This window comes from Nicotiana tabacum, chromosome 18, assembly GCF_000715075.1.
Source record: "Nicotiana tabacum cultivar K326 chromosome 18, ASM71507v2, whole genome shotgun sequence".
In the NCBI taxonomy this organism is placed as follows: Eukaryota; Viridiplantae; Streptophyta; class Magnoliopsida; order Solanales; family Solanaceae; genus Nicotiana; species Nicotiana tabacum.
Genome location: NC_134097.1, coordinates 147,470,683 through 147,614,078, shown reverse-complemented (window position 1 = coordinate 147,614,078; position 143,396 = coordinate 147,470,683). Strand labels below are relative to the sequence as shown.

Genomic DNA, 143,396 nt, shown 5'->3' with positions numbered 1-143,396 from the left:
CCCCCCCCTAGCAGGCCTCTTTTTTTAAGTGAAAATTTGATTTAATCTGAAAGGGGAATCTCTGTAGCTAATCATATGTTCGTTTTCCGTCTTTTTGCAACTTCTTTCCATAGCTTCATCGTTAAAAATGCCTGCTTAACCACCAACTTATATAAATTTAGAGTATTATGTATTTTTTATCTTAACATGGTGGTGGAATGTGTACCTGCAGGAAAAGATCATGAGAGTTCCTTACGGGCCGCAAAAAGAATATTTTACATTCTCATTATTTCTGGTTTTTTGCAATCGGATTACCACGTCTGCAGTCTCTGCCGGAGTTTTACTGGTACTAGAATCATTGCTAGCTTAGTTCATCTGTTTCTATTGTGTATTAAGAGCATAAGGCTTATATAATACTGCAAATATTCTTTGCGCATTCTCTAATCTGCTTGTTATTCCTGGGAATCTTGAAAGAACAGATAACATTTTACTCCTTTCTTTGTTTCTTATTTTAATTTTCAGGCAAGTAAGAAGGCCTTGGACCCAGTAGCTCCACTCTATAAATATTGTGTTGTATCTGTCTCTAACATCCTTACAACTACTTGTCAGTATGAGGTAAGTAGTAGCATATAAGACATAAACCAAGAACATCTAGAGACGAAACTGAAAAATGACTTACATCATTTAAAAGATTTCTCACGATGTATTATAACTAAGCATTGGTTATTTTGATGAATTCTTGCTTCAGGCTCTCAAATACGTCAGTTTTCCTGTTCAAACCTTGGCAAAATGTGCCAAGATGATACCTGTAATGGTAAGTTAACTTGATGAATAGATTGTTGTAATTGCTTAATAACTACTGCATGCAATTTTTCTTGGTCTGGACTTCTCTAGTATATGCATGATTAAAGCTCTATCGCAATGTGTTTGAGTCGTGGCATTGCTATTTCTAGGCTTAGCTTTGGCATTTTGTTTGTGTGAAGATATGACCCTGAGGCCTAACTTAACCCCGAAAGCTAGCTCATAAGGGGAGAATTGTTAAATACTTCCCTCAACCAATTTGGGACTTGACACTCTCCCACACGCCCAGGAATGGAACTGGAGCATGGATAACATAACACGGGGGCTCATGTTAGTTGGTGCTTCATGTGCAAAAGCTCGGGCAAAGATGTAGATCATCTGCTATTGCATTGTAAAGTGGCTAATCGGTTGTGGAGAGTGATCCTTAATTTGTTTGGGGTGCAATGGGCGATGCCGGGTATAGTGAAGGAGTCGTTGCATAGTTGGGTTCACATGAGTGGAAAGAGAAGTCCAAGGGCATGGAGCGTCGCTCCCTTAGCAATCATGTGGGTGATATGGAAAGAGAGAATACGAGGGCTTTTGAAGGGGTGGAACAAGATTTTGTGAAATTGCAAAGTAGTTTCTTGTTCTTAGTTTCTTTTTGGTGTACTGATGAGGTCCCTATATGTATAGAGGATTGGATCTCTTTTGTTGAGAACTATATTTTGGTGTAGGTTCTCTTTTTTGATATACGGCTTGTATACGGGTTAGTCCCCAGTTGTTAATAAAATTATTTATCTTATAAAAAAAAACGGGGGCTAACATTGAGAAACACCATAACAGGGATCTGGCTCTGATACCATGTGAAGATATAGCCTTTGGGCAATTTTCCCCTTATTAGATAGCTTTTGTGATTGAGTTAGGCCTAGCTACTCATCACACCCATGATATCATATTAGTCTACTTTGAAAATCCGTCGCATTTATTATTTCTAGAATTTCTCATTCTTATGGAAATCCAATTGTCTGGTTAAAAATTTATTGGAACACAAAAAGTATTGGTATTTGCTTAGTTGTATGTCACATTAGACATATACACCTAACCAAGAACCATCTCTTTTGCCCAGATACTGAAAAGGCCTGTTGGTATAATTTTACATTAGACATCTTAGAATGGGATGTTATTTTTCTTACAATGTTCTTGTGTAGACATATCGTTAACTATTTAATCGTGCTTTCTACTTGATATCCTTTTCTCTTTTTCTTTTGTGTTGATGCAGATCTGGGGTACTATCATTATGCAAAAGAAGTACAAAGGACAGGACTATCTTGTGGCATTCCTAGTAACCCTGGGTTGTTCCTTATTTATTCTGTATCAGGTAAGTATCTTGTTTGAATTGCTTGTAGGGTATTAGATGAATTGCTGCTTTCTCAAATTATGTCAAGAATCATTTTCAGAATATTGTGTTCATGTCAAACTTTTATAAATGATGTTTACCGGCCAGAAAAATCTTGTATAATTGATGCATATTTGATGTCATAGACATGGTGTGATTTTCATCAATTACTGAAACTTTCTTCTATTATCTTTGAGAATTCTGATTCAAAGCATCATCTGTTAAATCAGTCAGTCGTCCACATAAGATCATGTTATATTTTTTTGTTCAGTTAAACCTCTCACCTTTGATATATCTACCTGCTACTTACTCTTCATACAGTTTTCTCTCTCTTTTTTGGTGTGTGTGTGTTGTTGGGGTTTGGGGGGGGGGGGGCACGTAAAAAAATGTCGTTGATAATTCATCAAGATGGTGCCACTTGCAAATTATGGATATACTTAAAAGCTCTGCAAGATCCAATTATCTATACAGTGTGATATACTTGTTATGCCAAAAGCATAAACGAAATAAAAGGGAGCTCTTAACTCTCCACAAAGGGTTTTCGCACCCTGAGCTTATACTATTTTTTTGAGATGGAGAAAATACTATGAAGGTTTCTACGGTTCAAGTTGACAGAGTTGTTGGCAAATAGAATGTATCGAAGTTTTCATTTAGCCAAACTATCGTTGCACTACTCAACTAGTCTCTGAAGCAGTTGAAAAGTCCAATGATTCGATATGTACAATATGGATAAATTCAAGTTTCAGAGCATAGAATCTCTTTTTCCTATTTATCATGAAATTACCTAGAAGGCCCCAACCCTAAGTGAAGCTTTCCTGAAGCTAAACTTATTGTTCCTACTGTTGATAATATCAGCATGGTGCCCCAATCTTCCGCTTTTGATTGAGCCTAAGGGTCGTCGAAATTGAAAGTCTCAAGAGCTTTGTTTTGTGGCTTCCCAAATGAGACTGAAGGAAACATGCTAATGGTTGAGTCTTGCATAAGTGACTGAGTTTTCACCACCAAAGAGTTTGCCCAAGAATCCTATCAAAACTTCTTAGCCTCTTTGATATTACAGGTTTCCATAGTTTTTACTGATTCTCCGAAATGAATAGATGCTCACTAAAGAGATTCATGTTTTTGTATATTTTTGGAGCGCTATACGCCAACTTGTAGAGATGACTGGATGAATTTTGTTAAAAGACACTCTAGCTTGTAGAATTCTTAAATGGTGTACTCGTGAACTGGTTAATCCATCTTCCCGGTAAAAGTATACTTAAAACCTTTTTGTTTCTGATAGCCATGCTTGTGTTGGTCTGCTAAGTTCTGAACTTGCATTAGCTTCTGAGATTACCTCCACTGGTTAATGCTTTTGCTATTTTGTGTTTGGTTTTAGGCAGCAGGTGACATCAGTCCCTTCAATAGAGGAAGAGAAAGCACAGTCTGGGGAGTTTCTCTGATGATAGGCTATCTTGGGTATGCATTATAACTCACATCATCTTCCAGCATTCTAAACCATCAGTCATTGGATTAATGAAATGCTAAGTTAAGAAACTGGATTTGCTAAAAGTCAAGACTTGCTTCTTGAGAAAATTGAGTATCTGAGCTTCTAGACAATTGGCATTCAATCTCATAGCGTGCAATTGATTGATATTTGAGCATTGAAGTGTTACATACTGTAGCTTCTCTTTTCCTTGACTCGCTGTATATCTCACTTGTCCTGTAAGATCGCCAGAAAAGATTGTCCTTTTCGAAGACATACCACTTCATGATCTTAACTGCCAAGTTGATCCCCAATCCAGCAATATAACTCAGTTCAACGTGCATTGACAAAATTACTGAACTATTAAATACCTATGTCACGGTGTTTGCATCAGCATTTGTTAGCTTTGGTGGTTTACAAAGTGCATTTGGTATCATATTCGCCTATTGCGAATTCTCAAACTCATTGCATCCCCCCTGCTGTGCGCCCAGTAGGATAACATTCTTCTCTTCTGATGCTGTGGCCCAACCTCACAGCCTAATTAATTGGTCAACTGAAGAATTGTGAAAAGACTTGAGTGAAATGGAAAGTTCATATCATGGTTCTCCACCTCTTGCCCACCCAAGTGCAGAACCAAGAAGGATTATTTGGTCAACTGAAGAACTGTGATGAACTTGAGTGAAATGGAAAGGTTCATATGGTGGTTCTCCACCTCTTGCTCCACCCAGTGCAAAACCAAGAAGGATTACCTGGTGCTGGTATGAAAGATTTTGATGTTAAGTGGAAAATAAAATAAAGATTCATATATCATAGTTTCTGCATGTCAGGTATATTAAATACTCGCCAATACACACATGTACAAACTTTTAACATTAGATACCAAATATACTTCTTGCCACTTTCTCATTCTTCAGTTTTGTTTCTATAACCTCTTTTGGGGACATCTAATATTTGAATGGAAGACAATTTCTTGAAAGAGCATCGCTGCCAATTTGCTCCTGATGTTTGCACGGGACATATTGTTGTTACCTTTTTTATTTTGTTTTTTTAATTATTTTCTTTTTGGATTGTCGTTGAGAGCAACACCACGTTGTTATTCCCCTGGGAAATCGAATGTTTGTTTGTTAGTATCTGGATATTTTTTTCTAGGATGTTCACAAGCTTTATCAGTCATCTGATCTTACAGGTTTGATGGCTTTACGAGTACTTTCCAGGATAAACTTTTTAAAGGCTATGATATGGAAATACACAATCAAATATTCTATACAACGGTCTGTTCTTGTCTTCTTAGTTTCATCGGTAAGATCCCGTTTATTGGAATTCAGTGACATACCTTTGCAACTATTAAGTTTGTATTTGGTGGACATTTGAGAAATTCACTTTACATTTCCAGAAGATAATATGCTGGACCATTCAGTTGTTTCCAATGTCTTCTTGCTGAGCATGATAATATCCAGTTCTTCAGTCTATACCTGCCTGTATGTTTTTCATGTGCACCATGGAGGGAAGGGTGTGACTATTATTTTTAGGTGCCTCATTGTGGTTGTGTTTTACATAAGACTGTCACAGAATAATAATTCTTTAAGTTGTCATCAAAAATTTCTCAAACACGCTGATAGATTCCAAGATTCAGTTTACTTTTGACTTTGAAATAGTTAACTTATTATAAGATTTTGAGTACTGATACCATTTGCACCCAATTAAGTTTCCACGATAATTTCAAAACATATTTGATGTAGAGGAAATATTATGCACTTTTGTTTACATGATTGAGGATTAAACTCTAGCAGAGACATCTGCAGACAGTTGAGGCTACTGATTATATCAAATTACGTCCCTGCTTGTGGTATTTTGCTATAATTAGTTTGTACTGCAGGTACTACTGGTCGAAATACATATTGTTATTTGTTAATGAAGTTCTCTTGATGCACGCTTGATACTACTACTGATGTTTATCTAGGTTATGTTCATCATGACTAATATTAACTGGATTCTGCTCTCTGTCTCCATGTAGGTCTAATTTTACAAGGCAATCTTCTAATGGCAATAGATTTTGTATCCCGCCATCATGACTGTTTCTTCGATATTGCTCTGCTTTCAACTGTAAGTTGTCCAAGTAGAAGTTGATTTATTTAAACAACTATCCTGGTTTCACAAGTATTTGTGCTGCCAACTCTTACTGTCACTAAAAGATGCATAATATCATGAAGCCAATTATCTTTACTTTCGGAGTGGAAAAATGGGAGGACTAAACTGATTGTTGTTTTGGTTGCAGGTAGCAACTGCAAGTCAATTTTTTATTTCTTATACGATCCGCACATTTGGTGCTCTAACATTTGCAACCATAATGACCACAAGACAGGTATTAAGAAATACTATAAGAGTTTGAAAATTTGATCTTCTTCCTTCTAAACTGGCCATGTGCACAAAACTAAAATGTGATGTCTTATTAAATTTGTGTAGTTGGTGAGCATTTTGCTGTCATGCTTGTGGTTTGGCCATCCTTTGAGCTGGGAGCAATGCATTGGAGCTGTAAGCATCAACTTCACTCTATTGGTTTTGTAAGCTGAAACTTCTTTACTTAAAAAAGAAAAAAATATGTTAGTTTGATTTCTTTTTATCAGGTTATCGTCTTTGGATCCCTTTATGCAAGAACCTTCTTGAAGACTAAACAGAAGCCGCCATCGTTGGAGATGACTGAAACTAGAGCTTCAGGTCCTTCATAAGGAAATCTATCACGAAGTAACTTGTGACCATCGGAATAAGTGAAGTGAAATAGCTCTCTGCAACTTCGATGCTGCTCGGAGAAAGATGTAATTAAACTGAGGCATGAATGGGATTTCTTTTTTCGGAATTCCAGATGGAAGGCAACCTTGCTGTTATTGCATTACAACCTTGCATATGAAAATGGCATATGCAATGGAGCAAGATTTTGACAAGCCTTCCTCAAATCTTTGCATGTTAAATTGCCACCTCACTAAGCAACAGAAGTTCTATGATCTTTCGTTCAATTAACTGTGGACTTCTTTTCCCATTTTTGGTACTTCAAAAAAGATGTAATACACAGTATGCATGCATACTTGTTTTCTCTTAAGGAATTTGGAACTGTACTAGTAGACATCAGAAATGTATGAGGTATGTGTTGTGGCTCTAACCTTTTTTCAGCTTTAACTCATTATCAGCTGGTGGCTTTCACAAGGATCATTCATATGAGTAATCAACGTGTAAATTTGATGCAGTGGAACATGACATTATTTGAGTATCAAATCTAAAAATTGTACGTTTGGAACTGTCATACTATGGGGGAACTGACGAGGAGTACTCCAAACTTTAGCTGAAAAACACGAGTTGCACTATGGGTCTCAAAGAGGCGGGTCAGGCCGGATATTGGATGAGTCGAAAACGGGTAATGCAAAAACAAATAAGGGGATCCGACCCGATTCATATTTAATACAGATAAAAAAAGGCTTATCCGGCGGATAATATGGTTATCCATATTATCTATGGCTTCTTGAATATGATTACTTTTGGGAGAAATTCTAGTTTCCCAAGACATAAGAAAACTCCCAATTTGAGACTTTACAAATGTAAAAGTTAAACTCATTGGTTATCCATTTTCTAAGTGGATAATATGATTCCTATCCATATTTGACTATTTTTAAAAAGTTCATTATTCAACCCATTTTTAATGGATGATCGGGTGATAACTGTTTTTTTTTCATCTATTTTGCCACCACTAAGTTACACCATGTTTGTTTGACGCTTTAATAGTAATGTGGTTGATCACATGAAAAATGAGACATTACGCTTGATGTAATCTTGTAATTCATGGTAAAAGATGAGTATCAACAGCAAAAAGATTTCTTTTGTTTACGCAGTTTTACAGTTAGTAATTTAATAGTACATGTTACCGTGCGCGAGTAAGTGGAAAAGAGATAAGCGAGGCACGTGCAATTGGTCTGCGATTGGAGAAAGTAAACCAAAAAGAAGTAATACCTCTATTCACTTTTACTTGTCAAGTATTTTAAAAATAAATTTTTATTTTTACTTATCATTTTTCGTATTTCAAGAGAAAAATAATTTATTTATTTTTTTTGCCCTTGGCAATTAATTACTCGTTCTAAATCATCTTCCAAATTCATTAAGATTATACATTAATTAATATGCGTATCATGAAAAATTATACACTTTATTTATTATTTATTAAGGAATATGCAAAGTCAATAGTGGGCAAATAAAAGTGAACGGGATGAAGTAACAACAAAGTATAAAAGGGGGAAAATAATTGACAATTTGTCTTGGAAATGAAACATCTTAATTTTAGATTACAGCAATCGGTATTGGTAACTACACGAGGGCAGTTTTTTCAGGATTTAACAACCAATTCCAATTTTAGTTTGAATAAGCATTATAGGAGAGGAACTGATGATAAATTTTTTTGTTTTTTTCCTAATCAATGCACTCTCGTAGATATTTATATTACGAATAAGTTAGACAACAAAGTGGCTGTAGTTTAGTGGTGAGAATTCCACGTTGTGGCCGTGGAGACCTGGGCTCGAATCCCAGCAGCCACACTACTTTTTACTTCTTTAATCAGGGTAAAATTTTCTTTTTCCCTTAAATGCGTGTTTTACCGGATTCAAGAGTGGAATTTCGTATTTATTGAGTCTTAGGGTGTGTGTTTGGACTGAGGTGCTATGCGAGTCATGTGATGCACCTCGATTTAATATCCAAGATGTCATTTACTACAGAATTGAAAAATAGTCTGACACCTGATTTTACTTAAATATTTTATTAACTAATTGATCATTTTACCTTTTTATTTTGATTCAAAATAAGTAATTATTTACATAATTAAAAAGGAATTAATTTTATTTTTTTCAAAATTTGCCCTTATTTACATACTTCAATGTGTCAAGGTAACATCTAATTAAGGATAATTTAGATAATACATTTTATTTTCTAGGAGTTCGTATTTTCTTAATGGGTATGTCAGAAGTAAAATGGTCACTTATTATGGACCGATGGAAGTAATAGCGAACTGTTAAAGTTTATTTAGTCATTTTAAGGAGAAGTTATATAATTTAATATATTTAAAAAAACAAACTTGAGATTTTTCTTCTCAGCAAATCGAGAAATTAATCAAAGAAGTTTCATCCCTGTCAATTCAGTATTGCTCTGCACGCCTCTATTGCAACGATAAAAAAAAAAGAATATACAAATAATAAAAAGAAAGGAAAACGTGGTTTGATATACGTATAAAAGATCGAGAGTACAATATATTACAGTAACAAATCCTTCTGTTCTAGGTAATCTTCTATCTATATAGAACAGGATAAGCAAATTAACGTGATGATGTCAAGTTTCACAATCAATATTTCACAATCAATATGTTAAATGCCAAGTGCCAACAAGTGTCAAATTTTAAGATAAAATTAGTTAGGCTAGTTAATAATTATTTATTCTTTTTACTTTGAATTAAAAAAATTAAATATATAAAAAATATATAAATAAATCACTGTACAGGATAAAATATGTTCATATTAAATGATCATGCGAGAAAGCAACACGTGGAGCTGAAGATAGAAGGCAGTAAGGATTGAAGGCAACAATCTCGTTTGTTATCGGAAAAAATGATATTCATAAAGGCGAAATAAATGATCGTTGTCCGGTAGCATTCAATGAAGAATATTCTATAGTATTAAGTGCACGATCCGTTATAGAGAATATGACATTTACTGACTATCGTTACATATTCTTCAATGGCCCTCATAATGGTCATTTAAGAGGGGCTTGACCTTAGGACCTTGTTCCCTAGGTACAACTATAAATAGAGAGTTTTACCATCATTGTAACAGACACGAATTTTTTGACAAGCATACAATATACTCGGTTTAAAACTCAATAACAATTTACTTTCTTACTTATTTGCATTGCTCTTATTGCCTTCGGAAGCTTTGTTCCCGGGCTCAAGATCTCTATTGTCTTATCTCGATTTTAACGCCAAGTCTTATATTTTTGTCTAATTTATTTATTATTTTAGGATCAAATCGATTCAATTGTATATAAACCACGTATAAATTCAACTGTACCATTTTACGGGTAAACAGTTTGGTGCCCACCGTGGGGCTTTGTCACGACCCAAAATCCCAATCCGGTCGTGATGACGCCTCTCGTGAGGACAAGGCCAGCTAATCAACAAAACAGTACATCTCTTTATAATTACTTAGCAGGAATAAGTCTAAATCATGGGCAATATAATCTTAAATGCGAAATAAATGTGATAGAACAAGGAAAACCCTCCCAACTCAGCCCGAAATCGGGGTGTCACAAGTCATGAGCTAATACAGAGTTTACTAATATTTTACAAAGTTTGGAATTATCATAAATAACAAAGATAAGGGAGAAAACGGGGTTGCGGACATCAACCGCTACCTCGTTACTCCTAGTCACCGCCTGGTCTGGAAAGAATCAACGCTTAGGAGCGAACTCAGCTCTGCTTGTATCTCAAGACATGGTGCAGGGAGTAATGTGAGTACTCCGACCCAGTGAGTAATAGAAAACATGAAATCTCATAACGGCACAATATAGCGCTATCCCAAGCAGTAAAATCAGTTATACAGTAAAATAGTGAGTATCAGATAATTCTTCTTTTAAAACAGTAAAGACAAATAATTTCCACAGTAAGGATAAATCAAAAGCTTGCCCCTCGGGCTCAATATGTAAATCTCAGTATAGTATCAGCCCCTCGGGCTCACTCCCAACTCACCAGCACACAACATCAGCCCCTCGGGCTCACTCCCAACTCACCACACACAAGCAACGGCCTCTCGGGCCCACTCCCAACTCACCTGGGTACCCTGCGCTCACTGGGGGTGTGTACAGACTCCGGAGGGGCTCCTACAGCCCAAGCGCAATATCAATAGGCCTGAAAGCCTTCACACATCACACACGAGGCCTGAAAGCCTCCTCATATAACACTCGAGGCCTGAAAGCCTCCTCACATCACTCAACATATCCTCACGTATGGCCCTCGGCCTCAATCAGTCCAGAAAATAATCATAAGCCTCTTGGGCATCAGTAAAACAATAGTGCTCAGCTCAACAGCATTATAAATATCATTAAATCTCGAGTTGAGTATAAATGTAGCTGAGTTCACAAAATAATATAATTCAATTGGACTGAGTTCAAATAATATTTCAATTCGTGAGGAAAATAGTGATGTAAATTCACAAAAGATTTCAGATAATTGGCACGAAGCCCAAATATGGCAATAAGCCCAATCATAGTGAAAAACATAAATCTTTATCAATTACGCGGTAAAAATATCAACTGGGATGGACCAAGTCACAATCCCCAATAGTAAATGACCCCGCGCTCGTCATACAACGCGTGTCTCATCTCAACATAGCAGTATGTTGTGCAATCCGGGGTTTCAAACCCTCAGTGCATCATTTAAAATCATTACTCACCTCAAACCGGCTACTTCTTTAGCTCGCGACGCCTTTGCCCCTCGAATTAGCCTCCACGTGCGTCAAATCTATCCAAAATTAGAACGAATATGTCATAATATGATAAGGGAACAAAGGCCAATCAAAACAATCAAAAAATACCAAAATTCTCGAAATTAGCAAAAACCCGAGCCCCGGGCTCACGTCTCGAAATTCAAATTTTTTTACATCAAGGGGTTCCTTATCTCTCCACGAGTCTAACCATACCAAAATTATCAAATTCCCATAACATTTCGACCCTCAAATTCTCAATTCTATCCGAGAGGGTTTCTAACTTTTCCCGCTAAATTCACGGATTAAATGCCAAAATTTGTAATACATTCGAGTAATCTAACCAAAATTGAGTTAAGAATACTTACCCCGTTGTTCTCTCTGAAAATCTCCCGAAAAATCGCCTTATCCGAGCTCCAAATCGTTAAAAATGGAAAATCTCCCGAACTTAACATTCTGCCCGGTACTGTTCACGGGGTTATTGTACACAACATTGTTCACGGATCACTGTTCACTGTTCATCCGCGCGGTTACTGTTCACTGCTGCAGAAAATACAGCAGCTTTTAAGAAATTTGCAGCACAACCATTTTTCACTAAAATGGTTCTAACTCCATCATACGAACTCGGAATTAGACGATTCTTGTTCCTATGAGTCAAAAATAATAATACGAACACAACTCTTCAATCGAAACTCAATTCGGAGCTCGTTTACCCAGTTCAATACCCATTTCGCTCGTTAACCAATTAACTTACATTTCACGTCAAAAACCCAATCGCGACTTGATGAAATTAAACCAAAATTTTCAGATCAGTCCTATAATTCATGATTTAAATTCTGGAAGTCTCGAAATCAAATTTGGATCTCTAGAACTAAAAATGAACCTTTAGATCATGACATTTATACTCAAAACGGCAAAAATCTTTCAAAAATGACCCGTTGGGCATCCAAAACACACCCGAGGCCTCTGGGACCCCTACCAATAATACCAACCAGTCCCAAAATACATTACGGACTTGCTCGAGGCCTCAAATCACATCAAACAACGCTAAAATCATGAATCAGCCTCCAATCCAAGTTTTATGAACTTTAGAATTTCCAACTTCTATTTTCGATGCTGAAACCTATCAAATCACGTCCGGTTGACTTCAAATTTTGCACACAAGTCCAAAATGACATAACGAAGCTACAGAAATTCTCGAATTCCATTCCGACCGTCGGATCAAAATTTCACCTATCAACCGGAAATCGCCAAAATACTAACTTCGCCAAAATGAGCTAATTTCTTCACCGGACCTCCAAAATTAATTCCGATTGCGCTCCTAGGCCTTAAATCATCCCCCAAAACTAACCGAATCATCGGAATTCAATTCCGAGCCCTCTAACTCACAAGTCAACGTCCGGTTGACTTTTCCAAACTAATTCTTCCTTAAAGAGATTAATTGTCCCATTTCATACCAAACTCGATCCGAATTGACTCAAATTCACCAAGTACACATATTGAAACATGAATAAGCATTTAACAGGGAATACGGGACGAAAATACAGGAAACAACGGTTCGGGTCGTTACAGGCTTAGACAATTGTGAAATTGAATTGATCCGTGCATCTATTACTAACTTGTTTGATTCTTGTTCTTAGCAAAAAATTATTAAAAATGGTAGATAACAATGTCAACATTGGACAAAACGTTGAGGCCCAAGAAAATCAGCCTCAGCACGAAAATTCCATCAGTGATACCCTCAACGAGGGGATGAGGCCACGCCGGTTCATGACGGGCAGTATCCACGACATGTTCGAGAGGCAACTCCTGATGATGCTGAGGACGGGCACGTCGTTGAAATAAAGATCCTGAGGGAACAACAAAAGGCCATTAAGGGCCATCTCTCGCGGCAGGATCAGGTTATGATGGACTTAATGCAGGCGTTGTTGGATGCTTCCAATAATGCGAATGGACGGGATCTAGTTCCTCTCGGTGCTCCGAAAAATCAAACAACGCAGAGGGTTGATATCAACACCCCAAGGCACAAAGTCAATTTTGACAAAGTTAGGGGGAAACCGTAGCATCATTTAAAATCATTACTCACCTCAAACCGGCTACTTCTTTAGCTCGCGACGCCTTTGCCCCTCGAATTAGCCTCCACGTGCGTCGAATCTATCCAAAATCAGAACGAATATGTCATAATATGATAAGGGAACAAAGCCCAATCAAAACTATCGAAAAATACCAAAATTCTCGAAATTAGCAAAAACCCGAGCCCCGGGCCCACGTCTCAAAATTCAATTTTTTTACATAAACGGGTTCCTTATCTCTCCACGAGTCTAACCATACCAAAATTACCAAATTCCCATAACATTTCGACCCTCAAATTCTCAATTCTATCCGAGAGGGTTTCTAACTTTTTCCACTAAATTCACGGATTAAATGCCAAAACTTGTAATACATTCGATTAATCTAACCAAAATTGAGTTAAGAATACTTATCCCATTGCTCTCTTCGAAAATCTCCCGAAAAATTGCCTTATCCGAGCTCCAAATCGTTAAAAATGGAAAGTCTCCCGAACTTAACATTCTGCCCGGTACTGTTCACGGGGTTACTGTACACGGCACTGTTCACGGATCACTGTTCATTGTTCATCCGCGCGGGTACTGTTCACTGTTGCAGAAAATACAGCAGCTTTTATGAAATTTGTAGCATAGCCATTTTTCACTAAAATGGCTCTAACTCCATCATACGAACTCGGAATTAGACGATTCTTATTCCTATGAGTCAAAAATAATAATACCAACACAACCCTTTAATCAAAACTCAATTCGGAGCTCGTTTACCCAGTTCAATACCCATTTCGCTCGTTAACCAATTAACTCACATTTCACGTCAAAAACCCAATCGCGACTTGATGAAATTAAACCAATATTTTCATATCAGTCCTATAATTCATGATTTAAATTCTGGAAGTCTCGAAATCAAATTTGGATCTCTAGAACTAAAAATGAACCTTTAGATCATTACATTTATACTCAAAACGGCAAAAATCTTCCAAAAATGACCCGTTGGGCATCTGAAACACATCCGAGGCCCCCGGGACCCCTACCAATAACACCAACCAGTCCCAAAATACATTACGGACTTGCTCGAGGCCTCAAATCACATCAAACAACGCTAAAATCGTGAATCAGCCTCCAATCCAAGTTTTATGAACTTTAGAATTTCCAACTTCTATTTCCGATGCCGAAACCTATCAAATCACGTCCGATTGACTTCAAATTTTGTACACATGTCCAAAATGACATAACAAAGCTACAGAAATTCTCGGAATTCCATTCCGACCGTCGGATCAAAATTTCACCTATCAACCGGAAATCGCCAAAATACTAACTTCGCCAAAATGAGCAATTTCTTCACCGGACCTCCAAAATTAATTCCGATTGCGCTCCTAGGCCTTAAATAATCCCCCAAAACTAATTGAATCATCGGAATTCAATTCCAAGCCCTCTAACTCACAAGTCAACGTCCGGTTGACTTTTCCAAACTAATTCTTCCTTAAAGAGACTAATTGTCTCATTTCATACCAAACTCGATCCGAGTTGACTCAAAAATTCACCAAGTACACATATTAAAACATGAATAAGCATTTAACGGGGAATACAGGACGAAAATACCGGAAACAACGGTTCGGGTCGTTACATTCTCCCCAACTAAAACAAACGCTCGTCCTCGAGCGAGTTAAGAAACATACCTGGAGTTTCACATAGGTGCGGGTACTTGCTCCGCATCTCCTGCTCGGTCTCCCAAGTAGCCTCCTCCACAGGCCGACCTCTCCACTGTACTTTCACTGATGGTATATCTTTTGATCTCAATTTTTGAACCTGTCGACTCAAAATAGCCACTAGCTCCACATTATAAGTCAAATTTTCATCTAACTGTACTGTACTGAAATCTAAAATATGAGACGGGTCCCCAATGTACTTCCAGAGCATGGACACATGGAGTACCGGATGAACACCCGACAATCTAGGCGGCAAAGCAAGCTCGTAAGCCACCTCTCCAATCCTCCTAAGTACCTCAAATGGTCCAATAAACCGCGGACTCAACTCCCCTTTCTTTCCGAACCTCATAACACCCTTCATCAGCGAAACCTTCAGCAAAACCTTCTCGTCCTCCATAATGACACATCTCGGACCTTCCGGTCCGCATAACTCTTCTGACGCGACTGAGCTGTGCGAAGTCTTTCCTGAATCACCTTCACCTTTTCTAAGGCATCCTGGACCAAATCTATCCCCAACAACCTAGCCTCACCGGGCTCAAACCAACCCACTGGAGTTCTACACCGCCTCCCATATAAGGCCTCATACGGTGCCATCTGAATACTGGACTGATAGCTGTTGTTGTAGGCAAACTCTGCAAGTGGTAAAAATTCAACCCAAGAACCTCCAAAATCAATCACGCAGGCACGCAACATATCCTCCAATATCTAAATAGTACGCTCGGACTGTCCGTCCGTCTGAGGATGAAATGCTGAACTCAACTCCACCTGAGTGCCCAACTCGCGCTGAAAAGTCCTCCAAAACTGAGAAGTGAACTGAGTACCTCTATCCGAAATAATAGTAACCGGAACACCATGCAACCGCACAATCTCCTGAATAAAGATCTTAGCCAGCCGCTCCGCAGAATATGTGGTACACACCGGAATGAAATGTGCTGACTTGGTCAGCCTATCCACAACGACCCAAATCGAATCAAAATTCTTCAAAGTCCGAGGAAGGCCACTCACGAAATTCATAGTAACTCTCTCCCATTTCCACTCAGGAATAATCATCTGCTGAAGCAAACCGCCCGGTCTCTGATGCTCGTATTTCACCTGTTGACAGTTGAGACACCGAGCCACATATCCCACAATGTCTTTCCTCATTCTCCTCCACCAGTAATGCTGTCTCAAGTCCCGATACATCTTCGCAGCACCCAGATGGATGGAATACTGCGAACTGTGGGCCTCCTCAAGAATCAAATCTCTAAGCCCATCAACATCGGGCACACAAATACGACCATGCATCCTCAATACGCCATCATCACCTATAGTCACATCTTTGGCATTATCATGCTGAACTCTGTCCTTAAGGACAAGCAAATGCAGATCATCATATTGGTCCTCTCTGATGCGATCATATAAGGAAGATCGAGAAACCACACTAGCCAATACTCGGCTAGGCTCAGAAATATATAACCGCACCAACTCATTGGCCAAGGTCTGAACATCAATTGCAAGAGGCCTCTCCCCAACTGGGATGTAAGCCAAACTCCCTATACTGACTATCTTTTGGCTTAACGCATAGGCCACTACATTGGCCTTTCCCGGATGATATAGAATGGTAATATCATAGTCTTTAAGTAACTCAAGCCATCTCCGCTGCCTCAAATTAAGATCTTTTTGTTTAAATAAATGCTGAAGACTGCGATGATCAGTGAATACCTCACAAGATACGCCATATAAATAGTGCCTCCAAATTTTTAAGGCATGAACTATAGCAGCCAACTCCAAATCATGAACAGGGTAGTTCTTCTCATGGGGCTTCAACTGACGAGAAGCATAAGCAATAACTCTACCCTCCTGCATTAGCACACAACCAATCCCAACTCTGGAAGCATCACAATATACCGTGTATGAACCTGTAGCTGATGGTAACACCAACACTGGAGTTGTGGTCAGAAGTGCTTTGAGCTTCTGAAAGCTCTCCTCACACTCGCCGGACCATACAAATGGGGCACCTTTCTGAGTCAACTTGGTCAAAGGCGATGCAATAGAAGAAAACCCCTGAACAAATCAGCGATAATAGCCTGCTAGCCCAAGAAACTCCCGAATCTCTATGACTGAGGACGGTCTAGACCAACTCTGCACTGCTTCTATCTTCCTTGGATCAACCTGTATACCTTCGCTGGACACTATGTGTCCCAAAAATGCCACAGAACTTAGCCAAAATTCACATTTGGAGAATTTTGCATAAAGCTTCTCCTCTCTCAATCTCTGCAACACTACACGCAAATGCTGGGCATGCTCCTCCTGGCTACGCGAGTACACCAGGATATCATCAATGAATACAATAACAAATGCATCCAGATAAGGCTGAAATACACTATTCATCAAATGCATGAACGCTGCTGGGGCATTGGTCAGCCCGAAAGACATAACCAAAAATTCATAGTGACCATATCTAGTCCTGAAGGCAGTCTTGGGAATATCCGACTCCCTGATTTTCAACTGGTGATAGCCCGAACGGAGATCAATCTTAGAAAATACCCTCGCTCCCTGAAGCTGATCAAATAAGTCATCAATGCGAGGCAAATGATACTTGTTCTTCACTGTTACCTTATTCAACTGCCTATAATCAATGCACATTCTCATTGTGCCATCTTTCTTCTTCACAAATAAAACAGGTGCACCCCACGGGGACACGCTAGGCCGAATGAACCCCTTATCTAGGAGTTCCTGAAGCTGCTCCTTCAATTCTTTCAGCTCTGCTGGTGCCATATGATATGGCGGAATAGAAATGGGTTGAGTGCCCGGCACTAAGTCAATGCCAAAATCAATATCCCTGTCCGGTGGCATGCCCGACAGGTCTGCAGGAAAAACATCGGGAAAATCCCTCACAACTGGGACAGAATCAATACTAGGAGTCTCAGCTCCAACATCCCTCACAAATGCTAGATATGAAAGGCAACCCTTCTCAACTATACGCTGGGCCTTCAAGAATGAGATCACTCTACTAGGGATATAATCAGTCACACCACGCCACTCGATCCGCGGTACCCCCGGCATAGCCAAAGTGACTGTCTTAGCATGACAATCTAGAATAGCACGACACGGAGATAGCCAATCCATGCCCAAAATGACATCAAAATCTACCATGCTCAATAGCAATAGATCCACTCGGGTCTCGAGACCCCTAATAGTTACCACACATGACCGGTACATACGGTCTACCACAATAGTATCGCCCACTGGGGTAGATACATGAACAGGTAGAGCAAGAAACTCATAGGGCGTACCCAAATAACGAGCAAAGTGTGATGACACATAAGAAAAGGTGGAACCGGGATCGAATAATACCGAGGCATCTATGTGGCAGACTGGAACAATATAGCTCTTAACCGTGTAATCAACTAAATTAATAGCAAGCTCCCCAACTTGGATCAAATCCATATAACAAAACGCACTCAATAAATCATAAGGCACATACTCTATTGTTGCTGTAATACCATAGTGAGATTGAACTCACTCCTTCATAAGTTTATGGAAACACAAATCATTTGGAATTTTTAACTCTTCTGCAATTCTTGTATTCACTCACACAACAGTTAAGCCCACTCTCTAGGCAGCACAATTTAGATTTCAACGCATATTCTTCACTTGTAAATGAGATCTTTTAATAGACAACATAAGGATCACACCACCTTAGAACACTCCGTAGGAGATAACCCACTTGTTTTGCCTCCAATTAACATTTTGTATACCTTCCACTGTCATACACATTACGCAGTCACTTAATCTTCTTGAGTCTAAACTCATACTGTAACATGAAATTTACTTCACTCCAGATAGGAGACATGAAAATATTATTCACGCGCCCATAACTCGGGGATACACATCCAATTACAATGGAAATCAAACACTTAATGGTTCATCTATCATCCAACTGACCTTCCTCGCCACTTCTGAGTCATATAGATACATCTCGCAGTACTGACATACTCATCACGTAGCTATCCAGCCGTCATTCAAACCAATAGGGGCAATACCGAACATATAAGTTCAAAACACTTGCTCACACAATCAACACCTCGGTGCTCAAGCCATAGGCAAAGATCCGACCTCAAGTCCTCCAGACTGGCCCAACATCAACTCATAGAGATCACATCTCACCCCTCGATCGGGGAATCACAAGTTGTTGATGCACTTCTGATACTGAGCGCTCATACGCGCATACGAACACGTGGAAGGAATTTCAAGAGTTACTTTTCAAGCTGAATCAAGGACGCACGATAAGAGTTTCAAGAATATGAAATTTTTCCTAAAGGTTCTGTAGCCTCTCGAGGATAAATACAGACGTCTCCGTACCGATCCGCGAGACTCTACTAAACTTGTTCATGACTCGTGAGACCTAAGTAACCTAGGCTCTGATACCAACTTGTCACGACCCAAAATCCCAACCCGGTCGTGATGGCGCCTCTCGTGAGGACAAGGCCAGCCAATCAACAAAACAGTACATCTCTTTATAATTACTTAGCAGGAATAAGTCTAAATCATGGGCAATATAATTTTAAATGCAAAATAAATGTGATAGAACAAGGAAAACCCTCCCAACTCAGCCCGAAATCGGGGTGTCACAAGTTATGAGCTAATACAGAGTTTACTAATATTTTACAAAGTTTGGAATTATCATAAATAACAAAGATAAGGGAGAAAACGGGGCTGCGGATGTCAACGGCTACCTCGTTACTCCTAGTCACCGCCTGGTCTGGAAAGAATCAGCGCTTAGGAGCGAACTCAGCTCTGCCTGTATCTGCACACATGGTGCAGGGAGTAATGTGAGTACTCCGACCCAGTGAGTAATAAAAATAAATAACGACTGAAAACATGAAATCTCATAACGGCACAATATAGCGCTATCCCAAGCAGTAAAATTAGTTATACAGTAAAATAATGAGTATCAGATAATTCTTCTTTTAAAACAGTAAAGACAAATAATTTCCAAAGTAGGGATAAATCAAAAGCTTGCCCCTCGGGCTCAATATGTAAATCTCAGTATAGTATCAGCCCCTCGGGCTCACTTCCAACTCACCAGCACACAAAATTAGCCCCTCGGGCTCACTCCCAACTCACCACACACAAGCAACGGCCTCTCGGGCCCACTCCCAACTCACCTGGGTACCCTGCGCTTACTGGGGGTGTGTACAGCCTCCGGAGGGGTTCCTACAGCCCAAGCGCAATATCAATAGGCCTGAAAGCCTTCACACATCACACACGAGGCCTGAAAGCCTCCTCATATAACACTCGAGGCCTGAAAGCCTCCTCACATCACTAAACATATCCTCACGTATAGCCCTCGGCCTCAATCAGTCCAGAAAATAATCATAAGCCTCTTGGGCATCAGTAAAACAATAGTGCTCAGGTCAACAGCATTATAAATATCATTAAATCTCGAGTTGAGTATAAATGTAGCTGAGTTCACAAAATAATATAATTCAATTGGACTGAGTTCAAATAATATTTCAATTCGTGAGGAAAATAGTGATGTAAATTCACAAAAGATTTCAGATAATTGGCACGAAGCCCAAATATGGCAATAAGCCCAATCATAGTGAAAAACATAAATCTTTATCAATTACGCGGTAAAAATATCAACTGGGATGGACCAAGTCACAATCCCCAATAGTAAATGACCCCGCGCTCGTCATACAACGCGTGTCTCATCTCAACATAGCAGTATGTTGTGCAATCCGGGGTTTCAAACCCTCAGTGCATCATTTAAAATCATTACTCGCCTCAAACCGGCTACTTCTTTAGCTCGCGACACCTTTGCCCCTCGAATTAGCCTCCACGTGCGTCAAATCTATCCAAAATTAGAACGAATATGTCATAATATGATAAGGGAACAAAGGCCAATCAAAACAATCGAAAAATACCAAAATTCTCGAAATTAGCAAAAACCCGAGCCCCGGGCCCACATCTCGAAATTCAAAATTTTTTACATCAACGGGTTCCTTATCTCTCCACGAGTCTAACCATACCAAAATTATCAAATTCCCATAACATTTCGACCCTCAAATTCTCAATTCTATCCGAGAGGGTTTCTAACTTTTCCCGCTAAATTCACGGATTAAATGCCAAAACTTGTAATACATTCGAGTAATCTAACCAAAATTGAGTTAAGAATACTTACCCCGTTGTTCTCTCTGAAAATCTCCCGAAAAATCGCCTTATCCGAGCTCCAAATCGTTAAAAATGGAAAATCTCCCGAACTTAACATTCTGCCCGGTACTGTTCACGGGGTTACTGTACACAACATTGTTCACGGTTCACTGTTCACTGTTCATCCACGCGGTTACTGTTCACTGCTGCAGAAAATACAACAGCTTTTAAGAAATTTGCAGCACAACCATTTTTCACTAAAATGGCTCTAACTCCATCATACGAACTCGGAATTAGACGATTCTTGTTCCTATGAGTCAAAAATAATAATACGAACACAACCCTTTAATCGAAACTCAATTCGGAGCTCGTTTACGCAGTTCAATACCCATTTCGCTCGTTAACCAATTAACTCAAATTTCATGTCAAAAACCCAATCGCGACTTGATGAAATTAAACCAAAATTTTCAGATCAGTCCTATAATTCATGATTTAAATTTTGGAAGTCTCGAAATCAAATTTGGATCTCTAGAACTAAAAGTTAACCTTTAGATCATTACATTTATACTCAAAACGGCAAAAATCTTTCAAAAATGACCCGTTGGGCATCCGAAAAACACCCGAGGCCTCCGGGACCCCTACCAATAATACCAACCAGTCCCAAAATACATTACGGACTTGCTCGAGGCCTCAAATCATATCAAACAACGCTAAAATCATGAATCAGCCTCCAATCCAAGTTTTATGAACTTTAGAATTTCCAACTTCTATTTCCGATGCCGAAACCTATCAAATCACGTCCGATTGACTTCAAATTTTGCACACAAGTCCAAAATGACATAACGAAGCTACAGAAATTCTCGGAATTCCATTCCGACCGTCAGATCAAAAATTCACCTATCAACCGGAAATCGCCAAAATACTAACTTCGCCAAAATGAGCTAATTTCTTCACCGGACCTCTAACATTAATTCCGATTGCGCTCCTAGGCCTTAAATCATCCCCCAAAACTAACCGAATCATCGGAATTCAATTCCGAGCCCTCTAACTCACAAGTCAACGTCTGGTTGACTTTTCCAAACTAATTCTTCCTTAAAGAGACTAATTGTCCCATTTCATACCAAACTCGATCCGAATTGAGTCAAATTCACCAAGTACCCATATTGAAACATGAATAAGCATTTGACGGGGAATACGGGACGAAAATACAGGAAACAACGGTTCGGGTCGTTACAGGCTTAGACAATTATGAAATTGAATTGATCCGTGCATCTATTACTAACTTGTTTGATTCTTGTTCTTAGCAAAAAAATATTAAAAATGGTAGATAACAATGTCAACATTGGACAAAACGTTGAGGCCCAAGGAAATCAGCCTCAGCACGAAAATTCCATCAGCGATACCCTCAACGAGGGGATGAGGCCACGCCGGTTCATGACGGGCAGTATCCACGACATGTTCGAGAGGCAACTCCTGATGATGCTGAGGACGGGCACGTCGTTGAAATAAAGATCCTGAGGGAACAACAAAAGGCCATTAAGGGCCATCTCACGCGGCAGGATCAGGTTATGATGGACTTAATGCAGGCGTTGTTGGGTGCTTCCAATAATGCGAATGTACAGGATCTAGTTCCTCTCGGTGCTCTGAAAAATCAAACAACGCAGAGGGTTGATATCAACACCCCAAGGCACAAAGTCAATTTTGACAAAGTTAGGGGGAAACCGTAGCGGTTCTGACAAAAACAATGAAAATGATCACTCATGCAGTTTATGAGAGAAATAAATGCCTGAATGGATCAAATTCGGGTGCACCACGAGTATTGAAAGGACCGGACTCAAAAAAGTACACCCAACTGCCGTTCAAACCTAACGCGACACCAGAGTTGATCCAGAAGCGGTTCAAAATGCCAGTCATGCCGAAGTATGATGGGACTTCACACCTTTAGGAGCATATCACCATTTACACAACAACGGTGAAGGGAAAAGATTTGGCTCCATACCAGTTTGAGTCACTCTTGTTGAAGAAATTTGTAGAGACCCTCACGAAGGGGGCCCTAATATGGTATTCGCTCTTGCCCGAGCTTTTCATAGATTCCTTCGAGATGCTTACGGATTCTTTCATTAAGGCCCATGAGCCAGAAAAGTACAAGCTCGAAAGGCCGAAATATTCATAATTACACAAGGAGAGTCCGAATTGTTGCGGGAGTTCGTGACTCGATTCCAAAAAGAAAGGATGATGCTCTCGGCCATACCGGACGAATGGGAAGCAGGAGCATTTACTAAAGGGTTGAATCCGAGAAGTTCTGATGCTTCCCGAAAATTGAAAGAAAGTCTGCTCGAGTTCCAAGCAACAACATGGGCAGATGTTCACAACCGGTACGGGTCAAAGATAAGAATTGAAGATGATCAACTCGGCTCTCCAGCGTCAATTAAAGGCCAGGACCGGGAAAAGAATAAAGAGAAATTGAAAGATGATTTCGATATAGATCAACGATCTTCAAGAGGTCGGTCTTTGCCCTATGATCGAGCCGAAGGACGCGATAGAGGTTTTCGATCGGCGAATGGATTCGCTATAAATAGGAGAACTGATCGCGGCCAGAATAATAGGTCATTACAGGATAAGGAGACATTAGGGTCTCGATATTCCTCCTATCCCAGGCTTTTTGAGTACAACTTTAATGTCAGCATTGTGGAGCTGGTGTCGGCTATGAGGAACATTAAAGAAACACGCTTCCCGAAGCTATTGAGATCCAATCCCAGCTAAAGGATCCTAATTTATGGTGCGGATATCATGGGACCAAACAAAGGACGGTTAGCATCTGCGCGAGGAGGTGGTGACATTATTGAAAAATGGTCATCTTAGAGAATTTTTAAGCGATCGGGCTAAAAATAACTACGGCTGCAATCGTGATAATGTAGAACCTTCAAAAACAGGAGAAGATCCTCATCGCTTGACAATCAACATGATTTTTTTTTGGGGGGCGGGCGGAACGAGATTAATAGTGTGACATTTTTGGCGGCAAAAAAGACAAAGGTGCTAGTGACCCGCAACAAGAGACTCTGGGAAGTCGCTGAAGATGACATCACTTTTACGGAGGAAGATGTAGATGGATTGCTACTGCCGCACAACGACGCGTTGGTAATCTCTTTAAATGTCTTAGATTTTAAAATTAAACGTGCTTTGGTGGACCTAGGAAGTTCGGCAAACATCATCCAATGGAGAGTGTTGGAGCAATCCAAGCTCACCGGAAGTATCATTTCGGCCACAAACTCCTCTCCCGGGCTCAACCTAGCAAGCGTGACAACTCGATGAGAGATCTTGCTGCCCATGAGTGCCGAATGAGTGATAAAAATGGCCCTTTTCGAGGTGGTGGATGGCGATATGGGCTATAATATTATCCTGGGGAGACTGTGGTTGCACAAGATGAAGGTTGTGCTATCAACATATCATCAGCTGCTGAAATTCCCAATTCCTGAAGGAATTAAACAAATAAAAGGCGATCAACCGATAGCAAGGGAGATGAATGCAATCTCAGTTTTCAGTAGCAAAGGGAAGGAGCATGCGACATAGCAATTACAGGAACCGGCGCCTGCTCCCGAGTCGAGCAAAGTCAACCAGGGGAGGAGTTGTCAGAATCCTATTATGTACCAAGATATTTTCAGGTACCAAAAGAAACAGACGCAACAAAATCCACAGCGGAAGAACTTTAACAAGTCGCATTGTTCGAAAAATTCTTTAGAGAGGAAGTTCCACTTAGGGACAGTACTACACCCCAAGCTCAGGTATGGATTTATTAAATTTCTTAAACTTTATGTCGATTGTTTTGCGTGGTTGCAAACGGATATGACAGGTATCCCGCCAGAAGTGGACGCACACAAACTAGGCATGGATCCCAACATCTCTCCGGTAAGACAAAAAAATGTTCTTTTGTCGATGTCAGGAATAAATTTATCAAAGAAGAGGTAACTCACTTGCTTGATATCGGTTCAATCCGAGAGGTAAAGTGTGTTGACTGGCTAGCTAACATAGTAGTAGTTTCAAAGAAAAATAATTAGTTTTGCATGTGCATAGACTATAAGGATTTAAATAAGGCATGCCTAAAAGACTCATTCTCATTGCCAAATACTGATCAAATTATTGATGCGAGGGTCGGGCACGAGTTAATGAGTTTCATTGATGCTTATTTCAGGTACAACTAAATTAAGATGAACCCGGGGATCGGGAAAAAACTATGTTCATCATGAACTTCGGCATATATTGTTACAATGTGATGCCTTTCGGGCTAAAAATGCCGGAGCCACTTACCAGCGGCTTGTAAACAAAATGTTTGAGAAACATATAGGGAAACTATGGAAGTTTACATTGATGATATGCTGGTTAAGTCTTTGAACGTAGGTGATCATCTTAAACACATGCAAGAGACTTTTGACATCTTAAGGAAGCACAACATGAAGCTTAACCCCGAGAAGTGTGCGTTCGGGGTCATCTTCGGTAAGTTACTGGGATTCCTGGTGTCACAAAGGGGAATTGAGGTTAATCCCGATAAAATTAAAGCCATCAAAGACATCCGGATCAACTGACGAGCATGAAAGAGGTTCAAAGGTTGATAAGGAGACTGACGGCTTTGTGCAGGTTCATTTCCCGGTCTTTAGAGAAATGCCATCATTTCTTTTCATTACTCAAAAAGAAGAATAGATTCGAATGGACTCCAGAATGCCAAAAGGCTTTGAGGGATTGGAAAAGGTGTTTGTCAAGTCCTCTATTACTGTAAAAATCCGAGGAAGTTGAACAACTGTTGATCTACTTAACGGTCTTGGAGGTAGCAGTAAGTGTTGTTTTAGTCCTCGAGGACGAAGGTATTACATAAAATTTTGATGGGACTCGCTACCCACATCTGGAAAAATTGGCCTTAGCCCTCGTAGTCGCTGATCGAAAGCTAAAGCCTTATTTTCAATGTCACCCGATAGCTATGGTGACCACTTTTCCCCTTCGGAATATTTTTCATAAACCTGAAATCTCAGGTAGGCTGGCCAAATAGGTCGCTGAAATGAATGAATTTGACATAGAATATAAACCCAAGACTGCGATTAAGTCGCAAATTTTAGCCGACTTTGTGGCCTATTTCAGTCTGGGACTTTGATTTGACCTTTGGCTACCAAAGAAGTTGTAATGGTGTAAAAATCGACATCAGGCATTTGGACATTGTTCATGGACGGAGCTTCCAAAGTGAAGGGGCTCGGTCTCGGCATAGTGTTAACCACGCCCTCGGGAGAAACCCTAAGGCAGGCCATAAGAACTGTTCCTCTGACTAACAATAAAGCAGAGTATGAATATTTGATTGCTGGGCTCAAATTAGCCCATGGACTGGACTTCGAGGTCATAGAAATCAAATGCGACTCCCAACTGGTAGTAAATCAGGTCTAAAGGATCTTCGAAGCCAACAAGGAACGCATGCAACATTACGTAATAAAAGTCTAGGCTCTGCTTGCTCAGTTCAGGGAATTGTCAATTACGTACATCCCAAGGGAAGAGAATGCGAAAGCAGATGCGCTAGCCACAAAAATGAAGGGAACGGACTCCGGCACGGTCGTACAACTTATATATTCGGTTTCGAAAGCGGAAGCTATTACGAGGTGAACATAACCAACTTGGTATGGGACTGGATAAATGAGATCATTGACTACCTCGAGCACAAAAAATTGCCTGAAGATCCTAAGGCATCTCGGGCGCTGCGCACTAAAGCAGCTTGATACAACTTTAAGGTAGGTAAATTGTACAGAAGATCTTTCCAAGGCCCATTGGCCCAATGTTTGGGAGCCTCTGAATCTAACTATGTTATGCGAGAAGTCCACGAAGAGATCTATGGAAATCACTCAGGCGCGGATTCCTTAGTGTTAAAATTAATTAGGACAGGATACTACTGGACTCAGATGGAACAAGAGATTATCTTCAAAAATATGATAAATGTCAACGCTACGCACCATTGGTACATCCACCGGCAAAGCCATTGCACTCAGTTTTGTCACTATGGTTGTTCATGAAGCGGGGGATCGATATTGTCGGACCACTGCCACTGACCCCCGGTAAGATAAGATTTCTTTTGATTTTAGATGACTACTTTTCTAAGTGGGTTGAAGCAGGTTCTTACTAGAAGATAGGCAAACGTGAAGTGGTAGATTTCTTATGGGAGAATATAATTTGCATATTTGGGATAGAAAAAGAGATAAACTGCGACAACGGGCCGCAATTTATAGCACAAATTTCTTTGAAGACTTGAAAATCAAAAGGATCACATCATCTTCCTATCATCTGAGCGCAAACGGTTAAGCAGAATCAATAAACAAGGTGATATACAAAATATCAAAAAGAGATTGGAAGCATCTAAAGTTAAATGGCCTGAAGAGTTTCTAGGAGTACTATGGGTGTACCTAACAATAGCCAAATCAAGCACGAGGGAGAATCCTTTATCTCTTGTGTATGGAGTAGAAGTCTTAATCCCGGTGGAAACAGGAGAGCCTACACTGAGATATTTCTTGGCGAACTAAGAAACAAACAATGAAGTAATGCCGGTCAATTTGGAGTTGCTCGATGAACGCAAGGACTTGGCACATATAAGGATGGTAGCCCAAAAGCAGAGAAAGAAAGATATTACTATCGAAGAGTCAACCTCGGTTATTTTAAGGTAGGAGACTTGGTTTTAAGAAAATTAACTCAGAACACCGGGGAGCTCAATGTGGGGAAGCTGGATCTAACATGGGAAGGCCCCTACTGGGTTTTAGATGTCACTGGGAAAGGTTCATACGAGTTAGAAATCAAGATGGGGAAAAGTTGTCGAGCAACTGGAATGTGGCATACCTCAAGAGATACTATTGTTGATAAGCCTCACCTATACTAAAAGAATGTGTTGCACTATTTTTCCTTTCATCCAATTTTTGTCCCAATTGGGTTTTCTTGGAAAGGTTTTTAATGAGGCAGCAACGGAAAGCATACTACGAAGGAATCATCAGCAACATAAATTAGACCTTTAAATTACAAGGCACACAAGCAAAGAACCACTACAGAGCGATTAGATATTCTTTTGCTCGGCAGCATAGCTTCTACAGGGAAGTAAAGCTTGTTGTCGAGCAAAGATTATCCGACTGTTCACAACTACAAGACACTGGGAGATTGTTTGATAACCTTTGGCTCGATAGCATAAATTCCTAAGGGGAAGTGAAATTTGCTATCGAACTGAAGATTATCTTGCAATTCACTAGTGGAAACCTCAAAGGTGCAAAACTTCCAGTGTTCAAATTCGCATTCGAGAAATAGGGGATGATATGAGGATACGACAACAATGACTGCCACATCGATCGGAGTACGAAACCCGAAAACAAAGTTATATCATCGGGATCGGGGGACTGCATGACCAGCCTCGTAGAAACAAGTTGTACAATTTAGCCACAAGAAATGGCAATTTATTTTTAGCACAATGAATGCTAATGTAATTTTAAAAATAGAAGGAATAAAACAAAGTACTTTTATTTCTATCTTGTTTCTTATCTGAATGATGAATTAATTTTATCATTTGAAAGTTAAACAAGTACTTCAAATGCTAGTGTCGTAATGAACAGGCGACGTCCTCTTCAAGATCACCATAAATATAAGCGGTCCTTTTCTTGTGAAACCCTCACGTTAAAGGGTTGATTTCGGAAGAACTTATACTCGAAATGCAAATACTACAAGGGAAAAATACACCCGAAGCCTCGCATGTCTCGGCGCGAAAAACTTACAAGAATACTTAAACGAAAAGGACGCAAAGAGTAAAACTTGTGCAAATACTTAAAAGAAAAAGTACTTCTACTCACAGCAAACGTACCAAGTAGCACAAATACAAAAGTACGGAAAAGAAAAGAAAGTGAAAACTAAGCTACTACATCTCCGGAACCCGGAGGAAGAGAAGCATATACACCCCTAGGAGAAGTGGGCGGATCCGCCGCCGGCTCAATATCTTGATCTTCACCATTTTTGCCTTTAGCATCATCACCTTCCGCTTCTTCTTCAGTTCCCGAGAACTCAGAACTGGAACTTGAAGAGTCGGTATCATCAGGCTAGTCTGGAAGACCCCTTTTGGCAGTTGACTCCAGCTCACGGGCCTTAGCAATTTTGGCATCAAAGTAAATGATACCCGCTTTGGCCTCTTCCAAGGGTTTTCTCCTCATGTTATACCTAAATAATGTTTTTTCTACAATGAGAGAAGTCGCCCAGCGCTTAAGTTCTTCTTTAAGCTAGCCAACCTCGGCAGAAAGGTTATCCCGTGCAAATCTAATGGACTAGAGGCTGACATCAAGGTCACGGACAGTGGAGCTCAAAATTCTATTGTGCTCTATGGTCCTCTTATGCTTCTTCTCCAATCGGGCATACTTTTAATCGGTAACAGTAACTTCTTCAGCTTTGGAGTTCAAGACTGGCTCTAAATTTTTCAACCTTTTAGTGGAGGTAGCCTCACGATCGGATGCAACAAGAACGACATCATTGACTTCAACCCATTTGGCTCTAGTTTCTTCACAATTCTTCCCTTAATGGGATAACCTCCTGGTTAAGGGTCACTACTTCTTGCTCGCTTTGCTGCAACCGAGCCTCCAACTCAACAGCTTCAGTAGCTCGTGCTTCCAGTTCTGAGAGGCGAGTAGCAGTCTGATCTCGATCAGCCAAAAGTTGATCCTTCTCGGAGGTAAGTTCCTCCTTATCAAGAACCAGCTTTTAAAGGCCCTCATAAGTAAGGAAGTTTGCCTGCAAAAAAAAATACAAACTCAAAACCATGGCATAAAAAAGATAGAAGAAACAATAGAGTAAGCAAATGCTATCCTATACTGTCGATGTGTTGTGCATGGCATTGTTCAACAAACATTCTCCCAAGAGAGTTTTTATCTTATCCCTATCTTTTTCTAAAGCCAAATGCTTCAGATAGTTAGCAAGTTCCACCAGCCGAGATAATAGATGGCATCTGGTAGAGACCGAGAGGGCGACATTCCTCCTCCTTTTGGGATATTCGAAAGGGGCAGCATAATTTTGCCCCAAACTCTCATGAATAAGGGACTGTGGAAGAAGGACACCTTCCTCTCGGGCAACTATGTCCGGTGGAGATGAGGTAGCAGTTGCTGGTGGCGAAGGCAGAGTGGGCGAAGAAGGAGAAGAAGTTGATGGTGTTGTAATTTGAGAAGCGACTGCGGCGAATTGAGTGCTGGTTGTTGGTTACTCATCAACCGAAGACAGAAGGGACTTGGTACTCAGCCTCACGGTATCGGGCATGGAGACTGGGACTCAGAAGCGGGAGTTAGCATCTTCCTCTACATTATATTTCGCCCAGAGTGTCGAGGTGTCATCCTCGTTTGGCGTAGCTAGCTCAACAGATTGAGCATCCTATTGAGCTGATGAAGGTTATCATCATTTATGTAGAGAAGCCCCCTCATCACTGGCTCATCCATCATCTTCAATCACCATGGTGTCTATGGCCAGCTCGAGCGTTGCACTCATCACTACAATATCCAAAGATGGCTGGGGTGCGACACTCTTTGCCTTTTTATTTTTTCCCCCAACCGCGGAGGAACATCTCTTTTTTTGTTTCTTGTTCTCCGTATGAGGACTCCAAAAAGAAGCCCTTGCATCAGAAGCAATCCTGGAGACACATGTTCGGGTAAAAACCTCATACAATAGCCTCGTCGCGTTAGCAATGTTAACCAAGACGTCCTCCTCGGGGATGAGAACTGAGCCCTAGGATAAACCTGAATTCAATAAGAGAAAAAGGGTTAATTGACTTTCTTATATGAAAGGAAAAATTAAGATGAGTTCAACCTACCATGATTTTTGGCCTTCCGCCCATATTTAGAGGTTAGTTCTTTCCACGTGTAGGTTTCGGACGTAGTGACGTCCAAAAGTATTTTGGACCCATTGGTCTAAGCCTTCAACCGTTAGTAGAGTCCACTAAGTTGCTGAAATAAGTGAAAGAATGGGAATCAGTAACAACATAGGGTGATATTTAACTAGAAAAAGAGACAAACGATGAACTTACGATTACGATTCCACAATTCCGGAAAGATGTCCTTGGTGGCAACTGCAACGAACCGTTCTATCCACCCACAATCGTTGTCATCATCCATGCTGGTTAACAGAGCATGGTGGCCACATCTGCTGAAATTTATCATTCCCCCGCAGAAAATCTAGGGGGAATAAAGGTTCATTACTCGATCCAGGGTTAGCTCCTCTCCCGTCTCTTGGTATAGACACCAAAGACAAGCAACAGTCCTCCACACAAAAGGATTTACTTGTGTTAGAAATACCTGGTAACGAATGCATAACTCCACGATAACGAAGTCAAGCTCCCCGCTAAAAGAAAATGGTCCCAAAGTGAATGAATACGTATAAAAATACGTGAAACCTTTCTTTGCTAAGGTTATCCGCTCCTCTAGGTCAGGAGCGATGATGTCTAAGTCATGGAAATAACAGTATTTTTTCACGGCGGGAATCCTGGAAGGACGGATAGAGGAAGGATACACACCAACAACCCACGTGTGAGGATTAGCGGAAAAGTACTTCTCTTCGAAGTCCTTAGTTGTAACAAGGCTCATTGGGATAATAATGCTCACCGTAGGAGGAGGAGCATCCTCAACTTTATCTTTGTTCTTTGAGAAACTAGGGTTTTTGGAAGATGGAGTCATTTTTATCAGAAGGGAGGAAGAGGTTTTCTCTGAAGAAGAAGAAGGGTAGAGAAAGTTGAAGGCAAATACGAGTTGAGTAAAGAGAGTTTGAGAATGTTTGGGAAATTATGAAGTGTAAATAAAGAAGTTTGATGCGTATAAGTAAAATAATAGGCGGCTAAAATCGTGGCCATAATTACCTCGATAACCGGCAAAAGTGGTGATGAATCGTGGGATGACGCGTGTTCGGGGCATTAAATGCGGATAGACTCTTACTACCTCCGGAAGCTTTGTTCTTGGGCTCAATATCTCTACTGTCTTATCTCGATTTTAACGATAAGTCCTATATTTTTGTCTAATTTATTTATTATTTTAGAATCAAATCGATTCACTTGTCTAAAAATCACGTATAAATTCAAATGTACCATTTTACGGGTAAACAATCACTTCAATGTATAAAATGATAAGACTAATTTGTTTTTGAGATGAGAATTTTTTTGAATAATAATTCATATGATAAGGCTATATGGATAAATTCGCGTAACTAATAGTATTATAACAGATAAAACTAAAGACAAAAACATAAATAATAATTTCAAGAAATAAATAAAATATATAAAGATATAATTTAACTTATTATGTTATGTAGTAGTTTTAATAAAAAATGTAAACTTTCATATTAAATACGAACGGGAAGAAGAAGTCAATTTGACTTCTTATTGAAAATAATCAAGAGTAATAATTACTACAATTATTAGTAGATTTATGACATGTAATAAAAGAACTTCAACGTTTAACCTTTGAAATAATTCCATACCATCCATTTAGAAAAATAATACAATAATATTCGTATTATAGATAAACATTAAATAAAAAAATTAAAATATTATAGAACAAAAATTAATGTATAATCTATCTATATAGAATAGGAGAACCAAATCAATATGATATCGATGGATTTAAATCTTGACATTATTTGATAAAATTAAGTAAATAATAATACTTCATTGTATTATATTAAATTGGTAATTTATTAAATATTCATATGTACAACAATAACAACAAACCTATTTTTTCCTCACAAGTGGGGTCTGGTAAATATTCATATGTCAATTTAATAATATTAAATAGTGAATAATACAATTAAATAAGCAAGAAATAAAAAAATATAAATTTATGAAAAATATAAAAATATAAGACTTATAATTAGAATTATAATGAGAAAATCCGTACATATACACATAACTGAAATTATAATAAACAAATAGTCACAAAGGAAGAATACTAAAAAAAAAAATTCAAGCGATAGTATAAAAATATACATACTAATTAAATTTCTCAGGTACAAAATTCTAATAAATAAATAGAACTCATAATTTTTTTCTATTATATAGAAAAGGAAAGATGGTCAAACAAGGGTATATATGCCATTTCAAAAAAATTCCTGCATTGTTTGCATTTCTAAAATACAAATTATCATTAATATACGTGGACCCCACCTTTCCCTAAACACAATACTCCTTTAAATGTACTATAGATTAGACTACTTTTGCAGAGAGTATTGCAAGCAAATACTCCTTTTCTCATTTGGTTAGATTATTAAATTTGGTTTAGTCAACTGGAAGTTTCCACAGAGAAACTAAAATTATATTTTAAATAATAGAGAAACAAAAAGAAATATTGATAAATATTTACAAGATTTTTATATTTACCCATACAATTTTGAAGCAATTTAAAAATTAAAATTAAAAGATTTTCATCTATCCACGCTATTTGAAAGCGGTTTCAAACTAAAAAAAATCATATTCAATAGTTTGTTAAACCTCAAAAGTTAATTTAAGTGATGAGATTTGTCCATACTGTACTAGCAGACTATCTCTTATATGCTTAATTGATGTGAAAATTTAATCTATATGGTTTGAACTCCATTCTTCCATGATAAGTTTTCAACTGTGAATAAATTGTCTTAAAACATTATTTGCTACTATAATTTTATATTGTTTCATTATGAAAATTAACATATGATAAATCTATAGAAAAATAAAAACATTTCTCTTATCTCCTCAATTAAGAAAAAAATTAAAATCCCTATAATTTATATTGATTTCTATCAAATGTTGATTATTTTATTACCAGTTAACGAGTTATAATAAAATATAATTTAAACTACTATATTGAATTACTACAATTTATATCATGTTAATATTTGTTCAGTGCTTTTGGTTCTCTTTGTTTGAAATAGTAAATTGTCTCTTTAGGGATGCAAGTCCCATTGGAAGTTCTCTTTGTTTATTGTACTAAAACTTTCTCTTGATTTTGTTGTATACATGACATGTAAAACCATAAGTTTTTTGTTCTATCTTTTATCGTATTGCAAAGAATGATGTTGTTCGTTTTAACTTTCATCAAGTAGCCGATTGTTCCTACTGTTAAAATACTTGCGAAACTAATTTGGATATGCAATTTTAAGACTACAATGTTGGGCCCGTATACGGGCCTTTCCTCATCTAGTTTTATAATATAAAAAAAATATAAAGATATATATATATATATATATATATATATAATTATTAAAAATGCTGTTAGATTTTGTATAAAAATAATGAAAGGCTTTTGATAAATTCAAAATTATAATTTTGTAAAAAAATATTACATTATTTAATTTTTCAGTAAAATACAAAATGAGAAAATTAATCAAATATTACAATAGAAAAGAATGTACGAAAAGAGGGGGATAAAGATAATTTTATTAAATCATAATTTTATAAGATTAATATTCTGTCAAATTATTCACGTATCGCGCAAGATCTAATATTAGAATAACTAATTAGTAGAAGAGTGTAGTTTTAAGAGGTTTAAATTTAGATATTATGGAAGTATGAAGAAGAAAAAAGTGTGTGCTTTGTATATTTCCTAATTTAGGTGTAACGAGCCTTTAAATATTACTGAATGTACAGATAGTATGAGCATAAAAATTGCTTAATTTTTTATCAGCTCATAATTAGTAAACTAATATTTCTCAATAATATTCTTCTAGTGTGCTCTATTTCTTATTCTGTTAACGCCCCCACTAGCAGACAAATAAAAGGTCGAAAAGCAATCAATAACATTTTCTATGTTGTTAGTTTGGGCGACTTCTTCCACTAAGATATTCGGTTATTAAACTACCACACATGAGCAAATTAAATATTAGCATGCTATTATAAATTATTGCCAGTTGATTTATTTTATTTTTATGTCAACATAACATTTTAATATTTAAGTTTCTTATTATTGTTATTGTCTTTGTTGAATTTTGTGATCATTCCATTTAAAATGTTATAAGTGATATACTTTTATACATTCAATTGTGTTTTAAAATGCTATGTGGATCTAATTTTTCTTGTCATTATTTGAATTCATGATAAATTTTTCATCATATATCATATTGATTTTATGATCATTTCATAAAACGGTTAAAGTTATTAAGATTGAGACTTTTCATCTATTTACTTATGCGTTAACAATTTTGATCAATATCTTAATCAGTTACTTTTTTGTGCATGGAATTAATTCTAATAATAGAAAACTAGAATATTAGGACCATAACACTTACTAATGATATATTCACACAATATAATCGGCAGATATAAACCACCTAACGATGAAGCTATCATACAAGGAAAATTAAAGATTAAATTTGCTTCACCAAAAGTTACAAGGATCAATATCGAATATATTAATAATTGAGTGATAAAAATGCAATTATTCTTTTAATAAGTTTACAAACAGTTATTGTGAAACAACAAGTAAAAAGAAAATGGAAGAAGTTATTTGGGACTAATCTTTAAAAACTAGCCCACGTGGGAATTTGTTTATTCCCACCAACAGGTCATGTCTCTCCTAATCCCAATTCTTTATGGTCAACACATCTTCTTTTTCTTTTTTCTTTCCATTATTAAAGACAAAGTCATTATCTTCTAATACTAATAGAATCATGTAATCAGATTTCTATTACAATAGAAACATTAATTAAGTAAAGCAGTTCATAATTTCTTTCGAATTCGAAATCTAATTACCAGTCGGCTAGTTAATATCTTATCCTTTTGTCCTGAAACTCTATAATTAAGTTATTACCTATTTATAGTAATAGGTAACTGTTTAGAGTAAATATGATCTAAATAACAGAGTAAATAAATTTTTACTCTTTTAACAGTTATTGAAAATAGTAAAAAGACTATTAGGACCATAAAATCCACAAAGGAAATATCACATACTCCAATAATAATTAGCAGATAAAAAGCACCAAATAATTAGCATTGAATATTTCGTACTTAAACAAAATAGTTACCACTTTTATCTAAAACTCAAAATCCGCAAACCCCCTAAACCAACTATAATTCTGTTCTATCACAATCTTCTTCTCTTAGTAAAAATCCTTATCCTACGGAATTATGGTGAAATTCCCCTCTATAAATACCAAACTCTCGTTCACTTTACAAAGCACTCAGCTTTTACACAGCTTTCTTGTTTTTTTCTTCAGTGAGAGATTCTTTTATAATACAAAAAGAAAGAAAGAAAGAGAGATGGATCTTGATCTTACACCAAAGTTGGCAAAGCAAGTGTACGGAGGAGATGGTGGTTCTTATCATGCATGGTGTCCTAATGATCTGCCGATGTTGAAAGAAGGCAATATTGGTGGTGCTAAACTTGCTCTTTCCAAAAATGGTTTTGCTTTGCCTCGTTACTCCGATTCTGCTAAAGTTGCCTATGTTCTTCAAGGTAAAATTTGGGTCTCTTTTTTTTCTGGGTTATGATCATAATTTGGGGTTTTTGTGTTTACTGTTTTAGAATTCTATGTCTACTACTTGGGTTTTATAATTGGTGTTTTTTGACTTTTTTTATTTATGAGTCGTAATGGGTTTGTTGTTTTGATTTATGGGATTTGTTTCAATTTTGTTCTTTAGAGTAAATATTTACTACTCCATTGTTCCAGAATTCTATAATCCTACTTGCGTTTTGTTGGTTTTTTTTATGAATCGTGTTTTTTTGTTTTGTTTTGATTGGTGGGGTTTTATTTATTTATTTATTAGTTAGTTAGTTAGTTATTTTTAATGGAGTTTACTTTTTTGGATTTGGGGGTTTGGTGATTAGTCTTGGTTTTGATGGTTTGGTTTAGGATCTAGGTCTTGTGTGATCTATTTTTAACTATTTATTATGATGTTAAGGTCTAAGAATTTGATCCCTCTTTTGCTGTAAATCTGTTTTTTTTTTTGATTGTGACATGGTTTGTGAGTAATTATGAACATCTTGCTAAGTTATTGGATTGGAAGTTTGTTTTCATCTATATTACTTGGTTATTTGAACATCTTTCTCTTTTGGTATATGCTTCATGTTAAATACTGTGATTTGTGTGGTTGAATTAAAGATTTAATCCTTAAGTTTCTTGATGCCTAATGATTTTGTGATGGTGTATGGTATATGTAACTTTCAACTTTTAAATACATTGTATACAGATCTGCTTATTGGGTTCTTTTCTGAGCATTTATCTGAATTCTATCAGGTTCTGGAGCTGCTGGAATTGTTCTTCCAGAGAAAGAAGAGAAGGTGCTAGCGATCAAGACGGGCGATGCTATAGCCCTCCCTTTTGGTGTTGTAACATGGTGGTACAACAAAGAGGACACAGAACTTGTGATTCTCTTCCTTGGCGATACCAAAACTGCACACAAAGCTGGTTCATTCACAGACATGTACTTGACCGGCTCGAATGGCATTTTCACTGGTTTTTCAACCGAGTTTGTTAGCAGGGCATGGAATGTAGAAGAGAGTGTTGCCAAAACTCTTGTTAGCTCCCAAACTGCTCAGGGTATCGTGAAGCTTGACTCGGGCTTCCAAATGCCCGAGCCTAAGCAAGGCCACAGGGACGGCATGGTTCTCAACTGTTTGGAAGCCCCATTGGATGTTGACATTAAGGGTGGTGGAAAGGTTGTTGTTTTGAACACCAAGAACTTGCCTTTGGTCGGGGAAGTTGGACTTGGTGCTGATCTTGTGAGGTTGAATGGAAGTGCTATGTGCTCTCCCGGTTTTTCATGTGACTCGGCTCTTCAGGTCACTTACATTGTTAGAGGCAGTGGCCGTGTTCAGGTTGTTGGCCCTGATGGTAAGCGCGTTCTTGAAACACACATCAAGGCGGGCAATCTCTTCATCGTTCCAAGGTTCTTTGTTGTCTCCAAAATTGGTGATCCTGATGGCATGGACTGGTTCTCTATCATCACTACCCCTAAGTATGTGCCTTTTTTTGTTGTTTTTGTTTTGTTTATGTCAATATACTGATTTGCTTAACCGATTTCTAACCTTAAACAAACTTTTATGTGGCAGTCCAATTTTCACTCACTTGGCGGGAAGGACTTCAGTGTGGAAGGCATTATCGCCACAAGTGCTGCAGGCTGCATTCAAGGTTTCACCAGATGTAGAGAAGCAATTCAGCTCAAAGAGGACTGCAGAAGAGATTTTCTTCCCACCACCAAACTGATTTGATTGATCAAAGTTTCAATCCTTTAATAAACTTAGTAATAACAGTAATAGTATTAGTAGTATAGAGGTTTTGGAATTAATGGTATACTGTTTTTGATTCGGATATTTCTGTTGGTGTTGAGGTATCTTTGCTCTTCAGTTTTAATAATAATATCCTAGTTTAGTATACTATCTTTTGTTGGTTGCCTTTTTGTTTCTGATTTTGATGGTACTGGTTTCTCTTTATCCACAAGTATTAGAACATATATGCATTGCCTCATTTACCTTAGTTAAAAACTTAAAATTTACAAACCTAAGAGAAATATATATCATCTACTCTGATACTCTGACTAAGATATCTTGATCATATATGAGCTTCTTTATATAATCAACAAATAATTTCCACTTGCAGCTTCAAACCAAATAAAATTAATTACCACATTGCTCTTTAATTCAAGGTCTTAGACTTCAGGAGTTATATCTTCAAAACCAAACAAAAAAGTTGCCAATTATTTAAAATCAGTTTACAAATAACATTCTACAACAAGTGCTAACCAAAAAAAAAAAAAAAAAAAAAAAACAAAGGGTTAAGTTGCCAAAAGAGAATACAGGGGCCAGTCGACAAAAGTTAAAAAGTTAAAGGGCTCCACTGCATTTTCCTCCTTTTTTAAGTACTATATTATTCATTTCATTTCATGGCGTTCCCTCCATCTTCAGAATAATAACCCGCCAAAGATTGAAATTGCGTATCACTATTGTTAGTTTGGGGAATTGGAATTGGAATTGGGAAGAGAAAAATTCAAAACAGATGCCATTATTGAGCTCAATGGAGTGCGATTACCCATTAATCGACTCCAATTTCCGCGACTTCTGTGCTTCTCACGTCATTTATTCAGGTTCCCTTTTCTATACTCTCATTTTTACCCAACTTGTTCTTATCAGTTTGAAGAGCCGATTTATTCTATGATATTATCTTCCTCATCTAGCTCTGATTAACTCAATCTCTTGGGTTTGCTTTTATAGTTGTGTTAATCTTGCAATGTCCTCTTTACCCCCCTTTCATTTTATGGGGATTCCATATATAAATATGTGCGCGCGCGTGTGTGCAAGGGCTAAGACTTGAGCGTCAGGTTGTTATTTATTTTGTAAGAGGACCAACGGTGTTCTATATTTTCATGATGATATGATTCTGCGCAGAAAACCCTGCTACGCTACAACTTTGTATGCAACTTAGCCTTATATTGTAGACCAGCAGCGGAGCAAGGAATTTCACTAAGGGGTGTCAAAATACAAAGAAGTAAATACATGAATAAGTAAAGGGGATTCAATATATAGTATATACAGCTACACAATGTAATTTTATGACGAAGGGAGGTGGCTACTCTACTGCTATAAACAACTGATTTTGTAAACTTATGTGGCTAGAGCAGTTTCATCCTACCTCAGAAATAGTAAATTAGTAATACAGAATAGGAATGGCAAAGGGGCGGGGGGGGGGGGGAGGGGGAATGGGTTGGTGCTTAACCCACAAAATTTTAACCCGTCCCGCCCTGCCCTGCCCCACAACTTCTTCTTCTTTTTTTCCATTTTGTTATTTTTGCTAAAAAATACAAGTTTAATATTTCATTTTTTTCAGCCTCTTAAATCCCTCATATGGATCCAAATATTATATTTTTAATTTCAGAGATTATAATAGAAAATAAATAAACTGAAATGCATAAGAACTAAATAACTGAAAAGCATAAAAACTGGAAAATAAATGATTTGAAAAGCATAATGTCAGCATATCGTATACCTAAATTTACGTATTAAGTTATACTTGATAAATTTCCGTATAACAAATATGCATCATAACTTTTTTTTATAACTAGTTTATAAATATAATATGTAAACTCAACGTTTGCTGATATTTTAAGTGAAATATGATATAACAGTAGTGGACAATGTCCTTGGCACGTATAGATAAATATCTTGTATATTTAACAGTAATAATTGCATAGTCAAATTCTCCGGTCACTCTATATTTATTGCTTGCCTTATTTTATATGGTCTATAGTGATTTAGTACTAACACTCTATTCTTCATTCTGCCCGTTAAATGTTAGTACTAAACCTGCAAACCCACAACGCAACCGCTCCGCATTAGATTTTGAAACAATCAGTTTCAACCTGCCCCGCCCCGCACCCGCACCGCCCTATTGCCATCCCTAGTAACACTTTCATATAGAGGGAAGCTCATTTTAGATCAAAATGATACTTCTGATATGGATAATGGGAGGAGCATATGTTACAAATATGTCAGGAATTCTTCCTTTTTCTCTTTCAGAGATTGCTGGATTTGCTCATGTTTAGGCAGTTTGTTGGATAGTGTGAGGAGAGATGACCTAGAGTAATAGTACTACCTTTAAAATGACAAAAACGGTGCATGTCACGAGTTTGAACCCTGCCGCAGGTAAAAGCATAGTATTTGTATGGAGAAGGGTAGTTTCTCACTTATGAAAAAAATAACAAAACACTGGTTGGGTTGGGGGGGGGGGGGATTCCCATCCATATATGATTGTTAAGGTTGGATCTCATATTTGACACCACCCCGCATTTCCATTTTACCTGTATAAATTTTATTAAAGAATTCGGAGAGATGATTGAAAGAATTTGATGCCCAGAATGGACAGTTTACTAATCTTTTGGATCCTTGTGAAATAATTATAGTGTTAACAATTGAATTGTACGCCATCCTTTCCATTTTTGGTGTCCCATTTGGTTTGCATACGACTATTAAGCTAAAAGTTGAAGTTTTATCATGGATCCAGAAGTGGAGATAAAAGTTGACCTTTTGAAGACTTTGAAGAATAAAGTGGGTTCCAAATCACCCTATATATATTTTAACAATGAAGAAGTATTGAGAAGTGTAGAGAAAAAGTACTCCTGAAAGTGTGGACACAATTCTGGGACGCTTTAAAATAGAAAGTAGGATAATGGATAAATATGAAGTTTATGTCTTTCAGTCATATTATTTTTCTTCTTCTATTTTTGCAGTTGAAGATTTTCTTCTACGTGATCTTTACGTATTAGTGATTTCAACCGAACAGCATCATAATTCGGAGAGATTGAAGGAGGTCTGATCTGCCACATATGTAGTTTTCATTTCATATCTCTGTCTTTTGGTATTCCTATAATGATCTGTATGTCCGTTTTACGTGTAAAGTAGGGCATCACTCAAGTTCTGACTATCATTAATGGTCAGCATCAACCATGGGTAAATGGTCAGGAGTTGTTGGATGATGCTTTACAAAATAAAAGCTCCTTACCTACTGGATGTAGAAGGTAATAATGCTTGAACGCCGATACTTTTATAGCTTCTTTGGCAGTAGATAACTGATGAATAGGACTACTCTTGGCCAGAATAGATGTGTTTCTTCATGGTGGATTAAAGAAGGGACATCTGAGTGAGCTAGTTGGCCCGTCATCCTCTGGTAAAACACAAGTAAGAGTGTATTGATAATGCAAATTCTATTTGACATATCTGTGGAGATTGTGCTGATTTCTGATTTTTGTTTCTTTGAAGTTAGATAAATTTCTGAGTATTGAATTATTGAAGCTTGTTTCATCTTTGAAGCCTCTTTGGGCTTTCAGTGCTGTTACTGATTCAAGATTATATTTGGGTCCAGATTTGCTTACGAGCTGCTTCAAGAGTTGCAAAAGGCTGGGGCAAAATCATTTTCTTGGACTCTGGAAATTCTTTCTCTTCAAAACGTGTTGCTCAATTTGTCACTCAGACATCAGATTCTTCTGCTTATGAGGTCAAACATGTTTCTAGCCTTTTGGATTAACCTTATTTCTTCGTATTATGTTCTCATTGTCTAAACTTACCAAAGAAACAATGAATAGATTTTTTCATCTGTGATTTCCCTCCTTGCCAAATTTTATTATTTGTTGCAACCTAGGTAGGATACAACTTGGTTGTAGTTTCAGAAATCTGTGTTGATTGGCACACCAAAGTATCCAGTAAAAGTTAGGGGTAGTCCTGAAACTTCTGATTAGATTACTAGATGTTTTTGTGTATGACTCCACATTCTCTATCTTACATTTGTGGTGGTGAACAGAAAAAGGGTACTTGCAGAATTGTTGGAAAGTCAATTCCTTCTTTGTCACGACCCTAAATCCGTACCCGGTCTTGATGGCGTCTATCGTGAAACAAGGCCAGCCGACACAACACCCAATTCATTTAAACAATTATAATAACACAATTTAAGTCTTTATCATGCTAAAAATCCCAAAATAAAAGTGAACTAGTACAATTTGCGGAAACCAACACAGCCCGACATCGGGTGTCACCAGTCATGAGCATCTAACATAAGTCTAACAGTATGAAAGGGTTTATACAGTCTATTACAGAACTGGAACAAGGGAAGTAAAATAGGAGGGAGAAACAGTGGGCAGCGAACGCCGAGCAGCTACCTAGTGGACTCCGAATAGCCTGTTGGGAGCAATCAACCCTCACTGGCGGGACCCAAAGCTCCTGAATCTGAACACAGGGTGCAGGGAGTAAAGTGAGTTCTCCAACTCCGTGAGTAATAAAAGTAAAAGCAGCCGAGAGATAAGAAATCACGTAAAGCACAACAACATGCTATAAAGAGACAGTATAAAATTAATACAATGCAACAAAACAGTGAAAACTTGTAAAAACACCTCAGTTCAGTAAATACCTCTTTAAAACATCTTTTAACAGTTAAACAGGTGAATGAAAAGCAGCGAGAAAAGATAAACACATAAAATCAGCCCCTTGGGCACAATACCAATAGAAATTAGCCCCTCGGGCAATAACATAGAACAACCTCAGCCCCTCGGGCTATATCACATATCTCACTGGGTACCCGCGTTCATTGGGGGTGTACAGACTCCGGAAAGGGCCCCTTACGGCCCAAGCGCAATATCAAGTCATCTCGTGGCATAATCAATAGGCTCTCGGCCTCATATCAAGCCACCACGTGGCATAACAACTCAGGCCCTCGGCCTTATAATCATAAATCAGTACAACACTGTTGCGGTGTGCAACCCGATCCCATAATAACCTCACAACACAGGCTCTCGGCCCTTTTTAGTCAGAAATCTCTAAAAGCCACTCGGGCACAGTAAAAATATGATGTTCAGCTCAAAATATCATTTAAGATGTCAAAACAGTATAAACATGGTTGAGTTATAAAAACAGTAGAATATAGCATGACTGAGTACAAGTATAAGGTCAAAACAGTGAGGAATAGTAGTAAAAATTCCCTAAGGGTCCAAAACAGTTGGCATTCAGCCCAAATATGGCATTCAGCCCAAAACATGATGATAGCAAACAGTTTTCAGTCAAATACGCAGTAAAACAGTCATTCGGGATGGACTAAGTCACAATCCCCAACGGTGCACGACCTCACGCTCGTCATCTAGCGTGTGCGTCACCTCAAAATAGCACAACGATGTGAAATCCGGGGTTTCATACCCTCAGGACAACATCTACAATCATTACTCACCTCAATCTGGTCCAAACTCTAGCCCGAGATGCCTTTGCCCCTCGAATCGGCCTCAACTCGCGTCGAATCTATCCAAAATCAGAATCATGACGTAAAAATATGCTAAGGGAACGAAGCCCATGTGAAAATAATCAAATTACAACATAAATCCCGAAATTAACCAAAACTTGACCCCTGGGCCCACGCCTCGAAATTCGATAAAATTTACATCAATAGACTCCTTATCTCCCCCCACGAGTTCATACATATCAAAAGTACTAAAATCCGACTACAAATGACCCTCAAACCCTTGCTCAAAGGTCTCCAATCTCAAGCCCTACTTTTCCCAATTTCTAACCCTTAATTTCCATTAATTTCCAAGCCAAATCAGTGAAATAATGCCATAGGATCAATTATTAGGTTCAAAAATCTAACTCCAAGTGTTATCCCTCAAAATAGCTCCCTCAAGCTCAAACCCGAATGAAAATGGTAAAGAATAACTCAAAAATCGCGAAGGAATCCTTTTATACTTTCTGACCCAGGCTTTTCGCACCTACGGTCTAAATACCGCATATGCGGTTTTCACTTAAACTCCAAGTCCGCATCTGCGATCAAATAACCGCACTTACGCCATCGCATGTGCGCTGAGCACTCCGCATCTGCGGCTCCTGCCCTTCGCGTCCTTGACCGCATTTGCGGTCCCCAATCTGCAGTTGCGGAAACAATAGGAGCAGAAAACTTCTGCAATTTCTCCAAAACTCCAAACTCTCTGTCAACCATCCGAAATCACCCCGAGGCCCCCGGGATCTCAACCAAAAGCACAAACAAGTCATATACCACACTATTCACACTTATACCAATCTTCAAAACTCCTCAAACAACATCGAATCAACCAAATCACATCGAATTCAAGCCTAAGGTTCCAAAATCTTCCTAATTCCGCTTTTGATCAAAAAGTCTATCAAACCACGTCCGAATGACCTGAAATTTTGCACACACATCCCAAATGACATGACGGACCTATTGCAACTCCCGGAATTCCATTCCGACCCTTATATCAAAATCTCACATATCAACCGGAAAACGCCAAAATTCCAACTTCGCCAATTCAAGCCTAAATCTGCCCCGTACCGCCAAAACACATTCCGATCACGCTCCTAAGTCCCAAATCACCTCCCGAAGCTATCTGAACAATCGGAACTCACATCCGAGCCCTTTATCACATAAGTCAACATCCGGTTGACTTTTCCAACTTAAGCTTACTCAAAAGAGACTAAGTGTCTCAAACCTCACCCAAAACCTTTCCGAACCCGAGCCAATCAACCCGATAACACATAATACCGCTGAGCAAGGCAATAAGAAGCAAAAATGGGGGAAATGGAGCGGTAACTCGTGAAACGACCGGCCGGGTCGTTACATTCTTCTCTCTTTTGTAATTCTTTCTAGTTGATTTCCTTCATCATTATAATAACTCTAGCTCTGTCATCAAATCATGGTATCACGTAGTTGATACATTATAAGCTGCACAGAACCATCTGATTATAGTTTATGACAGTTCCATAATTCGTGCTGAATGAATTTAAATAGGAGAACTATGCTGTAAGAAGTTTCTTTGCACTGCTGATTTACAAAAGAAGTTGAAGTTAGAAGTTGATTATTTTACTTTTTCCTTTCTATTACTGACATGTGAACCAACAAGGACTGATTTTTACAGATTCATACTCCAATAGGACTTTCAATTCTCTTATTAGGTCGCATAGATTAGGCTTCCTCTTGTCCCAAATTCAGTTACATATGCAACTGAATATCTACTAACTGGAGATGTACTGTACACATTAACGTTTGTCCAGCACGAATAATACGGCTCTGGAGATTTATTGTGCAAGTTGCTGTAACCAACTTTTCAATACCATCTTCCCTCTCTGACATTTAACTCTTTCTGTAGGTGGACAAGGCCCTTCAACAAGTAATGAACAACATAGTATGCTTGTCAGTGTTTGACATTTTTACACTGTTTGAAGTGCTTCATCAGCTAAAGAACAATCTCATATCTCAGGTTTTTGGAAATACACTGCTAAAATTTCTCTACTCTCATCTCATCTCCTTTTCCCTATTACCATGGATTGGGTACGAGTCCTCAGGGCACTCACTTCCGAGGGTATGAAATGCAGGTAGATCAGCATATACGGATGATTATCATTGACTCAATATCAACACTCATTACACCAATTCTTGGAGGAGGTGGTGCACAAGGTAATTTTTCACTAAAAGATGAAATGATAACTTTATGGTAGTAATTTTTAGTTATCCTTTTTACTAGTATTTACTTAAGCAATTTGAGATTTAAGTTGTAGTTTCTTTATTTTAAGAAATATTTGTTTTGTTTTCTTTAATGTAGTTCCTTGGTTGACGAAACTACAAATTCTAATTGGTTTAGATTTAGTTGTTTTTTTTTTCCTCTAGTATTTATATTCCAGCTAGTTTGGGATTGAAACTTAGTTGTTGATACATGCTCTCAGACATAATGCAACATTTGTGAGTTCTCCTACAATTTTTTTCACCGATTTGTTGTTTCTGCTATCCTAGTGCAAACTTGTTTCTAGGTATCTGATGGACAATTGCTTATGAAAAAAGATGTTAAATGGGAATAAAGTAGTAAACGTGCAAATTCCTACACTGATATTAATCTTGCTTTTCTGGATTTCATTTTTTCCAAATAAATTTAATTTTATCCTGAGTTTCTTCTTCCGTCTATAGGCAGATGATTAGGTTTTCCCCTGCGGTATCATGTCCACAGATTTGTCAATTTACTTTTGTTGAATGAGGGAACGAAAATAGTGGAGAAATGTATAGAAGCTTTGCCTCTGTAATCTGTTTCATATGTGTGAATTGTTTGTTGAAGTAGAAAACTTAAGTTTAATTCCGTATGTCAAAACTACCTGCTTGACTACTGACTCCCGAAGTAACAACTAAAGTTTTTGCGTGAATCAGGACATGCTTTAATGGTTTCAGTGGGATTTTTACTAAAACGATTAGCACATGAACATGATATCTGCATTTTGGTAAGTTTGGCAGTAACATAGCATTAGCATGTTCTCTTTGCTGCAGCGTTGTTCATTCTCTATGGGGTATCATCTTTTGTCTTCTAATGCGCTTTTTCAACTGATGGAATTGATTTTCGTTTAACTGGATCAGTGTATTAGGCACATCAGCCAGAAACTTGAACGCGTCAAGTTGTTATATACTTGCCATTTGAACCTATTAATGGGTTAGATCTTCTAAAAGGAACTTCGGTTTTGTATTGATCCACAGATTTCAAATTACAGCCAACAAGTTCATTCTACTTCCTCTGTTTCAAAAAGAATGACACTATTTCCTTATTAGTCTCTTTAAAAAAGATTGACACCTTTTAATATTTCCTTAATAAGAAGCATGTATAACCACACAAATGTTATGACAGGTTTCAGACCACAAGTTTTAAAAGTTTTACACAGATGATATGACTTATTTAAGACCACATATCTCAAAAGTTTTCCCTTCTTTATTAAAGTTTGTGTTAAGCCAAACTAAGATAATCTTTTTGAAATGGAGGAAGTAATTAAATTCATATAACCCCATATCGTCCACCCGAACTTTTCTCCATAAGTAATGGAGTATTTTCGTACTATTTTCACTATAGGCATTTAGTTTGCTAGATATCCTATTTGTGGACCACATTATAATATTTATCCTTCTGTGCTAGGTCACCAATCACATGGTGGCCGGTGAGAAAGGTACTTCCAAGCCAGCACTTGGAGAGAGTTAGAGGGGCATTCCGCATGTTAGACTTCTATTATCCAGAGACCGAGCTCGGAACATCAGCAGCATGCCAGTACTTAGACACCCACACATGGTATGTTTCTTGCAAGAATAACTCTATTGTTCAAACTTGGTTCTCAGCAACTTATTGAACTTCATCAGACTAATCAACCTAAACACCTGACTTTGCAACATCAATGTTTGATCTGGATATAACGAAACACCATCACTGTGTATGAAGATTTATTTCTAATAGTGGATATTTCATCCAGGCTACAGGAGATAGAATTGAGTTCGAGGTACAATGATCATGCTTTATAATGCCAGAGAATCTTGGCTTTTAGTTTATCAAGGTATCAACTTGATGTTGTCGAATTGTCGAGGAAAATGAATATTTTTGTTGGAAAAAAAGAAAGATATGTTGACCTTGTGAGATGGAGATGAAGCTACGAGACTACTACTTGTTTTTACTTTTATATGAAATGGATTGTGGTTCGTATTTTGTGGTGTCTCTCATTTGGACTGAGATGAAATTAATATTATTTTGGCATTTTGACAGAAAATATATACTGAATATAAAGGAGAAAATTACTTTGTTTATCAAAATTGCGAGCTGATGCTTGCGAAACTATCTCAGCAAGAGCAATATACATGTACTAAATTAAGACCTGATTAGCTTTATGACCAGCTTTCTCTGCCTAACTGTTTGCAAGTGAAATGTATGAGTATAAGTTTTTTCAACTATTGATTTATATATTTGGTTTCAGTATCCTTTTCATAACACTCATCCGTTTAAAAGGGTTTTAATGGACGTCATCTTTCTTTGGTGTAATATCTAAATAACGTTGAATTACTTTTAATATCAAAAGCAGATGAAAATGCAAAGAATTTGTCATATAAACATCTAAGTTCCTCTCGTGAAATCCTATACGGATCATAAAGTTATGATTTAGCATGTTATCTAAGATTTTTATTGTCTCATCTTAGTAGTATAAATTAAGGTTAACTGATAAATGTAAGATGAATTTTCATAAAGCATTATAGTTTAGAGGCTAATAATTACAGTTTACCTAATTACCATTCATAGCTATTGTTCAATCGTTATCGGCTTGTATTACTTGTATTCAAACGCGCAACGAATATAGCTTGTGTTAACTGTATTCGTTCGCACAACGCATACTACTTGTATCAACTGTATACTTTTGTGCAATTGCATTCGTTCGCGCAACAAATACAACATGCATCAACTGTAACCAAGATGAAATACAAGGGTGTATACAAATAATACAACTTAAATCGATTGTATACAAGAATGTAAACGAAGGATACAACCTGTATCGACTGTATTTGTTTGCGCAACGAATATAACCAAGGCAAAATATAGAAATATAGAAAAATAAAATGCTCTTGTTGAGACGAACTCAAGACCTCCGCTAACTAAGCGGGCTCTATTGAAAAATAGTCAGTGTTTGCAAAGTCATTGAAAAATAGTCATTATTTTGCTGTAACACGAAAAGTTCTAGCATAATATACTGGAGATAGGTGCACCTGTGTATGAACTTCTAGCATATTATGCTAGAACTCTAACACACGGAAAGTTCAAGCATAATATACTGGAGATTGGAGCACTTGTGTATGAACTTCCAGCATATTATGCTGGACCAGTATATTATGCTGGAATATTTTACGTATTTTGAACAGTATTTTCGTTCAGATTTATCTTTACATGAAAAGTGGCTAAATATCGATTACTTTGAAATTGTTGTTATTTTCCAATTAAATCTGTAAAAATAGCACGGTATAGCCAGTTTTCGGACTGGTCATTCAAAAATAGCCAGCGTTTACCAAGTCAATAAAAAATAGCCACTATTTTGCTGCAACAGAGACCGGTCCAGCATAATATACTGGAGTTCGGTGCAGCTGTGTATGAACTCCAGCATATTATGTTGGACCGGTATACTTTGCTGGATCCAGTATAATATACTGGAGACTGGAGCTCCGGTGCTCCAAACTCCAGTATATTATGCTGGAGTTCTAGTGTATTTATGCTGGAACTCCATCATATTATGCTGGAGTTCCAGCATACTTATCATGGAACTCCAGTATAATATGCTGGAGTTCAAGTATACTTATGGTGGAACTCCAGCATAATATACTGGCGTATTCCGAGTTTGAATAGTGTTTTCGCTCAGATTTATCTTTACATGAAAAGTGGATAAATTTCAATTACTTTTAAAACTGGGCTATTTTTGACGACCATTTGTAAATCTGGCTATTTTTTAATTTCTCCCATTAAATCTGACTATTTTTGAATTTCACCCAAACACATCTATAAACTAGGCTCAATTTCCAGCTTCTGAAGCATCTGTTTGGCCCAAATCAAAATCTCACCAAAATCGGTACCCATCCAATCTCGAGTGCATAAGCTTTCAAATGTGCTTCCAAGTTTAAGCAACCCATTTTCCCTCCACAGATCTTTCATCTAACACTTGAAACTGTAATCTGACTTCTACCTCCTACACTCCATGATCAATTCAAGAATCAAACAAGCTAGCACAACTCCCTCAAAACTCAAAATTAACAACCTTACATAATTCAGAACCTCAATTTTCCATTCCCAACCATACCATAGTCATCATCGTTCTCATAAACCCACCTCAAAATCCTCACCTGAAAGGCCTCATAAGCCTATAAAAAACCTCATTCGCATGCGAATACCACTACTTGCTGACCTCAAACAAATCCAAGATCTTGATAAAGCTATTTCACTGTTCCATGATTACCAACAAACCGAGTTCAAACATGACTACCCTACTTATTCTTGTCTTATTTATAAGCTCGCTAAGTCTCGAGACTTTAAAGGTGTTGAAATCCTTCTTGGATATTTAAAAACATATTATATTCGATGTCAAGAAAAGGTTTTTATTGGATTAATTCAGCATTACGGGAAAGCCCGGTTGGTTGATAAAGCTATTGAGCTTTTTCTTAACATGGGGTCATTTAATTGTACGCTTAGTGTACAGTCTTTTAATGCACTTTTAAATGTGCTTGTTGAAAATGGGTGTTTTGATGATGCAAATGAAATGTTAAGGAATTGTTCGAAAATGGGTATTTGGTTTAATGCTGTTTCGTTTAACATTATTTTTAAGATGTGGCTGGAAAAGGGTGATTGGGAAATAGCGCGTAGAGTGTTTGATGAAATGCTTGAAAGAGAAGTTGAGCCGACTGTGGTGACTTACAATTGTCAAATTGGATTTTTGTGTAAGAAGGGGGATGTTGAAGGTGCTAAAAATTTGTTTCAGGATATGTTTAGAAAGGGAAAGAAGCCAAATGCAGTTTCTTATGCTTTGTTGATGGAAGGTTTGAGTTCTTTGGGTAAGTATAAAGAAGCCAAGAAGTTAATGTTCGATATGGAATACCAAGGATGTAAGCTGAAAATAGTCAATTATGGTGTTTTGATGACTGATCTTTTAAAACGAGGCGACATTGGTGAGACAAATAGTTTACTCGTGGAGATGAAAAAGAGGCACATTAAGCTCGACGTTGTGATCTATAATATGTTAATCAATTATTTCTATAAGGAAGGTAAAACTGCTGAAGCGTATAGGATGTTAGTTGATATGCAAATTACAGGTTGCAATCCTAATGCAGCTACATATAGAAGGGTGGTTGATGGTATTTGTAAGACAGGAGAATTTGAGGAAGGTTTGAAGGTTTTGAATGCAATGTTGATTAGCGGGCATTTTCCGCCTGTAAAAACAGTAAGGTGTATGATTCTTGGCCTGCTTGATAAAAGGAAGATTGAAGATGCTTGCTTTGTTTTGGAGGAAATGGAGAAAAGGAAGAAACTGTTTGACTTTGAGTCATGGGAAGCCATTGTCAAAGATGCATGCAGCAATAGTATTGTTGTATATAGGCTCGTTGATGAGCTTGTATTTTAACTATTGAACTTGTATGCTATTACTTAGGAAAATCTCTAAAATAGATCGCGACCATATTTGTTTTGTGCTCGTCTTGATGCTATCTCAGATGTCCATTTGAAAAGAGCTATTGAGCAACCCTACTAATTACACAATAATTCCCTTCCCCTTGCTTGCTTGTAGTCAGTTCCAGTGGCATGATTTTTTACTTGGTTTGTGGAGCTGGGCATGCTTGATTGGAGCATTTGGTGTCCGGCTAAACCTCAATAATAATTGTTGGCTCTTATAAAAAGGAGTATGTAATTTCACCCCTGTTAAGATGGAGTAGTAGAAAAGAATACCATATACTTTTACCCCCAAAAGAAATATTGTAATAGTTCCTACTATTTCAAAGCGGGAGTAAAGGGCATCTTCGTCGTCCTGCTTACTGTAAACACATGTTTTTTTCCCTATGAAAGAATTACTCCCAAAAAAATTCAAAATAAAACAATTTTTCTTTATGTGCAATTTTGAGAATTTTTGTGACATTTTTGGATAATTATTTGTATTTTTCTGTGCATGTTTATTTGTTAAAACGATAAAAATATAAAAATATGTCGCATTTGCATTTAGGATTTAATTCTACAATTAGGAATAATTAAGTTTGTTTTACAAGAATAAAAATTACAAAAATATGCATCGTTGGCATTTTTAGCATTCAATGTCAGATTGTGCAATTTTGTTTTAATGAGTGTTTAATTATGTATGATATTTGTCGCTAGGAATTAATTAGTATTTTTTATAAGTTAATTTAGCTTATAACTTAATTTAGAATTTTAGTTTTATTAATTAGAAAGCAGAAGAAAATAGAGCAAAAATATAAATAAAATCAGAATTGGGCCTCTTCTTCAATTTCAAACCACAGGCCAAAAAAATAAATACCAACCTTCCCCATGACCCGGTCCATTTCAACCCGGGTCGACCCGGTCCGCCCCATAACCCAAGCACTCCCCTTCTTTCATTTTCATTTTTTCACTTTCAAATCCCAAAACCCTAACACTAAACCATCCGCCCCTTTTTTTCTCTCTTCTCCTTCACCATCTCCAAAACTCCAAGCTCATCCATGGCTGCCCCTCAAGCTCACTCCAAACAGCCCCTCCCTCGTCCGCCATTGAAGACCAAACGACCCCTATTACTGTGCATCTTCTTCTTCTTCGACCAGCAGCTGCCTAAGCTTCGTCTTCATCGACGAACAACATCCGCCATTGACGAGCTCGTCAAGCTCCCATGGCTATTGCATCTGCTGCTCCCCGTCGCTCGTCGACCAACCACAACAGCCATCGACGACCTCACGTCCAAAATAACCAACGTCCATGGCTGCTTCACCACTGTTGCTTCTGCTACGTCCAAACAGACCCCGCTGCCACTGCTTCGTCTTCTTCGTCGTCGAGCTTGAGCTCGACACCCATGGCTGCTGCTGCGTCTTCTTCTCCACCCCGTCACCAACTGCTTCTTTTGCTTCGTCTTCAACAGACCAGCTGACCCCATTCTCGTCGAAAACCAACGAGCAGCAACATCTCCAAGACTGCTGCTCCAGCTCCACCTTCGTCGACGTCCAGCTCCGCCAACAAAACTTCTGCTGTGTTGCTGCTGCTTTATCCCCGTCCAGTATCTGCTTTGGCTGCATTGTTGCTGCCTCGTCGAGCATCTGGATTTAAAACCAAACTCCTTCGCTGCTGCTTCACTTTTGTTTTCGTCCAAAACGAGACCTCACCATCTCGTTTGTTCGAGTTTTGGTCGGGGTCGTTGAAACAGTTCATACGCAATCGAGGTCCGGATTGTTAAACGTTTTAAGGTCCGTCTCATCTTCCTTTCTCATTTTATGATCTATATGTGAGTAATATAAGAGCCGCTAAAATCTGTTTAAATATTATGGGTTTAAGGAGTTTGAATCGTTTTTGGATTGAATCTTGGTTGTAAGAAATTCGTTGAATTCTGTTTAGTCGAATTTAAGTTCGATTGGTTTGTCATTCGTGATTATTAGTTGTAGAATGTATAGTATCTTTGTTAATATTGAGTTGGTTCGGTAATTTCGTTTTATGTATTGTTTGGTTTCCTGCTCTTTGTTGTTCATCATATGATTTCAGTTTGCATTTTCGATTCAGGTAATTGTGATTCATGTTGTTTCAGTTTACTTTTGTTGTTAATATGGTTGTCTCCTTGCTCATTCATTTTTTGTCTAAGTTAACCAGGATTGGTTCCTAATATGGTTAACTTATTTCCATTAATTTGATGTTGTTCAATCTGTGTTCATGGGATTTGTTGTTTGAATTTGTTTAGAAATTAGTTATATTTGTTGTATTTTGGTTAGGATTGATTACGTGAATTGGTTATAGCTGATGGGGGTAGATTGGTAAATTGCAGTACGTTCAGGGGTAAACTGATAATTTCAGTAAGGTCGGAGGGGAGATTTTTGGAGAACATTTTTTGAGGAGGAAAAAACGAAAAAGGTTGGACATTTTTGGGAACCTTAAGAGGAAATTCTGAAACATAGAAAGAAAGTCTGTAAGGTTTAGTTTAGTTCAACTAGTGTTGTTCCATTGAAAACGGAAAAGAGCTTCAGCTTTAACTGTCGAGTGTATTTTCGAATCTTCTCTTGATTACTGAATTCTTAGGGTGTTTCTACTTGTGCTTTGATTAATATTTGGTTGTTTAAGCTGCTTTGGGGTCAGTTACTGGGATTTGTGTTGCTGGTTGGTATTGCTTGGAATTTTAATTTGGTTTTCTGAGCCGCTGCTGTTGGGTTGCTGTGTTATTACTGATGCTGACTCCTCCTTCTTTTCTTCTTGTACTGCCATTTCCAGGTACACATTTGTACACTCTCGGCTTGAAGCGAAATGAAGTATTAACCAGGCTTTGTTCCTGTTGAATTCCTCCTGTTTAGATTTGTGCTTAAATAGAATTTTCCTTTCTTTGTGTAAAAATGTAGTTGACTGATTAATGAGTGATGGGGTTGCATATGTATAACTTCTTCATCTAATAATGTTAGTTTAAATTAATAAAAGAATAGTTAATCTGTTTTGATATTATTGTGTGTCAATCTCATGTTCTAGTGTTATTAAATGATAGAATATAGAACGAGAGCAATCCTTCTTTGTACAAACTCGATTGCAATTTTCCACTTGCATTAGCCGTAAACTAATAACTAATAAGTTTTGTTTTTTTAGCATGTAATTAATTGGGAGATTTTTTTTTATTTTAGAGACAAACTTAATAGAACAAATGTAGTCACTGTAGGTTTATCCTTTTAAATAAAAATGAGATGAGCCACGCCAAATAAAACGCACAGATTGCGGGGCCCTCACAAAAATGTATGTGTTGATTACTTAGAACTCGGGATAGGCCGCTTAGTGAACTCCATGGATTTACCCAAAATAATAATACGCTAATCGCTTTAGGCGCGCATTTTAATAAATCTTACCTTCTTAAACTCGGGTGCACATTTATGTGACCCAAATCCAAATCTTAACGGAATCGAAATGTGTCTCTAATCATGGGTACATTGATTGTGACGTGGTCCGAGATGCATGTCCATGACGTTGCAAATTCCTTTAAAAGAAGGAGATGATCCTCGCCGAATAAAAATACAAAATTGTGGGGCCCTCGGTAAATATTTGCTTTAAAATTGCTTAGACTTCGGGATGGACCGTTTAGCCAAATTTCACGGCCCTACCCAAAGTAAATGATACGCTAGTCGTTTTAGGCGCGCCTTTAATAAATTAATTTTCTTAAACTCGGGTGCACATTTATGTGACCCAAATCCAAATCTCAAAAGAGTTGAAATGTGCCAACCACCACGGGTGCATTGATGTGACGTGGTTGGAGATGTATTTTCACGACGTTGCAATTTTTGATAAAAAAATATATAATAATAATGACAAAAGCGGTTAAAAGTTAAAACTTGCACATGAGCTCATAATTGTATAAAATCAGATAAACAAGCCGAATATGACAGTTGAGCGACCGTTCTAGAACCACGGAACTCGGGAATGCCTAATACCTTCTCCCGAGTTACAGAATTCCTTATCCGGATTTTTGGTTTGCGGACTGTAATACAGAGTCATTCTTTTCCTCGATTCGGGATTAAATTGGTGACTTGGGACACCCTAAATCTCCCAAGTGGCGACTCTGAAATAAACAAACAAATCCCGTTTCGATTATCTTTTAATTGGAAAAACTACTTCACCCCTTGCGGGGGCGAAAAAAGGAGGTGTGACACTTACCACTCGAAGGGCTATTTAATAATTAACTCCTGACATATTAGGAGTTACTGTTACTGCTTTGTAAAATTTATGTATCTACTTTGTTTTATTGCATAGGTTGTTATTTTGTTCCCATCATTTAAGGAGTTAGTTTTTTCTTGCTTTCTGGTCTGTTAACTAGGCCTCTATAGCTTGTTTGTGTATATAATCAGCTCATCATCATTTAACAAAAAAAAAATTTGTTTCATCTTGCTCATTCATTATATGCGAAAATATTATTTTGTGCATACTGTGAGCACGTGATTTTTGCTTCACGGAAATTACTCCAAAAGAAATAAAAAAAAATAAAAAAACAAAATCCATCTGTGTACGATTTTTAGAATTTACGTGACATTTTGGTAATTATTTGGTCCGTAAATGCTTGCCGTTGTTGTGATTGATATATGTTGCATGCACATTCAAGATTTAATTGTGCCTTGTAGAGTCGATTAAACCATATTTTATTTTAAAAGAAAGAAAATCACAAAAATATGCATTTTTGTTGTGTTTTGTCATTTATGTGCGCTGTGGTGTAATTTTATTTTAATTAAATGTTTGACCTTATGTGTTAATTGTTGTTAAGGTATAACATTGTTGTAGGCTAATTTTGGTTTTACAAAATTATTTTAGAATTTTGTTGATTGTTAATTAAAGTAGAAAAAAAAGAGTTGAAATAGTAAAGAATACTCGGATTTGAGCCAAAATCAAGCTAAAATTCAGGCCCAAATAGCACCAAAAATCGGCCCAAGTCAGTCAGCCCAGAAGACCCGTCCCCCACGCCATCAAACGACGTAGTCTGATACCAGAACTACGTCGCTTCGATGATAGTTGATCCCAGCCGTCCATCTAGCCCTCATCCAATGGATGCAATCAATACCCATATCCAAAAGCCTGGCCCGACCCATTCCCATATCCGGTCTCACCCACCACTACGCCCAAACGACGTCGTCCCCCTTCAGTGAATAGATCCTGGCCATCGATCTCACCTGATCCAACGGCCAGGATCTAAACTCCTAAGTCGTATATAAGCCCAACCCTGTTACCCCGCCCCTATCCAAACACCCCCCTGGTTTCATCGTCTCTCAAAGACGATCCCAAACACCCCAAACCCTAGTAGCCGCCATAGCTTCCCTTCAACGTAAACCCGGCGGCAACAACGCCACCGGTCACCATAGCTATACCACTGAACCTACAAACCACCCTGAACACGAATCCCTGGTCACATAACTTCGAATCATCTCCAGGGTTCTCGAATCTTCGATCAAAGATTCGAGCCAAAACCCTAAATCACCTAATGAGTCCCAAATTCACACCAGCCACTCCTCTGACATCCCTTATACCCTAGTCAACGTTGGTTTCGTTCGAATCTAGGTAGAACTCTTCGAACCCCAAATCTGAGCTCAAGAACCCTAAGAATTGAATCCATAAGGGTCTGTCCAAATCAACAACAGATTGGGGTCTAATAGACCTTAATCGAGGTGTTCTCAGTCGAGAACACTTCGATTAAAGTCCATTCGACCTCAAAGAAGTCGAGTCCGGTTCAGGCCTGGTTCGTTTTTGATGTAAGCTTCCGAGGTAATTGTCTTTTCTTTCCTTCTGTTTATGTGTTATTCGTATGTCAGTAGATTTGTTTTTTATTTTTGATTATTTTTCTGTCAATCCTCTCCATCTTCAAAGACCCTTTTATGTGGTCGATTTCTCTTCTATTCAGTGTTAAGTGTATGTTATGAGATATCTATTCACTTCGACTAATGTCGTCGAATAGTTAAGTTTCGTAAACTCCCTGATAAATGTCCCGAATATTGAAATAATTTGGTGGCCTGTTTAGTCTATGTTGTTTGTCGATTGTTTGCTACATGTAATAGTTTGTATAGTCGATTTGAGTAACGTCGTCGAATAATTAAGTTTCATAAGTTCCATGTTTCGTCCAAAAACACATGAATCGCATGTGTGCTTTGTTTTAGCCTGCTTTTGTTGTCGACTGATTAGTATACGTTGTAACTCGCAAAGTCGATTCGATACATATTGTCGTTTGTGTCTTACAGTCTTGGAAGGCAACGACTTGATTCATACTGTCTGATTCTGATTAAATGGCTGTCTAAATCCAGTAATAAACTAATTATAGGTTGTAGTTTGTTAGTTGGTGAGGTTCGAATTAGGATTAAAATGGTTATAGTTGACAGACTCAGCGATATGAAAGGGGTGGGGTAAGGCAATAATAATCAGTGGCTTGAGGGATAATTTGGGGTGTCAAAGACTGACAAATGCTTAGGATTAATGGGCTGTCAATTGGTTAATGAAAAATACTATTAATCCAGTATTAGTAGGGTGCACAACACATGAACATGGGTCAAAATAAATAATTTAATAAAAGCCCATGACTCTTGAATGAATCAATATGACAAGCATGCTATAGTGGAGAACCAAATGACTTGCATCAAGAAGATACTTAGGCGTGGGAAGTTGAAGGGTGTGGGGAGGAAGTCTGGATACGAGGCAGTCCTGTGAAGGTCCTTTGGGCCTATAAATGAGCTCATTTTTACTAATAAGGAGTTGGAAAAAATTGAAAGAAAACAGAAGAAAATTTCAGAAAAACTGTGAACTAAATACTGTCTGAAACTGCATAAGAGACTAAGGTTGGCAATCGAGAGTCAACACTGGACAACCCTTTAAAAGAAAAGGCAGTTGGTCAGTTGTTTGGTTGGATATTGCTGATTGTCAAGCTATCTTTTGTCAAGTCGGTTATCTAGTTGGGTTGTTACTATTTCATTGGGGTATTCTGATTTCTCTGCGGGATTACTACTGTATTCTGGGCTTCTGTATGCTGCTGGACTGCTTCTGGTCTTATTGTTATTGAAGCTGTTGTTGGTTATTCGTCGAGTTGTTGTGATTATTGAACTGCTGTTACTATTGCATTGAATATTCTGGGTTTTTATGCTGGTTTACTACTCTGTTCTGGGATTGTTGGTTGGTGCTCGACCACCTGTGGGTTTATCGTTGTTGAAACTGTTGTTGGTTGTTCGTGAACTAGTGGTTATACTGTTGTTGTTTGTTACTACTGTATTACTGTTGCCTGGCTGCTTGCTGCTGATATTCTCCTTCTTCTTCTTGTTCTTGTTGTCTAAATCCAGGTACACATACTAAGCTGATGTAATTCCATGTTGAAGTTGACATTTGAAGCATGAATATACACATGAAGAAGTTGAAGTTATAAACTGAATTTAGTTTTCTTTACTGATTGTACTTAAGCCATTTTATGTATCACTGATATGTAGACTCCTGCCAAGGAGCTGTATAACTGGACCGTTTTCATATATGCAGTCATTTAGTTTATGAACTCCTTATGTAGGCCCTTAGTTAAAAGAAGAATATGATGCTAAAAAGCACCCTGCTTATTTCAGTTTGTTTGTAAAGATGCATGTCAAACTAGAATTAGGCCAATAGACTTCTAATTGTCATGACAGTCTAATTTCAGTACGCAAATGGTTTGAATTAGGATTAACACTAGATCTTTAAGTTCTTTCATGCCAACAGATCGCTTACTTTAAAACTTACAACAAACTGTTAAATGAAATAGTATCAGTTTGTCTTTCAGCTTTGCAAACTCACGAATAGGTGTAGAAACAATTAATTAGGCCCATATCGGAATGAAGATGGCCCAGGTCCAGTGTAATACCATATGCATTGGACCCAAGCCCATGATTTGGCAAACGGAAGACCCATACGCGTCCTCGCATTCGGATTTTATAAATTTTGTTCGGAGATCGACTATAACAATTTCAAGTATGTAATGGGATTAGGATCTCTTTTCATCTTTCATTTTAGAGACAGACAAAAAATAGAAGAATGTAGCCGCTTTAGGATATCCTTTTAAAATAAAAATGAGACGAGCCTCGCCAAATAAAACGCGCAGATTGCGGGGCCCTCGTTAAATGTATATATCAAAATACTTAGTTTTCGGGACGAGCCGTTTAGCAAATTTCACGGTCTTCCCAAAATAATAACGTGATAGTCTCTTTAAGCGCATGTTTAATAATTTACTTTCTTAAACTGGGGTGTGCATTTCATGCGACCCAAATCCAAATCCCAAAACATTGAATAAAATATGTTCCGGATTGCGGGTGCATTTCATGTGACGTCATCCAAAGACATGTTTTAAACGACGTTCAATTTTCTTTAATAGTTTGAATAAAAGTGGTAAAAAGCTAAAATTGGCACATAGGTTCATAATTGTATAAAAATCAGATAATTAAGCCGAATATAACAGTTGAGTGACCGTGCTAGAACCACGGAACTCGGGAGTGCCTAACACCTTCTCCCGGGTTAACAGAATTCCTTATCCAGATTTCTGGTACGCAGATTGCAATATAGAGTCATTCTTTTCCTCGATCCGGGATTAAATTGGTGACTTGGTACGCCCTAAATCTCCCAAGTGGCGACTCTGAAATAAATAAATCCCGTTTTGATTGTCCTTTAATTGGAAAAAACTCCCACGCCCCTCGCGGGAGCCGAAAAAGGAGGTGTGACAGCTCTGGCGACTCCGCTGGGGATTATAACCCAGAACCACTTATTCAGGGTTAGAAATCGAGCTTAGAATAAATTGTTATATTTAGCTTTATCTGATTTTGTTACATGATCTGTGCTTAATGTGCTAACTAACTACTTTTGCCGCTTTGATGTTTTGTGAACTGTATATAAACTGTGCTGAAACCCATATCCTCTTCGAGTCTTCTGAATCATGAAGAAGGGTGTACTTCGTACGACTTCTTTTCTGTATAGTGTCAAAACCCAATTTAGAACGAGGTTCGGACAAGTTGCTAAGCCGGTGAAGCTTCTGTATTCCCGGTACGCTGCCCCCCCTCGGCTCGAGCTGTCCGCTCGGGTAAGCCAGGTCTAGAACAAACACCCAGGTTCTGAACCTAGAATAACTCAACTTCATGCCGGATCCCTAGTAGGAACGCTTATCTGCATCATGTGCATTTTTGACTTAGGGGACTCAACACAGGGGTTGGGTCCGTCTAGGAATAGCAACCTAAAACAGAAAAGACCATCCTGATGCATCTTGCTCACTGCTTGTGCATTTATTTGCTTTGGACTTGCATGATGATCGGTTTTGAATATAGAGAAAAAAAATTAGCAGTGTATAGGGTTAATCTTCTGTTTAAAAAGAAAATAACAATGTTTCAATGGCGTCGAAACTCTGACAAAATTTTGGAAAAATATTTTACTTTTAATATAGTTTGTTTTATTCAAAAAGAAAAAAAAAAAAAGAAGAGAGTCTATCCCTTTTTTTTATCTGGTCTGCAGAAATGGAAAAGGAAAAGATAATTTGTGTTGTTATGAGGAAAGTGTCTTGATTTTTTTGTTTTAGCTTATTTGCCAACAAAAACAAAAATAGTTTTTTATATAGTTGTTTAAATTGGGCGAACTACGCCGGTTTGATTCTCACCGGGTGTGAGATACGTAGGCAACCCTCATCGGGTCCAACCCCCCTTTTTGCTAAAGAAAAAAAAAACATGTTAAATGTTAATTTCATCATATCAAGTCAGGCTGTTTTGCCATGTATAGCCGAGTATTCCCGAAAGGGACGCCGGAAGGTTGAATTTGCACAAACGGCCATTGTTTTTGTTTTTTGATTTTTTGACCGGTATACTCACGTAGCCTTAAAATCTTCGCCCCTGAAGTGCTGAAAGGCCGTATTTGAAAAACCGAGTCCTTCATCTTCAAAATCCAGAAAAAATCAAATATAGATAGTTCTGTTTTGAGTCTAATAAGAGTTTTTCTTTAATTACCCTAATAAATGTGCAGGATGAGCACGAAGCAAAATGAATCGTTCTCGGCCTTTAGCGAGGTCCCTCTACAACTCCACATGTGGTGGAATGATCTGAAAGCCGATAGTAAAGAGATGGTGGGAAAAGTATTGGGAGGTTTTGTCAATTTGCTGAGTATTAAGCCAAGGACAGATATTCTTGAAGCTCTAATACCGTTTTGGGACCCAACCCGCAATGTATTCCATTTTGTTGACTTTGAACTTTCACCTACACTAGAGGAAGTCGCCGGATATGCGGGATTGAATGGGAGGTTAAGAGGGCAGTATTTACTTTCACCAAGGCCAGTATCTCCGCACGCGTTTTTGGATTTGCTAAGCATTAGTCGGAAGGTACAAAATGATGATTTGTCGAGAGAATGTTGTGCTCTCCAATTCTTGTATCAACGGTACGGAACTCCTTAGGGTTTTAAAGAACCAAACCTCGGATTAACTCATGGCGGGAACAAAAACAAATGGGAAGCAAGATGTACTTTGGCTTTTATCACAGCATTTCTGGGAATCGTGGTCTGTCCCCGCAAGGATAAGAAAGTAGAGATAGGCCTTGTAGGGATGACCGATATTGCAATCAAAAGAACCGACAGTACTGTGGTTCCTTTGATTTTGTCCGAAATCTACCGAGCTTTAACTATATGCCGAGAAGGAGGCAAGTTCTTTCAGGGGTGCAACCTGTTACTTCAGCTATAAATGCAAGAACACCTCCATCACTGAGCAGGATACATGAACCACGGGTTGACTGAGAGAAATTGCATCAGCGGCTTTTAGAAATGCATGACATGCGTTAGATTTCCTGAAGGTGTCGAAGCATGGTTTACACGATTAAGGTCAACGACAACCGACCAAATTGAATGGGCATTCGGTTGGCTGACTGATATTGAGGTGATATACATGGCAGCTGAAGAATGTCATGTTCTTTTAATGGGACTTCGCAGCATCCAACCGTATGCTCCTCATCGGGTATTGCGCCAGCTGGGCAGGTTTCAAGTAATTCCTACTGATGAAGATCTAAGCAAGCACGCCATTGAGCTGAGCCCGGGAGTCGTATTTCCCGAAGGAAAGATTAGAAAGTTGTGGCACGAATGTAGATTCTTGGAACCCAAGACCATGGTTCGAGAACTGGCTAAAGGTGAGGTAGACCCAAAGTACGATGCTTGGTTCGAAAGAAGGTTCCAGATTTGTCAGAGACCTGCTAAAAGAGCCCACGTCCAACAATTCACGGATGATTCGCAGGAGCAGTGGGGCTGGTTAAGGAGGGAGGAAGGCTACCGAGCTGAAATCGGGACGCTAAAGCGACAAATCGAAAGGCTTACATTTGAGAACAATGTGCAAGTCGCCTCTAAGCAGGCTGAAAAGAACAAATTAGCCAAAGAGAACCAGACACTGAAAGCCCGCATTCGCCAAGTCAGTAAGAGTAACGCGACCGACAGAAACGTCGCTCCGACGAAAGATTGATAGCAGATTTGATAAATCAGGTCAGCAAAAGCCGGGAAGAATTAGAGAGATCGGAAGCTTGCATAGCAAGAATGAGGGTCAGATGGGAAAAAGGTACAATGGCCCGGAGGCAGCGTTTGCAACAAGTCATAAGGGATTATGAAATGAGCATCGGGATATTAAGGAAAACGAACTCCACTCTTCAAGAGCGGATCTTCAAACAAGCACGAGATTCCCAAGCTGACGGAAGACGCTGTTACGATGCAATGACCAGAATGGAAAGACAAATGGAGATGTTCCAGGATCGACTTGCCGACAATGCTCAAGCACTGGGATTAAAAAATCGGCGAATAGAGCAATTGTTCGTTGAAAGGGACAATATTCGAGGAAGGATTGATGAGATTGGTCACTACATCTACATGAGATGCCTAGCATGTGAGCAAATACCTCGGAAAACCCTCCTTGTTTCCATCATGGGCTGCGTCCACCGGATCATGAATAAGTTGAAGAGCTTGCAGAGAGACCTTACACCGAGGGCCGCGGAAAGGCCGAATGATGCCTCGCGGGCCCCTAAGTTGGAATTTTAATCTTTTTGTCGAGTCTTGTTTAATTGGCTTTGTTGTCTTCCCATATGTTGTTTTCTTTTCTTTTAATCAAGTCGGGTTAAGAACTTTGGAATCTGTACTATTGTTGTTCCTTGTTTGAAGTAATTTGTAATAGCAAATTTTGGTGATGAATTAATTGATTCCGAAAGAATTTTTGTGTGTCTTTACTTTGGGGGCAGAACAACGCCCAGTCTGATTCACGCAGGGACGTGATACGTAGGCAATCCACATAAGATTCGACCGCCATTAATAAAAAGGGAGAGAAAAGAAAGAAGAAGAAAATACAAAAATAGAATAAAATACAGGGGTTCCCAAAGTACTTTAAAGGGACAAATAAGCAAGTCGGGATGACGCATGTTGTTTGAAGCAAAGCATGTTAGAAACGGTTAACTGCCTAGGAGCATTGCATCCCCAATGTGCTATTATCAAATCTGTTAAACTCTAACGCTAACAAGTTTGTTGTTTTCCACAAATCTCAGACAGTTAGTTGTTAAAGCATTCTGGCAACACACCCTTACCAAACCAGATCCAAAGGACCGGTAACAACAAGCATGACTACTTCAGAAAATAGTACCGAGGAAGAGAGGCCGTTGAGCCAATTGTTAAAAGAAGCGATGGAGAAGATAGAAAGGATGGGACTAGAGATGAATGCAATGCAGTTAGCTCTAGCCAAAGCACAAAAGAGCCCTGAGACACTGGGGCACATGCCGGAATACCCTCACTCCGGCCCTTCAACAAGCCTCCCAAATCACCGTTATCATCAGGAGAGAAGCCCCCATGATTCCCAAGCTCCACCACCCCATCAACCTCTTCCAACACCAAATGTTCCCACTTTTATGGGACCCACATCAGCCACCCTGCAAAGATCAACCAGCGAGCCGTTGTTTCAGGCTCACGATACGCAATACTATCCCCCCGATCCCACATTCTACGCACCAGAACCCCATACTTACAATCCACATTTGGAGGTACCGGCGGAAATTGAAAAACCGGTTAAGGTCCCAGAACAAGATGAGGTAATGAAGAAGTTCAAAAACCTGGAGCAGTCCTTCAGGAACCTACACGGATTGGGCAACCAGGTCAGCGTCGCCTACAAGGATCTATGCCCTTTCCCGGACGTCCAACTCCCGGCTGGGTTCAAGATGCCTAAGTTTGATTTATATGAAGGGCACGGTGATCCTATGGCACATTTGCGGGGCTTTTGTAGCAAAATGAGAGGGGCATGTGGCAAAGATGAGCTACTGATATCTTATTTCGGTCAAAGCTTAACTGGATTGGCACTGGAATGGTATACCAGGCAAGATTCCAGCAGATGGTACACTTGGGATGATCTGGCGCAAGCTTTTGCGAGTCACTTTCAATACAATCTCGAGATAGTCCCTGACCGTCTCACATTGCTGAGGACCGGAAAGAACCCTGGGGAAAGTTTTCGTGAGTTCGGTTTCCGCTGGAGAGAACAAGCGGCCAGAGTTGATCCTCCTATGAGAGAGGGACAAATAGTGGACTATTTCTTGCAAATACTGGATCCAACTTACTTTGGTCACTTGGTGACGATGGTTGGAAAATCCTTCAATGAAGTAGTAAAGATAGGGGTCATGATATAGGAGGGTTTGAGGTCTGACAATATCCTGAATTACTCAGCGCTCAAGGCGACGACCCAGGCTATTCAGAGCGGCACGGGAGGTGCGCTGGGAAGGAGGAAGAAAGAAGAAATTGCCATGATTAAGGCAAGCAGTTGGTCTAGGTCCGCAAACCACACTACAACCAGCCCAGACCCCACAGGTCAAACTACCCATACAACCCGCCACAACCCTACTACCCACCACAAGAACAACATTTTTCCGTCCATCACGCCCAAACTTACACCCAGCCTCCGGCTCATCCGCAATGGCGTGCACCGGCTCCCCAACATACATATCCACCTCTACAAAACACACATTCACCTTCATAAAACACGTATCCGCCACCGAGGACCTACAGTAATCCTTCAGGACCGAGCTTTCGCGGAAATCAGGCTTTCAGGAATGAAAGGACGCAGAAGCCAAGAACATTCACTCCGTTGAGAGAAACCTATACTACTCTGTTTCACAAGTTGAAGCAGATAGGCCTACTAAGTCCTGTTGAAGCCAAATTGCCAAGTCCCCTCCCCAAAAATCTGAACCATTCAGTGAGTTGCAAATATTGTTCGGGTGCTCCCGGGCATGATACTGAGAAATTTTGGAGGTTGAAGACTGCCATACAAGATCTTATTGACACAAATAGGATCGAGGTTCAGGCACCGGGGGAACCCAACATCAATGAAAATCCGTTACCGATGCACCATGAAGCTCACATGATCGAATTGGTGTATGAAGGAGGAAAACCAAAAACACCCTCACAAACGATAATGATGATTCGCGCCAGTACTAATGAAGAGTCGACAGGTGGAAAGGCAGTGGTACGGTCGGGAGAGGTATATGACAAGCTATTTGTGATAGCAGGAAAAGGGTCATCTATTACTGCGAAGAGGCCAGAGTCAGTCAGCGCAGTGTTGTAGGGAGTAGCAAACAAACCAAGGTTGGTAGTAAAAGGGGTCCATGTGGGACCAGTTGCTATCAAGTCAGTCATACAGTTGCCGATGACGAGTGAGAAGGCTATGTCGTGGAACTATAGTCAAGTGACGGTGACGCATAAGAGGAAGGAGGTTGTGGAAGACGTATGCGAAGCACAAGGGTTAACTCGATCGGGAAGGTGTTTTGCTCCCGTAGAGTTGAGAAAGGTCAATCCTGAAACAATAAAGAAACCTATAACAGAGGAAGAGGCAAAGGAATTTCTGAAGAAGATGAAGGCACAGGATTACTCAATTATAGAGCAATTGAGAAAGACCCCAACCCAGATTTTGTTGTTATCCTTGTTAATCCATTCAAACGATCGCTGTCAGGCCTTAATGAAGATTCTGAACGAGGCCTATGTCCCGGACAAGCTCTCAGTGAACCATTTGTAGAAAGTAGCGCACAAGATCTTTGAAGCAAACCGAGTGACATTATCGGATGATGAGTTACTGGTAGAGGGTACTGAACACAACAGAGCACTCTATCTGACGGTAAAGTGCGAAGAATCGGTGGTCACTCGAGCATTAATTGATAACGGGTCAAGTGCCAATATCTGTCCCCTGGCCACTCTCAATAAGCTAAAGGTTGCTGATGACAGGATCCACCATAACAGTATCTGTGTCTGAGGTTTTGATGGGGGCGGCATTAACACAGTAGGTGATATCGTACTGGAACTAACCATTGGCCTAGTCGAGTTCACTATGGAATTTCAAGTAATAGATGTGGCAGTGTCGTACAATCTTTTGTTGGGGCGACCATAGATCCATGCAGCTAAGGCAGTGCCTTCTACGCTACATCAAGTGGTCAAATTTGAATGGGATAGACAAGAGATTATGGTACACGGGGATGACGGCACATACGCCGCCAGTGATACTATTGTGCCTTTCATAGAAACTGACGACGATAAGGGCCCATGGGTTTATCAGGTTTTTGATGCAGTCTCGGTGGACAAAATTCCTGAGGGCGAGGGCCTTCCACTTCCCAGAATCACAATCGCAAATGTCATGATAGCGTCAGAAATGTTGAATAACGGGTTTGTACCAGGGAAAGGTCTGGGGGTTGACCTGCAGGGAATGATCCAGCCAGTTTCTTTGCACAAGAACCTGGAAACTTTTGGGTTGGGATTCAAGCCCACCGCAGCGGATGTGAAGCGAGCCCACAAATTGAAGAAAAGAGTTTGGGTCCTTTCTAAACCAGTCCCACGCCTGTCCAGGTCATTTGTCAAAGCAGGGTGCAGAATGTTACCAATCTCGGAAGTTCTTGGACCTCTGATAGGGCCGAACCGAGATTTGAATGAAAGCTTTGGAAGAGTGTTTGCCAACGTTAACATGATAGAAGCTGGAGAGGGTTCCAATAAGGCAGACATACAGTTTGTGGGTCCCAAGGTCAAGGTCAACAATTGGATGGCTACTACTCTTCCTACTTGGAGGGAGTCTTGGTAGTTGACTCTGATTTTCCTTTTTTGCTTCTGGATTATTCCAGGGTTGTAATCCATATTTCTTTTTATTATGTCAAATACATTGTGAAACCTTGTTATCCCGTAATTCAATAAAATGAGTAGTTTCTTCTTTATTTCTTATATTTGTTATTTTTATTTATTTTAATATTGCTTCTTTCGTTTCTTTCTCTGAACAGTTCTTTTCATACTGATTCTAATGACATGGCATGCACAACGGATCTTCAACCTAGTCTAAAAGATCAATCTGATTCCGAGCTAAACATACAAGAGGTCGATTATGATAATGAATCGGAATACAGTGAGGATGAAGCATTCGAGGAGATAAACAGGGAGTTGAGCCAGCTTGAAGAAAAATACAAACCCAACTTAAATGACACAGAAGCCATCAATTTAGGGGATGCCGACGATATTATAGAAACTAAAATAAGCATCCACATTGCGCCAAATATCAGGGAGGAATTGATCAAAACACATACTGAGTTCAAAGATATTTTTTCATGGTCGTATCATGACATGCCGGGGTTAAGCACAGATTTAGTGGTTCATAAATTGCTCACTGACCCGGCGTGCCCTCCCGTTAAGCAAAAATTGAGAAAGTTCAAAACGGATACGAGTATGAAGATTAAAGAAGAAGTAACCAAGCAGCTACAAGCAAAGGTTATTCGTGTCACTCGATATCCTGATTGGCTGGCTAATGTGGTGCCGATACCAAAGAAAGATGGAAAAATCAGGGTGTGCGTCGACTACCGCAATCTGAACAGGGCAAGCCCTAAAGACAACTTTCCTTTACCCAATATCCATATCTTGATCGACAATTGTGCCAGGCATGAGATCGGATCTTTTGTGGATTGCTATGCTGGGTATCATCAGATTCTGATGGATGAGGAAGATGCGGAAAAGACAGCCTTCATTACGCCGTGGGGAACTTATTGCTACCGGGTAATGCCATTTGGTTTGAAGAATGCTGGGGTAATGTACATGAGAGCAATGACCACTGTGTTTCATGACATGATACACAAAGAAATTGAAGTGTACGTAGACGATGTAATCATAAAGTCCAAACATCAGGAAGACCACGTAACGGACCTAAGAAAGTTCTTTCAAAGACTTCGAAGGTATGATATTAAGCTCAACCCGGCCAAATGCGCATTTGGTGTTCCATCTGGGAAGCTTTTGGGATTCATTGTCAGTCGGTGAGGTATTGAACTAGATCCATCAAAAATCAAATCTATCCAAGAGTTGCCACCGCCGAAGAACAAGACAGAAGTAATGAGTCTGTTGGGAAGGTTGAATTAAATCATCAGATTTATTGCTCAACTCACAGCAACCTGTGAACCCATTTTTCAGCTGTTGAAGAAGGATGCTGCAATAGGATGGACGGCGGAATGCCAGGTGGCATTCGACCAGATCAAAGAATATTTATCAAATCCACCTGTATTGGTTCCCCTGAGCCGGAAAGACCGTTAATTCTTTATCTGACGGCCTTGGAGAATTCTTTTGGCTGCGTGTTGGGGAAACACGACATTACGGGAAGAAAAGAGCAAGTCATCTATTATCTCAGGAAGAATTTTACAGTATATGAGGTTAAGTACACTCAACTCGAGAAGACATGTTGCGCCCTAACTTGGGTGGCCCAGAAGTTGAAACATTATTTATCCTCATATACTACTTATCTCATTTCCCGCTTGGATCCATTAAAGTATATTTTCCAGAAACCTATGCCCACAGGAAGGTTAGCAAAATGACAAATATTACTCACGGAGTTCGATATTGTCTATGTAACGAGGACAGCCATGAATGCCCAAGCGTTGGCAGATCACTTGGCTGAGAATCCTGTTGACGAGGAATACGAGCCGTTGAGGACGTATTTTCCCGGCGAGGAAGTAATGCAGATAGATGAGTTGGAGTTACCTGAGGAACCCGGTTGGAAGCTTTTCTTTGATGGAGCCGCAAATGTGAAAGGAGTTGGAATAGGAGCAGTGCTTATTTCTGAAACAGGACATCATTACCCTGTTACAGCTCAACTGCGTTTCTATTGTACCAACAACATGGCTGAGTATGAGGCATGCATTTTGGGTTTGCGATTAGCGGCAGACTTGGATGTCCAGGACGTCTTGGTCTTGGGAGACTCGGACCTCCTGGTGCATCAAATTCAGGGTGAATGAGAAATACGGGATTTGAAACTCATACCATATCGACAATGTTTGCACGATCTGAGCAAGCGATTTCGATCAGTAGAGTTCAGACACATCCCGAGAGTTCACAATGAGGTTGTCGATGCATTGGCCACTTTAGCATCAATGTTGCACCACCCAGACAAAATTTATGTTGACCCGTTGCACATCCAGGTTCACGATCAGCATGCCTATTGCAACATGATAGAGGAAGAAGTGGATGGCGAGCCATGGTTTTATGACGTCAAAGAGTATCTCAGGATGGGGATATACCCAGAGTAGGCCACCGGAGACCAAAAAAGAGCCATTCGGCGATTGTCTAGTGGTTTCTTCCTCAGTGGAGGAGTGTTATACAAGAGAACCCCAGATTTGGGATTGCTGAGATGTATAGACGCCAGTCAAGCCACGACGGTTATGACAGAGGTACATGCTGGAGTTTGTGGGGCCCATATGAGTGGATATCTATTGGCGAAAAAGATTTTTTGAGCAGGGTATTATTGGCTCACCATGGAGCATGATTGTATCAATTTCGTGCGGAAATGCCATCAGTGTCAGATACACGGCGATCTGATTCATTCTCCACCAACGGAATTGCACACAATGTCAGCACCGTGGCCATTTGTGGCATGGGGGATGGACGTCATTGGGCCTATTGAGCCGGCAGCTTCGAACGGTCACAGGTTCATTCTGGTGGCCATCGATTATTTTACTAAGTGGGTTGAAGCCAAAACTTTCAAGTCAGTAACCAAGAAGGCAGTGGTGGATTTTGTCCATTCCCATATCATCTGTAGATTTGGGATCCCGAAAGTGATAATCACGGACAACGGTGCTAATCTTAACAGCAGTTTGATGAGAGAAGTATGCGAACAGTTTGAGATTACACACCGTAATTCCACACCATATCGTCCCAAGGCAAATGGAGCTGTTGAAGCAGCCAACAAGAACATCAAAAAGATACTGAGGTAGATGGTAGAAGGATCCAGGCAATGGCATGAAAAATTACCATTCGCATTGTTGGGTTATCGCACTACCGTCCGTACTTCAGTAGGTGCAACCCCTTATTTGTTGGTGTATGGAACTGAAGCAGTGATACCAGCGGAAGTGGAAATTCCATCCCTTCGGATTGTCGCCGAGGTTGAGATTGATGATGATGAGTGGTTCAAAACCCGTTTGGAACAGTTGAGCTTGATTGATGAAAAGAGATTGACAGCCGTGTGTCATGGCCAGTTATATCAAAGGAGAATGGCGAGAGCTTACAACAAGAGGGTGCGCCCCAGAAAATTTGAAGTGGGGCAACAAGTGTTGAAACGAATCCTGCCACACCAAGCGAAAGCAAAGGGCAAATTCGCCCCGAATTGGCAAGGACCATTCATTGTAACCAGAGTATTGTCCAATGGCGCTTTATGTTTAACAGATATCGAAGGAAAATGCATCGACATGGCTATCAATTCCGACGCAGTTAAGAGATATTATGTATAATCTCTTTTGATTGTAATTGACATTTGTTTGGGGTTGGCATTTATCGGAGAATGAGATGACGGAGGCAATTCTTTCTTCTATCAAAACACTTTAACCTTTGCTTACACTTTTGGGCCTTATTTATTCTTTCATATCCCTCTTTTGGAATCAGTAATCAAAACAAAAGATAAAAAGAGAGAAAAACAATAATAAAGACAAAAGAAAAATCACAAGAAAAAACAAAGAAAATGGGAACTACGTTTGACCTGATTCCTCAAAGAAGGATACGTAGGCGCCTCACGGCTCGGTCATGGTGTAACAAAAAATAAGAATCCCCAAGCAAGAAAACTGGGGCAGAAGTTGTGTTTATAATTTTGGGAAGGAATGTTTGATTCCAAGAGTTGTAATATTTTACCCGTCAAAATTATTTTGAGCCTTTTGATACCCCCTTTTCCTTTTTTTAGCCATACACAAAAAACCATATTGATATCCAAAAAAGACCTCCCGATCAGTATTCGAGAAGTGCCAAGTTCATGCACGTGGAAGTCAGGACCAACACTCTGATCCCCAGCAGAGAAAAGGATCAAAAACTGGAAACGAATCGATAGCCGAAAGAATCCCCACCAAAGAGCATCGTATCGACACACTCCAATCCCTAGCTGAAAAAATAAAATAAAATGAGAGAGTCTCGTTGGTGAAAACCTTCGCGGGCACCATGATGCGACGAGAGTTGAGAGAAATGAGAGAGTCTTATTAGTGAAAACCCCTCGAAGGGCACTATGAGGTGACAAGGCAAGATTGACGGAAAGGGTCCGCCTTTGGCAAAAGTCGAATATTCATTTATCCCCAGCGAGATAAGACCATCCGAAAAGTCGATTGATACAAAAGACTGGGTTGATCGATCTGGAATGCACGACATGATCGTTGGGATTGGTTATGTCATTTAGATAAGTTCTTTTCTTTTCTTTTTCCCAGCGTTTTGTTCAGAAAGACTTCGTTTTTCTATTATCACTCTTTCATTTTTGGATTTTATTCCCCCCAACAGTTCATTTTTGAAAAAGGATTTTCAGAATCTACTACCAATTGCCAAAACGGTGCAAGGCGAAAAACGAAAAGGACAAGCCATTAGACAAAACGAAAAGAAATTTGTCGCAAGACCAAAAGATGAAGGGGTCTAGATCCTAAGAGGCCCACATCTCCAAGGGAAGTTATGGATCAAATTCCAAGATGATCCGCAGCAGATTTGCAAGATACAGGGACAACTCCGACAACCATCCCCAGAGGGAATATCAGCCTCAACAAGTTTTATAGCAATACAAGGAAAAGAAAAGGGAAAAACCATCCTCAACAGAAGTGGCACGACCACTCGCCCCATGTTAAACTAACAAATTTTTCTTTGATTTGAAACAGGGAGAAGAAATATTATTGACCGCAGGAAGACAAAGTCACAAAGCAGATTATCAAACTGGGGCAGGAAAATTTTCTCTCATTACAAAATTTTTCTCTCAATAAGAAATTGTCGAAGTCAGGAGCCCGCCTGGAGAATGGAGGTGATATAATATAAGAAATTGGTGAAGTCAGGAAGGAGCCCGCCTGGAGAATGGAGGCCGTTTTATTTGAAGAAGTTGAAGAAGTCAGGAGCCCGCCTGGAGAATGGAGGCTGATTTATTTTAAGAAGTTGTAGAAGTCAGGAGCCCGCCTGGAGAATGGAGGTGTTTATTTTAAGAAGTTGTAGAAGTCAGGAGCCCGCCTGGAGAATGGAGGCTGTTTTATTTTAAGAAGTTGTAGAAGTCAGGAGCCCGCCTGGAGAATGGAGATGTTTATTTTAAGAAATTGGTGAAGTCAGGAGCCCGTCTGGAGAATGGAGGTGATAGAATATAAGAAGTTGAAGAAGTCAGGAGCCCGCCTGGAGAATGGAGGTGATAGAATATAAGAAATTGGTGAAGTCAGGAGGCCGTTTTATTTTAAGAAGTTGAAGAAGTCAGGAGCCCGCCTGGAGAATGGAGGCTGTTTGGAGAATGAAGGCTGAATTATTTTTGAGAAAGTTGTTGGAGTCAGAAGCCCACCGGTAGAACGGAGGTTGTTAAATTCAAGTTGTTGAAGTCAGGAGCCCGCCTGTAGAACGGAGGTTGTTATATGTTGAAGATTGATGAAGTCAGGAGCCCGCCTGCAGAACAGAGGAATACCTTACAAGATCAAGCAGTAACCCACCGGAAGGTGACGGTTACAACAAAAATCCCCAGCAGAATGAAGATGACTGCATCCTCAGCGGACAGAACAAAATGATGAATACTAGTATTCGGAAAAGCAAAAGACCAGTGTCATCACCAGCAATTGTCAGAAAAGAGAAGCACCAGAAGAAACACTAGTCGACAAAAAAGCAAGACAACAAGAACAAGTTTGAAGATAGATCGGATCTTGTGATCCGTAGTCTAGTCTAGCACCTTATTTTCTTTTTAGCACGGTGTAATAAGGAGACCAGTAGAGCAGTAGTAACAGCATACAACAGCAACAACAACAAACATTACAGTCACATGGTAGTCCCAGCTACCAAAACTTCCCGAACTACATTAACCTGATTCCCTTTTAGCCAGGGATATGTAGGAGACCTTTGAAGCAAAGATTCGGTTAAATCTTTTTTCAAACAATACTTCACACGGAGTACTCCAACAGGGCAAAATCACTCGTATCCGCTCACTTTATCTTTGCGCGGGCAGCTGTGAGCACGTGATTTTTGCTTCACAAAAATTACTCCAAAAGAAATAAAAAAATAAAAAAACGAATCCACCTGTGTACGATTTTTAGAATTTACGTGACATTTTGGTAATTATTTGGTCCGTAAATGCTTGCCGTTGTTGTGATTGATATATATATATATATATATATATATATATATATATATATATATATATATATATATATATATAAATACATGTTGCATGCACATTCAAGATTTAATTGTGCCTTGTAGAGTCGATTAAACCATATTTTATTTTAAAAGAAAGAAAATCACAAAATATGCATTTTTGTTGTGTTTTGTCATTTATGTGCGTCGTGGTGTAATTTTATTTTAATTAAATGTTTGACCTTATGTGTTAATTGTTGTTAAGGTATAACATTGTTGTAGGCTAATTTTGGTTTTACAAAATTATTTTAGAATTTTGTTGATTGTTAATTAAAGTAGAAAAAAAGAAAAGAGTTGAAATAGTAAAGAATACCCGGATTTGAGCCAAAATCGAGCTGAAAATCAGGCCCAAATAGCACCAAAAATCGGCCCAAGTCAGTTATCCCAGAAGACCCGTCCCCCACGCCATCAAACGATGTAGTCTGATACCAGAACTACATCGCTTCGATGACAGTTGATCCCAGCCGTCCATCTAGCCCTCATCCAACAGATGCAATCAATACCCATATCCAAAAGCCTGGCCCGACCCATTCCCATATCCTGTCTCACCCACCACTACGCCCAAACGACGTCGTCCCCCTTCAGTGAATAGATCCTGGCCATCGATCTCACCTGATCTAACAGCCAGGATCTAAACTCCTAAGTCGTATATAAGCCCAACCCTGTTACCCCGCCCCCTATCCAAACACCCCCCTGGTTTCATCATCTCTCAGAGACGATCCCAAACACCCCAAACCCTAGTAGCCGCCATAGCTCCCCTTCAACGTAAACCCGGCGGCAACAACGCCACCGGTCACCATAGCTACACCACTGAACCTACAAACCACCCTGAACACGAATCCCTGGTCACATAACTTCGAATCATCTCTAGGGTTCTCGAATCTTCGATCAAAGATTCGAGCCAAAACCCTAAATCACCTAATGAGTCCCAAATTCACACCAGCCACCCCCCTGACATCCCTTATACCCTAGTCAATGTTGGTTTTGTTCGAATCTAGGTAGAACTCTTCGAACCCCAAATATGAGCTCAAGAACCCTAAGAATCAAATCCATAAGGGTCCGTCCAAATCAACAATAGATTGGGGTCTAATAGACCTTAATCGAGGTGTTGTCAGTCGGGAACACTTCGATTAAAGTCCATTCGACCTCAAAGAACTCGAGTCCGGTTCAGGCCTGGTTCGTTTTTTATGTAAGCTTCCGAGGTAATTGTCTTTTCTTTCCTTCTGTTTATATGCTATTCGTATGTCAGTAGATTTGTTTTTGATTTTTGATTATTTTTCTGTCAATCCTCTCCATCTTCAAAGACCCTTTTATGTGGTCGATTTCTCTTCTATTCAGTGTTAAGTGTATGTTATGAGATATCTATTCGCTTCGACTAATGTCGTCGAATAGTTAAGTTTCGTAAACTCCGTGATAAATGTCCCGAATATTGAAATAATTTGGTGGCCTGTTTAGTCTATGTTGTTTGTCGATTGTTTGTTACATGTAATAGTTTGTATAGTCGATTTGAGTAATGTCGTCGAATAATTAAGTTTCATAAGTTCCATGTTTCGTCCAAAAACACATGAATCACCTGTGTGCTCTGTTTTAGCCTGCTTTTGTTGTCGACTGATTAGTATACATTGTAACTCGCAAAGTCGATTCGATACATATTGTCGTTTGTGTCTTACAGTCTTGGAAGGCAACGACTTGATTCATACTGTCTGATTCTGATTAAATGGCTGTCTAAATCCAGTGGTAAACTAATTATAGGTTGTAGTTTGTTAGTTGGTGAGGTTCGAATTAGGATTAAAATGGTTATAATTGACAGACTCAGCGATATGAAGGGGGTGGGGTAAGGCAGTAATAATCAGTAGCTTGAGGGATAATTTGGGGTGTCAAAGACTGACAAATGCTTAGGATTAATGGGTTGTCAATTGGTTAATGAAAAATACTATTAATCTAGTATTAGTGGGGTGCACAACACAGGAACATGGGTCAAAATAAATAATCTAATAAAAGCCCATGACTCTTGAATGAATCAATATGACAAGCATACTATAGTGGGGAACCAAATGACTTGCATCAAGAAGATACTTAGGCGTGGGAAGTTGAAGGGTATGGGGAGGAAGTCTGGATACGAGGCAGTCGTGTGAAGGTCCTTTGGGCCTATAAATGAGATCATTTTTACTAATAAGGAGTTGGAAAAAATTGAAAGAAAACAGAAGAAAATTTCAGAAAAACTGTGAACTAAATACTGTCTGAAACTGCATAAGAGACTAAGGTTGGCAATCGAGAGTCAACACTGGACAGCCCTTTAAAAGAAAAGGCAGCTAGTCAATTGTTTGGTTGGATATTGCTGATTGTCAAGCTATCTTTTGTCAAGTCGGTTATCTAGTTGGGTTGTTACTATTTCATTGGGGTATTCTGATTTCTCTGCGGGATTACTACTGTATTCTGGACTTCTGTATGCTGCTGGACTGCTTCTGGTCTTATTGCTATTGAAGCTGTTGTTGGTTATTCGTCGAGTTGTTGTGATTATTGAACTGCTGTTACTATTGCATTGAATATTCTGGGTTTTTCTGCTGGTTTACTACTCTTTTCTGGGATTGTTGGTTGGTGCTCGACCACCTGTGGGTTTATCGTTGTTGAAACTGTTGTTGGTTGTTCGTGAACTAGTGGTTATACTGTTGCTGTTTGTTACTGCTGTATTACTGCTGCCTGGCTGTTTGCTGTTGATATTCTCCTTCTTCTTATTGTTCTTGTTGTCTAAATCCAGGTACACATACTAAGCTGATGTAATTCCATGTTGAAGTTGACATTTGAAGCATGAATATACACATGAAGAAGTTGAAGTTATAAACTGAATTTAGTTTTCTTTACTGATTGTACTTAAGCCATTTTATGTATCACTGATATGTAGACTCCTGCCAAGGAGCTGTATAACTGGACCGTTTTCATATATGCAGTCATTTAGTTTATGAACTCCCTATGTAGGCCCTTAGTTAAAAGAAGGATATGATGCTAAAAAGCACCCTACTTATTTCAGTTTGTTTGTAAAGATGCATGTAAAACTAGAATTAGGCCAATAGACTTCTAATTGTCATGACAGTCAAATTTCAGTACGCAAATGGTTTGAATTAGGATTAAAACTAGATCTTTAAGTTCTTTCATGCCAACAGATAGCTTACTTTAAAACATACAACAAACTGTTAAATGAAATAGTATCAGTTTATCTTTCAACTTTGCAAACTCACGAATAGGTGTAGAAATAATTAATTAGGCCCATATCGGAATGAAGATGGCCCAGGTCCAGTGTAATACCATATGCATTGGACCCAGGCCCATGATTTGGCAAACGGATGACCCATATGCGTCCTCGCATTCGGATTTTATAAATTTTGTTCGGAGATCGACTATAACAATTTCAAGTATGTAATGGGATTAGGATCTCTTTTCCTCTTTCATTTTAGAGACGGGCAAAAAATAGAAGAATGTAGTCGCTTTAGGATATCCTTTTAAAATAAAAATGAGACGAGCCTCGCCAAATAAAACGCGCAGATTGCGGGGCCCTCGTTAAATGTATATATCAAAACACTTAGTTTTCAGGACGGGCCGTTTAGCAAATTTCACGGCCTTCCCAAAATAATAACGTGATAGTCTCTTTAAGCACGTGTTTAATAATTTACTGTGCATTTCATGCGACCCAAATCCAAATCCCAAAACATTGAATAAAATATGTTCCGGATTGCGGGTGCATTTCATGTGACGTCATCCAAAGACATGTTTTAAACGACGTTCAATTTTCTTAATAATTTGAATAAAAGTGGTAAAAAGCTAAAATTGGCACATAGGTTCATAATTGTATAAAAATCATATAATTAAGCCGAATATAACAGCTGAGCGACCGTGCTAGAACCACGGAACTCGGGAGTGCCTAACACCTTCTCCCGGATTAACAGAATTCCTTATCCAGATTTCTGGTACGAAGATTGCAATATAGAGTCATTCTTTTCCTCGATCCGGGATTAAATTGGTGACTTGGGACGCCCTAAATCTCCCAAGTGACGACTCTGAAATAAATAAATCCTGTTTCGATTGTCCTTTAATTGGAAAAAACTCCCACGCCCCTCGCGGGGGCCGAAAAAGGAGGTGTGACACATACAACTCACACTAGTTGTATGATGCATCTTTTTTGTCTTATAATTTTGTGGACCAAGAAATGTAAGATTAAGGTCTACAAATTTGTGAGACAAAAAAAAGCTTCACACAACTAATATTAGTTGTGTGAGGTACACAATAAAACTTCTCCATTATATGGTATCAGAGCGATCTCCTTGACTCTCACGAGTTTTTTTCCTGATCCTCTAACTCCACACAGGCTCACACTAAAAATGCCCCCTAATGTAATAAATGTTGACTCCACTAGCAGTAACTCTGATGTTATTGTTCAGTTTAATCGTGTATCGCATCTGCCAATAAAGCTTGTCGGTGGCCATAACTTTGCGACATGGAATTTTTATGAAAGCAAGCTGGATAATGTCTCCCCTTATTAGCACTAATTTCTTATCGCATTAAAATTAAAAGAAAAGAAAAAGGTGGAAAAGGAAAAAAAAAAAGAAGAAGAAAAAACGCTTAAACGGGGACATATAATAATTAATGAGAAAGAAGGGACTAACATGCAATTTCAATTAAAATAGTGACCGACCTGCAATTTCGACAAATATAGTGTCTCTTTGACTTGATGATACAGCGCTGCTCTCGGAACTCAGATGGCAAAAGGGATGCAGCTATTCGTCAGCAGTACTCTCTCTCTCCCGATATTTCACACACACACACACACACACAAAATACAAATATTTATTGTATTTTATCTGTTCTTATTAATCGTGATTTATTTGTCTGATGTTGTCCATATTAAAACCCCAACACTGATGCATTTGAATTTTGTTCTTTTAAACAGAATTATCGTTTTACACTACGAATGAAAGATTGAAGAAGCTCTTTTCACCTTTTGGCGTTGTTATAGAAGGTTACTTCACCTTTCCTCATTTCTATATTCTGAAAATCATTATTTTTTCATCTGAAATGTAATCTAATTTATCCTCAAACTAAGTAAGTGTGAAATTTAGGGTGTGTTAAGTATGACAGGAGTCATTTTCCAAGGAAATTTATGTCATGAAAAATATTTTTCAAAGTATAGAGTATAATATTAAAAATTAATAAATAATATCAGCAAATTGGAGAGTATTCTGATGAAACTTTTGAGTACTAGAGATTATTAATGAAGTTTAGTGCTAGTTGAAGATAATTGGTGGAAATATGACTTCCGCCCATAAGTGAGGGAAGTCGTTTTCCTCCCTTTGATTGAGCTGTTTTCCATTTTCCCTTATACCAAATACGCTATTTATCTATTATACTTGATTGCCCTATAGCTATTTATAAATATGGAATTTATACTTTGTGACGGATTTGTTAAATAGGTCTATAATTAATCTGGGATTGAGGCGTAGCTGATTTGATTGATTGATTTATATGGATTTATTAATTTGGGCGAGCAGCGAGGCTTGTTGAAGACCCAAGAACGCAAAGGCCTAAAGGTTTTGGATTTGTTACCTTTGAGTCAGAAGTAGATGCTCGGAATGCATTGAATTCCATTAACGGAAGGGTAATTCCTCAGCTTTGTTGGTAGATGTGTGTAGACGTGTGATTTTTAACCCTCCCCGAGAATTTTCACATTTTTAGCGTAAATATTTAATTTAGGCCTAATATAGCTATTTCAATTATTTTTGACTTCTTTACTTTATTTTCATCACAAAAATGAAAAATTACAAAAAAAGAATATATAAATTTTAGTTCATGTATTTCTCATAAACTCTAAAAATACAAAAATAGTACTTTATATTTTTATCTCTATATAAAAACGAAAATTATAAAAAATAATTTCATTAATATTTTGTAGTCTTTTTAATCCTTAAAAATACAAAAATATTACTTTATATTTTTATCTCTATATAAAAACGAAAATTACAAAAAAAAATAGTTTCATTAATGTTTTGTAGTCATTTTAATCTTGAAAAATATCCAAAAATAGTTTTGTTTTAATTATCACTCTTAGTTTAATAGTTATTTTGTTTATGTGAGACTAATTAAATAGGATCGTGTTTTTATTCTCGGTTGCGGGGAAAGAACAACATTTGGATTCAAAATATCCATTTTTAGGCTTAATTTTCGGACCTAGCCCAAAACATTTTCAGTCGAGACACACATGAAAACACACGCTAACACATGCTAACACATGCCAACACATGCTAACACATGCCAACACATGCTAGCACATGAACACACACACTCTCTGCACTTTACAACTCACACTCCACAAACATACAAAAAACAACACACAAAAGGGATGAAAAACAAAAAAAGTGACAGCCATGTCTCCATTTTCGGCCACCCCAAAAAGAGCCATAAAATCCCCTCAAATCCATCACCAAAGAGAGAAAAAAAAGGATAGAAAGTTAGCCTCTAGAGCTAAAAAGGGGGCGGTATACACTTTATATACACTGGATATACAGTAAATATACATAGAATATACACGATATACATTCTGCATACAAGAAATATACAGCGGCAGAAAGAACTAAAAATGGCGTAGACCCCCTCATTCTTGAGAATTCTCTGCCACACAAACACTCATAAATATGGAGAACAATCTCACACCATAATACTGGAGAGCTATATCCATTTTTCACTTTGATTAGATTTTACTTCAAGAGGAAGAAAAATCGAAACAAAACCGGAGTTGCAATGAGATGCTCGTGTTTGGCCAAGAGGTTCCGATCCCGTTCGTAGTCCGATCCGCGATTCCGAGTATATTGCTCGTTGTTTCTGTTGTTGCTGTTTCGTTGATTTTTCATTCAGTTTCTCATTTCTGTTGCTTACTTGTACCTCCGAACAAAGGCTAAATATAAAGAAAGTTTCTTTTAAGGTCGGTTTCTTCCTTATCCTTTATGTTATTGTTTTAATTATTTGTGAAGATTTGGTTTATACTTTCATGGAATATATCATGTTTACTTTGCTTTTTTCTTGTTATTTGGGTTTAATTGCTCGTGTTTGCAATGTCCTCATAGATTGATATTAAATTACTTTTGAGTAATGTTTTTAGAATGATTTTGTTGTAGGGTATTTCTTGTTTGGGATTGATAACAAAGTTGACTGTGATTAAAGTTTTGATGACATAGGCCATGAGGGAATAATTTGATTTGAGGCCTGATTTAAAGATTGCAATATATAGTTTAACATGGTACAATCCGACTCATTTATCAATTAGGATATTGCTTTTATTATTAGAGACAAGAGGTAGAGTAGAAATCGTAGTCACTTTAGGATCTGCCTTTAATAAAATGAGACGAGCCTCGCCAAATAAAATGCATAAATTGCGGGGGCCTCAATAGATGGTTATTTTAAATGCTTAGATTTCAGGACATGTCGTTTAGCGAATTTTGCGGCCTTCCCAAAATAATAACGCGTTAGTATCTTTAGGCGCGTATTTAATAATGTTATCTCCCTAAACTCGGGTGCACATATGTGACCTAAATCCAAATCTTAACGGAGTCGAAATGTGTCAACAACCACGGGTGTATTGATTGCGACGTAGTTCGAGACGCGTTTTCACGACGTTGCAATTCCTTTAAAAAATAATAATAAAGCGGTAAATAATTAAAATTGCACTATAGTTTTGAACATGTATTAAAATCAGATATTTTAGCCATTACAATAATTTAAGCGACCGGGCTAGAACCACGGGATCCGGGGGTGCCTAACACCTTCCCTCGGGTCAACAGAATTCCTTACTTAGAATTTCTGGTTCGCATACTTCATTTGGAAAGTCGAATATTTTCCTTGAATTGGGATTCAACATAAACCGGTGACTTGGGACACCAAAAGCCAAACCTATCTCAAGTGGTGACTCTGAAATAAATAAACAAATCTCATTTCGAATATTATCACTTAAATTGGAAAAACTCCCTTGTGTGTTTATCCCTCGGGGTGGGCGCGCCAAAAGGAGGTGTGACAATGTGTACACTTGTTTCTGTGTGTTTGTTGATGGTGTGTTTTGTGTATATTTTATGGAACATGCTTAATGATGGTGCCTGTCATCAGTTGTGAATGTAGCCTTCAGCAATGAGTGCAAGCACACCCGCTACTTCCCATTCAAATTTATAGGTTTTTCTTAAATATTATTTTTGTATTAAATCTATCCATTGTTAGATAGGAAACACATAGTTGTTATAGAAGTGTCCCACTTTAAAAACTAGGTGTTCCTCTATTATTGACAATTCTTAGTATGTCTTTCGCTTAGAAAACTATCTATCAATCATAGATTAAATAAGGCAGATGTCTATTTCCAGCACTTCACAGCAAAACTATAAGCGAAAGATTTTTCCAAGCATCTTAAACAATTTAGCGTGCTGTTTGACTTTGTGAACTTTTGCTATCATCGACCTGCACAAATTGTTGCATTTACTGTTATAAAGGACTTGGTCCTGCAAATGCTTTCAGTTGGAGACAGGATAATCATTGCTCGAATGAAAATAATGATAAAGGGTGGAAAATGTAAGTTAGGGGCATTAATAGGCTTATAACGAAACATGCGAAGAATATAACCATCTAAAGAAATTTTCACTTAGAAAGGGTCTGGGTTCTAAGAAATCTATGGAGAAACGGTGTTTGGTCTTGGAACTGTATCCCATTATGTTCGACTATTATTGTTGTTGTTTTTGGTGTTTATTTTATCTAATTATTTTATGGATATATAATCTACCTTTGTTGACTTAGTTGTCTCATAAACTCTTTAGTGGAAATGAATAGTAGGAAGTCTCTTGTTGTTGCAAGTCTTCCTTTTGGTTTTGCAAGCAATATGGTAGAGCAAAATCTCTTGAAGTTCACTGGTCGTAGATGTTTCATTGCTTTAAGTAGTGGTAGTCGTTGAGCTATTGATAAGAAACTGGGAAGTTGTAGTAAAGACTAAAGAGGTTATAGAAGTTATCATTTTAAGAAAAATAAGGACTGCAAAATGATGAATTATTATTTTGGAGATGAGAAATTTTCAGCAGGTAACAAACAAAACAAGAAAAGGTAAAAAGAAAAGTATACTCATATTTTGCATAACTTGTCAGCTGAAGAACAAAATTATGATATCAAACTCCAATCCTGCTGCTCGCCAAGATGACGAACTGTCTGTTTCCCCTCTATTAAGCCACTGCCACCAGTCACCCCATGTGGTCTCTACCTTTCTTGACTTCTCATCTAATATTGGGACCTCATTGTCGCATCTATGCTTCTATTACCCCTCTGCAACTGAACTTTCTTTTTGTGTGTGTTTTTAGTGCAAAATAACAGTTGAGAACATTATGTTGTTCAAAAGGGTAATCCCTAAACTTGTGTACACAGATCAAAAAGAATGTTATAGTTTTTTATAAAACATGGGAAAGTACCCAGTAGACAAATAGAGATGAGTGAAAGCACAATTGCTGAGAGCAGTAGACATCCTATATCAATGATATGAATATGTTAGGAAAAAATTGGTGTTGGTCTTGAAAATTATTTGTACACATGTCTACTTTTAGCGTAGCTCTGTGGTTTGTTTGCATATCTACTTTTGATGTATTTTTGGACTTTATAGGCTCTCTAGTTTTATAGCACTTCAACTGTAAATGAGCTAACAAACTTTGTTTTGTAATCTTTTTCCATCTTCTTGATGCCTTTAATGATATCCTGCTTACTTCATAAAAAAAATGCATGAAGTGTTTTTCGTTGGCTGGAGATGTCAATAATGCACCAAGCTTTGGCTTGAAAGCTAATTTGAGATTGTGGTGGTTGGTTAATTGTCTGTAACAATTATGCTTGATTTAAGTATGTGCAGAGTCTTGATTTTATGGATTATTTCAGAAATTTAAAGTAGATGGCTTTTTTTAGAGAGAAAGAGAGAGACTGTTTTGATTGTTTTTTGTTGCTCCAAATCTTGGCTTTGTGAGATTGTTGCAAAAAAAAAAAAAAGTCAGTCAACAGTAAGGACCATGGAAAAGATTCTGATCTGCTAAAATTAAGAAATCCTCAACAATCAGGGGGAATTTAATTAGCATTATGTCTTTGCAGAAAGCTCTTTTACTTCCCCAAGGGAATTTGTTTTCCAGCATTATAAAGTGTATTTAATTTTGTTTCATTTTTACCTCCTGGTGAAATATCGAATGTTGGTTGTCTGAAATATCGTAGATGAGCTTGTATTTTAGCTATTGGACTTGTATGCTATTACTTAGGAAAATCTCAGAAATAGATCGCGGCCAGATCTGTTTTGTGCTCGTTTTGATGTTATCTCAGATGTCCATTTGGAAAGAGCTATTGAGCAACCCTACTAATTGCACAATAATTCCCTTCCCCTTGCTTGCTTGTAGTCAGTTCCAGTGACATGATTTTTTACTTGGTTTGTGGAGCTGGAAATCCTTGATTGGAGCATTTGGTGTCCGGCTAAACCTCAATAATAATTGATGGCTCTTATAAAAAGGAGTATGTAATTTCACCGCCGTTAAGATAGAGTAGTAGAAAAGAATACCACATGTTTTTACCCCCAAAAGAAATAATGTAATAGTTCCTACTATTTTAAAGCGGGAGTAAAGGGCATCTTCGTCGTCCTGCTTGCCACTCGAAGGACTATTTAATAATTAACACCTAACATATTAGGAGTTACTGTTACTGCTTTGTAAAATTTGTGTATCTACTTTGTTTTATTGCATAGGTTGTTATTTTGTTCCCATCATTTAAGGAGTTAGTTTTTTCTTGCTTTCTGGTATGTTAACTAGGCCTCTGTAACTTGTTTGTGTATATAATCAACTCATCATTATTTAACAAAATTATTATTTTTTGTTTCATCTTACTCATTCATTATACGGGAAAATATTATTTTGTGTCTCATACAACTGACACTAGTTGTATGATGCATCTTTTTTGTCTTAGAGTTTTGTGGACCAAGAAATGTAAGATCGGGGTCCACAAATTTGTGAGACAAAAAGAGTCTCACACAACTAATATCAGTTGTGTGAGGCACACAATAAAACTTCTCCATTATATTGTATCAGAGCGATCTCCTTGACTCACACGATTTTTTTTTTCTGATCCTCTAACTGCCATAGAGGCTCACACTTAAAATGACCCATAATGTAATAAATATTGACTCCACTAGCAGCAATTCTAATGTTATTGTTCAGTTTAATCATGTATCGCATCTGCCAATAAAGCTTATCGGCGGCCATAAATTTGCGACATGGAATTTTTATGAAAGCAAGTTGGAGAATGTCTCCCCTTATTAGCACTGATTTCGTATCGCATTAAATTAAAAGAAAAAAAAGGTGAAAAAAGAAAAGAAAAAAAGAAAGAGCAGAAGAAGAAAAAACGCTGAAACGGGGACATATAATAATTAATGAGAAAAGAAAGGACCAACATGCAATTTCAATTAAAATAGTGACCGACCTGCAGTTATTTTGATTGAGACTCAACCAACAAAACTTGTATGAGGCACCTCTGCCTATTTGACAAGTGGAAATATGGGTCCCACATGTCAGCTCCCTCTTTTTATCTCTCTCACACTTACGTGTTTTCCATTTCACGAAAAATTTTATTTTATGTCTCATACAACTAACACTAGTTGTATGAAGTATTTTTTTTGTTTCACGGTTTTGTGGACCCAGATTTTTGTGGATCCAGAAGTATAAGATTGAGGTCCACTAGTTTATGAGATAAAAAGGAGTCCCACACAACTAATGTCAGTTGTGTGAGACACACAATAAAACTTCTCCCCATTTCACCATCTCATTTCTATCTTTTTTACCCCATTTTACTTAAGAGTAGGTCCTACCCTACTTTTTTTAACCTACTTATACTCATGTTTCTCTCAGTAGTGATATTCAATCCGTTTTCTTCTTTCAACTTTTACTAAACTTCATCATCTCTTTAATTTTGAGTTAAATGCATTTCGTTCCTCTACTTCTCCAAGCATGCGTGGCCATATATCAGGTAAAATCGATAATCCGAACCGTTAATTATTTATTGAATTATCGGTATTGAGTTATTGAGTTAACGGTTTGATAACCAGTATTTTTTTTTTATTGGGTTATCGGTTCGGGCTCGGTTTAACAATTCCCTTATTGGGTAAAGCAATAACCCAATAAAGCTTTACTAATTTACTAGTTTAGGCTTAAGTATATACTAGTAATAGTAGGGTTTCATTTTCATATACTAATTTTGCTTTCTCCGCCAGTCGCCAGTCGCCAGACGCCAGTCCGCTGTCCGCCTCACTCACTCAGTTCCTCACCCTCAGAAGTCAGACCTCACCAGTTCTCTGCCAGTCCGCCACCGGCCACACGGCTCAAGCAGTCAAGCCCTCACCAGTTCTCCGCCTCACGACTCACGCGGTCACGCCCCCACGACTGAGCCCGTCAAGACTCAGTTTTCTATATCTTTTTCCGGCAGAGCATTGCACTAAGGTCAGTGTTTCATATCCCATTTCTGAATTCGTCTTAGTTTGGTATCTTAGAAATCAATTTTTGCATATTTTCCTTTTTATGAAGCTAGAAAAATGGTTTCCCTAAAATGTTTGGTTTCTTGAATTTATACTACACTGATTGTTTGAATTTATCTTAGTTGATTGTTTATCACAGTCCTTACATCTCTTCATTTGAAGTACTATTTGAATTTTTTGCTTAACCATCACTTATAGGAGTTAGATGGCTGAAAGCCATGGAATTACTGCGAAATCTTATTTTGGGACTTACAGCTCATGTTATTCTTTAACAAATAAATTAAATTTACATCTTTTTAAAATGATTCCAGATTTCCAGTTTGATTAAAGCCATAAAAGCATATGTCGAAGTCTTCTTTAGTTACCATCTGGCGCAGAATTAGTGACATGTACTATATGTGAAATGATGTTTCTTTATCTCTATTGAAACTAAGAGAAGCATGAGGCAGTTCAATACTTTGTAGTAATGAAAGCAAACCTTCTGTTATCATATTTTCCTTTTTTATGTGTAGTTATATGTGTTTCATTTTAAGATTTTAAAATGAGGCATGTTGAGCGTTGTTTGGAGCGCAATTTGGTGAAGCCTATAAGGATTGAGTAGTTGTTGTGTTGTTTACTTGAATTTGAACTATTAGTATTATGTTTGGACTTTGAACTTGTTAATCTTAAGGTTGCTACTACTTTGTATTGTTATTAATGTGTTTGAACTATTACTTTGGAGTTTGGACATTACTGTGTGTACCATCTGTTTTTGGATTGTGAAAGTTGGGATCTTTTTATCTCCTATTTTTATTAGATTGGAGTTTTGAGCTGTTTGCACTTTGTATGTGGGCAATTGAGGTACTGGCCACTGGGTATGTTTAGTTTGAGGCAAAAATTTAATCTTTTTTGCTTTTTCCTTTAGAATTATGAGTATATGATTATGGGTGTTGTCAATATGTGTTTAATTTTTCTATGTGCAGCTTTGAATTGTTGTTCTATGTGCAACTTTGTGACAGCCTTCAAATGCTTGTAGTTCTGCCACAAGATCTTGAATTCTTGATACTGAATAGAAGTTTAAATCTCATTTTGGAACCTTTAAAATTGTTACTCAGCTGTAGTTTAGCTTTTAGTTTTATACTGAAAATGGTATATTGAGAATTTCTTTTGTTGGATTGAAATCCCCACCCGCTCCTTGGTCCTTACCCTGAAGTGTCATATATAGCAGCTTCCAAACTTTGTACAAATATTACTTTGTACAAATACTAGCGTTCAACACTCTTAATTTTAGGTAATATTCAGCGTTCAACACTCTTAATTTTAGTTTTACCTTATCGGGTAAACCGATAACCGAATCGATAATGATCAATAACTGATTAACCGATAACCGATAACCGATAGGCAAAACCGATAATATTCAAAACCGAACCGAACCGACGTTCACCCCTACTCCAATGCAGTCTCGCAGAATCCAATCATCAAATATTTTAATTAACACTTTCAACTCAAACAACGATTCAAATTTAGCATATGCCACCAAGAATCCAACAATTTTCAATTATTGCCAGGGGCGGCCCGACGAATTTTGTGGCCTAAAGCCAAACTTTTTGAGGGGCCTTAACTTTTTATTTTTTTTATTATTTATTTCAAGTCTATTTTTTTTAGCTTTTCTTAGATACAAAGTTATTAATGGTTTTCTTATAATCAGTAACTCCTAATAAGTATTTCTCAACTGACAATATAGCTAATCCATTTAACCTTTCTTGTGACATTGTTGTTCTTAGGTAAGATTTTATCAATTTTAATTTTGAAAACTCATTTCCGCTGAAGCAACGGTAACATGAGTTATTAACATTATTCTATAAGAAATTTAGGTATTTGAAAAAGAATTAAATCTTTTTATTTGATTAAGTGTATCAATTAAACTGCAATCTTCTAATTGTACTATTTTCCTTAATACTCTTAATTTAGAAAATAAATTTAAACCATCAATATCGAATTGATTATTATGCTTTAAGGAACATTCAAGATTAAGACAATATTTTTTCAAATTTCCAACATCTAGTGATTTTAATTTTTATTGCCAACTAGAAAGCCAAAAATATTTTCATATGCTTTGAATTGTTCAAATCTATTTTGAAGTGAAAAAATAGCATTATCTATTATGTATAAAAGTAATCAACTCTAAAGGACCCTTCAAAAGATTTTGAGATTTCTTTATCAACATTCACATCAAATTGTTACTTCCTATATATCACACGTTTCTTACGAAATTCGGGTTCGATATTCATTTCAAGTGCAATTTCCTTAGTAGAAATCATAGCAGTTGCAAATCCTTCTTCTCTATATTTGTTAAAGAAATAAATAAACTTTTTCACTTCACAAAACCTTTTTTGAAACTTATACATAGTCTATTAGCTGTAACATAAAATGGGGCCTCGACAAATATGGGGCCTAAAGCGGTTGATTTACTTGCTTTATGGAAGGGCCACCCCTGATTATTGCAGAAAATAAAATACACGTAAAAATTCAAACCTAGAATCCCATATCATCACAAAAGAAAAGGTCTTCAAACCTAAAGATATTCAAGTTGTATCCAAGCAACAATATTAAAATAAAATGATAAATGTGAAGTTGAGTTTACATCACTGCACACCAGTGAGATGTCAGATTAATAAGCTTCAACCAAACTATTGATCCGACAAGTACAAATTAGGAACTAAAAAGCATAGATATCTCAAAAAATCAATGATTCTCCCGCAAAAATATTTTGCCCATCATTTTTCTATTTTAAAATACACAGAGAAAAATCCAGTCATTCTTCTTTTTAGACTCTTGAATTTGGACAAGCATACACGAACAAACGACCCTAAAAATCCACATGTTCCCTTCCTTTTAGAAAAGGAGTAGAAGATAGAGGAGAAAAGTTGACTGCTTTTTCATTTTGTCATCTCGTAAAGTTGGTAAAAATATGAGAAAGGGAATTGAGATAAGGGGATGGAAACATGTGGGACCCATATTTCCACTTGTCAAATAGGTAGAGGTGCCTCATACAATTTTTGTTGGTTGAATCTCACTCAAAATAAAATTTCTCCTCTTTGACTTGATGATACAGCGCTGCTCTCGGAACTCATATGGCAAAAGGATTGCAGCTATTCGTCAGCAGTACTCTCTCTCTCTCCCGATATTTCACACACACACACAAAAACACAAATATTTATTGTATTTTATCTGTTCTTATTAATCGTGATTTATTTGTCTGTTGTTGTCCTTATTAAAACCCTAACACTGACGCATTCGATTTTTGTTCTTTTAAACAGGATTATCGTTTTACACTACGAATGAAAGATTGAAGAAGCTCTTTTCACCTTTTGGCGTTGTTACAGAAGGTTACTTCACCTTTCCTCATTTCTATATTCTGAATCATTATTTTTTTCGTCTGAAATGTAATTTAATTTATCCTCAAAATAAGGAAGTGTGAAATTTAGGGTGTGTTAAGTATGACATAAGTCCTTTCCCAAGGAAATTTATGTCATGGAAAATATTTTTCAAATTATAGAGTATAATATTAAAAATTAATAAATAATATCAGCAAATTGGAGAGTGTTCTGATGAAACTTTTGAGTACTAGAGATTATTAATGAAGTCTAGTGCTAGTTGAAGATAGTTGGTGGAAAAATGACTTCCGCCCATAAGTGAGGGAAGTCATTTTCCTCCTTTTGATTGAACTGTTTTCCATTTTCCCTTATACCAAATACGCCATTTATCTACTATACTTGATTGCCTTATAGCTATTTATAAATATGGAATTTGTACTTTGTGACTGATTTGTTAAATAGGTCTATAATTAATATGGGATTGAGGCGTAGTTGATTTGATTGATTGATTTATATGGATTTGTTAATTTGGGCGAGCAGCGAGGCTTGTTGAAGACCCAAGAACGCAAAGGCCTAAAGGTTTTGGATTTGTTACCTTTGAGTCAGAAGCAGATGCTCGGAATGCATTGAATTCCATTAACGGAAGGGTAATTCCTCAACTTTGTTGGTAGATGTGTACACTTGCTTCTGTGTGTTTGTTGATGGTGTGTTTTGTGTATATTTTATGGAACATGCTTAATGATGGTGCCTATCATCAGTTGTGGATGTAGCCTTCAGCAATGAGTGCAAGCACACCCGCTACTTCCCATTCAAATTTTTAGGTTTTTCTTAAATATTGTTTTTTTTAATTAAATCTGTCCATTGTTAGATAGGAAACACATAGTTGTTATAGTGGTGTCCCACTTTAAAAACTAGGTGTTCCTCTATTATTGACAATTCATAGTCTGTCTTTCGCTTTGAAAACTATTTATCAATCATAGATTAAAGAAGACAGATGTCTATTTCCAGCACTTCACAACAAAACTATAAGCGAAAGATTTTTCCAAGCATCTTAAACAATTTAGCGTGATGTTTGACTTTGTGAACTTTTGCTATCATCGACCAATACAAATTGTTGCATTTGTTGGTCTAAAGGACTTGGTCCTGCAAATGCTTTCAGTTGGAGACAGGATAATCATTGCTTGAATGAAACTAATGATAAAGGGTGGAAAATGTAAGTTGGGGGCATTAATAGGCTTATAACGAAACATGCGAACAATATAACCATCTAAAAAAATCTAACTTTCACTTGGAAGGGGTCTAGGTTCTAGAAAATCTATGGAGAAACGGTGTTTGGTCTAGGAACTGTATCTCATTATGTTCGACTATTGTTGCTGTTGTTTTTGGTGTTTATTTTATTTAATTGTTTTATGGATATATAATCTACCTTTGTTGAATTAGTTGTCTCATAAACTCTTTAGTGGAAATGAATAGTAGGAAGTCTCTTGTTGTTGCGAGTGTTCCTTCTGGTTTTGCAAGCAATATGGTAGAGCAAAATCTCTTGAAGTTCACTGGTCGCAGATGTTTCATTGCTTTAAGTAGTGACAGTCGTTGAGTTATTGATAAGAAACTGGGAAGTTGTAGTAAAGACTAAAGAGGTTATAGAAGTTATCATTTTAAGGAAAATAAGGACTGCAAAATGATGAGTTATTATTTTGGAGATGAGAACTTTTCAGCAGGTAACAAACAAAACAAGAAAAGGAAAAAGGAAAAGTATACTCATATTTTGCATAACTTGTCAGCTGAAGAACAAAATTATGATATCAAACTCCAATCCTGCTGCTCGCCAAGATGACGAACGGTCTGTTTCCCCTCTATTAAGCCACTGCCACCAGTCACCCCATGTGGTCTCTACCTTTCTTGACTTCTTATCTAATATTGGCACCTCATTGCCGCATCTATGCTTCTATTACCCCTCTGCAGCTGAACTTTCTTTTTGTGTGTGTTTTTAGTGCAAAATGACAGTTGAGAACATTAAGTTGTTCAAAAGGGTAATACCCAAACTTTGTGTACACAAATTAAAAAGAATGTTATAATTTTTTATAAAACACGGGAAAGTACCCAGTAGACAGAAATAGAGATGAGTGAAAGCACAATTGCTGAGAGCAGTAGACATCCTATATCAATGATACGAATATGTTAGGAAAAAATTGGTGTTGGTCTTGAAAATTATTTGTGCACATGTTTACTTTTGGCGTAGCTCTGTGGTTTGTTTGCATATCTACTTTTGATGTATTTTTGGACTTTGTCGGCTCTCTAGTTTTGTAGCACTTCAACTGTAAATGAGCTAACAAACTTTGTTTTGTAATCTTTTTGCATCTTCTTGATGCTTTTAATGATATCCTGCTTACTTCATAAAAAAAAAATGCATGAAGTGTTTTCCGTTGACTGGAGATGTCAATAATGCACCAAGCTTTGGCTTGAAAGCTAATTTGAGATTGTGGTGGTTGGTTAATTGTTTGCAGCAATTATGCTTGATTTACTTATGTGCAGAGTCTTGATTTTATGGATTATTTCAGAAATTTAAAGTAGATGGCTTTTTTGAGAGAGAAAGAGAGAGACTGTTTTGATTGTTTTTTGTTGCTCCAAATCTTGGCTTTGTGAGATTGTCGCGAAAAAAAAGAAAGTCAGTCAACTGTAAGGACCATGGAAAAGATTCTGATCTGCTAAAATTAAGAAATCCTCACCAATCAGGGGGAATTTAAGTAGCATTATGTCTTTGCAGAAAGCTCCTTTACTTCCCCAAGGGAATTTGTTTTCCAGCATTATAAAGTGTATTTAATTTTGTTTCATTTTTACCTCCTGGTGAAATATCGAATGTTGGCTGTCTGAAGAGTCTTGCTGCTTTCCGTTTTTCTGTTCTGTCATTGAAATGATCTACCGGTTGCAGATTGTTGATGGAAGACTGATTTTTGTGGAAGTTGCTGATAATACACAAGCTACAGAAAACAAAACATCCCGTAAATAACTTTCTCATAATTCAGCATATACATCATGGGAGAATTTTTGGCCATTGCTCAATCCTCCATAGTGCTGCCTCACTTTCGCGTCCAAGCTTGGAGTCAAAGGCAGCATTTCTTTGCTCATAGTCAGCCATTGAGGTCACTTCGTTCATCTCTACATCCATTGAATACCCCTTGCACGGTGTACCCAAACTTGTCCACTCGATCAAAGCCTTCCTACTGGGGAGTCAAAGCCAGTGTTGTCTCTGATTCTACAATGCCAACCACCTTCACTGTTGATTCAGCAGGGCCAGGAATTGATATTCTGCCAGAGACAGGTGGTGGTGGTGGAGATGATTCTGGGAGTGCAAATGGCGGTGGTGGTGGTGGGGGAGATAATGGTGGCAATAATAATAATAATAATGATGGTGGCAACGAGGGGGAGTCAGATGAAGGCAAGGATCATAGCAATAAAAAGAAAATGGCCCTTTCTATGTCCCAAAAATTGACATTGGGCTATGCTTTCTTGGTTGGAGCTGGTGGTTTTATGGGTTATCTGAAAAGTGGCAGCACGAAGTCCCTAATTGCAGGTGGAGTTTCTGCCTCCCTTTTGTACTCTGTTTATGCTATGCTTCCAACACAACCTGTTTTGGCATCATCAATGGGTTTCGTCCTCTCGGCTGCACTTCTGGGAGTAATGGGATCTCGGTTTCTGAAGTCAAAGAAGGTTTTTCCAGCTGGTGTTGTCTCCTTTGTGTCTCTTGTTATGACTGGTGGTTATCTGCATGGAATATTGCGCACTGCACATTAGATCCCTAAACTAAGCTACTGATCAACATGGACAATCATTAGTGTCTACTCTCTACTGTTGATTATAGTTTTCCTATCTGTTTGAATTTTGGATTTTGCAAAATTTCCTAAGCTGTCTGGCTCCTATAACTCTCTGCTGGACTCTAATGATGTATGAAGGCTTACTTTATTAGCCCTCTGTTTCTGTCGTCTATTCGTTCTGTTCTGGAGAAGTTTTCCTTTATTATTCCTGTTTTTATGTGATTTTCCGAAAATATCTCGACCAGATTCAATGGTTAAGGCTCATTGGTCTTGGAGGATCCAACAGTATCTCTAACAATAATCTGGATGTGTACAAGATGTGCACATTGTTGAGGAAATTAGGACACTGAAATCTGTGGACATATCTGCTCAACGTCCAGAAATCGGAGACCAAAAACAACTAGTAATTGTTATTTCACTTTATCAGTGAACAATTTAGGAAGTGCTTTTTTATCTCTGTGATTCGAACCGAATCAGAAAGGAGAATTTTTTGGCAATAATAGGGGAAAGATGAAACATTGTAATCGAGTTGAACACAAGAATGGGGTAAAAGTGATCACCCTAGCAACGGAGACTTATATGCATCAAATCAAACAATTTAACCTTAAGAATTAGTACAGAAAATACATATTGCTTGATCGTTGATTATATAATAAATGCATGCATAAAAGACTCCATTGGTTGGGTAGAATACTGAATGCGAATAAGTTATTTATGGTCTAAGGGGTGGGGCTGCAGAGGTCAATCTTAACATGCATGTGTCATAAACAATGTAATTTGATGTGCCCCTTGTTCCCATAACACTTGCTGCTTCAAAAGTTTGGTCTTTTGGTCCTTGGCGTTGTAATCACAATAGAATAGCATTGGCACGTCCATGGCTCTTGGTGAGACTGTAGACAATTTGGAAGGAATTCCTCGATATTGGAACAAGATTCAGCCCGAAAGAGTTGCTGGAGATGTCAAAAATTCTTATTCCTTTCTTCTTGCCTGTAGGGAGCTCAAAATATGAAATGAATGCTCCGAAAAGAATATGCCTTATCAACACAAATTCATTGGGAATTTCTGGATGTTAATGTAACTAAGAGTCGAGAATTCCATTCCGACCCTTATATCAAAATCTCACATATCAACCGGAAAACGCCAAAATTCCAACTTCGCCAATTCAAGCCTAAATCTGCCCCGTACCTCCAAAACACATTCCGATCACGCTCCTAAGTCCCAAATCACCTCCCGAAGCTATCTGAACCATCAGAACTCACATCCGAGCCCTTTATCACATAAGTCAACATCCGGTTGACTTTTCCAACTTAAGCTTACTCAAAAGAGACTAAGTGTCTCAAACCTCACCCAAAACCTTTCCGAACCCGAGCCAATCAACCCGATAACACATAATACCGCTGAGCAAGGCAATAAGAAGCAAAAATGGGGGAAATGGAGCGGTAACTCGTGAAACGACCGGCCGGGTCGTTACATTCTTCTCTCTTTTGTAATTCTTTCTAGTTGATTTCCTTCATCATTATAATAACTCTAGCTCTGTCATCAAATCATGGTATCACGTAGTTGATACATTATAAGCTGCACAGAACCATCTGATTATAGTTTATGACAGTTCCATAATTCGTGCTGAATGAATTTAAATAGGAGAACTATGCTGTAAGAAGTTTCTTTGCACTGCTGATTTACAAAAGAAGTTGAAGTTAGAAGTTGATTATTTTACTTTTTCCTTTCTATTACTGACATGTGAACCAACAAGGACTGATTTTTACAGATTCATACTCCAATAGGACTTTCAATTCTCTTATTAGGTCGCATAGATTAGGCTTCCTCTTGTCCCAAATCAGTTACATATGCAACTGACTATCTACTAACTGGAGATGTACTGTACACATTAACGTTTGTCCAGCAAGAATAATACGGCTCTGGAGATTTATTGTGCAAGTTGCTGTAACCAACTTTTCAATACCATCTTCCCTCTCTGACATTTAACTCTTTCTGTAGGTGGACAAGGCCCTTCAACAAGTAATGAACAACATAGTATGCTTGTCAGTGTTTGACATTTTTACACTGTTTGAAGTGCTTCATCAGCTAAAGAACAATCTCATATCTCAGGTTTTTGGAAATACACTGCTAAAATTTCTCTACTCTCATCTCATCTCCTTTTCCCTATTACCATGGATTGGGTACGAGTCCTCAGGGCACTCACTTCCGAGGGTATGAAATGCAGGTAGATCAGCATATACGGATGATTATCATTGACTCAATATCAACACTCATTACACCAATTCTTGGAGGAGGTGGTGCACAAGGTAATTTTTCACTAAAAGATGAAATGATAACTTTATGGTAGTAATTTTTAGTTATCCTTTTTACTAGTATTTACTTGAGCAATTTGAGATTTAAGTTGTCGTTTCTTTATTTTAAGAAATATTTGTTTTGTTTTCTTTAATGTAGTTCCTTGGTTGACGAAACTACAAATTCTAATTGGTTTAGATTTAGTTTTTTTTTTTCCTCTAGTATTTATATTCCAGCTAGTTTGGGATTGAAACTTAGTTGTTGATATATGCTCTCAGACATAATGCAACATTTGTGAGTTCTCCTACAATTTTTTTGACCGATTTGTTGTTTCTGCTATCCTAGTGCAACCTTGTTTCTAGGTATATGATAGACAATTGCTTATGAAAAAGATGTTAAATGGGAATAAAGTAGTAAACGTGCAAATTCCTACACTGATATTAATCTTGCTTTTCTGGATTTCATTTTTTTCCAAATAAATTTAATTTTATCCTGAGTTTCTTCTTCCGTCTATAGGCAGATGATTAGGTTTTCCCCTGCGGTATCATGTCCACAGATTTGTCAATTTACTTTTGTTGAATGAGGGAACAAAAATAGTGGAGAAATGTATAGAAGCTTTGCCTCTGTAATCTGTTTCATATGTGTGAATTGTTTGTTGAAGTAGAAAACTTAAGTTTAATTCCGTATGTCAAAACTACCTGCTTGACTACTGACTCCCGAAGTAACAACTAAAGTTTTTGCGTGAATCAGGACATGCTTTAATGGTTTCAGTGGGATTTTTACTAAAACTATTAGCACATGAACATGATATCTGCATTTTGGTAAGTTTGGCAGTAACATAGCATTAGCATGTTCTCTTTGCTGCAGCGTTGTTCATTTTCAACTGATGGAATTGATTTTCGTTTAACTGGATCAGTGTATTAGGCACATCAGCCAGAAACTTGAACGCGTCAAGTTGTTATATACTTGCCATTTGAACCTATTAATGGGTTAGATCTTCTAAAAGGAACTTCGGTTTTGTATTGATCCACAGATTTCAAATTACAGCCAACAAGTTCATTCTACTTCCTCTGTTTCAAAAAGAATGACACTATTTCCTTATTAGTCTCTTTAAAAAAGATTGACACCTTTTAATATTTCCTTAATAAGAAGCATGTATAACCACACAAATGTTATGACAGGTTTCAGACCACAAGTTTTAAAAGTTTTACTGTCATAGATGATATGACTTATTTAAGACCACATATCTCAAAAGTTTTCCATTCTTTATTAAAGTTTGTGTCAAGCTCAAACTAAGATAATCTTTTTGAAATGGAGGGAGTAATTAAATTCATATAACCCCATATCGTCCACCCGAACTTTTCTCCATAAGTAATGGAGTATTTTCGTACTACTTTCACTATAGGCATTTAGTTTGCTAGATATCCTATTTGTGGACCACATTATAATATTTATCCTTCTGTGCTCGGTCACCAATCACATGGTGGCCGGTGAGAAAGGTACTTCCAAGCCAGCACTTGGAGAGAGTTAGAGGGGCATTCCGCATGTTAGACTTCTATTATCCAGAGACCGAGCTCGGAACATCAGCAGCATGCCAGTACTTAGACACCCACACATGGTATGTTTCTTGCAAGAATAACTCTATTGTTCAAACTTGGTTCTCAGCAACTTATTGAACTTCATCAGACTAATCAACCTAAACACCTGACTTTGCAACATCAATGTTTGATCTGGATATAACGAAACACCATCACTGTGTATGAAGATTTATTTCTAATAGTGGATATTTCATCCAGGCTACAGGAGATAGAATTGAGTTCGAGGTACAATGATCATGCTTTATAATGCCAGAGAATCTTGGCTTTTAGTTTATCAAGGTATCAACTTGATGCTGTCGAATTGTCGAGGAAAATGAATATTTTTGTTGGAAAAAAAGAAATATATGTTGACCTTGTGAGATGGAGATGAAGCTACGAGACTACTACATGTTTTTACTTTTATATGAAATGGATTGTGGTTCGTATTTTGTGGTCTCTCTCATTTGGACTGAGATGAAATTAATATTACTTTGGCATTTTGACAGAAAATATATACTGAATATAGAGGAGAAAATTACTTTGTTTATCAAAATTGCGAGCTGATGCTTGCGAAACTATCTCAGCAAGAGCAGTATACATGTACAAAATTAAGACCTGATTAGCTTTATGACCAACTTTCTCTGCCTAACTGTTTGCAAGTGAAATGTATGAGTATAAGTTTTTTCAACTATTGATTTATATATCTGGTTTCAGTATCCTTTTCAGAACACTCATCCGTTTAAAAGGGTTTTAATGGACGTCATCTTTCTTTGGTGTAATATGTAAATAACGTTGAATTACTTTTAATATCAAAAGCAGATGAAAATGCAAAGAATTTGTCATATAAACATCTAAGTTCCTCTCGTGAAATCCTATACGGATCATAAAGTTATGATTTAGCATGTTATCTAAGATCTTTATCGTCTCATCTTAGTAGTATAAATTAAGTTTAACAGATAAATGTAAGATGAATTTTCATAAAGCATTATAGTTTAGAGGCTAATAATTACAGTTTACCTAATTACCATTCATAGCTATTGGTCAATCGTTATCGGCTTGTATTACTTGTATTCAAACGCGCAACGAATATAGCTTGTGTTAACTGTATTCGTTCGCACAACGCATACAACTTGTATCAACTGTATACTTTTGTGCAATTGTATTCGTTCGCGCAACAAATACAACATGCATCAACTGTAACCAAGATGAAATACAAGGGTGTATACAAATAATACAACTTAAATCGATTGTATACAAGAATGTAAACGAAGGATACAACCTGTATCGACTGTATTTGTTTGCGCAACGAATATAACCAAGGCAAAATATAGAAATATAGAAAAATAAAATGCTCTTGTTGAGACGAACTCAAGACCTCCGCTAACTAAGCGGGCTCTATTGAAAAATAGTCAGTGTTTGCAAAGTCATTGAAAAATAGTCATTATTTTGCTGTAACACGAAAAGTTCTAGCATAATATACTGGAGATAGGTGCACCTGTGTATGAACTTCTAGCATATTATGCTAGAACTCTAACACACGGAAAGTTCAAGCATAATATACTGGAGATTGGAGCACTTGTGTATGAACTTCCAACATATTATGCTGGACCAGTATATTATGCTGGAACTCCAGTATATTATGCTGGAATATTTTACATATTTTGAGCAATATTTTCGTTCAGATTTATCTTTACATGAAAAGTGGCTAAATATCGATTACTTTGAAATTGTTGCTATTTTCCAATTAAATCCGTAAAAATAGCACGGTATAGCCAGTTTTCGGACTGGTCATTCAAAAATAGCCAGCGTTTACCAAGTCAATGAAAAATAGTCACTATTTTGCTGCAACAGAGATCGGTCCAGCATAATATACTAGAGTTCGGTGCACCTGTGTATGAACTCCAGCATATTATGTTGTACCGGTATACTTTGCTGGATCCAGTATAATATACTGGAGACTGGAGCTCCGGTGCTCCAAACTCCAGTATATTATGCTGGAGTTCTAGTGTATTTATGCTGGAACTCCATCATATTATGCTGGAGTTCCAGCATACTTATCATGGAACTCCAGTATAATATGCTGGAGTTCAAGTATACTTATGGTGGAACTCCAGCATAATATACTGGCGTATTCCGAGTTTGAATAGTGTTTTCGCTCAGATTTATCTTTACATGAAAAGTGGATAAATTTCAATTACTTTTAAAACTGAGCTATTTTTGAACGACCAGTTGTAAATCTGACTATTTTTTAATTTCTCCCATTAAATCTGGCTATTTTTGAATTTCACCCAAACACATCTATAAACTAGGCCCAATTTCCAGCTTCTGAAGCATCTGTTTGGCCCAAATCAAAAATCTCACCAAAATCGGTACCCATCCAATCTCGAGTGCATAAGCTTTCAAATGTGCTTCCAAGTTTAAGCAACCCATTTTCCCTCCACAGATCTTTCATCTAACACTTGAAACTATAATCTGACTTCAACCTCCTACACTCCATGATCAATTAAAGAATCAAACAAGCTAGCACAACTCCCTCAAAACTCAAAATTAACAACCTTACACAATTCAGAACCTCAATTTTCCAATCCCAACCATACCACAGTCATCATCGTTCTCATAAACCCACCTCAAAATCCTCACCTGAAAGGCCTCATAAGCCTACAAAAAACCTCTTTCGAAAGCCAATACCACTACTTGCTGACCTCAAACAAATCCAAGATCCTGATGAAGCTATTTCACTGTTCCATGATTACCGGCAAACCGGCTTCAAACATGACTACCCTACTTATTCTTGTCTTATTTATAAGCTCGCTAAGTCTCGAGACTTTAAAGGTGTTGAAATCCTTCTTGGATATTTAAAAACATATTATATTCGATGTCAAGAAAAGGTTTTTATTGGATTAGTTCAGCATTAAGGGAAAGCCCAGTTGGTTGATAAAGCTATTGAGCTTTTTCACAACATGGGGTCATTTAATTGTATGCGTAGTGTACAGTCTTTTAATGCACTTTTAAATGTGCTTGTTGAAAATGGGCGTTTTGATGATGCAAATGAGATGTTAAGGAATTTTTCGAAAATGGGTATTTGGTTGAATGCTGTTTCGTATAACATTATTATTAAGATGTGGCTGGAAAAGGGTGATTGGGAAATGGCGCGCAGAGTGTTTGATGAAATTCTTGAAAGAGAAGTTGAGCCGACTGTGGTAACTTACAATTATCAAATTGGATTTTTGTGTAAGAAGGGGGATGTTGAAGGTGCTAAAAGTTTGTCTCAGGATATGGTTAGAAAGGGAAAGAAGCCAAATGCAGTTTCTTATGCTTTGTTGATGGAAGGTTTGAGTTCTTTGGGTAAGTATAAAGAAGCCAAGAAGTTAATGTTTGATATGGAATACCAAGGATGTAAGCTGAAAATAGTCAATTATGGTGTTTTGATGACTGATCTTTTAAAACGAGGCGACTTTGGTGAGGTAAATAGTTTACTCGTGGAGATGAAAAAGAGGCACATTAAGCCCGACGTTGTGATCTATATATGTTAATCAATTATTTCTGTAAGGAAGGTAAAACTGCTGAAGCGTATAGGATGTTAGTTGATATGCAAATTGCAGGTTACAATCCTAATGCAGCTACATATAGAATGGTGGTTGATGGTTTTTGTAAAACAGGAGAATTTGAGGAAGGTTTGAAGGTTTTGAATGCAATGTTGATTAGCGGGCATTTTTCGCGTGTAGAAACAGTAAGGTGTATGATTCTTGGCCTGCTTGATAAAGGGAAGGTTGAAGATGCTTGCTTTGTTTTGGAGGAAATGGAGAAAAGGAAGAAACGGTTTGACTTTGAGTCATGAGAAGCCATTGTCAAGGATGCTTGCAGCAATAGTATTATTGTATATAGGCTCGTTGATGAGCTTGTATTTTAACTATTGGACTTGTATGCTATTACTTAGGAAAATCTCTAAAATAGATCGCGACCATATTTGTTTTGTGCTCGTCTTGATGCTATCTTAAATGTCCATTTGAAAAGAGCTATTGGGCGACCCTACTAATTATACAATAATTCTCTTCCCCTTGCTTGCTTGTAGTCAGTTCTAGTGGCATGATTGTTTACTTGGTTTGTGGAGCCGGGCATGCTTGATTGGAGCATTTGGTGTCCGGCTAAACCTCAATAATAATTGTTGGCTCTTATAAAAAGGAGTATGTAATTTCACCCTTGTTAAGATGGAGTAGTAGAAAAGAATATCATATATTTTTACCCCCAAAAGAAATACTGTAATAGTTCCTACTATTTCAAAGCGGGAGTAAAGGGCCTCTTCGTCGTCCTGCTTGCCACTCGAAAGGCTATTTAATAATTAACGCCTGACATATTAGGAGTTACTGTTACTGCTTTGTAAAATTTGTATATCTACTTTGTTTTATTGCATAGGTTATTATTTTGTTCCCATCATTTAAGGAGTTAGTTTTTTATTGCTTTCTGGTCTGTTAAGTAAGCCTCTGTAACTTGTTTGTGTATATAATCAGCTCATTATTATTTAACAAAATTATTTTTTTTGTTTCATCTTGCTCATTCATTATATGTGAAAATATTATTTTGTGTCTCATACAACTAACACTAGTTGTATGAGGCATCTTTTTTGTCTCAGAGTTTTGTGGACCAAGAAATGTAAGATCGGGGTCCACAAATTTGTGAGACAAAAAAGTGCCTCACACAACTAATATCAGTTGTGTGAGGCACACAATAAAACTTCTCCATTATATTGTATCGGAGCGATCTTCTTGACTCTCACGATTTTTTTTTTCTGATCCTCTAACTGCCACAGAGGCTCACACTTAAAATGGCCCATAATGTTATAAATATTGACTCTACTAGCAGCAATTCTAATGTTATTGTTCAGTTTAATCATGTATCGCATCTGCCAATAAAGCTTGTCGGCGGCCATAACTTTGCGACATGGAATTTTTATGAAAGCAAGTTGGAGAATGTCTCCCCTTATTAGCACTGATTTCGTATCGCATTAAAATTAAAAGAAAAGAAAAAGGTGAAAAAAGAAAAGAAAAAAAGAAAGAGCAGAATAAGAAAAAACGCTGAAACGGGGACATATAATAATTAATGAGAAAAGAAAGGACCAACATGACATTTCAATTAAAATAGTGACCGACCTGCAGTTTCGACAAATACAGTATCTCTTTGACGAGAAATTTTATTTTGATTGAGACTCAACCAACAAAACTTGTATGAGGCACCTCTGCCTATTTAACAAGTGGAAATATGGGTCCCACATGTCAGCTCCCTCTTTTTATCTCTCTGACACTTACGTGTTTCCCATTTCACGAAAAATTTTATTTTATATCTCATACAACTGACACTAGTTGTATGAAGTATCTTTTTTGTTTCACGGTTTTGTGGACCCAAATTTTTGTGGATTCAGAAGCGTAAGATTGAAGTCCACTAATTTATGAGATAAAAAGGAGCCTCACACAACTAATGTCGTGAGGCACACAATAAAACTTCTCCCCGTTTCACCATCTCATTTCTATTTTTTTTACCCTATTTTACTTAAGAGTAGGTCCTACCCTACTTTTTTTAACCTACTTATACTCATGTTTCTCTCAGTAGTGATATTCAATCCGTTTTCTTCTTTCAACTTTTACTAAACTTCATCATCTCTTTAATTTTGAGTTAAATGCATTTCGTTCCTTACTTCTCCAACGCAGGCTTGGGCATATATCGGGTAAAATTGATAATTCGAACCGTTAATTATTTATTGGATTATCGATATTGGGTTATTGGGTTAACGGTTTGATAACCAGTATTTTTTTTATTGGGTTATCGGTTCGGGGTCGATTTAGCAATTCCCTTATTGGGTAAAGCGATAACCCAATAAAGCTTTACTAATTTACTAGTTTAGGCTTAAGTATATACTAGTAATAGTAGGGTTTCATTTTCATATACTAATTTTGCTTTCTCCGCCAGTCGCCAGACGCCAGTCCGCTGTCCGCCTCACTCACTCAGTTCCTCACCCTCAGTCCTCACCCTCAGAAGTCAGACCTCACCAGTTCTCTGCCAGTCCGCCACCGGCCACACGGCTCAAGCAGTCAAGCCCTCACCAGTTCTCCGCCTCACGACTCACGCGGTCACGCCCCCACGACTGAGCCCGTCAAGACTCAGTTTTCTATATCTTTTTCCGGCAGAGCATTGCACTAAGGTCAGTGTTTCATATCCCATTTCTGAATTCGTCTTAGTTTGGTATCTTAGAAATCAATTTTTGCATATTTTCCTTTTTATGAAGCTCGAAAAATGGTTTCCCTAAAATGTTTGGTTTCTTGAATTTATACTACACTGATTGTTTGAATTTATCTTCGTTGATTGTTTATCACAGTCCTTACATCTCTTCATTTGAAGTACTTTTTGAATTTTTTGCTTAACCATCACTTATAGGAGTTAGATGGCTGAAAGCTATGGAATTACTGCGAAATCTTATTTTGGGACTTACAGCTCATGTTATTCTTTAACAAATAAATTAAATTTACATCTTTTTAAAATGATTCCAGATTTCCAGTTTGATTAAAGCCATAAAAGCATATGGCGAAGTCTTCTTTAGTTACCATCTGACGCAGAATTAGTGACATGTACTATATGTGAAATGATGTTTCTTTATCTCTATTGAAACTAAGAGAAGCATGAGGCAGTTCAATTCTTTGTAGTAATGAAAGCAAACCTTCTGTTATCATATTTTCCTTTTTTATGTTTAGTTATATGTGTTTCATTTTAAGATTTTAAAATGAGGCATGTTGAGCGTTGTTTGGAGCGCAATTTGGTGAAGCCTATAAGGATTGAGTAGTTGTTGTGTTGTTTACTTGAATTTGAACTATTAGTATTATGTTTGGACTTTGAACTTGTTAATCTTAAGGTTGCTACTACTTTGTATTGTTATTAATGTGTTTGAACTATTACTTTGGAGTTTGGACATTACTATGTGTACCATCTGTTTTTGGATTGTGAAAGTTGGGATCTTTTTATCTCCTATTTTTGTTAGATTGGAATTTTGAGCTGTTTGCACTTTGTATGTGGGCAATTGAGGTACTGGCCATTGGGTATGTTTAGTTTGAGGCAAAAATTTAATCTTTTTTGCTTTTTCCTTTAGAATTATGAGTATATGATTATGGGTGTTGTCAATATGTGTTTAATTTTTCTATGTGCAGCTTTGAATTGTTGTTCTATGTGCAGCTTTGTGACAGTCTTCAAATGCTTGTAGTTCTGCCACAAGATCTTGAATTCTTGATATTGAATAGAAGTTTAAATCTCATTTTGGAACCTTTAAAATTGTTACTCAGCTGTAGTTTAGCTTTTAGTTTTATACTGAAAATGGTATATTGAGAATTTCTTTTGTTGGATTGAAATCCCCACCCGCTCCTTGGTCCTTACCTTGAAGTGTCATATATAGCAGCTTCCAAACTTTGTACAAATATTACTTTGTACAAATACTAGCGTTCAACACTCTTAATATTAGGTAATATTCAGCGTTCAACACTCTTAATTTTAGTTTTACCTTATCGGGTAAACCGATAACCGAACCGATAATGATCAATAACCGATTAACCGATAACCGATAACCAATATCTTATCGGTTTGGTTATCGGGTTATGATATTTGTAAACCGAAAACCGATAGGCAAAACCGATAATATTCAAAACTGAACCCAACCGACCGATGCCCACCCCTGCTCCAACGCAGTCTCGCAGAATCCAACCATCAAATATTTTAATTAACACTTTCAACTCGAACAACGATTCAAATTTAGCATATGCCACCAAGAATCCACAATTTTCAATTATTGCCAGGGGCGGCCCGATATACACTGAGATTGTCCCTATTTTCTCCAATATATAGGCTTACTTATGGTTTAAACAAGCTTACAATAGTTTAACCATTACTTGCTTCAAACTCCAATTCTATTGGAAGAAATGAAGGTGCATTTTGGCTATACTGGAATTTTAAGCAATTCTATTATTGTCTTGCTTAATGCTTACCCCAAGCAATTCTATAAATGTGAAGTTGAGTTTACATCACTGCACACCAGTGAGATGTCAGATTAATAAGCTTTAGCCAAACTATTGATCCGACAATTACAAATTAGGAACTAGAAAGCATAGATATCTCAAAAAATCAATGATTCTCCCACAAAAATATTTTGCCCATCATTTTTCTATTTTAAAATATAGAGAAAAATCCAGTCATTCTTCTTTTTAGACTCTTGAATTTGGACAAGCATCCACGAACAAACGACCCTAAAAATCCACATGTTCCCTTCCTTTTAGAAAAGGAGCAGAAGATAGAGGAGAAAAGTTTACTGCTTTTTCATTTTGTCATCTCGTAAAGTTGGTAAAAATATGAGAGAGGGAATTGAGCTAGGGGATGGAAACATGTGGGACCCATATTTCCACTTGTCAAATAGGTAGAGGTGCCTCATACAAGTTTTGTTGGTTGAGTCTCACTCAAAATAAAATTTCTCCTCTTTGACTTGATGATACAACGCTGCTCTCAGAACTCAAATGGCAAAAGGGTTGCAGCTATTCGTCAGCAGTACTCTCTCTCTCTCTCGATATTTCACACACACACACAAAAACACAAATATTTATTTTATTTTATCTGTTCTTATTAATCATGATTTATTTGTGTGTTGTTGTCCTTATTAAAACCCTAACACTGACGCATTCGATTTTTGTTCTTTTAAACAGGATTATCGTTTTACACTACGAATGAAAGATTGAAGAAGCTCTTTTCACCTTTTGGCGTTGTTACAGAAGGTTACTTCACCTTTCCTCATTTCTATATTCTGCAATCATTATTTTTTCGTCTGAAATGTAATCTAATTTATCCTCAAAATAAGTAAGTGTGAAATTTAGGGTGTGTTAAAGTATGACATAAGTCCTTTCCCAAGGAAATTTATGTCATGGAAAATATTTTTCAAATTATAGAGTATAATATTAAAAATTAATAAATAATATCAGCAAATTGGAGAGTGTTCTGATGAAACTTTTGAGTACTAGAGATTATTAATGAAGTCTAGTGCTAGTTGAAGATAGTTGGTGGAAAAATGACTTCCGCCCATAAGTGAGGGAAGTCATTTTCCTCCTTTTGATTGAACTGTTTTCCATTTTCCCTTATACCAAACGCCCTTTATCTACTAAACTTGATTGCCCTATAACTATTTATAAATATGGAATTTGTACTTTGTGGCGGATTTGTTAAATAGGTCTATAATTAATCTGGGGTTGAGGTGTAGTTGATTTGATTGATTGATTTATATGGATTTGTTAATTTGGGCGAGCAGCGAGGCTTGTTGAAGACCCAAGAACGCAAAGGCCTAAAGGTTTTGGATTTGTTACCTTTGAGTCAGAAGTAGATGCTCGGAATGCATTGAATTCCATTAACGGAAGGGTAATTCCTTAGCTTTGTTGGTAGATGTGTACACTTGCTTCTGTGTGTTTGTTGATGGTGTGTTTTGTGTATATTTTATGAAGCATGCTTAATGATATTGCCTTTCATCAGTTGTGGATGTAGCCTTTAGCAATGAGTGCAAGCACACCCGCTACTTCCGATTCAAATTTTTAGGTTTTTCTTAAATATTATTTTTTTTTAATTAAATCTATCCATTGTTAGATAGGAAACACATAGTTGTTATAGTGGTGTCCCACTTTAAAAACAAGGTGTTCCTCTATTATTTACAATTCTTAGTCTGTCTTTCGCTTAGAAAACTATTTATCAATCATAGATTAAAGAAGGCAGATGTCTATTTCCAGCACTTCACAGCAAAACTATAAGCGAAAGATTTTTCCAAGCATCTTAAACAATTTAGCGTGATGTTTGACTTTGTGAACTTTTGCTATCATCGACCAATACAAATTGTTGCATTTGTTGGTCTAAAGGACTTGGTCCTGCAAATGCTTTCAGTTGGAGACAGGATAATCATTGCTTGAATGAAACTAATGATAAAGGGTGGAAAATGTAAGTTGGGGGCATTAATAGGCTTATAACGAAACATGCGAACAATATAACCATCTAAAGAAATCTAACTTTCACTTGGAAGGGGTCTAGGTTCTAGAAAATCTATGGAGAAACGGTGTTTGGTCTAGGAACTGTATCTCATTATGTTCGACTATTGTTGCTGTTGTTTTTGGTGTTTATTTTATTTAATTGTTTTATGGATATATAATATACCTTTGTTGAATTAGTTGTCTCATAAACTCTTTAGTGGAAATGAATAGTAGGAAGTCTCTTGTTGTTGCAAGTGTTCCTTCTGGTTTTGCAAGCAATATGGTAGAGCAAAATCTCTTGAAGTTCACTGGTCGCAGATGTTTCATTGCTTTAAGTAGTGACAGTCGTTGAGTTATTGATAAGAAACTGGGAAGTTGTAGTAAAGACTAAAGAGGTTATAGAAGTTATCATTTTAAGGAAAATAAGGACTGCAAAATGATGAGTTATTATTTTGGAGATGAGAACTTTTCAGCAGGTAACAAACAAAACAAGAAAAGGAAAAAGGAAAAGTATACTCATATTTTGCATAACTTGTCAGCTGAAGAACAAAATTATGATATCAAACTCCAATCCTGCTGCTCGCCAAGATGACGAACGGTCTGTTTCCCCTCTATTAAGCCACTGCCACCAGTCACCCCATGTGGTCTCTACCTTTCTTGACTTCTTATCTAATATTGGCACCTCATTGCCGCATCTATGCTTCTATTACCCCTCTGCAGCTGAACTTTCTTTTTGTGTGTGTTTTTAGTGCAAAATGACAGTTGAGAACATTAAGTTGTTCAAAAGGGTAATACCTAAACTTTGTGTACACAAATCAAAAAGAATGTTATAATTTTTTATAAAACACGGGAAAGTACCCAGTAGACAGAAATAGAGATGAGTGAAAGCACAATTGCTGAGAGCAGTAGACATCCTATATCAATGATATGAATATGTTAGGAAAAAATTGGTGTTGGTCTTGAAAATTATTTGTGCACATGTTTACTTTTGGCGTAGCTCTGTGGTTTGTTTGCATATCTACTTTTGATGTATTTTTGGACTTTGTCGGCTCTCTAGTTTTGTAGCACTTCAACTGTAAATGAGCTAACAAACTTTGTTTTGTAATCTTTTTGCATCTTCTTGATGCTTTTAATGATATCCTGCTTACTTCATAAAAAAAAAATGCATGAAGTGTTTTCCGTTGACTGGAGATGTCAATAATGCACCAAGCTTTGGCTTGAAAGCTAATTTGAGATTGTGGTGGTTGGTTAATTGTTTGCAGCAATTATGCTTGATTTACTTATGTGCAGAGTCTTGATTTTATGGATTATTTCAGAAATTTAAAGTAGATGGCTTTTTTGAGAGAGAAAGAGAGACTGTTTTGATTGTTTTTTGTTGCTCCAAATCTTGGCTTTGTGAGATTGTCGCGAAAAAAAAGAAAGTCAGTCAACTGTAAGGACCATGGAAAAGATTCTGATCTGCTAAAATTAAGAAATCCTCAACAATCAGGGGGAATTTAAGTAGCATTATGTCTTTGCAGAAAGCTCCTTTACTTCCCCAAGGGAATTTGTTTTCCAGCATTATAAAGTGTATTTAATTTTGTTTCATTTTTACCTCCTGGTGAAATATCGAATGTTGGCTGACTGAAGAGTCTTGCTGCTTTCCGTTTTTCTGTTCTGTCATTGAAATGATCTACCGGTTGCAGATTGTTGATGGAAGACTGATTTTTGTGGAAGTTGCTGATAATACACAAGCTACAGAAAACAAAACATCCCGTAAATAACTTTCTCATAATTCAGCATATACATCATGGTAGAATTTTTGGCCATTGCTCAATCCTCCATAGTGCTGCCTCACTTTCGCGTCCAAGCTTGGAGTCAAAGGCAGCATTTCTTTGCTCATAGTCAGCCATTGAGGTCACTTCGTTCATCTCTACATCCATTGAATACCCCTTGCACGGTGTACCCAAACTTGTCCACTCGATCAAAGCCTTCCTACTGGGGAGTCAAAGCCAGTGTTGTCTCTGATTCTACAATGCCAACCACCTTCACTGTTGATTCAGCAGGGCCAGGAATTGATATTCTGCCAGAGACAGGTGGTGGTGGTGGAGATGATTCTGGGAGTGCAAATGGCGGTGGTGGTGGTGGGGGAGATAATGGTGGCAATAATAATAATAATAATGATGGTGGCAACGAGGGGGAGTCAGATGAAGGCAAGGATCATAGCAATAAAAAGAAAATGGCCCTTTCTATGTCCCAAAAATTGACATTGGGCTATGCTTTCTTGGTTGGAGCTGGTGGTTTTATGGGTTATCTGAAAAGTGGCAGCACGAAGTCCCTAATTGCAGGTGGAGTTTCTGCCTCCCTTTTGTACTCTGTTTATGCTATGCTTCCAACACAACCTGTTTTGGCATCATCAATGGGTTTCGTCCTCTCGGCTGCACTTCTGGGAGTAATGGGATCTCGGTTTCTGAAGTCAAAGAAGGTTTTTCCAGCTGGTGTTGTCTCCTTTGTGTCTCTTGTTATGACTGGTGGTTATCTGCATGGAATATTGCGCACTGCACATTAGATCCCTAAACTAAGCTACTGATCAACATGGACAATCATTAGTGTCTACTCTCTACTGTTGATTATAGTTTTCCTATCTGTTTGAATTTTGGATTTTGCAAAATTTCCTAAGCTGTCTGGCTCCTATAACTCTCTGCTGGACTCTAATGATGTATGAAGGCTTACTTTATTAGCCCTCTGTTTCTGTCGTCTATTCGTTCTGTTCTGGAGAAGTTTTCCTTTATTATTCCTGTTTTTATGTGATTTTCCGAAAATATCTCGACCAGATTCAATGGTTAAGGCTCATTGGTCTTGGAGGATCCAACAGTATCTCTAACAATAATCTGGATGTGTACAAGATGTGCACATTGTTGAGGAAATTAGGACACTGAAATCTGTGGACATATCTGCTCAACGTCCAGAAATCGGAGACCAAAAACAACTAGTAATTGTTATTTCACTTTATCAGTGAACAATTTAGGAAGTGCTTTTTTATCTCTGTGATTCGAACCGAATCAGAAAGGAGAATTTTTTGGCAATAATAGGGGAAAGATGAAACATTGTAATCGAGTTGAACACAAGAATGGGGTAAAAGTGATCACCCTAGCAACGGAGACTTATATGCATCAAATCAAACAATTTAACCTTAAGAATTAGTACAGAAAATACATATTGCTTGATCGTTGATTATATAATAAATGCATGCATAAAAGACTCCATTGGTTGGGTAGAATACTGAATGCGAATAAGTTATTTATGGTCTAAGGGGTGGGGCTGCAGAGGTCAATCTTAACATGCATGTGTCATAAACAATGTAATTTGATGTGCCCCTTGTTCCCATAACACTTGCTGCTTCAAAAGTTTGGTCTTTTGGTCCTTGGCGTTGTAATCACAATAGAATAGCATTGGCACGTCCATGGCTCTTGGTGAGACTGTAGACAATTTGGAAGGAATTCCTCGATATTGGAACAAGATTCAGCCCGAAAGAGTTGCTGGAGATGTCAAAAATTCTTATTCCTTTCTTCTTGCCTGTAGGGAGCTCAAAATATGAAATGAATGCTCCGAAAAGAATATGCCTTATCAACACAAATTCATTGGGAATTTCTGGATGTTAATGTAACTAAGAGTCGAGAATTCCATTCCGACCCTTATATCAAAATCTCACATATCAACCGGAAAACGCCAAAATTCCAACTTCGCCAATTCAAGCCTAAATCTGCCCCGTACCTCCAAAACACATTCCGATCACGCTCCTAAGTCCCAAATCACCTCCCGAAGCTATCTGAACCATCAGAACTCACATCCGAGCCCTTTATCACATAAGTCAACATCCGGTTGACTTTTCCAACTTAAGCTTACTCAAAAGAGACTAAGTGTCTCAAACCTCACCCAAAACCTTTCCGAACCCGAGCCAATCAACCCGATAACACATAATACCGCTGAGCAAGGCAATAAGAAGCAAAAATGGGGGAAATGGAGCGGTAACTCGTGAAACGACCGGCCGGGTCGTTACATTCTTCTCTCTTTTGTAATTCTTTCTAGTTGATTTCCTTCATCATTATAATAACTCTAGCTCTGTCATCAAATCATGGTATCACGTAGTTGATACATTATAAGCTGCACAGAACCATCTGATTATAGTTTATGACAGTTCCATAATTCGTGCTGAATGAATTTAAATAGGAGAACTATGCTGTAAGAAGTTTCTTTGCACTGCTGATTTACAAAAGAAGTTGAAGTTAGAAGTTGATTATTTTACTTTTTCCTTTCTATTACTGACATGTGAACCAACAAGGACTGATTTTTACAGATTCATACTCCAATAGGACTTTCAATTCTCTTATTAGGTCGCATAGATTAGGCTTCCTCTTGTCCCAAATCAGTTACATATGCAACTGACTATCTACTAACTGGAGATGTACTGTACACATTAACGTTTGTCCAGCAAGAATAATACGGCTCTGGAGATTTATTGTGCAAGTTGCTGTAACCAACTTTTCAATACCATCTTCCCTCTCTGACATTTAACTCTTTCTGTAGGTGGACAAGGCCCTTCAACAAGTAATGAACAACATAGTATGCTTGTCAGTGTTTGACATTTTTACACTGTTTGAAGTGCTTCATCAGCTAAAGAACAATCTCATATCTCAGGTTTTTGGAAATACACTGCTAAAATTTCTCTACTCTCATCTCATCTCCTTTTCCCTATTACCATGGATTGGGTACGAGTCCTCAGGGCACTCACTTCCGAGGGTATGAAATGCAGGTAGATCAGCATATACGGATGATTATCATTGACTCAATATCAACACTCATTACACCAATTCTTGGAGGAGGTGGTGCACAAGGTAATTTTTCACTAAAAGATGAAATGATAACTTTATGGTAGTAATTTTTAGTTATCCTTTTTACTAGTATTTACTTGAGCAATTTGAGATTTAAGTTGTCGTTTCTTTATTTTAAGAAATATTTGTTTTGTTTTCTTTAATGTAGTTCCTTGGTTGACGAAACTACAAATTCTAATTGGTTTAGATTTAGTTTTTTTTTTTCCTCTAGTATTTATATTCCAGCTAGTTTGGGATTGAAACTTAGTTGTTGATATATGCTCTCAGACATAATGCAACATTTGTGAGTTCTCCTACAATTTTTTTGACCGATTTGTTGTTTCTGCTATCCTAGTGCAAACTTGTTTCTAGGTATATGATAGACAATTGCTTATGAAAAAGATGTTAAATGGGAATAAAGTAGTAAACGTGCAAATTCCTACACTGATATTAATCTTGCTTTTCTGGATTTCATTTTTTTCCAAATAAATTTAATTTTATCCTGAGTTTCTTCTTCCGTCTATAGGCAGATGATTAGGTTTTCCCCTGCGGTATCATGTCCACAGATTTGTCAATTTACTTTTGTTGAATGAGGGAACAAAAATAGTGGAGAAATGTATAGAAGCTTTGCCTCTGTAATCTGTTTCATATGTGTGAATTGTTTGTTGAAGTAGAAAACTTAAGTTTAATTCCGTATGTCAAAACTACCTGCTTGACTACTGACTCCCGAAGTAACAACTAAAGTTTTTGCGTGAATCAGGACATGCTTTAATGGTTTCAGTGGGATTTTTACTAAAACTATTAGCACATGAACATGATATCTGCATTTTGGTAAGTTTGGCAGTAACATAGCATTAGCATGTTCTCTTTGCTGCAGCGTTGTTCATTTTCAACTGATGGAATTGATTTTCGTTTAACTGGATCAGTGTATTAGGCACATCAGCCAGAAACTTGAACGCGTCAAGTTGTTATATACTTGCCATTTGAACCTATTAATGGGTTAGATCTTCTAAAAGGAACTTCGGTTTTGTATTGATCCACAGATTTCAAATTACAGCCAACAAGTTCATTCTACTTCCTCTGTTTCAAAAAGAATGACACTATTTCCTTATTAGTCTCTTTAAAAAAGATTGACACCTTTTAATATTTCCTTAATAAGAAGCATGTATAACCACACAAATGTTATGACAGGTTTCAGACCACAAGTTTTAAAAGTTTTACTGTCATAGATGATATGACTTATTTAAGACCACATATCTCAAAAGTTTTCCATTCTTTATTAAAGTTTGTGTCAAGCCAAACTAAGATAATCTTTTTGAAATGGAGGGAGTAATTAAATTCATATAACCCCATATCGTCCACCCGAACTTTTCTCCATAAGTAATGGAGTATTTTCGTACTACTTTCACTATAGGCATTTAGTTTGCTAGATATCCTATTTGTGGACCACATTATAATATTTATCCTTCTGTGCTCGGTCACCAATCACATGGTGGCCGGTGAGAAAGGTACTTCCAAGCCAGCACTTGGAGAGAGTTAGAGGGGCATTCCGCATGTTAGACTTCTATTATCCAGAGACCGAGCTCGGAACATCAGCAGCATGCCAGTACTTAGACACCCACACATGGTATGTTTCTTGCAAGAATAACTCTATTGTTCAAACTTGGTTCTCAGCAACTTATTGAACTTCATCAGACTAATCAACCTAAACACCTGACTTTGCAACATCAATGTTTGATCTGGATATAACGAAACACCATCACTGTGTATGAAGATTTATTTCTAATAGTGGATATTTCATCCAGGCTACAGGAGATAGAATTGAGTTCGAGGTACAATGATCATGCTTTATAATGCCAGAGAATCTTGGCTTTTAGTTTATCAAGGTATCAACTTGATGCTGTCGAATTGTCGAGGAAAATGAATATTTTTGTTGGAAAAAAAGAAATATATGTTGACCTTGTGAGATGGAGATGAAGCTACGAGACTACTACATGTTTTTACTTTTATATGAAATGGATTGTGGTTCGTATTTTGTGGTCTCTCTCATTTGGACTGAGATGAAATTAATATTACTTTGGCATTTTGACAGAAAATATATACTGAATATAGAGGAGAAAATTACTTTGTTTATCAAAATTGCGAGCTGATGCTTGCGAAACTATCTCAGCAAGAGCAGTATACATGTACAAAATTAAGACCTGATTAGCTTTATGACCAACTTTCTCTGCCTAACTGTTTGCAAGTGAAATGTATGAGTATAAGTTTTTTCAACTATTGATTTATATATCTGGTTTCAGTATCCTTTTCAGAACACTCATCCGTTTAAAAGGGTTTTAATGGACGTCATCTTTCTTTGGTGTAATATGTAAATAACGTTGAATTACTTTTAATATCAAAAGCAGATGAAAATGCAAAGAATTTGTCATATAAACATCTAAGTTCCTCTCGTGAAATCCTATACGGATCATAAAGTTATGATTTAGCATGTTATCTAAGATCTTTATCGTCTCATCTTAGTAGTATAAATTAAGTTTAACAGATAAATGTAAGATGAATTTTCATAAAGCATTATAGTTTAGAGGCTAATAATTACAGTTTACCTAATTACCATTCATAGCTATTGGTCAATCGTTATCGGCTTGTATTACTTGTATTCAAACGCGCAACGAATATAGCTTGTGTTAACTGTATTCGTTCGCACAACGCATACAACTTGTATCAACTGTATACTTTTGTGCAATTGTATTCGTTCGCGCAACAAATACAACATGCATCAACTGTAACCAAGATGAAATACAAGGGTGTATACAAATAATACAACTTAAATCGATTGTATACAAGAATGTAAACGAAGGATACAACCTGTATCGACTGTATTTGTTTGCGCAACGAATATAACCAAGGCAAAATATAGAAATATAGAAAAATAAAATGCTCTTGTTGAGACGAACTCAAGACCTCCGCTAACTAAGCGGGCTCTATTGAAAAATAGTCAGTGTTTGCAAAGTCATTGAAAAATAGTCATTATTTTGCTGTAACACGAAAAGTTCTAGCATAATATACTGGAGATAGGTGCACCTGTGTATGAACTTCTAGCATATTATGCTAGAACTCTAACACACGGAAAGTTCAAGCATAATATACTGGAGATTGGAGCACTTGTGTATGAACTTCCAACATATTATGCTGGACCAGTATATTATGCTGGAACTCCAGTATATTATGCTGGAATATTTTACATATTTTGAGCAATATTTTCGTTCAGATTTATCTTTACATGAAAAGTGGCTAAATATCGATTACTTTGAAATTGTTGCTATTTTCCAATTAAATCCGTAAAAATAGCACGGTATAGCCAGTTTTCGGACTGGTCATTCAAAAATAGCCAGCGTTTACCAAGTCAATGAAAAATAGTCACTATTTTGCTGCAACAGAGATCGGTCCAGCATAATATACTAGAGTTCGGTGCACCTGTGTATGAACTCCAGCATATTATGTTGTACCGGTATACTTTGCTGGATCCAGTATAATATACTGGAGACTGGAGCTCCGGTGCTCCAAACTCCAGTATATTATGCTGGAGTTCTAGTGTATTTATGCTGGAACTCCATCATATTATGCTGGAGTTCCAGCATACTTATCATGGAACTCCAGTATAATATGCTGGAGTTCAAGTATACTTATGGTGGAACTCCAGCATAATATACTGGCGTATTCCGAGTTTGAATAGTGTTTTCGCTCAGATTTATCTTTACATGAAAAGTGGATAAATTTCAATTACTTTTAAAACTGAGCTATTTTTGAACGACCAGTTGTAAATCTGACTATTTTTTAATTTCTCCCATTAAATCTGGCTATTTTTGAATTTCACCCAAACACATCTATAAACTAGGCCCAATTTCCAGCTTCTGAAGCATCTGTTTGGCCCAAATCAAAAATCTCACCAAAATCGGTACCCATCCAATCTCGAGTGCATAAGCTTTCAAATGTGCTTCCAAGTTTAAGCAACCCATTTTCCCTCCACAGATCTTTCATCTAACACTTGAAACTATAATCTGACTTCAACCTCCTACACTCCATGATCAATTAAAGAATCAAACAAGCTAGCACAACTCCCTCAAAACTCAAAATTAACAACCTTACACAATTCAGAACCTCAATTTTCCAATCCCAACCATACCACAGTCATCATCGTTCTCATAAACCCACCTCAAAATCCTCACCTGAAAGGCCTCATAAGCCTACAAAAAACCTCTTTCGAAAGCCAATACCACTACTTGCTGACCTCAAACAAATCCAAGATCCTGATGAAGCTATTTCACTGTTCCATGATTACCGGCAAACCGGCTTCAAACATGACTACCCTACTTATTCTTGTCTTATTTATAAGCTCGCTAAGTCTCGAGACTTTAAAGGTGTTGAAATCCTTCTTGGATATTTAAAAACATATTATATTCGATGTCAAGAAAAGGTTTTTATTGGATTAGTTCAGCATTAAGGGAAAGCCCAGTTGGTTGATAAAGCTATTGAGCTTTTTCACAACATGGGGTCATTTAATTGTATGCGTAGTGTACAGTCTTTTAATGCACTTTTAAATGTGCTTGTTGAAAATGGGCGTTTTGATGATGCAAATGAGATGTTAAGGAATTTTTCGAAAATGGGTATTTGGTTGAATGCTGTTTCGTATAACATTATTATTAAGATGTGGCTGGAAAAGGGTGATTGGGAAATGGCGCGCAGAGTGTTTGATGAAATTCTTGAAAGAGAAGTTGAGCCGACTGTGGTAACTTACAATTATCAAATTGGATTTTTGTGTAAGAAGGGGGATGTTGAAGGTGCTAAAAGTTTGTCTCAGGATATGGTTAGAAAGGGAAAGAAGCCAAATGCAGTTTCTTATGCTTTGTTGATGGAAGGTTTGAGTTCTTTGGGTAAGTATAAAGAAGCCAAGAAGTTAATGTTTGATATGGAATACCAAGGATGTAAGCTGAAAATAGTCAATTATGGTGTTTTGATGACTGATCTTTTAAAACGAGGCGACTTTGGTGAGGTAAATAGTTTACTCGTGGAGATGAAAAAGAGGCACATTAAGCCCGACGTTGTGATCTATATATGTTAATCAATTATTTCTGTAAGGAAGGTAAAACTGCTGAAGCGTATAGGATGTTAGTTGATATGCAAATTGCAGGTTACAATCCTAATGCAGCTACATATAGAATGGTGGTTGATGGTTTTTGTAAAACAGGAGAATTTGAGGAAGGTTTGAAGGTTTTGAATGCAATGTTGATTAGCGGGCATTTTTCGCGTGTAGAAACAGTAAGGTGTATGATTCTTGGCCTGCTTGATAAAGGGAAGGTTGAAGATGCTTGCTTTGTTTTGGAGGAAATGGAGAAAAGGAAGAAACGGTTTGACTTTGAGTCATGAGAAGCCATTGTCAAGGATGCTTGCAGCAATAGTATTATTGTATATAGGCTCGTTGATGAGCTTGTATTTTAACTATTGGACTTGTATGCTATTACTTAGGAAAATCTCTAAAATAGATCGCGACCATATTTGTTTTGTGCTCGTCTTGATGCTATCTTAAATGTCCATTTGAAAAGAGCTATTGGGCGACCCTACTAATTATACAATAATTCTCTTCCCCTTGCTTGCTTGTAGTCAGTTCTAGTGGCATGATTGTTTACTTGGTTTGTGGAGCCGGGCATGCTTGATTGGAGCATTTGGTGTCCGGCTAAACCTCAATAATAATTGTTGGCTCTTATAAAAAGGAGTATGTAATTTCACCCTTGTTAAGATGGAGTAGTAGAAAAGAATATCATATATTTTTACCCCCAAAAGAAATACTGTAATAGTTCCTACTATTTCAAAGCGGGAGTAAAGGGCCTCTTCGTCGTCCTGCTTGCCACTCGAAAGGCTATTTAATAATTAACGCCTGACATATTAGGAGTTACTGTTACTGCTTTGTAAAATTTGTATATCTACTTTGTTTTATTGCATAGGTTATTATTTTGTTCCCATCATTTAAGGAGTTAGTTTTTTATTGCTTTCTGGTCTGTTAAGTAAGCCTCTGTAACTTGTTTGTGTATATAATCAGCTCATTATTATTTAACAAAATTATTTTTTTTGTTTCATCTTGCTCATTCATTATATGTGAAAATATTATTTTGTGTCTCATACAACTAACACTAGTTGTATGAGGCATCTTTTTTGTCTCAGAGTTTTGTGGACCAAGAAATGTAAGATCGGGGTCCACAAATTTGTGAGACAAAAAAGTGCCTCACACAACTAATATCAGTTGTGTGAGGCACACAATAAAACTTCTCCATTATATTGTATCGGAGCGATCTTCTTGACTCTCACGATTTTTTTTTTCTGATCCTCTAACTGCCACAGAGGCTCACACTTAAAATGGCCCATAATGTTATAAATATTGACTCTACTAGCAGCAATTCTAATGTTATTGTTCAGTTTAATCATGTATCGCATCTGCCAATAAAGCTTGTCGGCGGCCATAACTTTGCGACATGGAATTTTTATGAAAGCAAGTTGGAGAATGTCTCCCCTTATTAGCACTGATTTCGTATCGCATTAAAATTAAAAGAAAAGAAAAAGGTGAAAAAAGAAAAGAAAAAAAGAAAGAGCAGAATAAGAAAAAACGCTGAAACGGGGACATATAATAATTAATGAGAAAAGAAAGGACCAACATGACATTTCAATTAAAATAGTGACCGACCTGCAGTTTCGACAAATACAGTATCTCTTTGACGAGAAATTTTATTTTGATTGAGACTCAACCAACAAAACTTGTATGAGGCACCTCTGCCTATTTAACAAGTGGAAATATGGGTCCCACATGTCAGCTCCCTCTTTTTATCTCTCTGACACTTACGTGTTTCCCATTTCACGAAAAATTTTATTTTATATCTCATACAACTGACACTAGTTGTATGAAGTATCTTTTTTGTTTCACGGTTTTGTGGACCCAAATTTTTGTGGATTCAGAAGCGTAAGATTGAAGTCCACTAATTTATGAGATAAAAAGGAGCCTCACACAACTAATGTCGTGAGGCACACAATAAAACTTCTCCCCGTTTCACCATCTCATTTCTATTTTTTTTACCCTATTTTACTTAAGAGTAGGTCCTACCCTACTTTTTTTAACCTACTTATACTCATGTTTCTCTCAGTAGTGATATTCAATCCGTTTTCTTCTTTCAACTTTTACTAAACTTCATCATCTCTTTAATTTTGAGTTAAATGCATTTCGTTCCTTACTTCTCCAACGCAGGCTTGGGCATATATCGGGTAAAATTGATAATTCGAACCGTTAATTATTTATTGGATTATCGATATTGGGTTATTGGGTTAACGGTTTGATAACCAGTATTTTTTTTATTGGGTTATCGGTTCGGGGTCGATTTAGCAATTCCCTTATTGGGTAAAGCGATAACCCAATAAAGCTTTACTAATTTACTAGTTTAGGCTTAAGTATATACTAGTAATAGTAGGGTTTCATTTTCATATACTAATTTTGCTTTCTCCGCCAGTCGCCAGACGCCAGTCCGCTGTCCGCCTCACTCACTCAGTTCCTCACCCTCAGTCCTCACCCTCAGAAGTCAGACCTCACCAGTTCTCTGCCAGTCCGCCACCGGCCACACGGCTCAAGCAGTCAAGCCCTCACCAGTTCTCCGCCTCACGACTCACGCGGTCACGCCCCCACGACTGAGCCCGTCAAGACTCAGTTTTCTATATCTTTTTCCGGCAGAGCATTGCACTAAGGTCAGTGTTTCATATCCCATTTCTGAATTCGTCTTAGTTTGGTATCTTAGAAATCAATTTTTGCATATTTTCCTTTTTATGAAGCTCGAAAAATGGTTTCCCTAAAATGTTTGGTTTCTTGAATTTATACTACACTGATTGTTTGAATTTATCTTCGTTGATTGTTTATCACAGTCCTTACATCTCTTCATTTGAAGTACTTTTTGAATTTTTTGCTTAACCATCACTTATAGGAGTTAGATGGCTGAAAGCTATGGAATTACTGCGAAATCTTATTTTGGGACTTACAGCTCATGTTATTCTTTAACAAATAAATTAAATTTACATCTTTTTAAAATGATTCCAGATTTCCAGTTTGATTAAAGCCATAAAAGCATATGGCGAAGTCTTCTTTAGTTACCATCTGACGCAGAATTAGTGACATGTACTATATGTGAAATGATGTTTCTTTATCTCTATTGAAACTAAGAGAAGCATGAGGCAGTTCAATTCTTTGTAGTAATGAAAGCAAACCTTCTGTTATCATATTTTCCTTTTTTATGTGTAGTTATATGTGTTTCATTTTAAGATTTTAAAATGAGGCATGTTGAGCGTTGTTTGGAGCGCAATTTGGTGAAGCCTATAAGGATTGAGTAGTTGTTGTGTTGTTTACTTGAATTTGAACTATTAGTATTATGTTTGGACTTTGAACTTGTTAATCTTAAGGTTGCTACTACTTTGTATTGTTATTAATGTGTTTGAACTATTACTTTGGAGTTTGGACATTACTATGTGTACCATCTGTTTTTGGATTGTGAAAGTTGGGATCTTTTTATCTCCTATTTTTGTTAGATTGGAATTTTGAGCTGTTTGCACTTTGTATGTGGGCAATTGAGGTACTGGCCATTGGGTATGTTTAGTTTGAGGCAAAAATTTAATCTTTTTTGCTTTTTCCTTTAGAATTATGAGTATATGATTATGGGTGTTGTCAATATGTGTTTAATTTTTCTATGTGCAGCTTTGAATTGTTGTTCTATGTGCAGCTTTGTGACAGTCTTCAAATGCTTGTAGTTCTGCCACAAGATCTTGAATTCTTGATATTGAATAGAAGTTTAAATCTCATTTTGGAACCTTTAAAATTGTTACTCAGCTGTAGTTTAGCTTTTAGTTTTATACTGAAAATGGTATATTGAGAATTTCTTTTGTTGGATTGAAATCCCCACCCGCTCCTTGGTCCTTACCTTGAAGTGTCATATATAGCAGCTTCCAAACTTTGTACAAATATTACTTTGTACAAATACTAGCGTTCAACACTCTTAATATTAGGTAATATTCAGCGTTCAACACTCTTAATTTTAGTTTTACCTTATCGGGTAAACCGATAACCGAACCGATAATGATCAATAACCGATTAACCGATAACCGATAACCAATATCTTATCGGTTTGGTTATCGGGTTATGATATTTGTAAACCGAAAACCGATAGGCAAAACCGATAATATTCAAAACTGAACCCAACCGACCGATGCCCACCCCTGCTCCAACGCAGTCTCGCAGAATCCAACCATCAAATATTTTAATTAACACTTTCAACTCGAACAACGATTCAAATTTAGCATATGCCACCAAGAATCCACAATTTTCAATTATTGCCAGGGGCGGCCCGATATACACTGAGATTGTCCCTATTTTCTCCAATATATAGGCTTACTTATGGTTTAAACAAGCTTACAATAGTTTAACCATTACTTGCTTCAAACTCCAATTCTATTGGAAGAAATGAAGGTGCATTTTGGCTATACTGGAATTTTAAGCAATTCTATTATTGTCTTGCTTAATGCTTACCCCAAGCAATTCTATAAATGTGAAGTTGAGTTTACATCACTGCACACCAGTGAGATGTCAGATTAATAAGCTTTAGCCAAACTATTGATCCGACAATTACAAATTAGGAACTAGAAAGCATAGATATCTCAAAAAATCAATGATTCTCCCACAAAAATATTTTGCCCATCATTTTTCTATTTTAAAATATAGAGAAAAATCCAGTCATTCTTCTTTTTAGACTCTTGAATTTGGACAAGCATCCACGAACAAACGACCCTAAAAATCCACATGTTCCCTTCCTTTTAGAAAAGGAGCAGAAGATAGAGGAGAAAAGTTTACTGCTTTTTCATTTTGTCATCTCGTAAAGTTGGTAAAAATATGAGAGAGGGAATTGAGCTAGGGGATGGAAACATGTGGGACCCATATTTCCACTTGTCAAATAGGTAGAGGTGCCTCATACAAGTTTTGTTGGTTGAGTCTCACTCAAAATAAAATTTCTCCTCTTTGACTTGATGATACAACGCTGCTCTCAGAACTCAAATGGCAAAAGGGTTGCAGCTATTCGTCAGCAGTACTCTCTCTCTCTCTCGATATTTCACACACACACACAAAAACACAAATATTTATTTTATTTTATCTGTTCTTATTAATCATGATTTATTTGTGTGTTGTTGTCCTTATTAAAACCCTAACACTGACGCATTCGATTTTTGTTCTTTTAAACAGGATTATCGTTTTACACTACGAATGAAAGATTGAAGAAGCTCTTTTCACCTTTTGGCGTTGTTACAGAAGGTTACTTCACCTTTCCTCATTTCTATATTCTGCAATCATTATTTTTTCGTCTGAAATGTAATCTAATTTATCCTCAAAATAAGTAAGTGTGAAATTTAGGGTGTGTTAAAGTATGACATAAGTCCTTTCCCAAGGAAATTTATGTCATGGAAAATATTTTTCAAATTATAGAGTATAATATTAAAAATTAATAAATAATATCAGCAAATTGGAGAGTGTTCTGATGAAACTTTTGAGTACTAGAGATTATTAATGAAGTCTAGTGCTAGTTGAAGATAGTTGGTGGAAAAATGACTTCCGCCCATAAGTGAGGGAAGTCATTTTCCTCCTTTTGATTGAACTGTTTTCCATTTTCCCTTATACCAAACGCCCTTTATCTACTAAACTTGATTGCCCTATAACTATTTATAAATATGGAATTTGTACTTTGTGGCGGATTTGTTAAATAGGTCTATAATTAATCTGGGGTTGAGGTGTAGTTGATTTGATTGATTGATTTATATGGATTTGTTAATTTGGGCGAGCAGCGAGGCTTGTTGAAGACCCAAGAACGCAAAGGCCTAAAGGTTTTGGATTTGTTACCTTTGAGTCAGAAGTAGATGCTCGGAATGCATTGAATTCCATTAACGGAAGGGTAATTCCTTAGCTTTGTTGGTAGATGTGTACACTTGCTTCTGTGTGTTTGTTGATGGTGTGTTTTGTGTATATTTTATGAAGCATGCTTAATGATATTGCCTTTCATCAGTTGTGGATGTAGCCTTTAGCAATGAGTGCAAGCACACCCGCTACTTCCGATTCAAATTTTTAGGTTTTTCTTAAATATTATTTTTTTTTAATTAAATCTATCCATTGTTAGATAGGAAACACATAGTTGTTATAGTGGTGTCCCACTTTAAAAACAAGGTGTTCCTCTATTATTTACAATTCTTAGTCTGTCTTTCGCTTAGAAAACTATTTATCAATCATAGATTAAAGAAGGCAGATGTCTATTTCCAGCACTTCACAGCAAAACTATAAGCGAAAGATTTTTCCAAGCATCTTAAACAATTTAGCGTGATGTTTGACTTTGTGAACTTTTGCTATCATCGACCAATACAAATTGTTGCATTTGTTGGTCTAAAGGACTTGGTCCTGCAAATGCTTTCAGTTGGAGACAGGATAATCATTGCTTGAATGAAACTAATGATAAAGGGTGGAAAATGTAAGTTGGGGGCATTAATAGGCTTATAACGAAACATGCGAACAATATAACCATCTAAAGAAATCTAACTTTCACTTGGAAGGGGTCTAGGTTCTAGAAAATCTATGGAGAAACGGTGTTTGGTCTAGGAACTGTATCTCATTATGTTCGACTATTGTTGCTGTTGTTTTTGGTGTTTATTTTATTTAATTGTTTTATGGATATATAATATACCTTTGTTGAATTAGTTGTCTCATAAACTCTTTAGTGGAAATGAATAGTAGGAAGTCTCTTGTTGTTGCAAGTGTTCCTTCTGGTTTTGCAAGCAATATGGTAGAGCAAAATCTCTTGAAGTTCACTGGTCGCAGATGTTTCATTGCTTTAAGTAGTGACAGTCGTTGAGTTATTGATAAGAAACTGGGAAGTTGTAGTAAAGACTAAAGAGGTTATAGAAGTTATCATTTTAAGGAAAATAAGGACTGCAAAATGATGAGTTATTATTTTGGAGATGAGAACTTTTCAGCAGGTAACAAACAAAACAAGAAAAGGAAAAAGGAAAAGTATACTCATATTTTGCATAACTTGTCAGCTGAAGAACAAAATTATGATATCAAACTCCAATCCTGCTGCTCGCCAAGATGACGAACGGTCTGTTTCCCCTCTATTAAGCCACTGCCACCAGTCACCCCATGTGGTCTCTACCTTTCTTGACTTCTTATCTAATATTGGCACCTCATTGCCGCATCTATGCTTCTATTACCCCTCTGCAGCTGAACTTTCTTTTTGTGTGTGTTTTTAGTGCAAAATGACAGTTGAGAACATTAAGTTGTTCAAAAGGGTAATACCTAAACTTTGTGTACACAAATCAAAAAGAATGTTATAATTTTTTATAAAACACGGGAAAGTACCCAGTAGACAGAAATAGAGATGAGTGAAAGCACAATTGCTGAGAGCAGTAGACATCCTATATCAATGATATGAATATGTTAGGAAAAAATTGGTGTTGGTCTTGAAAATTATTTGTGCACATGTTTACTTTTGGCGTAGCTCTGTGGTTTGTTTGCATATCTACTTTTGATGTATTTTTGGACTTTGTCGGCTCTCTAGTTTTGTAGCACTTCAACTGTAAATGAGCTAACAAACTTTGTTTTGTAATCTTTTTGCATCTTCTTGATGCTTTTAATGATATCCTGCTTACTTCATAAAAAAAAAATGCATGAAGTGTTTTCCGTTGACTGGAGATGTCAATAATGCACCAAGCTTTGGCTTGAAAGCTAATTTGAGATTGTGGTGGTTGGTTAATTGTTTGCAGCAATTATGCTTGATTTACTTATGTGCAGAGTCTTGATTTTATGGATTATTTCAGAAATTTAAAGTAGATGGCTTTTTTGAGAGAGAAAGAGAGACTGTTTTGATTGTTTTTTGTTGCTCCAAATCTTGGCTTTGTGAGATTGTCGCGAAAAAAAAGAAAGTCAGTCAACTGTAAGGACCATGGAAAAGATTCTGATCTGCTAAAATTAAGAAATCCTCAACAATCAGGGGGAATTTAAGTAGCATTATGTCTTTGCAGAAAGCTCCTTTACTTCCCCAAGGGAATTTGTTTTCCAGCATTATAAAGTGTATTTAATTTTGTTTCATTTTTACCTCCTGGTGAAATATCGAATGTTGGCTGACTGAAGAGTCTTGCTGCTTTCCGTTTTTCTGTTCTGTCATTGAAATGATCTACCGGTTGCAGATTGTTGATGGAAGACTGATTTTTGTGGAAGTTGCTGATAATACACAAGCTACAGAAAACAAAACATCCCGTAAATAACTTTCTCATAATTCAGCATATACATCATGGTAGAATTTTTGGCCATTGCTCAATCCTCCATAGTGCTGCCTCACTTTCGCGTCCAAGCTTGGAGTCAAAGGCAGCATTTCTTTGCTCATAGTCAGCCATTGAGGTCACTTCGTTCATCTCTACATCCATTGAATACCCCTTGCACGGTGTACCCAAACTTGTCCACTCGATCAAAGCCTTCCTACTGGGGAGTCAAAGCCAGTGTTGTCTCTGATTCTACAATGCCAACCACCTTCACTGTTGATTCAGCAGGGCCAGGAATTGATATTCTGCCAGAGACAGGTGGTGGTGGTGGAGATGATTCTGGGAGTGCAAATGGCGGTGGTGGTGGTGGGGGAGATAATGGTGGCAATAATAATAATAATAATGATGGTGGCAACGAGGGGGAGTCAGATGAAGGCAAGGATCATAGCAATAAAAAGAAAATGGCCCTTTCTATGTCCCAAAAATTGACATTGGGCTATGCTTTCTTGGTTGGAGCTGGTGGTTTTATGGGTTATCTGAAAAGTGGCAGCACGAAGTCCCTAATTGCAGGTGGAGTTTCTGCCTCCCTTTTGTACTCTGTTTATGCTATGCTTCCAACACAACCTGTTTTGGCATCATCAATGGGTTTCGTCCTCTCGGCTGCACTTCTGGGAGTAATGGGATCTCGGTTTCTGAAGTCAAAGAAGGTTTTTCCAGCTGGTGTTGTCTCCTTTGTGTCTCTTGTTATGACTGGTGGTTATCTGCATGGAATATTGCGCACTGCACATTAGATCCCTAAACTAAGCTACTGATCAACATGGACAATCATTAGTGTCTACTCTCTACTGTTGATTATAGTTTTCCTATCTGTTTGAATTTTGGATTTTGCAAAATTTCCTAAGCTGTCTGGCTCCTATAACTCTCTGCTGGACTCTAATGATGTATGAAGGCTTACTTTATTAGCCCTCTGTTTCTGTCGTCTATTCGTTCTGTTCTGGAGAAGTTTTCCTTTATTATTCCTGTTTTTATGTGATTTTCCGAAAATATCTCGACCAGATTCAATGGTTAAGGCTCATTGGTCTTGGAGGATCCAACAGTATCTCTAACAATAATCTGGATGTGTACAAGATGTGCACATTGTTGAGGAAATTAGGACACTGAAATCTGTGGACATATCTGCTCAACGTCCAGAAATCGGAGACCAAAAACAACTAGTAATTGTTATTTCACTTTATCAGTGAACAATTTAGGAAGTGCTTTTTTATCTCTGTGATTCGAACCGAATCAGAAAGGAGAATTTTTTGGCAATAATAGGGGAAAGATGAAACATTGTAATCGAGTTGAACACAAGAATGGGGTAAAAGTGATCACCCTAGCAACGGAGACTTATATGCATCAAATCAAACAATTTAACCTTAAGAATTAGTACAGAAAATACATATTGCTTGATCGTTGATTATATAATAAATGCATGCATAAAAGACTCCATTGGTTGGGTAGAATACTGAATGCGAATAAGTTATTTATGGTCTAAGGGGTGGGGCTGCAGAGGTCAATCTTAACATGCATGTGTCATAAACAATGTAATTTGATGTGCCCCTTGTTCCCATAACACTTGCTGCTTCAAAAGTTTGGTCTTTTGGTCCTTGGCGTTGTAATCACAATAGAATAGCATTGGCACGTCCATGGCTCTTGGTGAGACTGTAGACAATTTGGAAGGAATTCCTCGATATTGGAACAAGATTCAGCCCGAAAGAGTTGCTGGAGATGTCAAAAATTCTTATTCCTTTCTTCTTGCCTGTAGGGAGCTCAAAATATGAAATGAATGCTCCGAAAAGAATATGCCTTATCAACACAAATTCATTGGGAATTTCTGGATGTTAATGTAACTAAGAGTCGAGAATTCCATTCCGACCCTTATATCAAAATCTCACATATCAACCGGAAAACGCCAAAATTCCAACTTCGCCAATTCAAGCCTAAATCTGCCCCGTACCTCCAAAACACATTCCGATCACGCTCCTAAGTCCCAAATCACCTCCCGAAGCTATCTGAACCATCAGAACTCACATCCGAGCCCTTTATCACATAAGTCAACATCCGGTTGACTTTTCCAACTTAAGCTTACTCAAAAGAGACTAAGTGTCTCAAACCTCACCCAAAACCTTTCCGAACCCGAGCCAATCAACCCGATAACACATAATACCGCTGAGCAAGGCAATAAGAAGCAAAAATGGGGGAAATGGAGCGGTAACTCGTGAAACGACCGGCCGGGTCGTTACATTCTTCTCTCTTTTGTAATTCTTTCTAGTTGATTTCCTTCATCATTATAATAACTCTAGCTCTGTCATCAAATCATGGTATCACGTAGTTGATACATTATAAGCTGCACAGAACCATCTGATTATAGTTTATGACAGTTCCATAATTCGTGCTGAATGAATTTAAATAGGAGAACTATGCTGTAAGAAGTTTCTTTGCACTGCTGATTTACAAAAGAAGTTGAAGTTAGAAGTTGATTATTTTACTTTTTCCTTTCTATTACTGACATGTGAACCAACAAGGACTGATTTTTACAGATTCATACTCCAATAGGACTTTCAATTCTCTTATTAGGTCGCATAGATTAGGCTTCCTCTTGTCCCAAATCAGTTACATATGCAACTGACTATCTACTAACTGGAGATGTACTGTACACATTAACGTTTGTCCAGCAAGAATAATACGGCTCTGGAGATTTATTGTGCAAGTTGCTGTAACCAACTTTTCAATACCATCTTCCCTCTCTGACATTTAACTCTTTCTGTAGGTGGACAAGGCCCTTCAACAAGTAATGAACAACATAGTATGCTTGTCAGTGTTTGACATTTTTACACTGTTTGAAGTGCTTCATCAGCTAAAGAACAATCTCATATCTCAGGTTTTTGGAAATACACTGCTAAAATTTCTCTACTCTCATCTCATCTCCTTTTCCCTATTACCATGGATTGGGTACGAGTCCTCAGGGCACTCACTTCCGAGGGTATGAAATGCAGGTAGATCAGCATATACGGATGATTATCATTGACTCAATATCAACACTCATTACACCAATTCTTGGAGGAGGTGGTGCACAAGGTAATTTTTCACTAAAAGATGAAATGATAACTTTATGGTAGTAATTTTTAGTTATCCTTTTTACTAGTATTTACTTGAGCAATTTGAGATTTAAGTTGTCGTTTCTTTATTTTAAGAAATATTTGTTTTGTTTTCTTTAATGTAGTTCCTTGGTTGACGAAACTACAAATTCTAATTGGTTTAGATTTAGTTTTTTTTTTTCCTCTAGTATTTATATTCCAGCTAGTTTGGGATTGAAACTTAGTTGTTGATATATGCTCTCAGACATAATGCAACATTTGTGAGTTCTCCTACAATTTTTTTGACCGATTTGTTGTTTCTGCTATCCTAGTGCAAACTTGTTTCTAGGTATATGATAGACAATTGCTTATGAAAAAGATGTTAAATGGGAATAAAGTAGTAAACGTGCAAATTCCTACACTGATATTAATCTTGCTTTTCTGGATTTCATTTTTTTCCAAATAAATTTAATTTTATCCTGAGTTTCTTCTTCCGTCTATAGGCAGATGATTAGGTTTTCCCCTGCGGTATCATGTCCACAGATTTGTCAATTTACTTTTGTTGAATGAGGGAACAAAAATAGTGGAGAAATGTATAGAAGCTTTGCCTCTGTAATCTGTTTCATATGTGTGAATTGTTTGTTGAAGTAGAAAACTTAAGTTTAATTCCGTATGTCAAAACTACCTGCTTGACTACTGACTCCCGAAGTAACAACTAAAGTTTTTGCGTGAATCAGGACATGCTTTAATGGTTTCAGTGGGATTTTTACTAAAACTATTAGCACATGAACATGATATCTGCATTTTGGTAAGTTTGGCAGTAACATAGCATTAGCATGTTCTCTTTGCTGCAGCGTTGTTCATTTTCAACTGATGGAATTGATTTTCGTTTAACTGGATCAGTGTATTAGGCACATCAGCCAGAAACTTGAACGCGTCAAGTTGTTATATACTTGCCATTTGAACCTATTAATGGGTTAGATCTTCTAAAAGGAACTTCGGTTTTGTATTGATCCACAGATTTCAAATTACAGCCAACAAGTTCATTCTACTTCCTCTGTTTCAAAAAGAATGACACTATTTCCTTATTAGTCTCTTTAAAAAAGATTGACACCTTTTAATATTTCCTTAATAAGAAGCATGTATAACCACACAAATGTTATGACAGGTTTCAGACCACAAGTTTTAAAAGTTTTACTGTCATAGATGATATGACTTCTTTAAGACCACATATCTCAAAAGTTTTCCCTTCTTTATTAAAGTTTGTGTCAAGTCAAACTAAGATAATCTTTTTGAAATGGAGGGAGTAATTAAATTCATATAACCCCATATCGTCCACCCGAACTTTTCTCCATAAGTAATGGAGTATTTTCGTACTACTTTCACTATAGGCATTTAGTTTGCTAGATATCCTATTTGTGGACCACATTATAATATTTATCCTTCTGTGCTCGGTCACCAATCACATGGTGGCCGGTGAGAAAGGTACTTCCAAGCCAGCACTTGGAGAGAGTTAGAGGGGCATTCCGCATGTTAGACTTCTATTATCCAGAGACCGAGCTCGGAACATCAGCAGCATGCCAGTACTTAGACACCCACACATGGTATGTTTCTTGCAAGAATAACTCTATTGTTCAAACTTGGTTCTCAGCAACTTATTGAACTTCATCAGACTAATCAACCTAAACACCTGACTTTGCAACATCAATGTTTGATCTGGATATAACGAAACACCATCACTGTGTATGAAGATTTATTTCTAATAGTGGATATTTCATCCAGGCTACAGGAGATAGAATTGAGTTCGAGGTACAATGATCATGCTTTATAATGCCAGAGAATCTTGGCTTTTAGTTTATCAAGGTATCAACTTGATGCTGTCGAATTGTCGAGGAAAATGAATATTTTTGTTGGAAAAAAAGAAATATATGTTGACCTTGTGAGATGGAGATGAAGCTACGAGACTACTACATGTTTTTACTTTTATATGAAATGGATTGTGGTTCGTATTTTGTGGTCTCTCTCATTTGGACTGAGATGAAATTAATATTACTTTGGCATTTTGACAGAAAATATATACTTAATATAGAGGAGAAAATTACTTTGTTTATCAAAATTGCGAGCTGATGCTTGCGAAACTATCTCAGCAAGAGCAGTATACATGTACAAAATTAAGACCTGATTAGCTTTATGACCAACTTTCTCTGCCTAACTGTTTGCAAGTGAAATGTATGAGTATAAGTTTTTTCAACTATTGATTTATATATCTAGTTTCAGTATCCTTTTCATAACACTCATCCGTTTAAAAGGGTTTTAATGGACGTCATCTTTCTTTGGTGTAATATCTAAATAACGTTGAATTACTTTTAATATCAAAAGCAGATGAAAATGCAAAGAATTTGTCATATAAACATCTAAGTTCCTCTCGTGAAATCCTATACGGATCATAAAGTTATGATTTAGCATGTTATCTAAGATCTTTATTGTCTCATCTTAGTAGTATAAATTAAGGTTAACTGATAAATGTAAGATGAATTTTCATAAAGCATTATAGTTTAGAGGCTAATAATTACAGTTTACCTAATTACCATTCATAACTATTGTTCAATCGTTATCGGCTTGTATTAGTTGTATTCAAACGCGCAACGAATATAACTTATGTTAATTGTATTCGTTCGCACAACGCATACAACTTGTATCAACTGTATACTTTTGTGCAATTGTATTCGTTCGTGCAACAAATACAACATGCATCAACTGTAACCAAGATGAAATACAAGGGTGTATACAAATAATACAACTTAAATCGATTGTATACAAGAATGTAAAGGAAGGATACAACCTGTATCGATTGTATTTGTTTGCGCAACGAATATAACCAAGGCAAAATACAGAAATATAGAAAAATAAAATGCTCTTGTTGAGATGAACTCAAGACCTCCTAACTAAGCGGGCTCTATTGAAAAATAGCCAGCATTTGCAAAGTCAATGAAAAATAGTTATTATTTTGCTGTAACACGGAAAGTTCTAGCATAATATACTGGAGATTGGTACACATGTGTATGAACTTCCAGCATATTATGTTAGAACTCCAACACACGAAAAGTTCAAGCATAATATACTGGAGATTGGAGCACTTGTGTATGAACTTCCAGCATATTGTGATGGACCAGTATATTATGCTGGAATATTTTATGTATTTTGAACAGTATTTTTGTTCAGATTTATCTTTACATGAAAAGTGGCTAAATATCGATTACCAAGTCAATGAAAAAATAGCACTATTTTGCTGCAACAGAGACCGGTCCAACATATTATACTGGAGTTCGGTACACCTGTGTATGAACTCCAGCATATTATGTTGGACCGGTATACTTTGTTGGATCCAGTATAATATACTGGAGACTGGAGCTCCGGTGCTCCAAACTCTAGTATATTATGCTGGAGATCTAGTGTATTTATGCTGGAACTCCATCATATTATGCTGGAGTTCCAGCATACTTATCATGGAACTCCAGTATAATATGCTGGAGTTCAAGTATACTTATGGTGGAACTCCAGCATAATATACTAGCGTATTCCGGATTTTGAATAGTGTTTTCGCTCAGATTTATCTTTACATGAAAAGTGGATAAATTTCAATTACTTTTAAAACTGGGATATTTTTGAACGACCAGTTGTAAATTTGGCTATTTTTTAATTTCTCCCATTAAATCTGGCTATTTTTGAATTTCACCCAAACACATCTATAAACTAGGCCCAATTTCCAGCTTCTGAAGCATCTGTTTGGCCCAAATCAAAATCTCACCAAAATGGGTACCCATCCAATCTCGAGTGCATAAGTTTTCAAATGTGCTTCCAAGTTTAAGCAACCCATTTTCTCTCCACAGATCTTTCATCTAACACTTGAAACTGTAATCTGACTTCTACCTCCTACACTCCATGATCAATTCAAGAATCAAACAAGCTAGCACAACTCCCTCAAAACTCAAAATTAACACCCTTACACAATTCAGAACCTCAATTTTCCAATCCCAACCATACCACAGTCATCATCGTTCTCATAAACCCACCTCAAAATCCTCACCTGAAAGGCCTCATAAACCTACAAAAAACCTCCTTCGCAAGCCAATACCACTATTTGCTAACCTCAAACAAATCCAAGATCCTGATGAAACTATTTCACTGTTCCATGATTACCAGCAAACCGGCTTCAAACATGACTACCCTACTTATTCTTGTCTTATTTATAAGCTCGCTAAGTCTCGAGACTTTAAAGGTGTTGAAATCCTTCTTGGATATTTAAAAACATATTATATTCGATGTCAAGAAAAGGTTTTTATTGGATTAATTCAGCATTATGAGAAAGCCCAGTTGGTTGATAAAGCTATTGAGCTTTTTCACAACATGGGGTCATTTAATTGTACGCGTAGTGTACAGTCTTTTAATGCACTTTTAAATGTGCTTGTTGAAAATGGGCGTTTTGATGATGCAAATGAGATGTTAAGGAATTGTTCGAAAATGGGTATTTGGTTAAATGTTGTTTCGTTTAACATTATTATTAAGATGTGGCTGGAAAAGGGTGATTGGGAACTGGCGCGCCAAGTGTTTGATGAAATTATTGAAAGAGAAATTGAGCCGACTGTGGTAACTTACAATTGTCAAATTGGATTTTTGTGTAAGAAGGGGGATGTTGAAGGCGCTAAAAGTTTGTTTCAGGATATGGTTAGAAAGGGAAAGAAGCCAAATGCAGTTTCTTATGCTTTGTTGATGGAAGGTTTGAGTTCTTTGGGTAAGTATAAAGAAGCCAAGAAGTTAATGTTTGATATGGAATACCAAGGATGTAAGCTGAAAATAGTCAATTATGGTGTTTTGATGACTGATCTTTTAAAACGAGGCGACATTGGTGAGGCAAATAGTTTACTTGTGGAGATGAAAAAGAGGCACATTAAGCCTGACGTTCCATTTTCCTAGTGGATATGAAATACAAGGGTGTATACAAATAATACAATTATATCGATTGTATACAAGAATGTATACGAAGGATACAACTTGTATCGACTGTATTTGTTTGCGCAACGAATATAACCAAGGCAAAATACAGAAATATAGAAAAATAAAATGCTCTTGTTGAGACGAACTCAAGACCTCCGCTAACTAAGCAGGCTTTATTGAAAAATAGCTAGCGTTTGCAAAGTCGTTGAAAAATAGTCATTATTTTGCTGTAACACGGAAAGTTCCAGCATAATATACTGGAGATTGATGCACCTGTGTATGAACTTCCAGCATATTATGCTGGAACTCCAACATACGGAAAGTTCCAGCATAATATACTGGAGATTGGAGCACTTGTGTATGAACTTCCAGCATATTATGTGAAGAAATGAAGGTGCATTTTGGCTGTACTGGAATTTTAAGCAATTCTATTATTGTATTGCTTAATGCTTACCCCAAGCAATTCTATAAATGTGAAGTTGAGTTTACATCACTGCACACCAGTGAGATGTCAGATTAATAAGCTTCAACCAAACTATTGATCCGACAATTACAAATTAGGAACTAGAAAGCATAGATATCTAAAAAAAATCAATGATTCTCCCGCAAAAATATTTTGCCCATCATTTTTCTATTTTAAAATACAAAGAGAAAAATTCAGTCATTCTTCTTTTTAGACTCTTGAATTTGGAAAAGCATACACGAACAAACGACCGTAAAATCCACATGTTCCCTTCCTTTTAGAAAAGGATAGAAGATAGAGGTGAAAAGTTGACTGCTTTTTCATTTTGTCATCTTGTAAAGTTGGTAAAAATATGAGAAAGGGAATTGAGATAGGGAATGGAAATAGGTGGGACCCATATTTCCACTTTTCAAATAGATAGATGTGTCTCATACAAGTTTTGTTGGTTGAGTCTCACTCAAAATAAAATTTCTCCTCTTTGACTTGATGATATAGCGCTGCTCTCGGAACTCAGATGGCAAAAGGGTTGCAGCTATTCGTCAGCAGTACTCTCTCTCTCTCTCTCTCTCTCTCTCTCTCTCTCCCGATATTTCACACACACACACACACAAAAAAACACAAATATTTATTGTATTTTATATGTTCTTATTAATCGTGATTATTTGTCTGTTGTTGTCCTTATTAAAACCCTAACACTGACGCATTCGATTTTTGTTCTTTTAAATAGGATTATCGAGTGCATAAGCTTTCAAATGTGCTTCCAAGTTTAAGCAACCCATTTTCCCTCCACAGATCTTTCATCTAACACTTGAAACTGTAATTTGACATCTACCTCCTACATTCCATGATCAATTCAAGAATCAAACAAGCTAGCACAACTCCCTCAAAACTCAAAATTAACAACCTTGCACAATTTAGAACCTCAATTTTCCAATCCCAACTATACCACAGTCATCATCGTTCTTGTAAACCCACCTCAAAATCCTCACCTAAAAGGCCTCATAAGCATACAAAAAACCTCCTTCGCAAGCCAATACCACTACTTGCTGACCTCAAACAAATCCAAGATCCTGATGAATCTATTTCACTATTCCATGATTACCAGCAAACCGGGTTCAAACATGACTACCCTACTTATTCTTGTCTTATTTATAAGTTCGCTAAGTCTCGAGTCTTTGAAGCTGTTGAAACCCTTCTTGGGTATTTAAAAACATATTATATTCGATGTCAAGAGAAGGTTTTTGTCGGGTTGATTCAACATTACGGCAAAGCCCAGTTGGTTGATAAAGCTATTGAGCTTTTTCACAACATGGCGTCGTTTAATTGTACGCGTAGTGTATAGTCTTTAAATGCACTTTTAAATGTGCTTGTTGATAATGGACGTTCTGATAATGCAAATGAGATGTTAAGGAATTGTTCGAAAATGGGTATTTGGTTAAATGCTGTTTCGTTTAACATTATTATTAAGATGTGGTTGGAAAAAGGTGACTGGGAACTGGCGCGCCAAGTGTTTGATGAAATTATTGAAAGAGAAATTGAGCCGACTGTGGTAACTTACAATTGTCAAATTGGATTTTTGTGTAAGAAGGGGGATGTTGAAGGCGCTAAAAGTTTGTTTCAGGATATGGTTAGAAAGGGGAAGAAGCCAAATGCAGTTTCTTATGCTTTGTTGATGGAAGGTTTGAGTTCTTTGGGTAAGTATAAAGAAGCCAAGAAGTTAATGTTTGATATGGAATACCAAGGATGTAAGCTTAAAATAGTCAATTATGGTATTTTGATGACTAATCTTTTAAAATTAGGCGACATTGGTGAGGCAAATAGTTTACTCGTGGAGATGAAAAAAGGCACATTAAACCCGACGTTGTGATCTATAATATGTTAATCAATTATTTCTGTAAGGAAGGTAAAACTGCTGAAGCGTATAGGATGTTAGTTGATATGCAAATTGCAAGTTGCAATCCTAATGCAGCTACATATAGAATGGTAGTTGATGGGTTTTGTAAAACAGGAGAATTTGAGGAAGGTTTGAAGGTTTTGAATGCAATGTTGATTAGCGGGCATTTTTCGCATGTAGAAACAATAAGGTGTATGATTCTTGGCCTGCTTGATAAAGGGAAGATTGAAGATGTTTGCTTTGTTTTGGAGGAAATGGAGAAAAGGAAGAAAAGGTTTGACTTTGAGTCATGGGAAGCCATTGTCAAGGATGCTTGCAGCAATAGTATTGTTGTATATAGGCTCGTTGATGAGCTTGTATTTTAGCTATTGGACTTGTATGCTATTACTTAGGAAAATCTCTGAAATAGATCGCGGCCAGATCTGTCTTGTGCTCGTCTTGATGCTATCTCATATGTCCATTTGGAAAGTGCTATTGAGCAACCCTACTAATTACACAATAATTCCTTTTCCCTTGCTTGCTTGTAGTCAGTTCCAGTGTCATGATTTTTTACTTGGTTTGTGGAGCTGGGCATGCTTGATTGGAGCACTTGGTGTCCGGCTAAACCTTAATAATAATTGTTGGCTCTTATAAAAAGGAGTATGTAATTTCACCCCCGTTAAGATGGAGTAGTAGAAAATAATACCATATACTTTTACCCCCAAAACAAATACTGTAATAGTTCCTACTATTTCAAAGCGGGAGTAAAGGGCTTCTTCGTCGTCCTGCTTGCCACTCAAAGGGCTATTTAATAATTAACGCTTGACATATTAGGAGTTACTGTTACTGCTTTGTAAAATTTGTGTATCTACTTTGTTTTATTGCATAAGTTGTTATTTTGTTCCCACCATTTAAGGAGTTTGTTATTTTATTTTTCTTGCTTTCTGTTAACTAGGCCTTTGTAACTTGTTTGTGTATATAATCAACTCATCATCATTTAACAAAATTATTTTTTTTGTTTCATCTTGCTCATTTGGGTCCACAAATTTGTGAGATAAAAAAAGAGTCTCACACAACTAATGTCAGTTGTGTGAGGCATACAATAAAACTTCTCCATTATATGGCATCAAAGCGATCTCCTTGACTCTCACGAGTTTTTTTTTCTGATCCTCTGACTGCCACACAGATTTGATCGCTGCCGACTCGACACTACACTATGGTAGGAAGAGTGGGTCGCAATAGCTTTTACCCGAATAGAGGTCCGGGATCGAATTTCCACAAGGAGCTAGTAGTGGAGTTGTATTTTCTGTTTAGCCTAGAGCTGCGGTTGTGCTTCTAATGTCACTTCAAACATCTTTTGAGATTTTGTATTTATAACTACTATTATAAAACTACGGATTAAAGCTAGATTATGCTAGGAGAATATTGCTAAGTTGTAATTAATGGAAATAAGAGCACTAGGGTCGTGGCATTACCTTGGTGGCTAATTGATGGGTAGAAGTTACTTAGGTTCGATTGACTTATTAGGGGCTTATGCTATAACCGTTGCATAATTTTACCAACTCTCACACCTCTCGGTAGAGAGAGTGATTTTGCCCAATTGACTCTCTCGAGACCAAATGGGTAGGCAAATTAGACCAAACAACTAGGGTTCAAGTAGGGTGATTACTCTCTCGAGATTTAACCCGTTAATTGGGACTATCATTTCTCATGAGTCCATCCCAATTCCTTGTTGGGTCAATTTTGGGGTCATAGACTCTCTTTCTCAAGAAGAGTTAAACCCACAAAGCTTGAAACGGTGTTTGCAACCACCAATTCTAAATTAAATCATAAAATCAACCCAAATAACAAATACCCATAGTCAATCTAACCCTAGATGGCAACACACATCAATTACCCACACTAGGGTTGAGCCACAACCCTAGCTAATGGGTTTAGCTACTCATGCTAGATACAGAAATTGATGAAGAACTAAACATATTAATTAATTACTGAGAAGAAACTACAATAATCTATTGTTAATGGGAAGTAATTATGCAAAAAATGGCTACAACACCAAGCACAGCTTCTGTCTATCGTTCCCAGATATATCGATCCCTAAAAAAATAGTAAAATGTTCTATTTATTCTAGGCTGGAAAAACTGGACAAAAATACCCTTGTGGGGTCAGTGCGGGCCGCACAAAATGAACCGCGGCCGCACTGGCTCTTGGACAGTTGTTTGATGACTTGAGCTGAGGGATACGGACCGCGTGGAAGTGTATCGCCGCCGCGATGGCAACTGGCGGTCGGCGCAGACGTGACCACGGACCGCGTGAGGAAAGATGCACTCTGCTGAACTTTATGAACGCGGACCGCACAAAGCAGGAGTGCGGTTGCGAAGCTTCACCACGGACCGCACATGTCCTACCGCGGCCGCGTGACTTCAAGCTCGAACATGCCATGTCTCTGAACCTCCTAATGCGGTTGCGGTCACTGTTACGCGGTCCACACTAGGCCCTTTTTCTTCACTTCTCTTGGTCTTTGACACTTGAGCATGTTTCACTCCTTTTTGAGCTGATCTTTGACATTTCGTCACTTTGTCGATCAAACCTGCAGTCAAGCACAACTTGTGAGCATATTAGGGCTATTTTTGTATCAATTTATACTCAAAGCATAGGCAAGTAGGGGCATAAACACGTAAAAATCCTAAGTTATCAACTCCCCCAAATTTAAACCTTTGCTTGTCCTTAAGCAAACAAAATAAGACTCACCCCTTAAAGGAACATCCAAGTAATTCCAGTTATCCTAAAATAGCCTCAACAAGTATCAATTGGGACTAACAATTGCCCTCAGTACGAATGCATCATTAACACATTTAAAACTTTGAAAACTATGGATCAAGTGTGACACAAGAGCATCAAGAGTTCACACATTTCATTAAAGAGCTTTTCTCACTTACTTTGGTCATTGTGGAACCCAAACTCCCACATCCTTAACTCTCCCTAAGCAAACCTCACCTTTTAAGTATTGACACACAAATCGAGGTTAATGGAATTTCACTAATCTCTCTAAAAAAAGGTCACAAGTCTGGCTCTAAGTACCATATGTTTGCCCCTTATGTAAGTATCCACTAATGTAAGTGATCGTAGCAGACTCAACCTAAGGATGAGTGGGCGCTAATACCTTTACCCAATAGCGATATCGGGGTCGAATTTTCCACTGGGAACTTCAAATTGGAGTCGAGTATTTGTATGGTCTAGGATAGTGTTTTAGCTCATAATTGATCTTCTAACATTTTTGGTTTTCTTTTGTTTAAGAGCTACAATTTATCAACTACAGTTGTAAAACTAGGTTATGCTAAAATTACGATTCTAAATTGTATGCAAGATAGATAAAAGCACTAAGGATGCAGCATTTACCTAGGTGGTCCACTAACGGGTAGAAATTCCTAATGCCAAAATGACAAATATGGGGCTTATGCTATAACCGTTGCACCTTTTACACCCACTCTCACACCTCTCGGTAGAGAGAGTGATTTTGCCCGATTGACTCTCTCGAGACCAATCGGGTAGGCTAATTTGCCCAAGCAACTTATGGTTCAAGTTAGGTAATTACTCTCTCGAGGTCTAACCCGTTAATTGGGACTACCATTCTCATGGGTCCATCCCGATTCCTTGTTGGAGTTAATCTTGAGGTCATAGACTCTCTTTCTCAAGGAGAGTCAAGACCCACTAAACTAGACTTAGTGTTTGCAACCACCAAATCTTAGTGAAAACTTAAGATTAATCCAAATAGCAAACACCCACATCATTCATGCACTAAACAATCACACCCATCAATTTCCCACACTAGGGTTGAGCCAAAACCCTAGCTAATGGGTTTAGCTAGACATAGTAGTAACAAAAATCAAAGAAATAATAGATGAAATTGACATAATAGTTAACTACAATGTTAATCTACTTGATTCCCATTTAAAACTAGAAGAAATGGCCCAAAATAGGCTGATAATAGGGTAACACGAGTTCAGTTGCTCTCTACTCTTGAACCGCCTCCTCCAAAACTCCTTGCTAAAAAGTAAAATGTTCTATTTATACTTCACAGGAAAAACCGGACAAAAATACCCCTGAGGGCTTCATTACTTGCATCTGGTACTGGGGGGCGCGGACCGCACAAAAGTGACGTGCGGCCGCATGAACTTCATCCACACGGACCGCACTGATTAGATGCGCGGTCGCATGAGCTTTTGTCTCGAGTGATTGCTTCTCTGATTCTCTTAGGTGCGGACTGCACAAAAAGGGATGTGGACCGCGTTGGAACTGGGTGCGGACCGCACGAGAAGAGGCGCGGACCGCGCAGATTATCTTAAAAATATCATGGCCTCTGAACTTTCCTGCGCGGCTGCATGGCAAAACAGTGCGGTCCGCGCAGGTTGAACTTGGATATGCCCAGCTTCTGAACTCTCCTGCGGGGCCGCGTGACAGAACAGTGCGGACCGCGCAGGGCCTTTTGATCCCCCCTTTCAGTTGTCTCTTGACACTCGGCAGATTTCACTCATTTTTTGAGCCGATCTTTAGTATTTGTCATCTTGTCGCTCAAACCTGCAATCAAGTGTCATTTGTAAGCATTTTGGGACTATTATATGGCAATAAATGCACAAAGCTCAGGTAAGAATGGGTATAAAAAACATGCAGAAATCGCAGTTATCAACTCTCCCAAACTTAAACCTTTGCTTGTCCTCAAGCAAATAGAATGAGACCTACCCCTCAATGGAAAACAACCAAGTAATTCCTGTTTATCCTAAAGTAACCTCAGCAGGCATCAATTGGGACTAGCAATTGCCCTCAATGCGAATGCATCCTCAACATATTTAAACTTGAAAACTTGTGGATCAAGTGCGACACAAGAGCATCAAGAGTTGACACATTTCATCACGGAACCTTTCTCAATTTCTTTGGTCATCATGGAACCCAAACTAATACATCCTTGACTTTCTCTAAGTGAATCTCACCTATTAGGGTATTTGCACACAAATCGAGATGAATGGATTTCTCTCTCGTCTCTCACAAAGAAGAGGCCCTAAGTCCGGCTCTAAGTACCATATGCTTGCCCCTTATGTAAGTATCCACTAATGTAGGCTTCCCTCAACTCAAGATCATATAGGGATTTTGAGGAGTCATTGTGAAGGTTTTTGGTAAAGGTAGGACGTGTTTTTGTTCAAATGGGTTTAATCTTCCCTTAAGGCCTTCTTTTGATTTATTTTGGCACACTTTCTTGACTCAATTGAGTAGTTCACTTCTTTCAAGGGCTTAGAGGGACACATTGTCACTCTTTCTTTTGTAATTCAAATCTTTTCTCCTTTTTATCACTTTTCTACACCTTTTTCACTTCTTTTTGTCGTCCTTGGATTCCCTTTTTGGTTTTTATTCATTTTTGTCTTTCTTTGTGTCTTTTTCTCTTTTTCATTGCCTTCCTTTTTTTTTCCTTTTTTTTTACACATTGATGCCCTTCCTGTCTCTCCCCCCCAAACTTAGACATTTGCCATTTACTCAAGGGAAGATTTGGGTGCCAAGAGAGGGTTTCGTTAGGAACGGGTATAGGTTTTTAGCTTGGTTCATGAACGAAAAAGATTTAAGGCTCAAAAGGGTTGAACTAGGGATTATTTCATTGGTAGGTCATGAAAAGTGTTCAAATTTTGCATTTTGGATCAAGGAGAGCCTATACTCACGTCTCAAGTCAAGTTCTACCTATGATTTCGCCTCAACAAACATTCAGGGCAAGTTCTAGACCATCGGCTCGGTACTTGGGCTCGCAATTCGAAATCTCACCACACACACTCAAGGGTTGTCTAAGACGGAGTCGAGGGCCCACAATAACCTTAGATATGATTCAAGTGCCCCATGGCCCAAAATGACCACGTGATGATTATTTGGTCAACACAAAAGTCTCAAGGCCACAACTTTCACCATCCTAAACACAACATAATGTCTTCGACCATAAGATCAAAGGCAAATGTGTTAGGCCCAAGTGAGGCTTTGCCTGAGTTATCCTTAACTATAAAAATTTGAAGATCAAAAACGGACTCAAACCCTTAAGAAGGTTGTCACACCATCTATTATTGGGAAGAGCCACCCGGTTTGCACACTATCTACCCTTGGAAAGAACCGTGGCATTAAGAAAACCAAGGGCTTATTGCAAACGCCAAAACAAAACACAAAGGCTACGAGCCTAACTTTGCAACTAATAAAACGAAAAATAGGAAATAAAGATGAAAATCTAATGAATATGTACAAACAGGGAGTAGAATATACAACCAGCGGGAAATGAATATATACATAAACTCTGAAGATCATCTGGAATGAACGGTTATATACAAACCATCTATCCACTACTAATGTATAGAAATTAAAAGAAGGTAAAATAATATATACAGTCATCCTGATAGTTAATCCAAATAGTAGGGCCACACCTCCATGAATAAGAGCTAGCATTGTCCCCAATGCTAACTACCAAATAAGACATCAAAAATAAAAAATAAGCAAAGGATATAGAGCGGACCCTCAAGCCTCATCAAACTGGTCCCCAGCCTGCTGATGTGCTGCTGGGACAGGTGTCTGCTCATGATCCTGCTCATCAACTGGTGGAACTGAAAAGGGCTCAACATCTGCTGTACTAGACGGGGGAGCCACCTCGATCACTATTCCCTCTGTATTCGGGAGCTTCCTCTTCTTCCTTGGCCTATCCTCCTCTGCTTGTGGCTGCTCTGTTGCTGGCTCTCCAGCTGGATCTCCAAATAATAAGTCGAATGACATCTGATCCGCTAGCAGCTTGGCCACATCTCCTTTCAACTGTGCAACTGACTCCTTGGAAGCTTTCTGTTTCCTTAGCTTTTTGTGCTCCCGAGCCAATTTTTCCAAAGCTTTTCCATGTTCCCCAACCGCCTTAGTCAAGGTATCCTTTGTTGCCATCATCTTTTCCTGGTTGGCCAGGATCATTTTCAAAA

General features: G+C 37.6%; 10 protein-coding genes, 1 non-coding gene and 4 pseudogenes across 21 annotated transcripts in view; all 15 read left to right on the top strand.

Annotated features, from left to right (window-relative positions):
• LOC107785939 (UDP-galactose/UDP-glucose transporter 5) overlaps window positions 1-7,310 on the top strand; it is a 10,753-nt gene extending 3,443 nt beyond the window's left edge. For 2 of the 3 annotated variants that reach the window (XM_016607368.2, XM_075237437.1), the window contains exons 3-12: window positions 212-325; window positions 502-594; window positions 728-793; window positions 2,039-2,137; window positions 3,531-3,610; window positions 4,804-4,916; window positions 5,632-5,720; window positions 5,893-5,979; window positions 6,081-6,149; window positions 6,242-6,778. In XM_016607368.2, coding sequence (XP_016462854.2) covers window positions 212-325; window positions 502-594; window positions 728-793; window positions 2,039-2,137; window positions 3,531-3,610; window positions 4,804-4,916; window positions 5,632-5,720; window positions 5,893-5,979; window positions 6,081-6,149; window positions 6,242-6,343 — 912 coding nt within the window. In that variant the 3' untranslated portion in view covers window positions 6,344-6,778. Of the gene's footprint in view, window positions 1-211; window positions 326-501; window positions 595-727; window positions 794-2,038; window positions 2,138-3,530; window positions 3,611-4,803; window positions 4,917-5,631; window positions 5,721-5,892; window positions 5,980-6,080; window positions 6,150-6,241; window positions 6,779-6,856 lie in introns of those variants that run through there. The other variant, XR_012702386.1, reaches the window with a different exon arrangement.
• Window positions 7,311-8,119: 809 nt separating this feature from the next.
• TRNAH-GUG (transfer RNA histidin (anticodon GUG)) lies at window positions 8,120-8,191 on the top strand. The gene has a single exon. It is a non-coding gene; the product is annotated as a tRNA-His (tRNA).
• A 27,793-nt stretch (window positions 8,192-35,984) lies between these two features.
• Window positions 35,985-38,383, top strand: LOC107785940 (glutelin type-D 1-like). Its single transcript, XM_016607369.2, has 3 exons — window positions 35,985-36,463; window positions 37,245-37,965; window positions 38,060-38,383. Exons 1-3 carry the CDS (start codon window positions 36,136-36,138, stop codon window positions 38,211-38,213), a joined length of 1,203 nt encoding a protein of 400 aa, XP_016462855.1. The 5' UTR covers window positions 35,985-36,135; the 3' UTR covers window positions 38,214-38,383.
• A 470-nt stretch (window positions 38,384-38,853) lies between these two features.
• On the top strand, window positions 38,854-48,092 carry LOC107785938 (DNA repair protein RAD51 homolog 4-like). 2 transcript variants are annotated; one of them, XM_075237435.1, is made up of 10 exons: window positions 38,863-39,090; window positions 41,230-41,309; window positions 41,402-41,517; window positions 41,596-41,677; window positions 41,862-41,993; window positions 45,634-45,744; window positions 45,860-45,941; window positions 46,680-46,750; window positions 47,431-47,580; window positions 47,759-48,092. In XM_075237435.1, exons 1-9 carry the CDS (start codon window positions 39,003-39,005, stop codon window positions 47,491-47,493), a joined length of 825 nt encoding a protein of 274 aa, XP_075093536.1. In that variant the 5' UTR covers window positions 38,863-39,002; the 3' UTR covers window positions 47,494-47,580; window positions 47,759-48,092. The 2 variants fall into 2 exon arrangements, with proteins under 2 accessions (XP_075093537.1, XP_075093536.1); XM_075237436.1 differs by lacking the exon at window positions 46,680-46,750 and having other exon boundaries at window positions 38,854-39,090.
• Window positions 48,093-50,011: 1,919 nt separating this feature from the next.
• Window positions 50,012-51,427, top strand: LOC107762902 (uncharacterized; annotated as a pseudogene).
• Window positions 51,428-79,684: 28,257 nt separating this feature from the next.
• LOC107780504 (uncharacterized) lies at window positions 79,685-94,048 on the top strand. Of its 4 annotated transcripts, XM_075237431.1 has the most exons (4): window positions 86,407-86,654; window positions 89,989-90,057; window positions 90,586-90,692; window positions 92,975-94,048. In XM_075237431.1, the coding sequence occupies exon 4, from the start codon at window positions 93,079-93,081 to the stop codon at window positions 93,835-93,837; it is 759 nt and encodes a 252-aa protein (XP_075093532.1). In that variant the 5' UTR covers window positions 86,407-86,654; window positions 89,989-90,057; window positions 90,586-90,692; window positions 92,975-93,078; the 3' UTR covers window positions 93,838-94,048. The 4 variants fall into 4 exon arrangements, with proteins under 4 accessions (XP_075093534.1, XP_075093532.1, XP_075093531.1 ...); XM_075237430.1 differs by lacking the exon at window positions 90,586-90,692; XM_075237432.1 differs by lacking the exons at window positions 86,407-86,654; window positions 90,586-90,692 and adding an exon at window positions 89,807-89,833.
• An 89-nt stretch (window positions 94,049-94,137) lies between these two features.
• Window positions 94,138-98,417, top strand: LOC142172999 (DNA repair protein RAD51 homolog 4-like). The gene is made up of 5 exons (XM_075237434.1): window positions 94,138-95,966; window positions 96,082-96,163; window positions 96,900-96,970; window positions 97,649-97,767; window positions 97,946-98,417. Exons 1-5 carry the CDS (start codon window positions 95,880-95,882, stop codon window positions 97,992-97,994), a joined length of 408 nt encoding a protein of 135 aa, XP_075093535.1. The 5' UTR covers window positions 94,138-95,879; the 3' UTR covers window positions 97,995-98,417.
• Window positions 98,418-100,221: 1,804 nt separating this feature from the next.
• On the top strand, window positions 100,222-101,636 carry LOC142172848 (uncharacterized; annotated as a pseudogene).
• A 1,989-nt stretch (window positions 101,637-103,625) lies between these two features.
• Window positions 103,626-110,521, top strand: LOC142172997 (uncharacterized). Of its 2 annotated transcripts, XM_075237427.1 has the most exons (4): window positions 103,651-103,919; window positions 106,453-106,521; window positions 107,049-107,155; window positions 109,437-110,521. In XM_075237427.1, exon 4 carries the CDS (start codon window positions 109,541-109,543, stop codon window positions 110,297-110,299), a length of 759 nt encoding a protein of 252 aa, XP_075093528.1. In that variant the 5' UTR covers window positions 103,651-103,919; window positions 106,453-106,521; window positions 107,049-107,155; window positions 109,437-109,540; the 3' UTR covers window positions 110,300-110,521. The 2 variants fall into 2 exon arrangements, with proteins under 2 accessions (XP_075093527.1, XP_075093528.1); XM_075237426.1 differs by lacking the exon at window positions 107,049-107,155 and having other exon boundaries at window positions 103,626-103,919.
• A 1,744-nt stretch (window positions 110,522-112,265) lies between these two features.
• On the top strand, window positions 112,266-114,633 carry LOC142172998 (DNA repair protein RAD51 homolog 4-like). Of its 2 annotated transcripts, XM_075237428.1 has the most exons (5): window positions 112,266-112,428; window positions 112,544-112,625; window positions 113,362-113,432; window positions 114,110-114,228; window positions 114,407-114,633. In XM_075237428.1, exons 1-5 carry the CDS (start codon window positions 112,342-112,344, stop codon window positions 114,453-114,455), a joined length of 408 nt encoding a protein of 135 aa, XP_075093529.1. In that variant the 5' UTR covers window positions 112,266-112,341; the 3' UTR covers window positions 114,456-114,633. The 2 variants fall into 2 exon arrangements, 1 of the variants encoding a protein (XP_075093529.1); XR_012702384.1 differs by lacking the exon at window positions 113,362-113,432 and having other exon boundaries at window positions 112,301-112,428; window positions 114,407-114,545.
• Window positions 114,634-116,682: 2,049 nt separating this feature from the next.
• Window positions 116,683-118,097, top strand: LOC107763044 (uncharacterized; annotated as a pseudogene).
• A 2,024-nt stretch (window positions 118,098-120,121) lies between these two features.
• LOC142172996 (uncharacterized) lies at window positions 120,122-126,982 on the top strand. 2 transcript variants are annotated; one of them, XM_075237423.1, is made up of 3 exons: window positions 120,122-120,380; window positions 122,914-122,982; window positions 125,898-126,982. In XM_075237423.1, the coding sequence occupies exon 3, from the start codon at window positions 126,002-126,004 to the stop codon at window positions 126,758-126,760; it is 759 nt and encodes a 252-aa protein (XP_075093524.1). In that variant the 5' UTR covers window positions 120,122-120,380; window positions 122,914-122,982; window positions 125,898-126,001; the 3' UTR covers window positions 126,761-126,982. The 2 variants fall into 2 exon arrangements, with proteins under 2 accessions (XP_075093524.1, XP_075093525.1); XM_075237424.1 differs by lacking the exons at window positions 120,122-120,380; window positions 122,914-122,982 and adding an exon at window positions 123,510-123,616.
• Window positions 126,983-128,726: 1,744 nt separating this feature from the next.
• On the top strand, window positions 128,727-131,094 carry LOC107762903 (DNA repair protein RAD51 homolog 4-like). Of its 2 annotated transcripts, XM_075237425.1 has the most exons (5): window positions 128,727-128,889; window positions 129,005-129,086; window positions 129,823-129,893; window positions 130,571-130,689; window positions 130,868-131,094. In XM_075237425.1, exons 1-5 carry the CDS (start codon window positions 128,803-128,805, stop codon window positions 130,914-130,916), a joined length of 408 nt encoding a protein of 135 aa, XP_075093526.1. In that variant the 5' UTR covers window positions 128,727-128,802; the 3' UTR covers window positions 130,917-131,094. The 2 variants fall into 2 exon arrangements, 1 of the variants encoding a protein (XP_075093526.1); XR_012702383.1 differs by lacking the exon at window positions 129,823-129,893 and having other exon boundaries at window positions 128,762-128,889; window positions 130,868-131,006.
• A 1,933-nt stretch (window positions 131,095-133,027) lies between these two features.
• LOC142172757 (uncharacterized) lies at window positions 133,028-134,059 on the top strand. The gene has a single exon (XM_075236436.1). The coding sequence runs from the start codon at window positions 133,028-133,030 to the stop codon at window positions 134,057-134,059; it is 1,032 nt and encodes a 343-aa protein (XP_075092537.1).
• Window positions 134,060-135,387: 1,328 nt separating this feature from the next.
• LOC107769775 (uncharacterized) lies at window positions 135,388-136,802 on the top strand (annotated as a pseudogene).
• The last annotated feature ends 6,594 nt before the right edge of the window (window positions 136,803-143,396 follow it).

Excerpts from the sequence above, each read along its gene's own strand:
- LOC107785940 (XM_016607369.2), top strand. The coding sequence starts at position 36,136 with ATGGTGAAATTCCCCTCTATAAATACCAAACTCTCGTTCACTTTACAA. Across the intron at positions 36,464-37,244 it reads AGTTGCCTATGTTCTTCAAG|GTTCTGGAGCTGCTGGAATT; the intron begins GTAAAATTTGGG and ends GAATTCTATCAG. Across the intron at positions 37,966-38,059 it reads TCTATCATCACTACCCCTAA|TCCAATTTTCACTCACTTGG; the intron begins GTATGTGCCTTT and ends TTTATGTGGCAG.
- LOC107785938 (XM_075237435.1), top strand. The coding sequence starts at position 39,003 with ATGCCATTATTGAGCTCAATGGAGTGCGATTACCCATTAATCGACTCC. Across the intron at positions 45,942-46,679 it reads TGGAGGAGGTGGTGCACAAG|GACATGCTTTAATGGTTTCA; the intron begins GTAATTTTTCAC and ends TGCGTGAATCAG. Across the intron at positions 46,751-47,430 it reads AACATGATATCTGCATTTTG|GTCACCAATCACATGGTGGC; the intron begins GTAAGTTTGGCA and ends CTTCTGTGCTAG.
- LOC107780504 (XM_075237433.1), top strand. The coding sequence starts at position 93,079 with ATGGGAGAATTTTTGGCCATTGCTCAATCCTCCATAGTGCTGCCTCAC.
- LOC142172999 (XM_075237434.1), top strand. The coding sequence starts at position 95,880 with ATGAACAACATAGTATGCTTGTCAGTGTTTGACATTTTTACACTGTTT. Across the intron at positions 95,967-96,081 it reads AGAACAATCTCATATCTCAG|GTAGATCAGCATATACGGAT; the intron begins GTTTTTGGAAAT and ends TATGAAATGCAG. Across the intron at positions 96,971-97,648 it reads AACATGATATCTGCATTTTG|GTACTTCCAAGCCAGCACTT; the intron begins GTAAGTTTGGCA and ends CCGGTGAGAAAG.
- LOC142172997 (XM_075237426.1), top strand. The coding sequence starts at position 109,541 with ATGGTAGAATTTTTGGCCATTGCTCAATCCTCCATAGTGCTGCCTCAC.
- LOC142172998 (XM_075237428.1), top strand. The coding sequence starts at position 112,342 with ATGAACAACATAGTATGCTTGTCAGTGTTTGACATTTTTACACTGTTT. Across the intron at positions 112,429-112,543 it reads AGAACAATCTCATATCTCAG|GTAGATCAGCATATACGGAT; the intron begins GTTTTTGGAAAT and ends TATGAAATGCAG. Across the intron at positions 113,433-114,109 it reads AACATGATATCTGCATTTTG|GTACTTCCAAGCCAGCACTT; the intron begins GTAAGTTTGGCA and ends CCGGTGAGAAAG.
- LOC142172996 (XM_075237423.1), top strand. The coding sequence starts at position 126,002 with ATGGTAGAATTTTTGGCCATTGCTCAATCCTCCATAGTGCTGCCTCAC.
- LOC107762903 (XM_075237425.1), top strand. The coding sequence starts at position 128,803 with ATGAACAACATAGTATGCTTGTCAGTGTTTGACATTTTTACACTGTTT. Across the intron at positions 128,890-129,004 it reads AGAACAATCTCATATCTCAG|GTAGATCAGCATATACGGAT; the intron begins GTTTTTGGAAAT and ends TATGAAATGCAG. Across the intron at positions 130,690-130,867 it reads TACTTAGACACCCACACATG|GCTACAGGAGATAGAATTGA; the intron begins GTATGTTTCTTG and ends TATTTCATCCAG.
- LOC142172757 (XM_075236436.1), top strand. The coding sequence starts at position 133,028 with ATGATCAATTCAAGAATCAAACAAGCTAGCACAACTCCCTCAAAACTC.